This window comes from Micrasema longulum, unplaced genomic scaffold, assembly GCF_059751315.1.
Source record: "Micrasema longulum isolate JH-2025_06_02 unplaced genomic scaffold, ASM5975131v1 h1tg001911l, whole genome shotgun sequence".
NCBI classification, from domain to species: Eukaryota; Metazoa; Arthropoda; class Insecta; order Trichoptera; family Brachycentridae; genus Micrasema; species Micrasema longulum.
This window is the reverse complement of record NW_028279085.1, coordinates 32,481-176,659: the sequence shown is the minus strand read 5'-3', so window position 1 is coordinate 176,659 and position 144,179 is coordinate 32,481. Positions and strand designations below refer to the sequence as shown.

General features: G+C 31.3%; 1 protein-coding gene across 1 annotated transcript; it reads left to right on the top strand.

Moving 5' to 3' along the window:
* Positions 1-31,556: 31,556 nt before the first annotated feature.
* On the top strand, positions 31,557-140,588 carry LOC148273568 (uncharacterized; the record flags this gene model as incomplete). Its single annotated transcript, XM_088238519.1, has 3 exons — positions 31,557-31,899; positions 118,587-118,758; positions 140,467-140,588. Coding segments are annotated over exons 1-3 (343 nt in total), but the record flags the coding sequence as incomplete, so codon positions are not given.
* Positions 140,589-144,179: the final 3,591 nt, after the last annotated feature.

Sequence of the window (144,179 nt, the reverse complement as noted above, 5' to 3'; positions counted from 1 at the left end):
AATGTAAGGGGTTATTTTCTTATCTGGATTCTTTTCTACGCAATTTTTTTTTTAACACTAATCACCACTTAATCTGCTCTTGATTTTAAAGTATTACTTAAGTTTCTGTCAGATATACATATATATAAATGTATATTTATTAAACAGTTGGTAAAACCTAGCTCACTAAAACTATTGTACTACCTTACTGCGTTTCCTTTTGATATATAAGATCATTATCGAGATCTTAAACTTTTTATAAGAATTGTAATATTTTTATAAAAGAACCTAAGTTTTTTTTGGCAATTGTTTCAAATAACTTATTAAATTTGTAACAATGCCGTGCACATGAAACCAAAAATTACGAATATAAGGCTATCAATGAAGAAAAAAACAGGGTCTTAGAAATCGCTTGAAACTCGAATGAAATTGAACAATGTGCTAACAAAATAAAAAGCTTTAAAATGTTTTAAATCAGTTTTGAAAGATTCAAAGAAAATAAAATTATTATATATGATTAAATTTCATAATACGGTACGTAAATGAATTACTTGCTTTTCAAATATTCAAATCGTAAAAGGTAAATCAAATAACCTGTCTGTTGGTTTTAAATAAAAATAATTGAATAAATAAATATAAATTATACTACCATACACGTATTTCAGAAAAATGACTCGTAATTTTGTTGTTCTTTAGTAAAATGCGCAGTTTAAACTGTATGTGTTAGTCCCGTAAAACAAACATTTTCCTGCTTATTCGGGACCCCATTATTATTCGTAAAATTTTTTTTTTAAATAAAATAACAGAACATCTCAACGGGGGCAACGTGGCTAGGAACTTTGAGTGAGATGAATCAATAGGGAAAATTCTGATATCTCGGGGTAGGTTTTATGACTCCCGACCTTCCTTTTTCACCTTCTTCCCCTCAATCTATTCACTGCCTACAGCACGCGATAAGGAGGTCAAAGTATTAAATCTACTCTATGCAAAATGCCGTAACAAGTTGACAAAAAAGTTAATAGGTGGGCAGCTTTGATATAAATTAAGAAAGGAAATGGTCGTTTTCAGCTGACAAAAATATATCGATTAATCGGTGAATATAATATTTTACAAATCATTCTACATAAAAGGGTTGAAGGAAGACGCAGTGCAGGTAGAAAGTGCATCTCTCGGTCCTTGTTCAGGACAGCTGTCAACAAAGGAAGAAATGGTGCGATCATTTCCAATTGCCATCGGGGAGAGGAAAGATAAGAAGAAGAAGAATAATCGGTAGTCATAAGTTGAGCATTTGATCATGAAAAATGTATTTTATAGGTGCTATTATAAACTGACATTTTGTTTTTAACTATAAAATATCAATTGAATATTAATGTTAATTTTTTGCAACAGAGAGGAAATTTTTTTCGAGAAAGTAATATAAAAGTCTAGGCATTTACGACCTGCTATTGGCCTGCTATTGGCTGGTTTAAGTGGCGAATTTTTACATTGTGTAACATTTACCGTTCTGCCTATTGAATATCAATATTTCCTAAACTATTCCATCTGTTCACTTTTGTGAAGTAAAAGAGCTGAAACCTTTGTCATGTGGGTGAAATTCATCCAGCTGAACCATTTTAACTACTAAGCAACGCTTGAAAAAAGATGGACGAGTTGAGGAAACGTGGATGTTTAATAGGCAGACTGATGAATGTTACACACTGTGTTAAGTGGCCGCTTTAACCAGTTAATGACAAGCCACATGACTTTTTATAATTATTGTTTATAATGTGAAAAAAAAATGTACATGATAAAAATATAATAAAAAAATATAAACATATATAAATATATAATAAAAATATATTTTAAAAATATTATATAATTTTTTTTAGCTCATTTAAATAGTTTGTCATATCGATGTTTTGTGATGATATTTCTTGATAAAACTCCATAGTAAATGATTTAGATAAAATTATAAATAAAGTTATCAATAAAGTGTTTGGGTTCAGTTTGATTTTTTTATTATTTTGACTAACGAGTTTTATTGATAACTTTATTTACAATTTTATAAATATTATTAAAAACTTAATGTTTTAAAAATAAAATGATTCTGTTTTTTGTATCTACCATTATGTATTAATTTAGTGATCATATATTTATTTTTTAAAGAAATGTACGATTATTTTAAATATTTAAATTTTGGGGCAATTCCCAAGTACTTGTAAATAACTGAATATTAAAAAAAAGTTTCAAAAAATGGAGATCTATCAGAGAATCAAAGTTTCGAATCGGGTTATAGTCCCGTGGCTAGTGTTAGAGATTCACAAACCAGAGGTTCGAAGTTCAAACCCCACTCTACTCTAACTTGATTTCTAATAACTAATAGTGAGTTATTTACAACTCATTTAAATGGCCACCAACATGGAAATATTTCGATTAATTGTAAGAACGCTAATATTTCCTTTTAAAAAATAGGTTTTAAAAGTTGTGCTTTAATTACGATTCGTTTATGAGATGTTATACATACAGGAAAAATAAAAATAGGTAAAAGAAAAACGAAAAAACGGTAATACATCATTGATACATTGAACCTGAAACAAATCGGACACTAACTATTATTATTAGGATAAGATCTAACACTCAATAATACTATTTTCCTTATTAAGAAAGATCAAAATAATAGAACGTTTTGCGCTTGAAATACGGAAATATTTTTTTAGTTAAGCCCTATCTCCAATTTTACATATTGTATATAAGGACCAAATTACAATCAGACAAGGACTACTTAAAAAATTATTGATCGAACATACGTTTATATTATTGTCTTAATTAATCAAATTTTAAGTGAACGTACGTTTTGCGCTTAAAGTGCAAAAATATTTTCTGAGCAAGACATAGTCACCAACTCGACATACGAGTACTTACATTTTTTTCAACTTATTGTAAATAATGTGCACAGCTTTTTAAAAGTGCACTTTTATAAATTCACTAAATTGTAAAAGTGTTCAGTTTTTTTTTGTCTACCTAACTTAACAAATAATGACTGGAACACAAGAAGTCTTCTGACCCCCATAAAATAGCGTATTTTAAACAGAAATATCTCGAAAATGTGAATGCGGGGGAGAAGATAGATGGTCTTGTCTTCGTCTATCCACAACAATGCTGCTTTTGAAATTATTTATGTATCAAATCCCAAACTAAGCTCGAGAACCGTCTTGTGGTTCGAGAGTGACTTTTCATTTGATTTACTGTCGGTTATAATCCTTAAACATACGACCCCTTTATTTTGAACCCTCAAATACCTACTGTAAATTATTTATTTTTTAAAATGAAGTCGGTGTATTCTAATAAAAATGGCAGCATTTTATTATTAGATACCATCGTTTATGTTTCTACACGTCCTATGGAAATCTGTATTTAGGTGTTCAGCTTTTCTAAATTTTACGCTGAATTAAACATTGAAATACAAATCACACTAAATTTTATTCAATATTTTTTAGACGTGTATAACATTAAGTAAGTAAGCAGGGGCAAATCGTCCAAATATTTGATTATGCGCTGCTTACTATTATAACTTACTATAAACTATAATGTGTTATACTAGTTTTAACTATGGTTGAATAAATAAAATAATTCATGTTTATTACGTAACTGTTTATATCTTCCTCAAAAAAAAATTAAACATCTATTTATGCGCTGGGTTCTCATTGGGAGAAAGAAACTGACCGATTAATGCAGGTTATTTCTTCATACAAAATGTATACTGTATTTTAACATCTTAAAAATCAGTCAGTGTTTTTTCTACTTGAGTAAGATCGCAGATTACAGAGGTATATTATTTAAAGCTTTTGTATTTAGTGAATAACATTTCGATCATTTTTTATTAAGGATCATTTTCATTTGATAATATTCTGTTGACATATAACACCAGTTCTTTTGTCCGCCCGTCTTAGTTAGTTGCGCTCCGCTCGGTCCTGCGACAATTTTTGGCATTATTATTTTTTAGAAGAAAACAAAGCGTACAGTGACAGTTACGTGGTGGTGCAAAAGCTTGTTGCAATATTAGTGCGAACATATATAATGAATGTCATTGTCTTTTTCAACGTTTATTCTGAAAAAATATGTAATAAAGTTTCTCGTTACGTAAAAACAAAAATTTTTGTCTGCATAATGGAGAGTGGGGGTGCTTTAATTAGTAACTGTATAGGAAAGTGAAATGACGAATACAAATAGCATAATACAACATTTTACATATACAATACAATTCAATACATGCATACGTTACTATTAGGCACATAATATTCTTATGTTACTATTCACGTTGGATGTTTTGTTGTAAATACTATATCATTTGCCGATGATACGGTTTTGTTGTTTGAAGCTAGGGATTAAAACTCTGTATTAAAAAAAGCTAATTGTGGTATGAAAGTGGTTAAAACATGGTTGGACTATAATCTACTTACCTTGAATGTATATCAAACCAAATACGAGTATATTACGTTCAGTATAGGTAACAGATCATCACTCGAATGCCACCTTAATCTAGAAATAAAATCCGATTGCTTGTGCCAGCTTTTAAAACCAGTTGACTACATTAAATGTCTGGGAATAATTATATACAAAAATCTACGATGAAAGGTACAGGTCCAATCCCTGGTTTCCATATTAACACTTTGAGCACCGGCCGAGTACACATATAATTTACCCTGTGCCCGGCCCATTTTTGTGAAATTTCATGCTTTGTGAAGGGTTTCTGAAACGTGTCATAATTATAAAAATACCAGGTTAAATCGATTCTCACTTTTCATATTTATTTAAAACAATTTAATAAGTCATTATAGGATGATAGTTTTGCCAGCATTGGTCTTTGTGGAGAGCCACATTGCAATGTTCGCACATATACCTACAGCGTCTCACTCCTTTTTTGTGCTTTGTATCCCGGAGCCGTGTAAACACGTGATTATTATAACCACGCGTTGTGTGCCGGTCCTGTGTTTTCACTTAGTTTACCAGCAGCAAAAAAATACTAATAAAATTCACTAGATGTCAATAAAATACACTTTTCTAAACAGCTGGTACATCACAACGCGTGATTGTATTATCACGTTTTTACACGGCTCCGGGATACAAAGTGTTAAGAAACCTGTGTCATGTATTTTGCTCACTCAAGAACATCCTGGACATTGGCATTTTTAGAACTGTGTATTTTGCTCTTTTTCAGTTATTGTAACCTATGAACCTATGGTACAGTAGGCTGGGGAGGTTGCACGGCGTCTATCACAAACCCCCTAATCAATGTACAAAAATGAATTCTCAGAGTGATGCTTCGATGTCCGTCGACTTTTCCACCTGAGACATTGTTTCAATTTATGAAGGTGTTGGATCAAATACTTTTTTTAAAGAGTTATTGACACTGTCCTGGTCATGTGGTTGCAAGAGTAGATCCCAGCAGAATGCTCGTACGAGGTTTTCCTGTAATTTAACACGTACGACTTTCACTCAGAGAAATTTCTCTTTTGTGGTCCCTAGAGTTCTCAATGTCCTAGATGAACATATTGACTTCTCCAAAACGGAAGTCATTTTCGGAAGAAGGGCACAAGTTTGGATATTGCCCTAAGGCAAAGACCATTGCAGGAGACTGCTGCGAGACATTGTAAAGATTTATAAAAAGTACTATTAAGCGTGTTGTCCAAATGTTTATTAAAATTTATGTTTATGTAATATTTTGTATTTTTTTAATAATATGCATGTTTTCACTTTCTATTTTGCTATATCCCAACTCAACACAGGGCTCTTGGTTTTATAGAGTTAGGTATATCTTTATTTTAAAAAATACATTTTTTTTTAATAAAAAAGTTTCCTCTCAAAGATAATACGTAGACCACGAAATATATTAGTTTATCTAGTTACTATTCGTGTAAATTAAAACAACAATATTCCAAATAAATGTGACGAAAAATAAGCAAAAATAATGCAATACAGAAAGCCGAAACTGATTTAGACGTTAGAGATCTTGAGAAAAATTTTACTAAAAAATCAGTGTTTTTTTTTTAAGCCATGACTGTGATTCTTTTTTGTTATAAATCAATTTCAGGAATCATTTTTTCTAATGTAAAACAGAAAAAAAGCGGAAGATCTCATTTCATAATTTATGTAACTGTGCTTTACTATAAATAATACCTATTTGTACTTATTCATTCTCCTGCCAAAAAAAGGAAAAAATTAAATTAATGCCATACAGTACATTCAGTTCATCCGGTCTGGTACAAAAAAAGACATCATTTGATTAGTCAATTTAATTTATTTACTAACAAAAATTGCCCTCAATATCGTCTGCTAAGCCATGAATCATGCAAACGAGCTCTACTAATACAAACCTCAGACAGGAATGTAATAAACATCCATTGTAGATTTATTTGATATATCTCCCTTTAATCATCATGAGATAATGCTTCATTCTGCCAATGTGTTTCCTTATTACGATAACATTTGTTAGAATGTTTGACAGCAAAATATTCTGTATGAATAATTCAAATTCAAATATTATTCGCAATTCAGATGGGACAAACATAATATTTGATATATCCATGAATATTGGATAATCATTATGCTTTCAATTTTTGCTCCGCAGTGTAATGATTAGCGTATTGTGCTACAATGGATAAAATATTAAAACGGATAAACATAAATAAATATGTATTACTAACTAAGATTGTTATTATTAATTTATTAACTAAAAAGTATTGTGCGATTCTATTACATCGAATCATAACGCCTTTTTTTTCCGTGAACTCCAACAGGGGTAAGAGCTCCCGGCATTAATAAACATAAAATTCTACATTAGTGACCCCGACTACATACGACCCTGATACAATCAAAAGAAGAATTGTATGAAATATAAAAATAAAATACAAACATGGTATGTGTAAATAGTTCTTTTTTTAACTTTTGAAAGACTGTGGTAAATAATCCTTTTGCGCGCGGTGATGTAACGTCAAGCAAAAGACGGAATGTTCTCAAGCTCAGACATTTGAAAAAAAAACATGGAGATATAAAGTTCAATATTTCCGTTTCCATAAAATATATACATAAACATATAATTAATCCCTGTTATAGCAACAAAAAAACATAAATTCACAGCTCATAATTCACGCGTACGTCCCCCGTCACTATCAACAACCAACTAAATGTGTTTTAAACAACACCGGCCACAGTGGCTACAGAGAACACCGTATTACACCGTTTATCTTCGTGCTCTTTCTTAATACAGATGTATTGCTTTATTTGTACACATAATTCTTCGGGTACCACAGTTATACAATTTTTTCTTTCCTAATCCGGTGTAAAAATGTCCATTTGAAGATTACAAAAAAATACAATTTTTTCACTTGAAAAAATAAGACAGATATATCAAGTTTTATATCGATTGTAGACTAGTGAGATATCACAGCCACACGAGAGTTAACGAAATTAGAGTGATCATATCATGGATAAGCTGACAAAAAGCTTAAACTATCAAATGGCGGCCCCCGTGGTGTAGTGTTAAGACGCTTGACTCACGCTCGGAAGGTTCCGGGTTCGATTCCCGGTGAGAACACAAAAATCAAAATGAATTTTTCTCAAGCCTGGGTGTTCTGTGATGTAATTCACCACTGTAATTGGGCCTACTGGCCTGTAGTGGTGCAAAAATAATAAATGAAAAAATAAATTAAAAATAAATGAAAAAATCCCTGTTTTGAGAAATCAAGCATTTAATTTTTGTTCTAATTTTACTCTTTTATATCGTATTCAAATATAGTTAGATGTTAAGTGCTCATTAAAGAACAAGTTTTTAATTTATCGGTTTTTTAATTATATATTATGTAAAAATTAAGTTGTTTATAACCTTTAGCCTGAATAAAATACCGGGTATACGATTTAACCTTAATTTTTATTTTAAAACTACAGAAAAATGAAATTTAATATGACTTAGTATATTTTGCTAGTTTGTAGAGCGTTAAAAACTTTACAAAACTGCATCATTAAGTCATTAAGTCAGCAGATTTTCGAGTTAACGTGTTTTGCGATATTTGCAAAATAATTATTCTGCATTATTATTAGAACACATAGGTGTACTGTTCTCGATCATCGTCTTGCTTATTGCCGAGCATCGCGTCGTGGTCTGTTGGGATGCTAGGCACTAGATGTTAGGCACACTCCTGGATTCCTACCGAATCTGGACCCGGTTGATGGCAGACTTTAATAAAAACCCCGTTTGCTAAAATATTTGGTTGGTTCATCTTGTAAAAGACTGTCCTCTTGTTTGTTTGTCCTAAACTCTCCCTGTTTCTACTAGCTTTTGGAGATACTTTTTGTTATTTCTTTTAATATGTCCAAAATAGAATTAAAACATTTTCTTGCACGTTGCGTATCGTGGACATTCTTTCCCATTGATAGTTTTTGGAAGATGGAGACGTTTGAGCGTTTTGCGGTCCACGAAATGCATACGTCATTTCCTGTCCTTTTTTCTACTCCATACAATCCAATAAAAAACGCCAGAGATTATGCCATAATATATTTAATTTGACTGTACCAAGTGTACCATTTAATGTGTACAATTTTAAGATTTAACATAATGTTATTATGTTATGCCTCGCAACAGTATAATGCAATGGTCTCTTCCCTTATATAAAATCAAGTTATGACTAATCTTGCTGAAGATGGTTTTTATTTTCATTAACGTTAATTGTTAATTCAGAATATTGAATACTCTTGGGGCCACAATATTATTTCTCTGTCCCAAATTCATTCCTGTTTTAGGTACTTCATTAATTTAAATTACGAGAAAATCTTGTACGATCATTCTGGCGAGACCTTGTCTTGTAATCGCATGAATTGAAATGTGTCAATGACGATTTTGTAAGCATAATTATCTAGTTTCTTAATAAATTGTAATTGTTTTCATATGGAAAAAAATGTCTTTGAGCTAAAATATTTATTGAATTCTGTAAAAATCACCTAATGATATCTTAGCAAATACAAAAAATGATGAAATAATGTTAGATAAAAGTCTTAAAATTAACATTGTTGTCCACAATGTTTCATTTTGATTGTGGGATCTTGAAATCAGAGTATTTTACTGGATTTTTTGTTTTTAAAATTAACTTGAGTCTAGGAATAATATTTGACAAAAGGTTGGCTATAAATTAAAAAGTGGAGTCAGATATACGGTAGGGATAGCATGCGCGCTGATGTGAGGGACATATGCAATAAACAAGGTACTTGTTTAAAAAATGTGATTGAAGACGATATATGCATATTTGCGATATAACGGTCTCCATCTTATAGTAATATTAACACATTCTTGGAGTCTTTGCATCTCCTCCTCCGGCAGTGCAGTGGGGCCATGCGGAGTATCATCATAGGGGACATTAATATTAATACGCTGGGCCAGAACACAATTTCATATGTAACATAGACGCACCGACAAGAGTGCAAGGTACCTCTGAATCTTGCCTTGATCATGTCAATACTCGTAACGTACACAATTCTCTTACATTTATTATACAGAACACTATAACTGATCATTACACCACCGGTATTAGTATCCGAATAAACACGCCAAAAAAGAAAGTTAATAAATTTACAAATTCAATAAACTATTCAAATTTTTTAAGGGACCTTGAATCCGAGTTGTGGGTGGACATACTTCAACAAACTGACACTGACGAAGCGATGAATATTTTTGTAAAAAAAATTGAACATTACGTTGATGAAAATACTTTCAATAAGTCGGTGGCACACAAAAATTTCATCTTACTCCTTGGATTACGGATAGTATCGTAAAATCAATTCATAAGAGAAATCACTTTAATAAAATAGCAAAAAAAGATCCACTAAATGAAAATAAACAAAAATGCTATTTAAAATACAAATATGTGTGTAAAAATGTTATTAGAAGAGCAAAGGAGATATATTATAAAAATCTCCTGAGTAACAATAATTCTACGGGTAAAATCCGGGAAACAATTCGAGAAATTACAAAAACATAATCAAAAAAGGGGCCTGAAATTACATCTATAATTTTGCCAGACTCTACAAATACAAATAGCCCATATTGCCAATAAATATTTTACTACAGTAGGTTCTAAATTATCTGAAGCTATATTATGTAAATCCAAACTGAATGAATGTAATCTAGCATCATCTATTAATGTCAAGAACATAATGCCATCGTTTCAACCAAATAAAATATCAGAACAAGAAATCATTAAAATTATCACTTGTCTAAAAAAAACGTATTCCAAGGGTCCTGACGTTGTTAATACTTTTATGTTAAAACAATAAAAAATTTCATTGCCAAACCTCTGTCGCACATTTTCAATCTAAGTTTTTTATCAAAAATTTTTCCAACACTACTTAAACAATCAATAGTGCAACCAATCCTTAAATCGGGTAAGTGCATATTCAAAAGTATTGAAGAAAGCAGAGAGTAAAAACTTACTGAGTGACAACCAATTTGGATTTAGACCAGGTAAAAGCACAGATGACGCAATAAAAAAATTAACCGGAGCATTAGTAAACAACATTAACAATGGTAAGAAAACACTTGCAATTTTTCTTGAGCAAAATCGTTTGACACCATATCGCACAAAATTCTTTTAAAAAGAGTTGAAAACATTGGGATCACAGGTAGACCTCTAAATTGTTTACACAGTTTCATTTCCAACAGATTACAGAGAGTTAAAATTGGAGAATGCAGCAGTACTGCTTTAGAAATAAATTTTGGGGTACCACAGGGTAGTACGCTAGGACCTTTGCTGTTTATTATATATATAAACGAATTGTGTAATTTAAATATTAACGCTCGTATAATCACCTTTGCAGACAATACAGTTCTTGTATTTGAAGGTGATAATTGGGAGGAATCACATGTTAAGGCCGAAACAGGAATGAATATTCTTAAAAACTGGCTCAAAGATAATTTGCTGACACTAAACGCAAAGAAAACAAAATACGTAAAGTTCAGCCCAAATATAAAAGGCCTACCAAGAATAGAATTAAGGATAAAAATTCATGATACAAATTGTAACACGATCACCAGCTGTAATTGCTACCATCTGGAATGTGTACAAGACATCAAATATTTAGGAATCTTTATTGACGCACACCTTAACTGGAGAAAACATATTAACTATTTAGTAGGTAGAGTTAGAAAACTAATCTTTATCTTTATAACACTGCGTAACATATTGTCCATTGTAGATATTAAAAGTATATACTATGGTTTGTGCAACTTTGTTTTGGCCTACGGTTGTATTTGTTGGGGAGGAGCAGCCAAGACTATTCTTGATCCCTTGGTTAAGGTACATAAATCAATATTAAGGATAATATTGCGAAAACCGTACAATCATCCAAGTGAAGGCCTTTTCAAATCCTTAGACATCCTTGGCTTAAGGCAAATCTACATAAGCAAAGTAATACTTGACATCCAAAAAAACAGGAGCACTCAGGTGATTGTGAGTCATGCGCACTCAACCAGGAGTACAGTAAGAAACGATTTGGTGATACCAATAGCACGTACAGCGGTATTCCAAAAATCATTTCTATATAACGGACCAAAACTATACAACCCGATACCGTCATTTTGGAAATTTGATAAACCATCAGTACTGAAAAAAAAAAAAAAATTTGGTTGACAGACATTGGAAGTAAGGAATCGGAGAATTTATTGAGGATAGTAATCTAAATATTATGCTATCCCATTGAATCGTATATAAATTTATTGTATTTTCGCATGTGCATATATATTGTGTATGTATGTGTGTGTATATATGTATGTATGTGTATATGTATGTATGCTTTATATTTATATATTTAATTGTATTTTTACATTTAATGTAAACTGTAATTTTTTCTTCTCTTTTGGGCTATAACTGATTTTCTATTTCTTCAATATTGTTTTTATTTATAGGAAACATATTCGAAAACCATATTTGCCGCAACAAATCGGTTTCTTAGAACAGGCATTTGCCCATATAGGAACCGATTGCAATATTAGGCATACTAATATTTCTGGCTTGCCGGCCCTTCATATACTGAGCCTACTCCTAGTACAAGCAGAATTTGCCAGAGTGTTTTTTCTGCCATTTTTGTAACAGTGTATGTATAAACTAATAAATGAATAAATGAATAAATAAATAAATAAATAAATATTAAGGATATATTAAGCGTTTTTACATTTTAGTTTCATAAAATTTTAAGATATCCCTTCCAAGTCAAAACATTAACATGTTTGTAAAGATCAGCACTTACTTCAAGTTCTATTATTATAGGTCACTTACAAAAAAATATTAAATAATATTTTTTTTTTTAGAGTAACAATTTTATTATTTTCCAAAAACACAATTATATTCCTAGAGAGCACTTCTCCCATCGACGGGTGATATAAAAGTCAATTTTATATCACCCGTTGATAGGAGGAGTGCTCTCCCAAAACCATAGTTGCATTTTTATTACACAAATAACAAAGTTCAGTTTTTATAAAAATTTATATTCAAGTATTACGAAGTGAATATCGATTGAAATAATAACAGTTATTTACATTAAATAGTTAACAAAACAAATATTTTACCGTCGTATTAAGGATATTTATTCAACTATTTGAATAGCTGTATTAGGGAAATATGAGGCAAAGAGTGGTTTAATGAATAGGCATTTGAATACCGTTTTTCTGTCACTCTCTCGCAAATATCTTCCAAAATACTATGCGGAAAAAACTGCTCGTCGGACGGAATGTATTTAAAATCGACCAAATCAAGGTCTCGTGTTTCTGTTTTCCGCGTCCCAAAACTTAACTAATTTCGTTTTTTTTGTTAAAAAAACTATCGGAACATAAAATTGTATCGATTAATTAACTTTTTTTCAAAAATAGCTACCATTATTGTATATCGTACATCCGAAGAAGGCAGATACAACTAAGCGCTTTTGAGGGGTTTTGGATGGTCTTAGCTCCTATAAAAGACAATTTATCAACAAACAAAAAAAAATAAAGATTGAGACGCGCCAAGATATCTGAAGTGTTAAAAAAAATATCACTCAAGTGCCATAACCCATTGAGAAAATACGGAAGTACGTTTACATGAAGAAATCTTAGAACGCGCATCCTCGTAATGAAACATTCAAGAAACATTATTTATGACCAAATTAGATCCGGGGTGTGAATGAAGGAATAATTATGATGATATATTTTTTAGTGTCTATTTAAAACGCAATTTGAAATATTGGTTTAAGTATAACTCACATTTCATTTGAACGCTTTTAGATAAAAATTAAAGGGTGGTAATTATTTTACGGGATGTAATAGCTAAGGACCGATGCCTTAATATCTATCCCGATCCCTTAATGAGCCAAAATCCTTAAATGTTAATGGCTAGACCTCACTTTAAACATTTTCTATGTTTAATCGACCGATAAAATTGAATTATTCAGCTGGATAGTTTGACCGTCATTAACAGTGCCAATTTCGTATTTATCACAAAGATTTCCCGGTGTGATAGAAATGTTGAAAAGAAAACTGATGAAAATAACTTTTTTATACAACCACTTACAGACTTTTCTGTCTACCGGTTTCGGGACGTCCCCATTCCCGTCTCGTCATCAGAACATTAATTACAGTTACATGAAAATCCCACTGTACACCTTCATTATATTAGTAGATGGTACATTCATATCTGGCTTTTAGACCGTGGTTTTTTATTTTGATTTTTTTTTGTGTTTTTCTTTTTTATTTGGACAAAATTTTATATTTCTACGTGTAACATATTTATTTTCGATGCACATGGGAATACATATTTTTTTTCCCATAGTAATAAGAGTTTTTATATGTTATAGAATTTAAAAGAGAAGATAATTAGAACTTAACAATTAGCACCTGTTGACGAACTGCATTTTATGCAGTTCAGTATTTGATAATTTGTATTTTAATTTTTGAATATGAAACTAATGTGCTGGTAGAACAGTTGTTGTTTTATTTATTCAAAATTACACTCGTTTATATATGAATGAACTTATTAAGGTTTTTTAGGCTGTGCCTGTGTCAAGTCATAATAATTAACAAAAAAAAACCTTTGTAAAATTGATTATATCAAATTATAATATTAGAAGCTGACACTAACGAAAACTGATTCGAATAAAACATCATCATTCCATTTCCGCACCTAATGGCGCATAGGACACTGTATTGGTACACCAATCGCAGAGTATTTTGGTTACTTGACGGTAAGATTATCTTACGCTTAAAATACAAGTCCAGGGACTATGAAACATTATTGTGTACAAAGAACTTTTTAAATAAACATTTCATGTCAACTACGAGTATGTCGGGAATCGAACCCGATTAGACCTCTTGCATGGTTGGCAAACGCGCTAGCCACTAAACTACGAGACCGACATTTTTAGTCTTTTAGTATAGTTGAAAAAAAGGGAGGGGAGTATAAATTTAAAGGGTGATCATTGTAATGAAAAATTGTACAATGGACTATATTGATAAGTTTTTGGTTAATTAAAATGACATTATTTTTCAAAGCCTTCTTAAAATATAATATTTCATTTATTTATTTTTAAGATGATTATTCAAAGTTAATATGTTTGTGTACGATTTAAAAAAAAATGGTCTACATGATTACATTATTTGAAATAATAAGAGAAAATACTCTCATATTCGAAAAATACAGAATCTCAAATTTGTTCAATGTAAAATAAAATAAAATGTTTAATAAGATGCCTCAAAGTATGGAGAAATAAAAAATCTATAAAATGACTTGTTAGTGAAGTAATTTTTAAGTTAATGTATAGATAAATAGGTGCGAAGGTTTTTTAAGTACATTGTTATCAATATGTTTCTTTTTTGGGTGATACCGTGTGTGTTGGATTTATTTCGACGTTTCGGCTACCATCGCTGGAGTCATATTCGGGGTAAACTGTGTGTTTGGTAGAAAAAAGTGGTTCAGTACTTGTAATTTGTACCGTGCCGCAGTTGGCAGTAGGCACATTTCTATTCGTTTTCGTATTATGTAGTGCTGGGGACCGTGCTGAGTTTAATTTAAGCCCGTCGTCTTAATCACTTACTTTTTTCTACAAAACACATATTTTACCCTGAAGGTGGCTCCTGCAATAGTAACCGAAACGTCGGAACAAATTCAACATACACGGTATCACCCAAAAAAGAAACACATTGATATTTTATAGATTTTTTTAAAATTCACTACCAACTTAGGAAAATATACTTATATCAAATTAATACGTTGATGTATTTGATTAATCAAACTTAAATGTATTTTGTTATTGAATATTCTTGTGAGTATACATATTTTTCATAAAGCTTTTTTATTTGTTTTGATTTATTTTGTTTAGCAAAAGATAAAAAAAATTAAATGATTTCCACTTTAATATTTTATTTGTGTGGATTAAAGCAGGTGGCTAGTAAACCGAAATTGCCAATGTATTTTTAATACTGAAGTAAATGTGGGTTATATCCTTATCAAATAATTTGGAAATTTTACATAGACATAAAAACAATTTTGACGTTAATAAATTACGGATAGAAAAAAACTTTGTGTTCGGTTTAACTAGTAGTCTATGCAGATTTATAGAATATCTAATTCCAATCAATTTGATTGAAATATTTATAATTATTCTCCAAATATTAATTTGTTAGGCTTTATAATTATTTATGAATTATTATAACATTCAAATTACATGTGAAATAATTAATTATTATTTCCATATCCCAACATGCCAGATAAATCCGATAAATTCGGGACTTACACAGTCATTCTAGTAATCCAATGTAAAAAATGTTACTTATTTCATGTTTTCTCAAAATTCTTCTTCAGATGAAAATTTTTTTTTCAAGGACTTTTACAAATACAATGACGTCCTTATTTTTGACGGTCCTATTGAGTTATTTACGTCAAGAGGTAAAAATAATTGGTTGTTCTAGACATTCTCGGTGTTTTAAGCAGGGAAAGTGGGACGTATTTCAAAACGCCTCAAACTTATTGTTTAAAATGTTTATTTTAACGTCGTCGTTCAAAAATATGAATATTTTGTTTTTGATTGATTTATTAATTGTTAATCGAAACAAGGAACGAGATTCCAACCATGACATATTTTGTGCTTGGACAAAAGATTTGTTGGTATATTCAGTGCATATCATTAAATAATTTTTTTTATTGATTTACAATTCAAACAGATGTGCCGGTTAAATGATTATAAATAGAAACAATTAAAAAAAAAAAAAAAAAAAATAGTAGGGCCGGGCCGGCCATCTTATACCATGATTTATTTAATTATACTAAAATAATGTTGCAATGGTTTAAACTATATAATATAATATCCAGCATAAAATTTATTTTTTTGTTTTCCCTTAATGATTAGTTTTTTTTTGTACGGCTTTATTATTACTATGTTCCATTGCGAGCCAGTCAATTGACAGACATACAATTATGTAGTTGAGCGACAAATTGTGATATGCAAATGTTTTAAAAAAATGTATGTTTATGTGAATTGTTAATGGTTTTTTTGTGTTTTTCTTCTCTTCAATACATATATATATAGATATATATATATGTACGTATGCATCTTAATCTTAATCAATACATAAATGGCGTTATTGAGGTTATATTTATTATACTGGCGCCATTTAATAATAGCTTTGATTACATATATCAAACTACAACAGAGATGAAGAACATTTTAGAGAAGGGAATGTGGAAGTCTAGGAATTTAGAGGGCTTATGACCTGTCATTGGCTGGTTTAAGTAGCCGCTTTACACACTGTGTAACATTCGCCACTTTGCCTATTTCTAAACATCTGTATTATTACAATTTGATCAGATGAATCTCTTTGCATTGTTGCAAAGAGATTCGTTGGAGAAAAACTACGGCAAACAAGAAGCAGACCTTTCATAAAAAATTAAGATTATGGCTAAATGGGGATTTGCATTGACAGCAGTAGAAATAAAGGTACCATTCAAATACATATACAAGAAAAAAATATTGAAACAAACTTCACAGATGGAAAACCCGAAAAAGACTGGTTCATGGGGTTTTGTGACAGAAATAACTTAAGCAAGAATATTTAAACCAGATAACAAAAACGATGGAACCAAAAAATCTACAGAGATTAAGAAGAAATTGACTAAAGCAAAGCTAAAGGAGATGAGCCAAGAAATACGATCGTGCTCAACTCAGACACAAAGGCAAAGAAAATAGAATTGAAGATATTTTTATTTTTAAACACAATAATCTATGTTCAGTCTGCAAAATTGATCGGAACTATCATAAAGGATGTGAATGGATTTCATGTCTGGTATGCCAAAAATGGGTGTGAGGCAAATGCCATGCCGTAGTTTTTGAAGATGGCAATTAAATTAGGCACCTTCTTTAGAAAATGTCATAATTACACTTTTGATTTTTGTTACTCGCGTGTTACCTATGATACTTTCTGCTGTGTTATATTTTGTATTTAAATTAACCAATAAGTTGGTACGGTGATTTAATGTTAATTGTATAACATTTAGTATTTTTGATGTCCAATTGTATAATTTTCATTTGTGTTTTGCATTTTAAAAATAAACAAAGTACTTAACTTTGATCAAAACTATAAGGTTTTTTTCATTTTCACATCTGAGAAACCTTAAATATGAAACAAATTAGATTATGCATTCACTCAAAAATTGTTCAAACCCTCGTTGTCGTAGAAGTATTGCAAATTCAACCCAAAATCACTCATATTATAGCCATATTATTTTCCTCGTACGTATAGCATAGCACTGCTGCCACAGTTGTCTTGTTTTTGCACTCCAGTGTCTTTTTTTGCTCCATCTTGAGGATAAAAATAAGACAGAGTTTTTATTTTTTCCTCTTTAAATAGTAACAATTGTCACAAAAAATGTCTAATATAATGAGAAACTATTCAAACATAGACATTTATGTCTGAAAATATAAAAATTTAACTAGATTATTTAGTGAGAAAATATAAAAGATGTAAATTTCGTTGCATTATGACCCTTTCTGACCCTACCTGTTTACCAAACCCCCTCGCAAACATTTTATTTATTTGAAGAAAAATTGTCTCACCATATTTCGATTTTTTGTAAATAATGTCTTATTTATTGCCTGTGATTCTTGATCTTTGTGATTTTTAAGTTTATTTTTACTACAGCTAACAATAAAATTATCGCATGGATATATGGATAAATTTGTATCTATAACTTTAAGATATAGCTTGTTTCGATAGCAGTTACGTGAACTATCGAATGTTAAAAACATCAATATTTCAGAAGAGCTGATTAAAAATGCTTTTAAAATTCTAAAGATATTAATTTGAAATTTGGAATATAATTCGTGCATAATCGTATGTATTTCGTTCAACAGTATCAACAAATTTTAATAATTACCATTACGTTATATTGTTTTCCATGTCGAAAACTTAAATTAGTTTTTTTTTTATCACATACTTTTTGACTTTAAATACTTATTTCTGAACGAATCCGTTCATTTTCAACAAAACGTTGTAATATTTGTGTGTGTGTAAAGCACACCAAACACTTAAAAGGGGACAACATGGGCTCTGACCTGATACATGGGATAGGCGGCGCCTCTTTTGCCTCTTAACAACACAGTCGTTTGTGTTAATACCGTAGTTTACGGAGCATGTTCGCGGCGGCCTCCGTGGTGTAGTGGTCAAGACGCTTGACTCACAGACGGAAGGTTCCGGGTTCGATTCCCGGTGAGAACACAAAAAAAAAAAAAATGTGATTTTTCTCAAGCCTGGGTGTTCTGTGATGTAATTCACCGCTGTAATTGGGCCTCCTGGCCTGTTGTGGTGCAAAAATAAAATAAATAAAAAAATAAAATAAAATAAAATAAAATAAAATAAAATAAAATAAAATAAAATAAAATAAAATAAAATAAAATAAAATAAAATAAATAAAAACATGCCACTTTTTAATGGAAAAAAAAAATGTTTTTAGACATATTAAAATTGTGAATAGAGTGATTCGGAGTTATTGTAATTGTCTTCAAGTTACTGTTAAATAACTAAATTTGTGGTATGCGATAGAATACGTAGCTACCAATAGTAGCGATAGTATACGTAGATGTTCTGACTACTTCAAACCTAATAAAAGAATTAAAGTAAATAATGTTGTAAACAATTTTTCTTAGACGAAAGCTCGCAATAGTTTTACATAAGAAAAAATACAAAACACAACCCTAGAACCGTAGAAATGTAAGATGCTCAACCTAATGTTAAATGTAAGATGCTAACCTAAGGTTCATGATATCGGACATATGGTTAACACTATAATATGTTCATGTTATTGTTATTTTCCAACAATTAAGTTTGAAAGTTATTTGTTATATTTTTTCTTTAACAACTTACTTCTAGAAACATTTTTTTAATTGTTTTTTTTTATATACACGTATAAAGATTACATATTGTGTTTTGGGCTAGAAATTTTTGACTGTTTGACAGGGTTACTTATCTTAGTTAGACAGTCAAAATAACTGTATTTTAATATATTATTTTTATATTAATATGATAAATAAAATAAAATAAAATATTTTTCTCTAAATTATAGTGTTTACTATTTGATACTTCTTAATTATTTTACCTAATAAGTCGTGGGACATCAATTAATAAAAATTGAATTGAAAAATAATTACGCACCTGCTTTATTGCATAGTTAATGTATTCACGGAAATATCAGAAATTGATTTCGTTTGCATAAACAACTTTCCGTGCCGGAAACTTTTCGAGAGTCATGTATTTTACTTCAGAATTACAAAACCCCCAATTCTGGTAGCTAAACGCGTGAAAAGTTTTCTTTATACAAATCGAATGATCTTAAAGTAGGAGGGAGTCTCAAATTGCTTCCAACTTTTCTTCTATTCTATTCTATTGAATCTAAAACACTATTTCTGGAACTCACGAACACGGTATGCGAATGCAAACATGTTCATCCTTTTCAGCTAAAGTTTGGATAAGAATTTCTCGGGGTTATGTTTGATCAAAGTCTTATTTTATACGTGATATGAAATTTTGTCTAAATATGAAGGTCATACTAAAAGTTTTAGGCCTAATTTATACTGTATTATTATAAAAGTTTCTTCCTCAAAGTATTATTCCTTAACATGTATATATATTTATATTATAGTTTAATTATTAATTCTATTCATATTAATATTAATATAATGTATTTAACGTCAATTGAAAATAAAATTATTAAAACAAATTCAAGTTATGATGATGTGCCTTAAATCATATGTGCTGTACTGTATATAGGCACTTATAAAAGTACACTGTATGGTCAGCTATATTCTTAATATTGCGCAACTGTGCCACCGATTTTTTTATTTTAAATAATACAAATTAAATCTACATATTAATAATATTACAAAATTTGTACGATTAGTTATTTTACTTTATGTGTTATAATTGTGTGACAATTATTTACGCTACCAATATTTAGAGAAAGCCTCTAATTGGACCTTGTGAAATGCATTTATAATATGTATCTTATATTTTTATAAATGTCGGTTGGTTTTCCAATAAAAATTAACATTTTTAAGAATCTTGTGATTCCAAATACCACAAAGTCCTATTTAATATTGTTCAAAATATCAACTTTACAAAAAAATTAAAAACGGCTTTTTAAAAATAATTTGATGTACATTGTACATAATACTCGAATGTTAACTTATCGATTACATATACATACATAGGTATGTCAAAAAATTCATATAAATGTATTAGATTTAACTCATTAGGGAGTTCATCAAGATTTCCTAATATTTCATCTAAGACGAAAAACCTCATTAATATGGGTGTTTACTCGTAATTATCATCAGTATTTTGATTGTTGAAAAAACAACCGGTCAAAAATAATGTTTTAAAGAAATTTATAGTAGGGTAGAAAAATTAAATGTACAATTTTCAGAATCGTAGATTTCAATAAAAAATATATGGTTTCAACCCTTTAACTTCACAAAAATCAACTGATGAGAGAAAGAAGAAAATATGGATGTTTAAACAAAACATGTGGATAGCAAAATGTTAAGTGTTACACAGTGTGTAAAGATTGCCACTTAAATCAGCCAATAATAATTCAGTCTTGTAAATGCCTTGACTTCTATATTTCCTTATGTAAAATGGTATTAAATCTATCTATGTTGTAATATTTTGTTATGTATTCTGGCTAAAATGACAATCTGGCTTTGAAATATACATGCATATTTTTTGTATAATGATTTTTATAAAATTCAAAGTGATATTTTAGTCATCAATCGAGATCTTTTCGTATGACCCTTGTATTTACTGAAATCCCCATATGATGCTTTTTATCTGTGTTTACAAACATCCCTTCATTTTGTAGGGATTAGATTGACCCAAATATAAAGCCAACGGGGACACCCAATACTTCGAATTTTTTTTTACCATTCACGAATTATTGCAACATCCATTTTTCACAAAAAACGTTTGAAAGTGCTTGAGGTCTTCCGTATAAATACATGCATACTTTTAATTATACATATGTCTACATCTATTATTATTACATGTATTTATAAGCAAAACAATCATCAATGTAATGCAAAAAGATACATTTACAGTATGTGCAATTTTTTAAAGACAAAGTTATTAGTGACGAGCGTGTTACGGCGCGGCGCGGACGCGGTAAACTCAAACATATGGTAACAAGTTTAGTGTTCATAGTGACCGCGCGGGCGTGGCAAGGCGCCGCGCTGCAAAACGCTCGCCACTATGGCCAAGAAGTCATAATTCAATTTTAACCATCTAAGAATTAAAAAAAATATTGATTACACCTCGTAAAAATTAGAATTTTAATAAAATTAAGAATCCCTTAATGCCATGTTTTTCTAAAAAATGTTTGATTACACAAATAAAGAATATTGTAAAAAAAAAACTTCATCAAAATTCAAGTATCAAATAATGTGAAAGGACTTTATGCAAGTACTAGTATACAACTTCCGAATATTGTGGAGTCGTGGAAAAAATCATACAAAGTGATCACTAAAATCAGCCAATGACAGGTCATAAGTCCTGTATATGCCTTGATTTTCACTTTTTCTAATGATTCCTTAATCTCGATTGAAATATGTATCAAAGTTATTTCCTTTGTATACTTTGAGATATTAGTCTTTTTAGGGGAGATATTCCACGAGGGTGAAAATGTTGCTTCTAGTCTACAAATATTAAACAATAATGAAAGGATAATTATTTTTCAAATTTAAATTTGTATTTGTTGTTAAAAATTTAATTAAATTCTTTCAACATTAAATTCTTATAAAAAAATCGATACACTATTTTTTGATAAATATCTACCTACAAATAGATTTATGGCTTTAAAATACGCGTTATTTCAAAAATCACGTCAAACCTCTTAAGTTCTTTGTAATAAAAATTTCTATCTAGACATAAAGTTTACCCCATACACGAAATTTCTTACCCTTAGGACAGAATAACTACCTCTAGTTACAGCCCCAGCGGACTTCCCAACAAGTGTCCTACGACCCTCGTACATACTTGAACGCAACAAACCACTCAAATTAATTTATGTTAAAATATGGGCTTTAGTAAATACGGTTTATAGTGAAAAATTTTCTGTTTTTTTATATTTTAAAGCCAATTAACAAACCTTGAGTCTCAAAAATCGTAAATTTTACTTTATTTAAAGCATCATCATCATCTCCCTGTCCCCACTGGAGCTCTGATGCATCGTATTTCGATCAGCTGTTACATGAAAGTAAGGTGATCATTATTATTCATCAGGTTTCAGTCCAGGAACAATAATAAATTGCAGTTTTAACAATCTACAAAATCATTATTTCAAATCCACCCTACAAAGATTTTTTTATTTATTCATTCATACAAAGATACATAAGACACGCAATAAATATCAAAATGATAACCTGATAACCTATCGGTTTTAATCTACTGTTAGCGAGGCTCAAAACACTAAATATGACACAACCGGTCATAAAATAGTTCGGATCGTATATACGAGCTAGACAACAATGCATCAAGACACCAGATCATTAATCGGACTGGGTTGATATTGCTGCTGGAGTGTTATCACCATTACTATTTTCCCTGTTTATTAATACGATAGCGAAATGTCTCATTTGTCCATCTCATCTCTGTGTAGGTGATTTACAACTGAACATAGTTATGCAGAAAGCAGCCAGCCATATAAAAATGAAACTGAGATAATAGCACCTTCGTGAAAATAATGAATAATAAAATCTACACAACAGTTAGAATATTTTTGACTTTGACAAATTATAAATAATGACCCCTTTTTTTATATACTACAAACAAGAATCTAAGTATGTTTTCCATAAATTTCAATAATTTTTAAAATATCGTAAGATTTTTCTAGTGCTGTGAGTGTTTTCTGGAAATCAATAAATGCCATTTTTGTGATCGACACTATTTTCAGCAGGCGATTATTACAGTTTTTTGTTTAAAAGCGGTCTGGCTTTTTTTAGCAGAACATAGAGTTGATCTTACTGCATCCGATAGATAACACCAATATCTTTTTTTTTTTTTTAATTGTGGACTGGCTGATTTCTGCATAACTACGTTCAACTAAATTTTCATTTCAGACCTGAAAGCACCAGCAAAGCAATAGAATCGATGTCTTATACACTAAATTTTGTGTCAACATGGACAAAAAAATATGGTTTACTTATAAACCCATCTAAAACACAAATTATGTTTGCGGGTAGTCAAAGATTGCTTAGTAAGTTAGACGTATCTTCACTTAATACTTTTAATTAAATAAAGAATTAGAATAATGTACAAAAAGTTAAATAAAAAAACACATTATAAAAATAAAAAACGTATCTTTAACTTCATAAGGTCAAGAGCTCTGTGTTGAGTTGGGATAAAACGTAATGGAAAGTGGAAGAATGCATGTTATTAAAGAATAAAAAAAATATATATTACATGAACATCAATAATAATTAACATCTGGACAACACGCTTAATAGTCTATAAATTTATGCAATGTCTCGCATCAGTCTCTTGCAACGGCCTCTTCCCTTAGACAAAATCCAAACTTGGTCACTTCCTACGGCTTTCATCCAGCAATTGAACCCAGGACCTTAAGAACGATAGGTGAATACGCCAACCACTACACAATGAGGCGGACTTATCTCCTCTCGAGTTTCTTATTCGGGATTTTTACCCGAGAACAGCCATCGATTTGAAAATACTTGTCCAGGGTTCTGGTTCTAATTTACACTCAGAACTAAATTCTTTATCCGCTTGGACAAATAAATATAAACAATACGTAAAACCACTTAATTGTGGTGTCCATAAGTAGCTTTCTGGACTCTGTGTCATTGGCAAATTCCTCTGCATACGACCATAATAGATTCGCGTCCCATAGTTACATGATCCACCGACGAAATGTCAGTCAACTGAGGCATCCGCAAATTACTATGGCTTGGCTAACCGTATTCCCGCTTTCACTTAGTTACAGTTTCCAATGGAAATTACTGCGTTCGTTATTTAAATAGCATGGTCCAAGCAGCAGAGCACAAATTGATTCTAGAACCATTTTCTTACTATAATTTTTATTCATGAATTACGAGACAACGTGCAATGAAAATTGGCCAAATGTTGGTTATAGAATCACAATAGTTTAATCATTCGAAAGTGGTTCGAAGACAGATAGTTTCTATCAGTGGCGGCTGAGAGGGTTAAAATGGAAGGTCATTACTTTTTTTACTAAATAGGTACATATGCATTTCACAATAATTTTCACACTATTTTTTTTTGTAAAAATAAATAAATATACTTACCTATGTCTATATTGATGTTTCCAATATAGTACGCCAATTAACAAAATTGTATGTCCAGATTTAACATTTTTTATTTATTTTAACACCCACTTAATCTATTTATTTATTCTCGATACTTATTTAATATCAAACGCAGTTTTTTAAAAGTTTTTGTGCAAAAGATATATTTTTATTACTTTGCTTGTAGCACAATGCACATGAAAACCATATCTTAATTCCACAAATAAAAGTTACTAGTACATTTAACTTTTAAAATACAAAGAAACTACTGAAAACGTACAGGATTTAAATTTTACGAATCAATATGAATTTATTTAATACAAAACAGGGCGCTAACAAACGCTAGGTAATTGAACATGTTTAAGAAACAATATATTATTAATTTGGAAAGCTCAATCAATCTTGGAATCAGAGATGGAAAAATATATTAATTCTTTTAATTAAAACTTCGTCCTCATTTAGTGTGAGTATGTATATATAAAATACATGAAAATTCAATAATCGTCGTATCTCTTCCAGTCCAGACCGATTCTAATATGATATTATTATTATCAATCTTATTCTAATATTTCTTATTTCATATTGTTATCTCTACCGGGACAATGCCCGCGTTCCATCTAATTTCGGGCAAAATGTTTCGATATTTATGTACGTGTGTTACGTTTCTTTTTCTCATGCGAAAATATAAGAAGAAGAATTAGCTTTGAGATAAAAAGATCTTCTGTAACTATCTCAAAGCGCGCGCATTCGACATAAAATTAATATGGCGGCTTTAACGACGCACGTGCGGTGATTTTTCTTAATAATATACTAGATAAAGTGTATGAAAATATGAAGGTTAAGAGTAATTATATATTTTAATGAATGTTTAAAAAAATATACATTGTAAAACCATTTTAAATTATATTATCTACTTCAGTACATATTTTTTAAATTAGTGGCAAATTTTGGGGATCATTGGCACAATAGACATAAAAAAAAGCCGACACTGGTTTTTATACTGATTTACCATTTAATATTTTTCATTTAACTTGTCTTTTTTGTTTATATCTTTTTAGATTCTAAACTTAACATTATAAATTTAAATATTTTTATAGACTACTCTTATTTACACAGTTTTAAGGTGCATTTTTGAGCATATATGTTTATTATTTATTTAAATAGTCATTTTACTTTTAACAGCTTCAAATAATTTAATTGTGTTTTAGTTGCAGTTTTCGAATACTACATTTCTTTTAAAAGCATTAAAACCAAAATATTCATGTTCGTTATTTTATATGCATACAATATTTCTGTAATCATTTATATTAATTTAATTAACATCAATATCTGAACATTTGACGACACACTATAAGTTGATTGTTTATTATTTAATATTTTAAGTCTAATTATTAAGAATAATATTGTATTAAACCAAAATTTATCATTTTTTTAACGTGGTTACTTGTTAGTTCAATATTTGAATATCTATGCTATGTAAATGTTTGTAATCTTATAAGTTTTCCAATTAAAATTCCACTTAATATAATGATGAAAATACAATCAATTTAATTAATGTTTTTTGGTTATCATTTCATCTTCAGTATAATATAAAATTCAGCAGATTCTAAAGATAGGGATTTAAAAACAAAAAAATAATGAAAATATCTTCAACGTTATTTTAATTAAGGTAATGTTGCTATTTATCTATACTTGCATGCAGTTCTTAGACATACTAGTAAATAATTCCTTTCATTTAATTTATAAAAATAAAAATTTAATTTAGCCCTGTTTCAGCAAAATAAATTTTAAAACATAAATATGCCGATCATCTTACATGCGTGCGTGCATCCACCATCACTGTTAATAACCGACTTAATCTCTTTTCTCACAAACACTGGTCACAGAACAGTGCCTCTGTCTTTCTTGTTATAAGTCATATTTTCGTGTTCTTACATTCATTCTTCGCGTAGCAAGAATAAATATTTTTTGAAATTAAAACCAGCATAGTCATACCACTTTTCAAATCCAGTGTGAAAATGACCATTTTAAGATTTTTTGAAAAACAACTTTGTTGTTTAAAAAAAGAAGAGATATCTATCAAGTTTTGTATTGTATGAAGACTAGTGTGACATCACAACCACAAAAGAGTTAAAATAACTAGTTAAATATATTTTAAAATGATTGGGTAAAAACACGTATTCTTGAATCGTGTTTCCTTACTCCCTGGCACAGGTAACCTTTAGCTCTTGTGCCTGTAATGTAGGCACCTATGGTTTCCTTTCGACCCTTGGATTACCTTAGGGTTCCAGAACCTTCCGCGAGTGCTCGAACGTACTCATCCGTTTTCGTTCACACAGGTTTATTAAAACTGAAAGCATTCTGTATTGTGTGTAACAATACCTACTTGAGTAGAAAAACCCTTTTTGATCCGAATTTTGAATATGTATTAATTTTTTTGGCTGGACCCAAATGGGATAAAAAGAGTAAACGGATAATCGGATTTTTATGTAGAATGTTTAAAACTAATATGAAAAATTCCAGGATCAGTAAAAACCAAAAAATATTTTTAAAAACATTCACATTTAATTTTGAGTTTTTAAAAATATTTTTTCTTCTAATGTCAAGCCTTCAAACCACTGGCGGCTCCAGACCGAAAACATTGGCAGTGCATTCTTTTACATGTTGACACTTTTATATTATTAAGTTTAATAATATTATAATAATATGATAGGTCTGACGTGATAAACAAGTAGTAGTATGACAGCCCGCGCATCGGAACTAGAAACGCTAAATGCGCCCATTATAATACGCACGTTATAGTTAACTAAATTTGTACTAATATCATGTCATTACGCATGTTCAAAGTGACATTTCAAACGAACTTTAAATCTGCGCATGCGTCGGCAGTGCCCGGAATATGTATATTATCTTCTCCCTCTAACGCACAATTTATCGGTTTGAAGCATTGTCTGTCTCGCTCAAATGACGATTAAAGGAGATATAATATAGTTCTTACAAATTAAAGGTAAAAGATTGTACAAAACAGAATATGCACAAAACAGAATATGCACTGGGACGATTTCGCATGCGTAGACAAGATGAGAAAATCGACCGCTAGAGTCGATTTCGCTAGATCTTTTGGCGATAGTATTGAATATTATGTTTACGTGTATAATATTGCAACGAATCCCTGTTTCTTTTTACCTACTTATAACATATTTTTTCTATCAATAAAATTACTAATTTATTTACACAAATTTTTACTTGGCAGTGCACTGCACTTATGCACATACTAAGGAACCGCCTCTGCTTCAAACATACTCACATTATATGAAAAACGTTTTACACGATATTATTTTAGTCGACTTTCCGAATTAAAAATAATTTAAACCATCAATCTATTGAACAATTTTCCGTCAAGCATTGTCTTCATACCATACCCTTCTCCTCACTCAATGATCCATAGGGCATTGGGACACTAAATACAGCATATTGTCAGTGACACTTCAACACCGCGTACCTCAGGAGGTAATCTTCAAAAATGGTCTTGTCCACTTTTGTTAAAATTTAGTAAACGTGACTTTTAGTTTCCGTAGCTTTTATATTGAAGAAGAACACTAATAGTGAGTTTCGTGGTATCATAGTATTATCGGCTATATCTCGATCACCTGTAACATAAAAATAAGGAACGCGTCAACCACTAAAGAACAAGGCGAATTTATTCAGGATTTTTACCTGAGAGCGCAGCCATCAAGCCGAAAATACTAATCCAGATTTTTTTTTAAACCACAACAGGTCAGGAAGCTCAATAACAGTGGTAAACAAAACACTTGTGTTTAAGTAAAACCTCATTTTTATTGTTATTTATTTGGTACATTTTTTATTACATATTATATAAAACTATATTTGATTTTTCTGTTCTCACCAGGAAACGTACCCGGAACCTTTTCGTGTGTAAGTCAAGCGTCTTAACCACTTTACCATGGAGGTTTTTATGTGTTTCCTATTTATTATTTGTAATAAATGAAATTTAAAACTTTTAACTTACCTGGTTTAACCATAAATAATCGTCAATGTAAAATTATCAAATACGTAAGAATCACTTTATGCATGAGGAACATTTATTTTAAGAGAGGATTATATTGTGGATTATTTATTGAACTTTGTAGGCAGTATTAAGGTTCCAATAAAAAGGGTTTTCAACTCACGAGGGATTAATTCCAACTATTTTATGTCCTACCCTTTCTTGTTTGAAATATAAATTGGAAAACAGCGCTTGTAGCATAATTAATAATTTCCTTTTCATTGGAGTTATTGGTTATAATTTACGATTGAAAATATTAACGAATTCAAAAGGCATAAATCTTGAGAAACTGAAATTATTTGTAAATTGACTAGCGTTGTCAGAATGATCAAAGAGATTTGATGAAATTATTGATATTATTAAAATTATTATAGTCTATAGCGACGTAGCATCGTTATGCTGTTTTATATTAATTGAATTTCCACTAAGAATTTTCTTAAAGGAAGCAATATTTTTTTCGGGGTAAAAAGTATTCCGTTATACTTATCAGCTCTACAGCTATTTTTATAGAAAAAATCACTACGATTGATGCCTCTGTTGCGACGTGAAGGAAAAAAACGAACTGACAAACACACTCTCGCATTTATAACACTAGTCTATGGATGGATAACAATAATTTTACATACATGTCTAATATAAATCTTTTCGTCAAAATAACATTATGTTCAAAACATTTGTTTGTATCATATTAATATATGGCCCTTACTGCTATTCTTAGGTCAATATTTACGTCCAGCTAAATACGATTAAAATGGTATATTATGCACTTGTACAATCATCGCTTTTCTATGGAATAATTGGATAGAGGGCACTTACAACAACCATATTAAACCATTAGAAACTGTTAAAAAAATTATATTAAAAATAATGCTTCACAAAAAGTGCACTTTTCCTTCTTTCCAATTGTTCCAAGAAGCTAATAGACCTACAACAAATATGTTGTATTTAATGTTTAATATATATATTTAAAAACCAAAATTTACTTACAAGTAATTCAAATAGATCAAGTCAAAGAAGGAATCGTGTGTTAGAAATACCACATTGTAAAACGAGGCTTGTACAGAGACATGCATAATTTATAGGCCCAAAAAATTATAATTCTTTTTTTACTGATAATATTTCATTGATTCCAAACTTTCTAAATTTTCCTTCTTTTAAAAAACACGCGCTATTCTGGATTCAAACTAAGATATGAACTCTTTTTTCTATGCTATATTTTGTTGCTCTTATTATTAAATAAGGTATATTTTTGTAATTTTTTTAATATTTTTTATTTCCCTTTTTAATTACCATAAAAAAAGTACCAAAGTGTCTTTTCTACAGAAAATTTTATTTTCTCTTTCATATGTTACACAACAATATTCTCACTGTCCATTATTTATTATAGGAGAGAAAATTCTTTAACATTTTCTTGTATACCTATAAACAGGCCATGCCTTTGTGGATTTTTGTTGTTTACTATTTTTACTATTAATATGTATTTCATTGCTAACTAATTATGCTTTATTTTTTTAATATTCTGTTTTTTCCCTCTTATGTTTATTGTAAAAAAACAAAAATAAATAAATAAAGAAATAAAATATAAAAATAAAATGTGGTTGAAAATTTTACCTAATATTCATTTTTTTAAGTATTTTGAATGTTCAAAAGTGTTTGTTTTAGATTGCGAAATTTATTTTAAAAAATAAGCGAAAGTATTTTAAAGGTATCTTTCTTGACAATATACACCTATTCTTTCTTCCATGAGTGTAAGTTTTCACATACTAAGGCAATTTTTGTTTCTTAATTTCAGATAGCAGTGACCTCCAGAAAGAACAGTCTTCAGGCTAATTAAATGATAACAGTCAAACCATTACCAATCCTTGCAAATTAAATTTTATTTGACAAAAAAACTATGGAAGGAAACACTCAAATTTATTAAAAGAGCTCAATCGAAAATTTGTTAGTTTTCCTGTAGATAAATATAAAAATTATACATTTAAATATTCTTAAAACAAACTACTGTAAGTCAAAACATATAATTACTCAAGTGTTTTAAAAATACTGTGCGTGGTAATTTAATGTTGAGCACGTTCTTTGAAAATTTATAATATTTTATTTATTTAAATTTTTAGTCAAAAAATTTCAAAATAATTCAAATAATTCGGTTTTTACCAATAAACAACTAACGATTTACTTGAAATTTTGAGTGATACTTGTGTTAAGTGCAAAAATATGTGTTGTTAAAATAAAGATATATTGTGAATATTAAGCAAAATTATTTCAGATCGAAAATTCAGTAACAGTCATTTAGAATTTTTTTCGTTTGCATAGCGCAAGCAATGCATAAATGTTGTAACTAACAAATGTGGGATAAAAATGACAGTATAATGAGTTGTGCATGACGTTAAAATATACAAAATTTGTCAGAGATTCAAAACATCATATTTGTGTTGGTCGTACAATATAATTTAAAAACACAGTAAAAAATAATTGATTGATTAATGCATTCTTATTTGATTAGTTGAAATAAATTATTGAAATAATAAAAAAAAGTACGCAGATACCATTCGTATATACAAAAGGTACATGCTAGTTTAACGTGTATGGCTTTAAAATGACAAATTAAATGGAAATTGGTGAAACTTGCGAAGTGTATACTCAATAATTCAAAGAAAAATTTATATAGTGTTGTGTTTTGATAACTACATCTGGTTTTTAAGTTTCAACGTGGTTATGGTGTGTACAAATGGTGGTGTCAAGATGACAAATTGGTCGCGAAGTGGTTGCAAGCGTTAAGATTCGTCCCTCGACCTGGCCGCGGCGCGGGGTGGGCGGGGGCGCGGGTGGCGGCGCAGGGTGGTCGTCCCCCTCGGCGTCGCCGTCGCCCCCGCCGGCGCCGCCGCCCGCGCCCCGCCGCTGGCCCGCCCCGCAGGAGGCATGCCCCCGATGCAGCGGAAGGTTCGCCCCCGCTATGAGCCAGACCACCAGCCTGAACAATAGCTACTCCCAGTCATACAAAGGTATCTTTCACACATGTTCACTTTTACATATTTTTCCAGGAGGATAACGAATGATTTTTTTACTTACGATCTACTAAATAAATGAAATGATTTATGAATGTTTTGTATTATATTTAAAAAAAAAATGAACCTGCCGATGAATTGCATAATTGCAATTCAACAGGACTTAATTTGAAGGTTATTTTTAAGAACTCAGTATCCCATCAGGTGAAAAATTCTGTTCTGTTAGTAAAATAGAACCAGAACCCTGGACGAGTATTTTTGACTTGACCGCTGCTCTCAGTTAAAAACCCTGAAGATAACAATCGAGTGAAGATAAGTCCGCCTCGTCGTGAAGTAATTGGCGCATTCGCCTACCATTCTCGAGATTCACGGTTCAATACCTGTCAGAATAAATGTGAAATATTGATTTTATTGGTCGTTTAAACTGCATTTTTTTATTATTCCTTGACTAGCACCAAAAACGTAGGACTGATAACCTTACCTTTATGTAATATATGCTCAAAATACGCTGCATTTGGTTTATGAATGAAGTGCCCTATGTAATGGGTGCGGAAAGGAGAAAGATATTTATGATATTTTAACAGTGAGATAACTTTATTGTCAAAGGAGTACGAAAGCATTGGTTAGCATTTTCACTCAACAGACCGTGTTACATTCACTATTCTGCCAATGTTCGAACACCTTTATTTCTTTAATTCTTCTATTTTTCTTTAAAAAACAAAGGGAGTAATATAATAAAACACAGTTTCGTAAAATAGCGTAAAACAATTTTTAACTTATTACAACAGAGATGGATACCATTTTTTAAATAGAGTAAAGAAGGATACACTTAAGAAACGATGTACCACCTCTGTTGCAATTAACTTCTTTTTATATTCCAAGCCATGTCACCAGCAGTGAAAATTTGCTGTTTATCAAATCATCCAAGAGCATTCTTTATTTTTATGCTACAATGTCAACTTGGAATTTTGTACGATAGGTCTTCCCTCTTTTCGTAAATCTCTTTGCCACTAACACAGTATAGGATAAAAAAGGATTGGCATGGCTTTGCTCGAAATCTTAAAATGTTTTTTTTTTAAATATTATCATCATTATCATTTCCCTTTTCTGTGGCTAATGGTACATAGGGCACGGCATTGGTATACCAATTGCAGTGTATCTTCTTCATTTTTGTTACATGACGGTAAGATGATCAGTCTTACACTTCAGGTACCAGTCCAGGGACTATGAAATATGTTAGTGTAAAAAGACCTTTTTCACTACACCACAAGGCCGATATTTTTTTTTTCATAAATGTATTTTTTTTTATACTGATTTTCATTATTTTATCGTTCTTGTTTTTTACTTTTTTATTCATGTACAAAAAAAAACAATTTTTCAAGTCTTACTGAACTGCATGACAGCATGTCGTCAGAAGTGCTTATAACTAAGATCTTTTATACTGTTTTGTTTAAAAAAGACTCGCAATTTGTGATATTAAATAATCGCGTTTAAGTTATTGGTAATCTCTCTAAGATTAGAAAGACGTCAAAGATATACGTATGAATTTTTAACTCGATCTGTCATGTAATGTATTTAAAGCAACGCTGTAAACAAGTCGATGTTTGGTATGGTCTGCGAATTTTGCTTTTTCTGTTTTCTCCAACAAAAATCAACTCCAATCTGTCGCTGAAGAATGATTTCTATGGACTATACCGCCGCTTTGCTCATCATTATGGGTGACGAGACGTAAATATATGAATATAAAGTAGAAACAAGTTGACAATCTTCGGAGTGGCGCTTGCCAAACGAGCCAAAACCCAAATAAAAACACCCCAAAGCCGCTCAAAAATCAAGGATATTGACTGTTTTCTTTGATGATCATGGTGCTGTGCACTAGGAATTCCTTTTAACAGGCCAAACGGTATTTAAGCATTTGAAGGAGAATTTTTGTCAAAAAAAGCCAGATATATGAAAAGATAACTCTTAGTTTTTGTATCACGATCAAGCGCCGTTTCATACATCTCCCTTTGTACGCAATTATTTGGCCAAAAACAACGTAAAAGGCACCGTGCGACTTGTTCCTGTTCCCGAAACTTTAAGTAACACTTTAGAAAAATAAGACTCAATTGAGGTAATAAAAGAAAATTCGTAGAGGGAGTTGAAAGCCATTCCGAAATCGGCCTACGAGAAGAATTATTAAATTGTTAAAAACGTAGGCATTTGTATATTTTCTGTTATGAAAATAAATATTGATGAATTGAGCTATAGTTGTTTTTTTTACAAATTCGTGCTCAATTTTGAACTTTTAATAATATTTTTTTCTCCAATTTCTATAGAATTTCATGGTATACCATGTCAAAGATATTATTACTAAGGAAAAAAAATTGTGCCATGAAATTAAAAACAAAAATATTCCAAATATATATTTTATTAAAATGTTCTATATATTTTTTTATATATTTGGATTATTTTTGTTTTTAACTTTCTGGATCATATTTTTTAGCATATTTATTAGAATCTAAAATCTAAATTCTTGTCTCATCTTAGCATACATCTATTTTGTGAACCTGATAAATTTTATATTTTCATTTTTATAGTTTATGGGATCATATTATATATTTTGGGTAAAGTGTGCTCCAATGTTCTTTCCCTGTGTTAATAATATATTTTTTTAGTAATTAATACATTTACATAAAACGAAACTTTTTTTTAAAATTTCAATCTACCTGTATATATTTAGTTAATGTTATAACTTTATCTTTCCAAAAAAGAGACTAACTCTTGTGCTTGAAGAATGGCATACACCGCTATTATTATCAAGTCATTTGAAATTATATGATTTCGAATATACAGGTACAGAAGAAAAAAAAAATAAACGAAATAATAAGAAAAACAGAAAATAATAATATTGTTCTTACGTATTTTCCCGTATTGGCTTTGCAACATGTTTTTGTGTTTCGTTTGTTCAATTACATGAACATATATTCTTTCATGTAAGTGTTGTAATTGGCTTTCGCCGTATACATAAAAAATAAATCAATTTTTGTCTTGGGTTTGGCTTAGAACATATTGTTTTGTACTATCAAATATACGTGACACGTCGAATGAGGTTATTTGAAAAATGTGTTCAGTAAAAACGTTCGAATGAAAATTCCAACAGATGTGGAAAATAAATATCGAATAGAAAAATACATAAAAATATCTACGTTTTATATAAATAAACTTATTCTAGTCACACTCTGTATTTATTTTGCTTTCCTCTTGCGAACACATTCCATCTAATCTCTTACTCGGCAGATTTATCAAAACAAACGAGAAGATGGCTTTTTGGTTTTCCAACCTACGTAATATATCATTTCAATGAAAATCTCATTTATCGTACCAAGTACCTTTCTTTTATTTCAGGTGAATAAAATATTTACAATAAGTCTCTAGATGTATATTTTACGTTCAAAAATTACCTTATGCTAAAAAAATTGTGTTCATTTTTTTTCATGTTGTTCGTTTTTAAATATAATTACGTAATTTGATATCAAATACTTAATAAGAAGAATAAATAATGATTTATTGTCGATGAAGTACATAAATTAAAATATCATCCAATCTGAAAGCACCAAAATTTATTCAAAAAATAATGAAGGTGAAATAATTCTTTTCAGCTCTTTTACTTCACGAAAGACCTTAGAAATGAGAAAATGTGGATGTTAAACCATAAACGAAGAACTGTAAATGCCTAGAATTCCATATTTTCTACTCAAAGGTGTTTTTCTTTTATTGCAATGAATTTCAATCCATAAGGCGTGAAATTTAACCATGTTTACAAACATAGAGACATGCTTAAAGTATTGCTCAAATGAAAATTATGCTAAATTTTATCTGCGCTAAGTGTAGTATTGATTCGTTCTTTTGCTTGTGTTTTTAATCAATTCTATTATAGTAAAACTATCAAATTCATTTTTATTCTTAAAACCAAGTTTGCTAACTGAAATTTTGTTATTTTAAATGGTACGGCTGCATTTTAATTTTTGCGTCATTTAAAAGATGCAAAAATATACCATATGAGAATTTATCATTTTAAATTATTATTTTTTTTTGATCTGACAAAAAACTGATGTCAGTTTAGTATATTGTTGAAAATAAATATTTTGAATATGTTTAAATTTTTGAAGACAAGGATTGGATTCAACCCCCCAGGAAGCTCTTATTTTTAACACATTACAACACAGATGAAGAAAATTTGAAAGAAAGGAATATAGAAGTCAAGACATCTACAGTTCTACAGAGCGTATGACCTATTATTGGCTGGTTTAAGTGACCACTTACACACGGTGTAACATTTACCATTCTGCCATTATTTGAACATATAATGTTCTTCATTTCTGTTGTAACATGTTAATCATAACAGCTCCAAGGGCTTAAATTCAGTATGAGTATAAAAATTTGAACAAACCAAAAACATTGTTGATAAATTCACCTGGTCCAAGATATACAAAAAAAGAAAAAAAAATTAAGGCGTTGCCCAGTATGTTGGTGAAATAATTAAATCAGGTGAATCTCACCCGCATCAATGAAGGTTTTAGCTATTTGACTTCACAAATATCAACATATGGAAGAATTTATGGAATACAGATGTTCAAATATATGCAAAATGGTGAATGTTATACTGTGTGTAAAGTGGCCACATGAACCAGCCAATGACAGGTCATAAGCCCTGTAGATGCCTAGACTTCTAAACTCACATCTCTAAAACGTTTTTTATATCTGTTTTAATATCATTGTGATTGTAGAACAATGACGGTTGTGCGAAAAGTGGGACGTTGACTTTCTTTTATATGTGATATTTAAAACGTTATATAACGTCTTTTTTTCCAAGTTTGAAAATATATATAGTTCACTAGCGGACCCGACAGACGTTGTCCTGCCCGAACGTTGGTTTGCCTGCTATTACCTTGGAAAAATACTTTTCATTGATTAACAGGTACCTAGTTACTCAATATTATGTATCTTTTTTGGGTGATACCGTGTATGTTGGATTTGATCCGACGTTTCAGCTACCATTGCAGGAGCCATCTTCAGGGAAAACTAAAAACTGTTTTCCCTGAAGATGGCTCCTGCAATGGTAGCCGAAACGTTGGATCAAATCCAACATACACGGTATCACCCAAAAAAGATACATAATATGTATTACAGTGACCGTGAAAACCTTCGCACCTATTTACCTAGTTACTCGTTTGTGATTAAATTCTAAAACTGAAAATTGATAATATTCAAATATTGAATTTAAGTAGGTACCTAGGTAAATGTTTATGGTTGAATTCCAAAATAAAAATAAATACTTTTTCAAATATGGCATTTTTTTTTGCAAATCTCAAACTCCGGTCTTCTCAAAAACAGAGGGGTGTACGTATTTATGAAGGAATACGATTTTTAAAAATGTACTGAATTTACTTTTATTTTAGTATTACCAAAAATCCAGTTAAAAGAAATAAATGGGTAGAAATTATAAAGAATTTAAGGAAAGAATCAGATTGAGATCCACAAAAAACAAACGTTGTTTGTAAATATTCAAAAACAAACTTTTTTATGCAAAAAAACAACATCCATCCATTTTTTGTACATGCATTCTCCTCGATTACAACCCTTGTAGATTGATGAATAAAACATTCATGCTCCTTACTACTTTTTTACATATTAGATTGAAGATTTTTATATTTACGAACACGCGCAGCGCAAAGATCTACATTTCTCTGAAAACCGCACGTAAATCGATTAAGCCGTTTAGGAGGAGTTCAGTGACATCACACGTACAGGGGAATTATATATATAAAGATATATACATATCTTACTCAAGTGTGAATTATATACTTTTGCTCTTGTCAAGTTGTGACATCAAGCGTCAAAAAAATTCAAACCGCTCTGAGGTACAGTTAAAGAAAATTACATGCGTCGTTGTTCTACGATCCCGACGACATGTTTATATTATCTTACGTAACTTTTTAAATTCATCTTTATTAAAGAAATAACTTCGTTCAACTGTTAACAGTTTAAACGTCGCTTGTTCGTCACTGTGAACATAATGAAGAGATATCCTTGGTCGCTATTTTTCTGGTTCATGGCAATCCAATGTCCTGAAAATTGTTCACCCAACCGTATTCTAACACTTAATCCATAATCAACGAAGATCCTAAAAGGGCTTTTCCTTTCAGCGCGGCTTTTATTCTGTCGTTTTAAACCTATATATCAAAAATCGGAATATTGAATGAAACGAAATGCAAACATTATGATTTATGAGAGTTTTCTTAATAGAGTAGTTTGATTTACTGGCTTTCTGCCTTAAGAAAAAGCTTTTTGAAATAGTGTTATTTTGATCATTCGTAAATATGCAAAAATTGATTTACGTGAAATCTGTATCATCAAGAGAAATGGCTTTCAAACTTTAGTAGGATACCGATAACTATCGTCTTGTCTCTCATCTTCAAGCGAAATTGTTTAAAAAAAAAAACACGTTTACTTTGCCCTACATTTTTATCGTGATTTTTTTTTGGGGCTCACCCGGAAACGAAAATCCACTGTTATTTAACCAACTATTGCCTTAAAGACAGTGAAAACGTGACTCCTATACGTAAATAATGAAATAATCAAAACATTCCAAATATTGATTTCCTTTAACGGATGTCAAATCGCTGACAGTAAGGGAAATAAACAATGACCTCAATGTCCCACTTGGAAGTAAAAATAACACTGTGAACATATACACTAAAAGCTGTACAGTAGAACAATGTTAAATGCTACCACAAAAAATCAAATTAATCAATGAAAAAACTTTTCAATAAAAAATTTTTTTTTTTAAATGGTTAATGTTACACAGTATTTAAAGTGGCTACATCAATTACCCAACGATAGGTCATAAGCCCTGCAGATGCTAAAACCTCCATATCTCTATCTCGGTTGTGAACCTCTGTTGATGAACCAGGTTGTGGTCCCATGGTAGTATTGTGGACTCACGGGCCAAAGGTCCGAGGTTCAAACCTCACTGTACCACAATTCGATTTCGATTTTTTCAGCAAAAGCAATTTACGAATTTTAAGAAATAGTCTGAATTTTTTTTATATTTAAGTAAAAATAAGATCTCAAGTATTTATTTATCTTTTTATATAAAAAAAATGTATTTTAAAGAAATTAATATTTATCTCAAACAAAAAGGAAACTGGGAAAGCATTGAAAGAATATCCATCGTGAAAAAACACATATAAAATATAAAAAATAAAAAACAGGTTTCGAAAAAAAAAATTCAATGGGGTTTTCAAATATTCTTCACACGTTTCCGGACTTATTGTCAAATAGCGATTTCTTGCAACCAAGCAATTAAATAAAAATGTAGTACAACGGAGATGAATAACATTTTAGAGAAGGAAATATAGATGTCTTAGCATTTATAGGGCTTATGACGTGTCATTTACTAGTTTAAGTGGCTATTTTACACATTGTGTTATATTCACCATTCTGCTTTAATAGAAACATCTTTATTTTTTCACTTCTTCCATCTGTTGATGGTTGTGAAGTTGAGCTCTTTAACATCAATCTCCCTAGGGGGTTAAATCCAGTCCTTGTTTAAAAAAAAATACAATCTCAAAACATTATTAAATAAATTAAAAGTGAAATATATTTCATTTGGGTTAAATACAGTTTGTCGTGGAAAAAAAAAAATATTTAAAAGTGAATTAAGTTTCATTGTGGTTTTAATAAAACATTTGTTTTTTTTTCTAACTATAGTTTATTAGAAAATTGAACAAGTGCATAATTATGCTAAACAGGTCTCAACTTACTCGTACACAGACAATTGAAAAGAGAATCTTGTGGCACAGGTTTTTACAAAAAAATTGCCAGGAAAGGACATAAATAATAATGATAATATATAAATTTATTTGAATAAAATATATAAATTTTAATATTTTTGGAAAAATAAAATTCACTTAAAGTATTTCTATGATAGGATAGAAATCAATTTTTGTTTTTTTATACATAAATGAATATTACACTTATCACAAAAAAACGTGCTCGAGAAAACGAATAAAATAAAAAAGTATATACAAAAATACAACAAGCAATATGTGTACATAAATAAATTAATATCAATACAATGGAAAGGAATGGAGAAAGAAAAAATGAGTAGAGATTAAAGAGTACTTAAGACAGAAAAAATAAAAAAATTGGAAGAGGCCAATATCCAGCAGTGAAGAGAAACAAACTGATTTTAATACAAAGAGAAATTATCATCTGACTGCTTGAGTATAATTTCTTTTTAAAATTGAGTTATTTATGGGTAAATTTCTGTCATTTTACCCTTCAAATATTCATTAAGTGCTGATAAATCAAAATGAGGCAAGTTTGACTTGAAACGCCTGTCTATTATGGCCTGCGAAATAGTATAGGTGATATTGAAAACGTGCTTGATGAGTTTCCAAGTTTGCGGTCCGGATCCTTTCTTTATAATTCGGATACTGTGTAAAATGATAGAACCAATATCATCTTGTATTACGCAAGAAGCTTTAAAATTTGCCAATGTGTTTGCTCGGGTTTCAAAGGCCTTTCAAAAATGAAAAATCTTGAAAAAAATGTGATCAAAGGTTTCATTATAAAACTCCAATGATCCATGTAAGCTATTGAATTGGGGGGTTTTAATAAAGTACAATATCTCAAGAAACACAAAGAGTAAAAAACTCAAAAATATTTTTGCTTAGCTAAATAAGAATATTTTTAATCAACAACAACGACAACCCTCCCTACGGAGTTACATAGATCTGATCTTTTTTTAAACAGAGGAGGAAAATATTTTTAAATAAGGGACATGCAAGTCTAGGTTTTTACAGGGCTTATGATCTTTCGTAGGCTTGCTAAAGTGGCCACTTTACACACCGTGTAACATTCACTATTCTGCCCATGTTTACACCGCAACATTTCCTCAATTCTTCCATATGTTGAGTTTTGTGAAGTAAAAGAGCTGAATCCTTTATCATGTGGGTAAGATTCAACCGACTAAACCATTTTCCTAGCTAGGTATATTCCCCTAAAAAAAAAACAATGTATGTACTCTTTGAACTAATTAGTTTATTCGAAAACCTTTTGAGTATGTGCAAACGTTTGTATATAGGATGGATTTCCTCCTCGGGTATTATATAGATCTAAATTGGTTACAACGGAGATGGAAAACATTTTAGCTAAGGGAATATGGAAGTCTTTCTAACTTTTAATTTTTCTTTTTACATTTTGTTATATTATTTTAATAACATAACTATATACTGTAATTTGTGATCTATTATTGTATATATAATGAATTGGGTCTTTTTTCTGTAATGTTTTAAATATCTGAATAAATATCTGAATAAATAAATGAAATGAAAAGTCTAGGCATTTACAGGAAATATGACATGTCATTGGCTTTAGTTGATGTTAATGTCAGGCAGCCTCCGTGGTGTAGTGGTCAAGACGCTTGACTCAGGCACGGAAGGTTCAGGTTCGATTCCCGGTGAGAACACAAAAGTTAAAATGTGATTTTTCTCAATCCTGGGTGTTCTGTGGTGTAATTCACCACTGTAATTGGGCCTCCTGGTCTGTTGTGGTGTAAAAATAAAAAATAAAATAAAATAAAAATAAAACAAAGGCTGAATGGGAAATGTCACACAGTGAGTAAATAAGCTACTTTATATTTTATTTATTATTTAAATTTTTATTCCAGTAAAATGGCTATAAAGTGCAGAGCCAATTCTACCATATGAACATATAAACATGAACATAAATATAAATATAAACAAAAATATAACAATAAACATAAATATAACAATAAACATAAATATAACAATAAACATAAATATAACAATAAACAAAAATATAAACATAAAATAAAATTTTATATTGCAGCACTTATGGTGGTTTTAACATATCGCGCCATCGCTTGAACAACGGTGATTGGATCCACTCTGCAGTGGCTTGGAGAATTTCGTTATTAGACTTTTTTAGGCGTTCCCATAGGCTCCAGGCTCTTTGGCGAAGCAGGGCAGCGAAGGTGTTTATTCGTCCAGCTGTAAACATTTCAGAGGCACTGCAGTACCTAGGCAATCCGAATAATTGTCGGTATGAGTTGTTATACGTGATCCTTAATTTATTCCACGCTCCTTGCGTATAGTTGTTCCAAAGTTCCGCTGTATACATAGACGTCAAATACGAAGTAAATATGATTTTCTTCACTTCGTTACTGCATTGAAAGAAGCGTCTCGGTGGCATAGAGGCCCTGACATTAATGGCTCTTCTCTGTCTCTCTATGTCCTGATCGTCTTTACAATTATCAGTCAGTATGTGCCCTAGATATTTGACTTTTATATATACCCAACGACGGGTCATTAGCCCTGTGAATGCCTTAACTTCCATATTTTATTCTTAAAAAAAGAAAAATACGTAATCGTTTTCAAGCCATTCATAATAAAATTATCTTCTAAATCTATGTTTAAGAGAATAAAGGGTTAATGAATAATATTTTGAGTTTGTCCATACAAGATAAAAGTTTACTACTGTTCCTCTATAATTCCCATACGAATTGCAAATAGTATTTCCCTTAGTTTAATTTCATATCCCTATACACAAATTTATTGAGAAGAGTATTTGTTAAATAACCTCAAGCAAAGTTTTATCAACCCCAAGTCCGGAGAAAGCAGCAAATATTACCCGAAGGTAATGTTTTCCCTTTATTAAATCAGCACAACACACGACATAGTTGAACTAAAATGACTTTCTGTGTCCTGTTGTGCCGGGTAAAGTTTACCTTAACTTCTGAGTATCACACCGGCCATACAAAGCCGAATGGAACTTTTCTATCAGAAAATATGACTATAATATATGTAATACTACAGAAACAGCAACGGTCTAAGCATATATTATTTTACACTAGGTACGTAACTACGTATATTAGTAAATACTAACTAGTAAATCTTAGTTTCTGGTGAATTTAACCATTTTTTTATTTTTTTTATTATTTATATACAATTTTAAAAAACCCGTTAGGGTTACATTAGAAATTTAATATTGTCTAGTCATTTTATGTCTCGTCTAGTCTAGTTAGTTCAGTCATCATGTGCTTTTTCAGATTGATTTTAAATTTGTCTCCAGTAAAAGTTTTCAAGTAGTAAGGTAGGTCGTTGTAGTGTTTAAGTCCATTATGTAGTATTTTTGACTGTCCTGTGTTTGTCTTTGCTTTTTCAATATGATAGTGTTGTTGTTGTCTGGTGTTATATTTGTGTATGTCAGCATTTTTGGCTAATATTATGTCGTCGTCTTTTATGTTTCCCAGTGTTATTTTGTGAACAATTTTTAAGGTCTCAATTTTAGTCAAGCAGTTTATGTCAAACTGGTGTGTTTTTTTGTACAGTTCAGTCGTAGAGGTCAGGTTGTATGTTAGTTTAAGAAAATTTTTTTGTTGTCTTTGTATTCTTGTTATGTCTGTCTTGTTACCAGTTCCCCAGAAGGCGATCATGTAACTCAATTTACTTTTGACATAGGCTTCGTACATCATATTTTTTTCCTTTCCCGGTATAAAATCTTTAATTGTGTAGAAGAAGCTATGTAGTGATGCCATTACTTTAGTGAGTCCGTCTATGTGTTTTGTCCATTTTAATTGTCTGTCCATTGTGAGTCCTAATAATTTATTTAAGTCCTATTTAAAAATGAATGGTTAACTGATATTTATACACTGCAACAATAAACCATCGTTCCATTTCCCTATATGTTATTTTTAATTTTAACTAAATTTACATACCATGTTCTACTGCAGCACTTGAATGTAATTTCTTAAATATGTAAAAGCCCGTAGGGCGTGTAAACTAATAAATAATAAATAAATAAAGGTGAGCACAGAGAATATAATAGTACACCACTCTACCTTTGCATACATACTCCACTGTCTCCACATTTCTACATCTTCTTCTGCACGCAAGCTCATTATTCAGAACTTTAAAATGATTTATTCATGCTGTCTTTTTTTCCTTCATCGTTCTTTGCATCCATCGAAATTTGGATACTATTTGTTTATTCAGTTTTCACTCACCATTTGCTCTACATGTCTCAACCGATGCAGCACTTTTAATTTTGTCGATAATACTCGTCTCAATTATGCGTTCTGCACAGATCACGACATTAGTTCACCTGTGATAAATAGTGCAACCACACATTCGCATAAGATATCGCATTGGGAATACATTCGAACTGCTTATTATTTTTATTTAATTATTAAAGAGTATATTTTCAATGAAATACACATGTTATTACAATATTTAAACATTATTGAAAAGAAAAAAATTGAGTTATTTACAACTCGTAGAAAATGCCCACCAAAATCGAAATATTTCAGTAAATCGAACGAAAAAATACATAAATTATATGCAGAGTTAAAGAGAATACAAATACGTAAATACTTTGTATACTACGGTGATGGTAAATGTGAAAACGTATTTTAGTATTTGGATATTGGTGTAGTGAGTGTCCTGAGGAAGAGACGGGTATGTCTCGAAACCAGTAGACATGAAAAGCTGAGTGGTTAAATACTAATATTTTCTAATCGTAAAAATGTCAACGCCATATTTACATAATACTCGTATCATATATCGTGGGTATACTGGCAAAAAACTTTAATTCTCAAATCTCTGTTTTGAGAATTCAAGCATTAAGATTTTAAGTGCTCATAACATGTTTTTAATTTTTCCGTATCTTAATTTTATATAAAGTAAATATGAAGTTATTTAAAGCTTTAAGCCTGAAAAAAATGTCAGGTATACGACTTAACCTTAAATGTATTTTTAAAACTACATTTATATTAAATTTAATATGACTTAGTGTATTTTACCAGTTTGTAGAGCATTAAAAACTGCATTATTAAGTCAAATCCGCATATTTTCGAGTTAACGTTTTTTGCCAGTATACCCACGATATAACCTGATTGTTTCTATATTGCTACTCTTGAGATATTTCAACGATTTTTGAGAACATGAAGGACAAATTATATTGTACGATGAATTTGTTAGAAAGGAAAATAAAGGTCGTGAATGGTAAGTAATAATAGGATCGGTGAGGGTAAAATGTCCAAGATGACTTTCTTACAAGATAAGTTGACCAAATAAAGGAGCTAAAAGGGTTCACTATATGCTTAAATCGCCATAGCTAGACTAGACTGGGAATAATAAAAACATCTGCTTGTGCCACAAATTCTTTAATACAGGATACTCAGCACTGTAATAAACCTTTGTTTTTTTATGCACCAGCATGCCAAAAAGCTCAATTACCTTAGTGAATACGCAGCTAGGAATACCTTAGAAAAATTACGTTTGAATTATTGTGATATTACTAAGAATCGAAACTGAACTCCCCCGTACGTAAGGCTTATGGGTATCTTAGCTATTACGCGGACGCGGACGATAACTGTATTATATTAAATCATTTTCAGTAATACGGTTATTTTATGTACGATATAGTCCAAATAAATAAAATCGAAAACACTGGTACATATCTATTAAAACAATTAGTAACGAGAAAACGTTTGAAAGGGCTATAAAAAAATGGATAGTAGAGCTAGGTAGAAGTAAACTGGATTGTCTCATTCGCCCAAACCAATATTGAATCAACTGCTCCACACGCGTATAGCTTATGTTAGGCTTTTGTTATTTTCATTGTGCGTTTTGTAATATAGATAAAATAAATGTTTATATACACCTAGTTTTTTAAACAGTCTAAATATTTTGTAATTTACCTCTGTTCATTAAGTGAGTCATCTTTGTTTATTCTCAATTGAAAAAAGATTAAAAAAAATTGTATTGTTAAGTGTCCTCGGCACAGGTAACCCCAGTGAGGTCACACTATTTTTATTATTGTTTATAGTTTGTAAGAGTAAAATATGAATAAATAAATCAAATAATATATTAACAAAATCAACCAAAAAATCATTGGCAAACATAAAATAAATATTTTTTTTGAACACGTGAAAAAACTGCATTGAAAGTTAATTAGTATGAATGTATTATTATTTAATATTTTTTCTTTTTTTATTCTGTTTTTTTTTTCTCATATACTCGTATATTCAAAATGATATAAAGTCTTATAAATAAAGAACTAGGTAAATCAGTGTTAGTAACTCTCTCAGCAAAAGAGTTGGTCTCTTTTTTGGGAGAGTTACAGTGATAACATTTACTAGATGTATAAAAGTAGATCTGAATTTTAAAAAAACATGTACCTTTTATGAAATTTATTAATAAAAAAAATCATTAACATTTAAACCAACAAATTTGGCATTCAAAGCAAAATAACACAAGATAAAAATATAAAATGTTGAAGCGACAGATGCAATAAATCATGTTGTATTCCTCTATCTTAAGGTGATCAATGTCGGAGACACTTCACGTAGTTACACATTTGAATGATTTATAATTCAACAATGTTTTGAGTATGCCCAAATGCTTACAAAATGGCTGAATTTTCTCCCTAGGGAGGTGATTATATTGAAATTTGTTGCAACAGAGAGGGAAAACATTTTTGAGAACGGAATATGGAACTCTTGGCATTTACAGGGCTTATGAGCTGTCATTGGCTGGTTTGAATGGCCGCTTTACACACTGTGTAACATTCACCGTTTTGCCTATGTTTGAACATCTACATTTCCTCAACTCTTCAATCTGTTGACTTTTGTGAAGTAAAAGAGCTGAAAACTTTATCACGTAAGTGAGATTCATCCGGCTGAACCAATTCACCTACTAGGCAACGCCTGAAAACAATTTTCCAATTTTTTATATTTATAATTCGTGTGATTCGTAAACTAACACATTCATCCAAAGGATACTGTGAAATTTCATTAAATGCAGAAAAAGTATTGTAACATCTATTTTTAAATTTGAAACGACCGTTTTCACCTACTATTAATATTCCATAAGGCATTAGACACGACGTATTTTATATAGTTTTTTCAATACATGTAACCCTTAAAATTCTTAAAAAATTCTAGTTTTTATCCATTTTTATTATTGTGCATGATAATATGATATTTCTCCTTTCAAATCAAAACTTTTACTTCCATATACCATGATAAGGACTAAGTTACTTCAATTAATATCCAAATGTCATCATTGCAATAAGGTTTTTTATGAAAGCGAATACGACAAATTCATCAGCAGCCCTTACAATTTAAAATAGTGAACATGTGATGTCACGACGGTAGCACGGGTTACGTATTATGGTTAATTTGCTGTCTCAAATGATTAACAACTCGGCCGTCTTTTTCAATTCTTTATTTGATAAATTGTTTCAAGACATTTTCTCGTAACTGAGAATGAAAGTAGCGAGTATAATGTACAAATAACGCGTGTGTTGTTTCATGGCCTGTATGAGTTTGGTTTTTACCCCATAAAAGTTTCTTCGCAACTCTCTTGTGAGAGTTGCAACTGGAGAGTTTAATGTTATATTAGGGCGCAAATTACCCTTAAGTTTAATTAAACTTCTTGAGCCGCCCGTGTCTTCAGTTCACATGGGCACGGCACTTTGCATTTTTCGTTGGTATTTTCTAACAGATTTTTAAGTAGAAAAAAAGCAGTTTATAGTCTGGGCATAAACATTTATATTTACATGGGATGAATAATAAGATTTCCTTAATTCTCCAATAAAAAAAACATGTTCTAACGATTGATATGAATCAGCCAAATATCACAATTTTCATTCCATCTTAAACTGGTCGTATAGCTGTTATAAATTAAAAATATATTTTGGTAAGGGGTTTCAACTTTGGATTTCTATTCTGTAAGTTTGTAATACTTCCACAGGACAACAAGCCGACTCCTTAAATAAGATTTAATTATATTTAAAAAATAATACGCATCGTTATTTTTATCATCTTAAAATATGTTTTTTTTCTGTACGTGTGTATGTTACTGAACTCTTAAACGGCTGGACTGATTTTTATGATATTGTTTGACTCAGTAGGTGGCGCTGGGATCTGTAATAAACTCTGTAAAAACATGAGTTCAACGTCGCAGGATCACGAGATATTGCTTTCATTGTTTATTTTTTCTTTGAACAACAGCAAATCACACAATGACGAAACGAAAAAATTGAAATGTCAAACTTAATGTCAATTGTCACTTAGTATATAGTTTTCCGAAAATTCGAACATCAAAAAAACGTTTGCTGCACCAGCTAATAGCAGGCAAGCCAACCTTTGGGCAGGGCAATGTCTTTTGAGTCCGCTTGTTAACGATAAAATTATGAAACTTTTTTTGTTGTAATTTTATCTTTTATGATTTACTTAAAATATTTTTTTATGCAATTCGGTTATCTGTTTTTATTTAATGATTTCACAAACATTTTGTCTTTACAATTCAATACTATGAAAATTCGGGTGAAAATACATTAACTTACATTCACATTTTTGAAAAAGAATAAATAATCTAACAACTTATAAATGTGTATTAAAGTAAAAGTGGTTTTATTTTTATCAAAGTAGATTATTTTATTTTATTTTTATACACAACAATTATCTTCCATGTTGACGGAAACGTAAAAAATATTTAAATTAATAACTTTTTTAACTTTTTGAAGGTTTTCTTGCGACTGGCTTAAAAAAGTAAAATATTTTTAATTATTTATATAAAGTTTTTTAATGTTCAAACATTTTTTATTATTTAAAATAGACTGATAGACGTCTTTATGGCAAATAACACTCGAAATTTGTCGTTAAAAAATAGTAAAAATACATAAAAATACAATTATGCGTTTTGGCCGACTTAAAGTAAGTTATAATCCTAATTAAATCATCAATTAATCATTAGTTTTTGTATCCAGGAGGACGAAAAATACAGGTTTGTGCTTAAAATAAAACCCGAACCCTGAATGAGATTTTCACTCGATTGCTGCTCTAATGTAAAAACTCTAAATGAAGAACTGGATTCGAGATATGTAAGTCCATCTGGTCGTGTAATTGTTGGTGCATTTTCAAAATCTTGGGTTCAATTCCTGATAGGAAGGATTTTAAAAAATTAATTGTGAAGGATGTTTAAAAGGCAATATTCAATTTTTCCTTTACCGGCGCTTGAAACGTAGGACTGATCACTTACTTTCATGTAACAGATGATCGAAATACGCTGCACTTGGTTTTCAAATTTTGTGCCCTACGCACCACTGGGGGATTATAAGGATGATTGACTTAATGAGTTTTTTCAATTGATATTTCATTTTTTCTGTATAGAAATGGTATTTTAGTAGTCAAGTTAATAGATTTGATATTTTTGATATGAAACTTTTCACTTTATTTGTGTAAGTTAGCTAATAACAAAGAAGTTTTCTTTTCAACAATGTTTTTAGTATCTCCAAATGTTTGCAGATAGGAATATGGTTTATCCAATCTGTTGCAATAAATAATCTTAATAACTGCCTAGAGAGGAAATTCAGCCTGTTTACAAACATTTGGACATACTTAAAACATTGTTGAATAAGCTAACTGCTATAAAAAAAAGAAGAAGTATAAAAATTAGAAAATTATTTTCAGGCGTTGCCTAGTATATGAATTGGTTCAGCCGGATGAATCTCACCCATATGTTAAAGGTTTCAGTTCCTTTACGAAATGTGGATGTTTAAACATGGGTAGAATTATGAATGTTACACAGTGTGTAGAGTGGTCATTTAAACCAGATAATGACAGGTCACAATCTCTGTAAATGCCTAAGCTTCCATATTTCCTTCTAAAAATTATTTTCCCTCTCTGTTGCAACATATTAGGAGTTACGTTTTTATTTAAATCTGCAAATAAAGCGGCACTTCCTTATGAAGTTTTCTTTATACAGCTGCCAGCAATATCTTCACTGCAAAGCCAGACTTTTGTCATACGAGGGAAGGTATTTTCGATTTCGCCTAGAATATTAAACCATGTTTTCAATATGTGTGCTGAAAGCTGGATGGTAAATTTAATTTCATATCGTGTTCCTGCATACATTCAAAAGAAAACGATTTGAAAATACGACAAGAAACCAAACTTTATTTTAATTTAAAAACTATTTTATTCATCTTTGCCTACCACCCTTACGGGGAAACGGCGAAATTGTGTTTATTTATTTTTCATCTTAATAATTCTCTTGGAGATAAAATCCAGTTTTTGTCTGCAAACATTTGGACGAACGCAAAACATTATTTATTATATCACCTTAACATTTATTTAACTTAATTGTTGTACATTGGCTGAAAATACAATATGTCAAGTCATTCTGCTTCCAAACGTGTTTGATTTTGTATGGTATTTTGATATTATAATGATATATTGTGTCTATGCGATTCGTTCGTCCATATGCGTGTATTCTTACATCGAAGGCATCTTGTTGAATGGTTTTGGTGGGGGCAGTATGGTCAGATATCGGCCGGACAATTTATCATTTGGCCCTTGACAATGTAAGGGGAGAGGTTATATTATTCAAGAAGCCATAAACAAGATGACGAGCGATATTTTGTATACATTATCAATACAAACAACAATCGCGATTAATAATAAAAATAAGTTTTCAATATTTTACACCCTTATCGTAGACAATTGTTAATATTTCATAAGGTTTACATTGGAATAACATTAAGGCTGTAATCTCAAAAAATGTAAAGAAATAGAAAAACGAATAAGGCCGTTTAAGACTCTGATTTTCAAAAATAGCTCTATTTAAAAATTCAAAAAACATACATTACATAATTTATTAAAATAATTTAATATACTTCTGTAAAGAATATATTTATTAGTTTTATCTAACAAATATAAAGTTACTTTTTGACCAGCAGACTACGCCTACATGGATATTCATATAAAAACTTAGTATTAAAGTGAAATTTGTTAAACGATTTAAGAATAGTAAATAAAACGGTCGGGTTGTGGTCCTGTGGCTAGTGTCTTGGACTCACGGACCAAAGGTCCGTGGTTCGAATCCTACTCTACCCCAACTCGATTCCATTTTCTAATAGTGAGTTATTTACAACTCGTTGAAAATGGCCCTCAAAATTAAATATTTGGGTAAATCATAAGAACGCAAATATTTCTTTTTTTTAAAAAAAAAAAAAAAAAAAAAACAATAAAAGTCGAAATGGCAAAATCTTAAATTTTTGTTTTTGAGAAGTATAAGCATTTTAATTGCGTATATTTTCTGGTAATTGGATTCTTTAAAATGGAGGGATTTCGCCTCCAATAATCTTTTCAAAATAATAAAATAGTAAAAATATTTTAGTTTATTCATTTTTTATGGAATAATATATTTTCGTTTTTTTTATTAGAACAATATTTTGGTAGTAAATATTTCATTTCTTCGGTATGTGTTCGGGAAACGGCCAATATGAGCATTGAATTCCATAAAAAAGGGTATGAAATAAATCATTTTAACTGTTTTATTCATTAAAAACTATTATTGGGGGCATGATTTTACGTAAAATGAAAGATACATACCAAAAAGTTGATGTGATTTAAAATGCTTGTATTTCTTTTCAAAACCAAAGAATTTTATTACCTCTATTCTTTTGTTTAATTTATTATCTTTAAATCGATTGAGAAAGTTTTACTTGAATAATATTTTTTTATCTGAGAATCAATGTATCAAAATTTGGTCTAAACTTTACGAAGTGTAATCTGCCGGTAGAAAAATAATTAGTTAAACTTTGTGGTCAAACATTTTAACTAATGTTAGTAAATACGTATGTATAACCATCGAGATACATTGAGAAAACGTCACGTTGCTTCAATATTTGCATTAACGAACACATGAGATGTTTTAATTATAATTCAGTTTGCTAATGATCTTATAATCTCAAATGACGATTTTGATAAAGAGTAGAAATTTTACAAATAAATAATAAAAAATGACATCGAATTAAATAATATACAGATTTTTCATACGATAAAAATCTAAAAAAATATATTCCCATAATAAATAATGAGATAACTTTTCAGTACAGCCCTCTTTTTGAATTATAAATGAACCAATAGGATAATCCCACCTCTACCCTTCTTCCCTCTCAACTCCCTACCAATTCTTCAATATAAGAATTGTTAAATTAAAATATATTTTTATTTAGCTTGGTGCGTGTTTAGACATGGTGGTGTTCACATCTCATCATCACATCTATGTACATAATACGGTACTGGTGAAGGTAGAGATGTATTTTAGTATTTGCATGTTGGTGTAGTGAGTGTCCTGAAGAAGAGACGAGTTTGTCTCGAAACCGGTAGACTTAAATATAGCTATATCATACAGCTTCCTTCTTTTTTTTAAATCCTTAAAAAATCTCTGTACTCGTCTCCACAATATCAATTTCTCGAAATTTCAAAATCAGCTTTTCCAATTTTTATTACTTCTTTAAGAAAGATCTACATGACTTTTCCTATACAAAAATAATAAAGGCTTGAAATAATATGGATATATTTCACTTTAAAAAAGCTTTGAAAAATAATTTCCCTCCAATCAAAAATCAAGTATTTAATATTGCCCATTAGTAAATTCAGAATCCGCCTCCTTTCCCCTCCCCCTCGCCTTTTTCAACTGTCATTCCCACATGATAAAACACTTTTTCTTTATAATCAGTTCACGTTTGTGTTAACTCCTAAAAACATGTATTCTCGACGTCCTAGACGTCCTCTGCTGAGTGTTCGTCGACATTACAAGTAAGAACCTGAATTAAAAGAATGCACAGAAGCTGGCAGTTATCATAGATTCTTAGGCTCTTTGTCGGAAACGATTTTTTTCATGAATTGCCTCAAAAAGGGTTTATGTCATTGTAACATTAATTATTCATTAAAGTAACATTAAGTACTAAAAAAAAATTGCCAAGTATTTGCGTTTTTAGTTTTCTTTCTTTGTTAGTGTAACTATTTACTTTACATTATTGACAATCAAAATATTTATTTTCAATATAATCCTGATGTGTAAAAATAACATTTTTGAATAAATAACTCAGTGATACTTTATTTTAACTAATGCTAATTGAAACAAAATTATTTATTTATCTGTTTACCAAATTAATAAATTATATACTGTAGTACATAAACGTAAAATTTTAATTAATATTATTCAAACTATTTAATATTTTTACTACGAAAATTAATTTCATGGATGGCTTGGAGATATTGCTTTTAGCTATAAGTCACTCAAAGTACCTGTTTTTGAAAGGTAAAGATTTAAATTTATAAATTATGAAATTATAAAAGATGTCATACTCTTTTTTAATATTAAATCTTACCTTGCGGCTAATAGTCTCAGGTAGAACTTGTTCTTTTTGATCTCAAGGTTCCTTGAAGGATAACATGGGTCCTTAGTTACTTTCCATTAGGTATTATTGCAAAATTCTAATAAAATACTGAATTTCTTGCTTGGTTGTGAACAACGGTGGGAAAAGACAGAATAAAGTGGTTCATTTCAAGTTTATTTATTACAAATCAGTAAAATATAGTTTTACAGACAACGGACATATATGTTTCTCAAGATGTTCAACAATTATTTATGAGGAACTTAATTATAGTAAACAGGATTAATAATAATTGGAGCAGAGATCTCTCCTAGTAAGAATTAAAATTGAAAATAGCCCATTATTAAAAGGATTCGAAATTAACCTACAATGTGATTACTTCTAAGTGTCCTAGAACCGAAAATAATTTGGGCAGCGGTTCCCCGTAATGAGGATAAAGATTTGAATAATCCTGCGTATCCATTAGTTCACTGTAGTATTACATTAGGAGTCACTAACTTTCGAAGTATATTTCCACCAACCTTTATGAAGAGATGCACGCGAGGTACTCACATAATCCTCTGAGAGATTCGAACCATTCTATATTATTTTACTTGAGAAGGAAGTACTAGGAACACCAGCGATTACGAAGGATCCTAGAAATGGCGTCCTGTGTCGATTTGCCATTGAGGAGAAAAACTGCTGAGTCACGCCTCTGCAGGATGAATCAAAGAAAATGTCGACAACTCAGGTTCAAGGGCGAGATTCCGGGGTAACCTGACTCTCCATACTACAAAAAAATGTATTTCTTTACAAACGGCTCGAGAAAGTAAGTTAAAAAAAAAAACAACAGTTCCGTGCTGTATACTGTACTTACTAAATGGAGATTTGTTAGTTGTTACGTGGTGTATAAGGCTAAACAGCCGTCATAATGGATTCTAGCTTAAAATGATCATACGTATCCGATCTGTGGACAATAATGAAAAATTACAAATTTGTATAAGCGAAACAAGTTGATTTATATATTCGAAAGTTGTTGAAGACTTACCGGAAGCTGGTTTAATTAGAATACAAGTTTTTTTTGGGCACAGCTCAACATGGTGCATAGGGAATTATACCAAAACTCCCATAGTTATTTGCGAGGGAAAACTGGCCTAGCACGGCGTGGACACTGCTCGCGAGCCAGATTGCAACTGGCTGGCTCGCCAGCGGCGAGTCCTACGGCCCTGTATTAAAAAAAACTAGTGTGGTGGGAGGTATCACGTGACCGCTGTCGGGTAAAGCGTTTATTTACGCGATTGATTTGTTTTCTATATTCAATTTTTACTTTTAAACTATAACGGTTCTGATTATCTTATAGGTATAATTATTTTTGTCGCGGGACGCGACACTCCACTTATGGTACGAGGAAAAAAAAATTTAAAAAAAAAAATTTTTTTTTAGCGACTTGGTTAAGGTTCGAATCGTGTTTGGAATATGTAGTACTCTCGTGCGCACCTGTACATGTAGGGAAAGAAGGCAAAGGTTGTCAACACCGGTATACACAAGTTATATAACTACTTATTTTCTAAACATTCTTATCCTAGTTGTACCTATCTATTGTTTAAACATGAAAAGGCAAAAACACCAACGGAAGAAGAATTTGCAATTTGCGTACACAGAGCATGTATACTATTTTTCAAACAAGTTGACACTTAACGTATTTATATACAATATTTACAGGACCGCCTAAAAAGTACATTTAATACGGCTTGTCTAGTCCAGTTGAATTTGGCTAACTTCCAACAATCACTAGGGCCTATTGACTACTACACTGTGGTGAAGTCAAGATTATGAAGACAAGGTTAGAGGTATAAGACTTGACCACTCTCCGTACATTTGGGATAAAAAAAAAAATTCCTGTAACAACTCAAGAACGTTAATGAGACTGAGACATTGGAATAACACAAAAATTACAAAACGAGAATCGCCTTATCCTTCTTCCAACCTTTCGACAGGGGTTTTTTTTTCTTTTCTCTACTAAGATGTACACAATGGTAAAAAGGAGAAGATCATATTTTTGCGCTTAGTTCACCTCTCAGTAGAACACAGCACATTTCAAGTAGCTTAAAAAAGGACGTAACTGGCGTTACTTGGCTCATTTCGCATGAGGCCGTCTATAATTTCTTTTAAAGTGCCGGTCGTGCGATCCACCTTACACCAAGAAATCCTGAGTTTCAAACTCACAAAAGGGTCGTCACCACTATCCTACTATGGTCTCCAAGACCATAGTATAGTAATATATTAACAATCATAGGGTTACAAGAGGAATTATGGATTCTATATTTATCAGCTCTAAAGAGGAGGGCTGATAACGTGAATCAAGCATTATTAACACAAGTGAGGTAGGTATTTCCATTAGGTATTTTTCTTTTAATCCATTGGTCCGTGGGAAGGTGTCAGGATGTACTTGGCACGGAACATTATTTCATTCAAAGTGAGGGGGTGACAGGGCGACAACATACACACACTTAATATTCGTCATCAAGCACTGGCCGATCTCGCATACAGGGGTAAGGGGAATATACATTTTCATTCGTACTTTGGGATACATTACTAACATTCCCGTGACAGTTCATCGGTACTGGACAGTAGTAAATGGAAGATGTTGTTACGTGGTGTATAAGGCTAAACAGCCGTCATAATGGATTCTAGCTTAAAATGATCATACGTATCCGATCTGTGGACAATAATGAAAAATTACAAATTTGTATAAGCGAAACAAGTTGATTTATATATTCGAAAGTTGTTGAAGACTTACCGGAAGCTGGTTTAATTAGAATACAAGTTTTTTTTGGGCACAGCTCAACATGGTGCATAGGGAATTATACCAAAACTCCCATAGTTATTTGCGAGGGAAAACTGGCCTAGCGCGGCGTGGACACTGCTCGCGAGCCAGATTGCAACTGGCTGCTCGCCAGCGGCGAGTCCTACGGCCCTGTATTAAAAAAAACTAGTGTGGTGGGAGGTATCACGTGACCGCTGTCGGGTAAAGCGTTTATTTACGCGATTGATTTGTTTTCTATATTCAATTTTTACTTTTAAACTATAACGGTTCTGATTATCTTATAGGTATAATTATTTTTGTCGCGGGACGCGACAAAGAATAAAACTAATATTTTACTTACATTATCTTTACTCTGCTACACCATATATTATTTAATAACTTATCTGGGTTATATGTATAATTTTTTAACATTTATTTTGTGTGTTGATGTGTCATAATATTTATAAATATATTGATTTTAGTAAAGAAGTCGGGACATGAAAATCAATAATTGCGCTGTTATAAAATTGTGCATTATGGGTGATAAATAAAATTTAAAAATTTAATAACGTTCTTCCTTATTAATATATTCAATAATGTTTTAAAGTAAAATGCTTAAGAGAAAATTTAATTAAATTTGCAATTTTCCATCGCATTTTATCGTAGTTATTGGAAATTCGATATATTTTTTTTTAGAAAAATATTAATAAAACCTTAGCAACGTGACATGAACGCATGTGTTCCTTGTCAGTAAAAATAATATAATATTGAATTTAGGATACCGCCCTTATTATGAACCCTAAAGCTTTCGTGATAAATTATCTCAGCCCGAGGAACAGATTTTAGCCAGAAAGAAAATCATTAAACGAATCAACCCCTAAATACACGATCATCCTACATAAGTTATCCACGAGTTACCACCAGATAATATAAATTGCTTCCATAAATATTTTTCTTTACTGAAATGTTAGCTTTTTGTGAAGAATTTTTTTATATATTTTATTACTATTAATAAAACACAAAATACATCATCATTCTATTCCCACAGCTAACGTTGCATAGGACACTGTATTGGTACACCAATTGTAGCGTATCTTGATCATTTTTTAATATAAACCTTATGTACATATATTCACTATTTATTAGTTATTTTGTTACATCTTATCTTACCTAGTGTGTTTTTACAAATTTACTCGTCCCATTTAATGCTAAATATATATTAGCGATAATTTCTTTCACTTAATTTACTAATAAAATACTTGCGTTACTTTGAAAAATCAGAGTTTTAGTTTATTAGTTTTACATCACCAAACAAACCAAATTAACACATTATTTATCAACACCTCTACCTGTAAAAAACATAAAAACGACATTTTAATTGGTTAAGTCAATGATCTCTTTCCAATTTGTTTTGATGATTTTTTCCAACAATCTATATTTTTTATTTACTTCAGCCCTGTAAAAATCTGACGTAATGTCACCATCTTAGTTTTATCTGTTTTACCTTTATATTATGAAGCACTGCTTTATCGACAACGCGGAACGCTGTAAAATTCAAAATTTAAGGAAACATAGTATTTCCTTTACATATATTTGAACTTTTCTCTTTTTTGTGTTTTCTGGCGTTTTTTAAAATAACTTTATTCTCATTTACATAAGGCAGTTCTGGGATATTGCTTTTGTTTTTTTTTTAGCCATAGATTTTTAGATCCTCTTGTTACATAGTTATGATTTTTCGATTGACTGTTGTTATATATAAAAGTTGAATCATTTCCTTGATTTTCATGCGGCTATCACATCTTAACATTATTCTCATCGCTTTATTTTGTATTATTTGATCTATTTAGATCTTCCTCATTCCATATATATAAAATACTGGAGCAATAATCAATACGGCGAACTATAATACTCTTCAATATCAGCAGAAATATTAAGGTCTAAGTGATCATCCGTAAGTCTGTCCAGAAAAATAACTCGAGACAACCTTCGTTATATCAAATTTAGTTTCTGCCAATCCCATTTGCACTCCAGCTTGTTTAGAAAGCGTAAAAAATCTAATCTCTAATAATCTCTAAGTTATATGAAAAATCTTAGTTTCTCAAAATGTTTTATCACGCTTCAAAAATTTTTTTGAGTTAATACTTAAAATAATATTGTCTTATACAAGGAAAATAAACAAACCCCGTAAAATCTTCGGTACGACCAAGTTTAATTCAAAATGCTAGCATTGCCATCAAAGGGTGCATTAAGCGACAATCAAAATTTTAGCAGTCGGCTTTCAGCTGTATCGACCTTGGATCAGTAGCTTTTAAAGCTCGTTCACCGTGGAATCTATATGCGGTGGAAGGTTAAGTGATTATTTGAAAGCTTTTACCGAAATTGCGAAAAAACCTCTTCTTTTAAAACGACCGGCTGTTAGCACGCAAAAAGTTAATCGTAAGGCAATATTGTCTCCTGTTTATATTTTAATAATACTTTATTAAACCGTTGCCTTTTTAATATTAAAAAATTGTAATAAGCATCAAAGAAAATTTTCATTAAAAAAATACTTTCGTTAAAAATTAAACGAGTTTTTAAAAAAACGATATATTGATATCTCAGCATAAGTGAAAACTTTTTAAAAGATAAATCATCATTACCATTTCCCTTTTCACACCCAGTGGTGCATAGAGTACTGCATAGGTACACAAACTGCAGCGTTTTATAATAATTTTTGTTTTGAGGTTTCATCCAGGGACGTATTATGTACACATTCACCTTTTTAAATAACTGTGCCAAATCAACCATGTCAGGAAATGAATCCTGAGATAATTTGCAACAAAGACAAATGCGTTGAGTATTAGACCACGAAAAAGACATTAAAATTCAGTCATTTTCATGGCAACTGACCTATCGTCGGTCGTCGGTTGGTATAAGTAATCTTAACATACTTTTTTGTCTTTTACTTAGTTTCAATAATTAAGTCGTATTTTTTTATATCTTATTTTATCTCTTATTCTTAATATTTTATATATATTTTCGACACTTGTGCAATAATATTTACACACATATCCACCCTCATTCTAATATAACATCCACTTACCCACTCTCTCACTCCACTAACACATACACACTAGTATATATTGTACGTGTGTTTAATGTATTTCTGTGGATATCTGTCATTGGTTAATTCTCTGTATATTTTATTTGTTATATTTTTGTTACGTGTATTACTGATGATATCCCCAATAAATAATAACAAAAAAACACACACCGTATATTATTTGGCACAATGTCTATTTTTAACATCTGTATGTCCACAATTGTTTTATCTGTGGTGAAAAAGAGCAGAAATATTTTTCCCAAGAAGTAATTTAATCCAGTTTTTGTCTCAAAATAAGAACTCCATGGTAAATGAGTTTGATAAAAATGAAATTAAATTCCTTTGACAAGTTTCATTCTATGTATTTAATTTGGCAAATAAGCGTTTCCGCCTTTGCATGCCTCATCAGGACTCAAACACTTAAAATATTTTTGAGCCACGTACTCAATTAAGAAAATAATCTTTTACTATCCTATCACATAAATTGAGTCGGGTTGTGGTCCTATGGCTAGTGTCTCGGACTTACGGATCAAAGTTCCGTGGTCCGAATCCTACTCTACCCCAACTTGATTCCCATTTTCTAATAGTGAGTTAGTTACAACTCATTGAAAGTGGCCTTCAAAATTAAATATTTAGGTAAATCATGAGAACGAAAATATTTATTTTACTTTAAAAAAAAATAAGAATACGTTTTTCTAATTTACAAAGTGAAGTAATTAACTACAATCTACATTTTTTTCACAGTTCTGTAACTTGTTTTGCCTATGAAAGCTAACTTATAAATTTGCATGTCCTTTTCGAGTTTTTGTCCAAAGACAATTTATCAATAAATAGCCCGTTAATAAAGACAAAATCGATAAGTGACCTTTTTCCACTTGAATTGAGATCAAACCTCAATGTATATATAAAGCAATAGAAAGCAATGGGGAGATGCAAAAACAATTTTTCCAAACACATCCCTTTTTCATTCATATAATGATAGAACTTTCACTTATATTGTCAAAATTTTAAAAACGTTTTTTTTTAAATGTCTGAATAAATTTTCGGAAAAATCGCATTTTGTATTTAATAGGTTTCCGAGACTCACCCGTTTAACATAAATTATTGGTGAGAACTTGTGGCGTCACGGACGGAGTCATTTCAAAATAACAAAACTGAAAAATCATACAATACGATTCGTACATTTTTTGAAAATTGGCTTAGTTCAATGTTCGATATCAACTTCTTACTTGGCTATTTGTGCTTTCGTTCTCTAATAAACTTTTATCGTGATCAGACGTGATGCTACGCAAAAACATGCCGTCGTGTATGATGTGGAAATACTTGATTGCAGAGTTACTGTGATAACCAAAACAGACACATTTTATAGAATAAATTTAGTAGATAATTGTTTTTTCATTCCGTATATTTAACACTAGGCAGACTAGTGAATGTTACACATGTCTAAAATGTTCACTTAAACCAACCGATGATGGAGCGTAAGCCCTATAAAATTTTATTCTCTAATATTTTATCCATCTCCGTTGTAATATTTGTGGCTTGGATCTAAAAAGCCAATTTCAGATTTCATATTTTTCTTAGCACAGTTTTGTTAGGGGTCAATGTCATTCAAAAACTTATTTATTTAATTATTTTATGCACATACATGTGTGGTTTATTTTAATGCCACGAAATAGCTAAATTATTACTCTCCTGTGACTATTTATTAATATGACGACTGACGACAAAGTCCCTTACAAATATGTGGGGGTCATAGTCCATGATTGATGACACACGCACGTGCTAAATCATTTAACCTGAAATATAGAGAAGAGACCGATGAAGCAAGTCATCCTTTTATATTTAATATAATTAAACATTTTTTGTATGACTAACAGTATTGCACATAAAACATCCGTCAACATAAGAGCAACGTTTTTCAGTACATCAACTTCGTTCCAAACATAGAGACATGAAGAACAAACAAACGTGGCCTATAAAGAGACTACAGGACGTGGTAACGCCAGTCAGCCCAAACAGTCAGATTCTTTAGTCAGCCTAGTCAGTTCAACACATCATCGCCTTCTTTCGTGCGTTAGTTCCGTATATGTATTCGCCATGTAATAAATACGCATCAAACATCAACCTCGTGTCTTCTGTTAATCTCCAACTAGGGTAGGAGCTCCGATCCCCAACAACAACCAAATTCCTGTAGATCGAAGCCACAGGTATTTCTATAATGTTAACATGCGAAAGAAAAATGTTCGAAATCTACAATTTTTTAAAACTATTTCAGTATATTTTTTTTAAGTCGATCTTTTTCCCGTTTGTTTTTATGATTAATTCTTACAATCTATATTTTTAATTTACTTCGGCCCTGTTAAAATCTGACGTAATGTCGCCATCTTGGTTTTATCTGTTTTACCTTTTTATTGTGAAGCACTGCTTTGTCGACAACGCGGAATGCTGTAAAATTCAAAATTTAAGGAAATATTTATTTATTATTATTTATTTGATTTAATAGCATAATTATATTTTTTTACAATTTAAAAAATTTCACTTGTTATATTTTTACTAAAACTAAAATCCCACCAAGCCTCTTTTTGTAGCTTGTTGATTATATACATGTTTTATATTATTTCCTTTGCATATATTTAAACTTTTAATTTTTAATTTTTTGTGTTTAGTAGTAAATATTATTTATGTTAAGCAGTTTTTATGGTATTGAAACAAAAAATGATGAAAACATCATTGTGTCATTTTACAACAAGTTCAACTCTCATAATGAATAGAACTAATGTATTTTTATCCACCGGAGAGAATTTTCTACGATGTGCTCATCTCAATAATATTAAAATTGAGTTCATAAATCCTCATATTTGCGAAAATGGCAGATACACCACTTTCGCATAGACCTGACGATTCTCGTATCACCCCTATTTTGGAAAATGATTTATTCGGTTATGATAAGTATCAAATCCCATCAACATAGAAAAGGCGTAACTCCTTGATTGAGCGGAAGAATTCACTGCGCGTTGAATACATGCAAGTAGAAAGAAAAATTTCAGGTTCGCTTTTGATCGCAATTTATATGAAGATTTTATTTATTTTTGAATCCAACGCAGCGCTCATAAACCATTTTTATGGCTATAATTTGAGGCACAAAAAAATATTTTTCTACAAAAGATGCCATGAAATATGTATGAGCAATATGAACATCACCAAAAAACATCCACGACATACTGCAACCTATTTTTGTTGATAGTCTTATAAAAAATATTCTGGATTGATAAAATACTCTTACTTTGTTATATGTTATTTCACCTGACAATATATATTTTTTTAAACATTTATTTACAAAAAATATTACCTATACACAATTTTATTTAATATTATGAAGAAGTTTTGGGATAGGTACAATTAGGGACATGCAAATAACCATATTTATTAATAGAAATACGTATTTACACTTTTACTTTTAACCATTTTGCACAAAAACCAAATCAAATTATTATGTGAAATGAAAATCTTGTAAAAAAAACTTAATTATTAATATATTTTATTGATTCAAAGCTTAACAAATATAAAACGTATCAAAAATTACAAGTACATAATTAATTTTCGACGGATCAACTGAAGTCACTTTTATTTAAAGTTATTCTTAAAAATATTATATTTTTTTAATTCACACTTCCTGTTCTTATATTTCGAAATCGGTGGATACTCAAAATGCTTGTGGTTAATTATTTAACTGTGGGCCGTCTTTATAAACCCAGTGTTTCGGATTCATTTTCTTTTATTCAAGTGTCAAGTCATTCCTTCCTTTGATTCCGGTGGTCCTTGTTTTGAATCCCAATATACCTACTTCTCCCTGACGGCGAGTCAAGAAAGCAACGCGTGACAACACAACAAAAAACCGTACCGCGAACAACAGCGAAAACCGTACCGCGAGCGTGACAGTGATTTCGAATCACCAACATACAAAAACGTGCAAAGTGACCAGTGCAAACGATATCGGTGTCTTTCTGGACCAGTGCCAAAGGGAGGAAACCGTAAGTCCTTACTCCTTTCATTAATTCCAGGATTGACACTGAAAACCATAACGTCAATTAGTTTACCTAAAATCAAACGTTCCCTGTTTTCTTCGAACACGCGTATCGCGAGAGGGCAGGCCTTGTTTTACAGTCCCGAGGTCGAAGGTATCGAGCATCCAACATTTGGTCTATCTTGCGAACCGGATAATTAATATATTCGGACATTTTGCCCTTTCGCGACACGTTGTCGATGAAAATAAACCTGCATTGGTTAACGATTAAATTCTCATCGTATCATAACATATCATTAATTTATATTTATATATAATATATTATTAACCTATAATCATCGTAAAAACATTAACAACATTCATTTACATAAATCTCTGTGAGCCTTTTCGTCATACTCTTTTTTTTATTTGCATCAAAACTTTTAAACTACCTTCTTCGCGCGTCAATAATAAGCGCGTGTACTGTCCCGCAAAGCAAACAATAATTTTTAGCAGTAGCATTTAGCATTTAGCATTAGCAACTTATAAATCATTTTTACTTATTTTAACTTAGAATCATGAGTGTTAGCGTAAATGTTTATACAACTAGGCGAAATCACGCGCTAAAAAGATTGAAGGATGCTTTACGATCGGGAAAAAACGCTATGTCCGATCCAGAAAACATTCCACGTTTTTTATCGTGGTGCGAGCGGCTAGATCCTATAATGGATATGTTTAACGAAACGCAAATAAAAATTTTGTCCGAAATTTCTGAAGATGAAGCTGCCGTAAGGGAGAACAATGAGATTCAGGAACAAATGGATGAAATCGTGTGTGAGATTTTCAGCATCAAGCGACTGGTTTTACCACCATTGAAGAAAGAAGTCCAGTCCGAAACGTGTGAAAAGAAGCACTACGCAAAATTGCCATTAATAAAATTACCTTTATTTACAGGTCAAATAAAAGAGTTTCCTGCGTTTTATGATTTATTTTTAAGTCTAGTGCACAGTAGAAACGACTTATCGAACGTGGAAAAGTTCCAATATTTAATATCGTCACTATCAGGGGAGCCTGTAAACATTATGCGAGCATATCCAATCACGGCTAATAATTATCGTAACGCATTTGATGCGTTAGTAGCGCGATATAATAATAAACGACATCTTGCATTTTTATGTTGGGAAGAGATTTTATATCAAAAACAAATTACTACTAATACTCCTCAGGCGTTGAGAAAAATTCTAGACATTTTTATGGAAAATATTTCTATCCTAAAGGGATTAGGACTTCCGACATCTGACTGGGATTTTATTCTCTTTCACACTCTTTTGACTAAACTCGATAAAAATTCACGCGAAGCATTTGAATTATCCATTAAAGGGGTAGATTTTCCAGTTTTTTCAACATTACAAGAGTTTCTTGTAGAAAGATGTCAGGCTTTGGAGAGATCGCGTCTTTCCAGAGATCGTTCTCCTGACGTCATCGCCAAGAAGACTCTGTTTAACAAACCGAAATACTCATCAACCTTATTGGCGAATACACAAACGTGTCCTTTGTGTTCGGAAAATCACTTTATATATTCATGCGAACGGTTTAAGGAGAAACCCACGAAAGAACGTTGGAATGTCGTTAAGCAACTAAAACTGTGCGTAAACTGCCTGAGATCAAATCATAACTTATCAAATTGCAAATCAACTTTCAATTGCAAAAAATGCAATTCTCGTCATAATACAAACTTGTGTTCTTCAAACGTCTCTGAAGTTCATAATTCACCAGAAGTTATCGCTTCCACTTCTAAAAATAATTATATCATTCCAGCTACTACTCTTAGCAATATGCATTCGGCATCACGCCCTACACCTTCTTTTGTCCTCTTAGCGACAGCTGAAGTTGAAGTAAGGGATTATTATGGCAACTATCAAGTCGTTCGTATTTTACTCGATCCTGGTAGTCAAATCAACATAATTTCAAATCGCTGCGTAAACAGATTAGGTTTAAAACGGTGTAAGGTAGATACCCCAATGTCAGGCATTGGTCAGGTACCTACTACATCTTCTCATAAAGTAAGCATTGAACTACGTCCAGTGGGTAAACCAGATCCAGTATATTTTACCGAAGCTGTCACACTAGAGCGTATTTGCGGTGACATGCCAACCCACCAAATCACTAGTCAATATCGTCACCTATCAAATATTGTGTTAGCTGATAATCGTTATAACCAACCTCGTCCCATTGATATTTTAATAGGCGGTGAGTTGTTTCCCAAGTTTCTTCTTTCAGGCAAATTAGAAGGAGATGAAGTGGTTCCGACAGCCGTAAATACCGTATTCGGTTGGATTTTGATGGGAAGAGTCTTGTCTGCTAACTCGAGCAATCAAATCAATTTACTGTCACATTCATTGTCTGTAATTGATGACACCCGACTGGATTGTGCTGTGCAACAACTTTGGGAGATTGAAAACATACCTAACATTGAGTCATCAAATTTCTCTATGGACGATCAACGATGTGAAGAGATGTACCAGAACACTTACTCCAGAGAGTCCGATGGGCGTTATGTAGTGAATTTACCTTTCCGCAATTCAGAGACACCATCGTTCGTCAATTCTTATTCAATTGCCCTGCGGCGATTCTATCATCTTGAAAAGCGCCTATTAAAAAATCATATTTTTTATAAGGAATACAATGATCATATCATGGAATATTTATCAAGCAATCATATGGAGCCCATTCCTCCCGGTGAATGTCAATCCTCATCTGCATATTATATTCCTCACCACGCAGTCGTGAAACCCGAAAGTCTTACGACTAAACTTCGCGTCGTTTTTGATGCTTCGGCCAAGGATGAGCGAGGTTCTTCATTAAACAACACCTTGTTGACAGGGTGTAAACTACAAACAGATATCGTAGAAATTCTTTTGAGATTTCGTCTTCATGCAATCGTCTTTACGGCGGACATACGTCAAATGTATCGCCAAATAAAAATGACTAAAGGTCATCAAGAGTATCAACGTATTCTATTCCGTTGCTCTTCTAATGAACCCATTCGAGAATATCGACTCAACCGAATTGTTTTTGGAATTTCTTCGGCTCCTTTTCTTGCTATTAGAACTATGCATCAATTAGCACAAGATGAGAGAAATTCGTTTCCCCTTGCATCTAGCGTAATAATGAGAGACCTGTATGTTGATGACGTAGTATCGGGCTGTGATTCGCTAGAATCAGCTCGGAGTCTCCAGACACAATTAAACGGTATCATGTCTTCTGGAGGATTGAGTTGAGAAAATGGTCAAGTAATGAACCACAGTTTCTGAATGCTATACCCGAAGAACACAGAGCTTCGTCACTACAATTCAATTCTAATCGTGATTTTATCAAAATTATAGGACTTGAATGGAATTCTGCAGAAGATCAATTTATTTATCACATCAATCCGCTTAACCGATCATGCACAAAAAGGACTATGCTTTCAGAGCTAGCCCGTATATTCGACCCCCTAGGATTTTTATCGCCTCTAACATTCTTGGCCAAGTTATTAATACAACGACTTTGGCTGCTCGGGGTCTCTTGGGATAACCCCGTCCCAAGTGACATACATAACCTATGGGTAAGGTACACTACGCAATTACCTAATCTTACACAAATTAAAGTAAACCGACGTATAACTAACAACGGATCTCATGAATATCAAGTTCATGGATTCTGTGATGCCAGTGAATCTGGTTATGCCGCAGTTGTTTACTTACGCAGTTCGACAGCCAATCATCATCACCAGGTGGCACTTGTATGCGCCAAATCTCGAGTATCACCCGTAAAGCGCATGACGTTACCGCGTTTAGAACTCAGTGCAGCTTCATTATTAGCTGATCTCATGCATTACATTCTTAAAACACATTCAGAAATCAGCAATATAACAAAAGTATATGCATGGTCAGATTCAACTATCGTATTATCTTGGATTCAATCACAATCAACCCGATATAAGATTTTTGTTGGAAATCGAATTTCCAACATTCAACGTAAGCTGCCGTGTGCTGAATGGAGGCACGTGCCTACCAGTCAAAACCCGTGCTAGTCAAGGCTTGTTGCCCGAAGATCTGATACATCATCCACTTTGGTGGATGGGCCCCTCATGGCTGAAATTGGAGCTTAACGATTGGCCGAATTTGATAATTGGTAAATCTAATGACGTAGCAAGAAATATTGAATTAGAAAAACGACCTAACGTACTTGTTAACGACTCATGTCAGCGTCCATTAGAAGTGCTAATCACACGTTATTCTTCACTTAGAAAAATACAACGTATCGTAGTTTACATATTACGTTTCATAAATTCTTCTCTTATAAAAGATAAAGCACTTCGTCAACCTACAGATCAGGAAATGCATAAGGCTTTGATGTATCTTGTAAAATCTGTTCAAAACACCGCCTTCATTGGGGAAATTCAGAATCTGAAACTGGGAAAAGATTTACCGAAATCAATGAGAAAATTAAATCCCTTTGTTGACAGTGAAGGTATATTTCGAGTCGGTGGGAGACTAAAATCTTCAGATTTGTCATACGACGCAAAACATCCAGCTGTATTGCCTCGAAAACATCTTATCGTATCAGTGCAAACAGAAAGTGGTTTATTCAAAAGACCACTTTTAAAGTTATGCCCTATTCCGGATGAATGAGTATCGAGTTCTCATTCATAATCATCCCTCATTAGACATTGTTTATAATCACCCATTATCACTTATTATCCATATTCACGCAGTCACAATCGTATTATTCAAACCTTCATCATATCATACATCATATCGGTCGGCATATTTCTTTAACCGTTAACCAAAACAGAACCATTTACTGGGAATATGCCGTCATATTCCGCAGCGCGGGGGAGTATGTTTCGGATTAATTTTCTTTTATTCAAGTGTCAAGTCATTCCTTCCTTTGATTCCGGTGGTCCTTGTTTTGAATCCCAATATACCTACTTCTCCCTGACGGCGAGTCAAGAAAGCAACGCGTGACAACACAACAAAAAACCGTACCGCGAACAACAGCGAAAACCGTACCGCGAGCGTGACAGTGATTTCGAATCACCAACATACAAAAACGTGCAAAGTGACCAGTGCAAACGATATCGGTGTCTTTCTGGACCAGTGCCAAAGGGAGGAAACCGTAAGTCCTTACTCCTTTCATTAATTCCAGGATTGACACTGAAAACCATAACGTCAATTAGTTTACCTAAAATCAAACGTTCCCTGTTTTCTTCGAACACGCGTATCGCGAGAGGGCAGGCCTTGTTTTACAGTCCCGAGGTCGAAGGTATCGAGCATCCAACACCCAGTGTAAAGTAACGCCTGGGTTTCTTATTCCACTACTATAATAAATATGGTTTTCCCATCATTATTCTACCATTATGCCTAGGCGTAACTTTAAACCAGGTTTCTACCTTCTGTTACAAATACAAGAGTTACTTGATGCTCCACCCTGATGCTGCAAAAAAATAAGAAAGTCAATACAACCTTTGGTCAAAGAGGATTGGTTTACAAACACGGTTAAAATGTACAATCTACATCCATTATCCATAAGGACAATAAGTAAGTTCTCACAATATAAAATTGCTATTGAGAAATGGATAGTGGAGGTGGGTTGCGCATGGATCGATGAGTTTATCAAGCCAAATAAGTAAAATGTGTGCACTGTTTTTTATGATTATTTTAGTTTTTTATTGTTTATTATGTTAATGATAATTAGGTAAATCAGATTAATTACGTTTTTTTTATTGTGATTATTATGTGAATTGTTATTATTATCCAATGAAGTACATATTACGTACTTCTGGATTACCTTCTTTCAGCACAAAGATGCTAAGGCTACCAGATTTCAGAGAGCGCCTTCGGGCAGCTTTTCTCGTTTGACAATGAGCAAATTTTCCGTGTATGTGGGCACCGCCAAGGAGACGTATGTCCTCAGATGCGGTGTGCGGTATGTGGTGGGCAAGCTGTTATTATTATGTTAACTTTGTTAAATAGCTAATCTTATTCATGTTTCACATTTTGTAAAATGTTTCCCTCGGCACGGGACACCCCACCCCAGTGAGGGAACATTATTCTATATAAAAAAATAATAATATGTCGCGCGGTACTTACTACTACTAGATAACTTTAAAATCACCATTTGTGAGTAACCCACTAAAAACGCATTAAAGTCATGCATTCAAATCATCATATTATTATGAATCACGACTCTCCTATTTTGGTATTCATAGAAAAAGATGCTAATATGTGTTTAAGTGAGTACTAAACTCAAAAATGCTGATTTTGAAGTAACCTAGTGGGAGTATTTACCCCACGATAAGCGGATAGGGAAATAATTAAATATTATTTATTTTACATATGATTCCAAAATAGTGGGTATATTTATGTGTTTTTTTTTTAAACCGATAGAGTCATAGTCATTAACAATATAAAAATAATAACAACAAATAACAAGACCAATGTCTGCTCAGTAGTTAAATGTGTGAGCTGTACTAATAATATAAGGTTGTTTTCTTTTTCTTTCTTTTTTATTTTTTTTTCTTTCTTACTATTATACATGTATATATATCTGTGTGGATATAAATGTGAATATGTAATATTTTACATGTGTTTTATATATATTTTTTAGACACTATAAGTATAATATATTAAATCATGTAAATGAATGCCTCGACACAGGTTGTGCCCAGTGAGGTATTCATATTTTTAAAAATAGTTTTATGTAAAACGTGAAAAAATAAATTACGGGTTTCACATAGAAACATGAATATAAAAAAAACAAAACATACAGTTCGCTTGATGATCGCGAATTGATAAATAAATAAATGATAATAAAGGAAATGTTGAGGAAGTGTGTTGAGGAAGTATCATTGGCTGGGTTAAGTGGCCAATTTACACACTGTGTAACATTCACCACTCTGCCCATGTTTTAACATCCATATTTTTTCAACTCTTCCATCTGTTGACTTTTGTGAAGTTAAAGAGCTGAAACCTTTATCACGTGAGTGAGATTCATCCAACTGAACCAAATCACCTTCTAGGCAACGCCTGAAAACAATTTTCCAAATTTTATACTTCTTCTTTTACCATGTATTAATTCAACAATGTTTGAGTATGTCCAGATGCTTGCAGACGGGCTGTATTTCCTCCCTTGGGAGTTATTCATTTCAGCGGAGAGGGAAAAGGCCACTCAACCAGTCAATGACAGGTCATAAGCCCTGTAAATGCCTAGACTTCCATATTCCTTTCTCAAAAATGTTTTCCCTCTCTGTTGAAATAAATTAAAATACTTAGTATGTATTAGATTCGCAACATTCTGTAAGCATTAAATTTACGCTTACATTTCTCTGCAACTGAGAGCGTAAAATTGTAAGCTTGTATTCAATTGTATTTCAATACATTTTGAACTACCTATAAAACATTTTTATACAATTTGACATTTTACTTCAACCTTAATTGTTAAAAAACTTATCTTATGTAACTCAATGAAGAAACCTTTTTTTTTTAATGGACAGAAGAGATCAAAAACATTCGCCATAAAGCGTATGTATCTAACTGTTTTCAGAGCTGGAACCTGCCATTAATTTGTTAAAGAAATCGTTTTATTAACTGTATACTCACCATTCTGGGTGTGTTAAAAAAAACATTACTCATTTCAAAAATGTAGATATCCACATGTTAAAAACGTGCATTATTAGTGAGAAGAATTACACATTAAACTCTATTCATTTTAACTCGAATTCCTTTGACGCCTGAAAAATTACTAACAGTTTTTTTCCAGTGTCTAATAGCTGTGAAATTACATTACAAAAAACGTTTTATTACACTTACACGTAATGAAAATGTCGAAAATTACGCTTGAAGTAGATTATACGCCATTTACACGTGGTAATAGAATTTCAAAAAAAGGTTTTTTAATACACGCGTATAAGGTTTATCCGGGAGCATAATAAAAATAAAGGAAAATAGGTTTTTTTATTTTGTTTTCTTGCTGTTCCGTATTTGTATATTTTTTGCATGCAAATTTTATGTAACTTTTATTCTCAACAGAGATGCAATTGCTTCCGAAATCTATTACTTCTTTTGATTGAAAATATCTAAAAATAGCATAAATACAATGAATTTAGCTCCATGGAAAACGAAATAATGTTTATATTGTTTTTTTATCTATAAGGGTCGATATTTGCTTATCGATTTTTGTCAAAGGTAATTTTTTATCAGCAGAGTGCCGCAAAAAAAATGGTACTGAAACAAAAAATATACGAATATTTATTTTTTAAATTATTACACATTACAACAGAGATGAAAAACTATCTCATCTAAGAAAATAAAGATGACTGAGCATTTGTAGGGCTTATGACCACTCATTGGCTAGTTTCAGTGGCCACTTTACACACTGTAACATTCACCATTCTGCCTATGTTTGAAAATCTATATTTCTTTAATTTATCCGCCTGTTTTCAATTTAATTTATTTTAAATAATACATACCTTAAAAACTACTATAAAAAGACAATAAACAAATAAAAAAACTCTCGTCAAAATAGTAGGAGAATCCTGCTCCGAAAAATCCCTTCGGACACATGGAACAGATCAACATCCAGAGCGATGTTGTTCTGCATAGCGAAAACTCTTCAACAGGCATAACCATCGGCAGGTTGGTCCTGTATATCGAAATATGAAACAATCTATGCTGACGCTGTCTTAGATAATTATCAAGAACATACAAACTTATGCTCCTCATAAACTCAGAATTATCGATCGTACCGCGCAACAATCGATAAAAATGTTGTTGTTGATTTTTGTGGAGTGAAAGAGCTAAAATCTTTATTAATGGGGAGGAGATTTATCTGGCTAAATTATTTTACTTACATACTAGGCAAAGCATGAAAATATTTTTAATTACACAACATTATTTGGTCCGTGTATTTTGTACATGCTAATAAGCGGAATGGGGAATGTTGTAATACGTAAAGTGGCCACTTAACCCAGCCAATGACAGGTCATAAGCCCTGTAAACGCTCGAATATCCATAATCCTGAATTTGAAAAAATTCTACCTCATCTCTGTAGGGATATTAATAAAAAATTTTTTTTAAATTTTTTATACCTCTTGGACCAGTTGATTTTACCAACAATATTTTAAGATTTAACCCCCTTAAAAATATGTATTATTACCATAGCGGTTGAAACCAGTGATTGCCTACAAAACTTTAAATAAAGTTAAAATATTGTTCACAACTATTTATCAAGGCATATAAAAAACAGAAATTTTCAAGTCAATTCAATATTTTATTATTAATGTTCAAATCATCAACTTTGTGGTCAAACATTTTAAATAATCTGAGTAAATATAAGTACTCACCACATACTGACTTTTCATGTCTACCGGTTTCGAGACGTACCCGTCTCTTCGTCAGGACACTCTCCAAACGAACATGCAAATACTAAAACACACTTTCAATGCATGTTCTGACGTGATGGTCATTTCATCCCCTTTAATTTTGCATGCAATTTATGTCTTTTTTCGTAAATACTATGTTTACTGCGGTGATGGTAAAGGTGAAAGAGTATTTTAGTATTTTTATGTGTGTGTAGTGAGTGTCCTGGTGAAGAGGTAGGTACGTCTCAAAACTGGTAGACATAAAAGTTGGTTTGTGGTTGAATACTAATATACTTTAATACCCACGGTGTTACCCAAAAAAGAAACATATTGTTTATTACACAGTACATGGGTTAATGAAATATCGATGTTTAAACCCTGCAGACTGATTAGGTACCTAATTAGTTTATCTACAGTGACTTGAAGACCCTGACTGAATTGTTAATTTTAACTGCATCATCGAAATAGATGCGGGTAAAATTGTTTGAGTGTTCTTTTGTAAGTTAATTCAGTACTGATCTTGGTGGACTCATTAAATGATTAAATTAGATAAAAATAAATTTGGGAACATACATATTCATTCTGTTCAGTTTATAGTGTTAAAAGATTGTCTCAAAAATATAACTACCTAAATATTGAATTTGCTGTTTCATTTTTTTTATTTTTAATATTGTAAATGTTTTATAAACAAATACATTAAAAAAACGATGCATACAAGGCAAAAAGTACAAATGAAAAAAAAGAACCTCAATACCACACCAAAAAAAAAGACAACTTCTTATGCTGGTTGTGGGAATAGATGTTAACTAAAGGACAATTAAAATGTTATTGAATAATTAAAGGTTATAATATAATACAATATTAATAAATTTTGATAAGCCTGATTAATAAAAAACAAGAATGTTTTGAGTCGTAAACTTGAATAATATACATAAAATCTTGTAAAAAAAAGCATTAAAAATTGTAGGATGTATTTAAATATTATTAAACTAAAAGATATGATAGTTAATAGAAAAATATTTTTTAATTAAACTTGATTAGAATGTGGTTCTTGATAATTGTTAGTTCATGAAGCAAGTTGTTAAATAAATTAATTCGTCGATATATGTAACTATGGGCCAGGTCTGCCAACACAGCAACGCAGCCCGTCACCAACAACAACAACGCGCAACTTCGCCCGGCGCTGATTTCGATTGCTTCGACATAACGATGTTAACGACTTTCAACATTTTACGTAAATAAAATTCATAAATCACGGCTGGGTTCAGCCAGTATTGTCGGCATTAATTTAATTGTATTTTTCCTTTGTTATATATAGTCAATTAAGTTAATGATAAACTCCATATAAATATCTAAGAGAAATCCTTCATTTATACGCGCTCATTTCCATACAACAAAGCTTTCGGGTAAGTCTTAATTATTTACACGAAAAATGTTTCACTGCATAACTATTTTCAAAACGTTGAAATATAATAAATGTAAGCATTTTAAACATAACTTCAAAAGTATTTATTCAATAAAAAATCATTTGCTGCCGTCGGTAATACCGTGGGGAGGATAATCGGTCTGTTAACAGCCTACCAAGAGATGTGAATCTTTTCCATGCTAGGATCACAAGTATTAGACTCTTCCTTTTCTAACTTTGTATTTTAATGTGTATTAGTGATATATTTATCTTTGTTTTTTATTGTTTTTATGGATTACACGTTCATACGTCTGTACTTTAATAAACTTTTGTGCATAAAAAAAACACTTATTTTTACATTGTATTTGGCTGGTGTGCTGTAATGTAAATTTAAAACAAATAAATGAATACAATTATATTTTATGAATTATTTAATATAATGTTTTTCGCCTTTGTTGGGATTTTTTTATTCCAGTCAATAGTTTATCGAGACAAAGTATTCAATATTAAATGTTTATTTTAAATAAAATAGTGTTGTGTTTACTTACTCGTATTTATATTATATATGTACACAGTGCAAAACTTGACATTCTCGTGTATTAAAAAAATTAAAAAGATCGAATTCGGGGTCGAATAGAATATTTCGAGAGCATATAACATGAATATTAACGTCTGTGTAATTATATTCGAAAGCACTTGACAAAGATATCTTACAGCATCTTCGCTGTTATTATGTGATTTCAAAGAACATTTGAAGACATTATCCTTCGTATACTTTATGTATTGTTCATTATATAACTCAGGCGCTTTCAGAAAGCTTTTTACGTAACAATAAGTTAAGTACTTCATTCATATTCTGTCATAGAAATCAACATCACACACGAAGCTTTTACCATAAAAACAATGTACAATACATTTATACGGGTGGCAATATATTATTATTGTTCCTATGTAAGTATACGTTATAATTGTCTTATAATGTTAAAACAGTCATTTGTATTTCAAATACACGTTTTAAAGAATAAAATACTTCAAGAACAACGCTGTTTAAAAAAAAAGAAATATCTTTGATGGGCGGAAATAAAAGTACGAGTATAACTGCATTTTTGATAGTTTTGTGATTTATATGCAAAAATGTGTCTTGTACACGTGCATCAATAGTTTTAACAGTACACTTATATGACTACTCAAAACATAAATGAACAACTTTGTGCTTATTCAACTTTGGTTTTAATAAAATAAGTATGCTCATTTGTGTCATATTTTCAGTGGCACAAATAGTACAAGATGATTTCAGTTATATAAGTTGACTCATTTCTATCATTCATTGAGTGGTAAAAATAGTATAAGTTTTTTTTTTTTTTTTTATTATATTGAAAACATATTATACATAATTATATACAATATTCCCAAGGAGTTTTTTAAAAAAAAACTCATTTAGGGACATACAGATAATAATTTTTTTAGAGACGTTTTTAAATTTTAAACTATAATATTATTTAACAAAAGCAGAAAAATTAAAATTATGATATACTACAAATTAAAAAGGGAGTTAAGTTAGAACTAGTAGTATAAGTAAACTCATTTCTGTCTCATCTTTAATGGCTCAAAGAGTATATCTGGAATATTTCTGTTTTTTGTACAAATTACTTGAATCTTGTTACACAAATAAAATGATCTGTAAATAATAATCCATTTTGCAAAATATGAGTTCTGTAGCTAAATAATTGGGTTCATAATAACGTTTTATGCTCTCCTGAAAAGTTGCACTTTTCCAGTAATATTCTTATGTCCGCCCATCAAAGATTTTACAACAGAGATGGAGAATATTTTCGAGGTGCGTATATGAAAGTACAGGCATTTACAGGACTTATGACCTGCCATTAGCAAGTTTGAGTGGCCACTTTACACACTATATAACATTTGCTTAAGTTTGAAAATCTATATTTAACAAACTTTTCCACTTGTTGTTTTTTTGTGAATTTTTAGAGCTAAAACATTTATTGATGTGGGTGAGATTTATCTGACTGAATTATTCTACCAGTGAATAACGTGCCTAGTACGGCAACGCATTTTTTAAAAAAAAAATTCAACATGTTAATTTATTTATTTATTTTATCCAATATACAAGGTGACTGAACCTGATCCCGCCGTAGCTAATTCGCATATAGAGGAGGTTATTTGCTTATTATTCGACCTGACTTTCCTTAGTTAAAGTTTTATAGTTTGGGAGATAATATATCAATTTTCATACTTTATTTAGATTTTTCTGAAATTCGACCATCACGCATTCAGTTTTTTTTTTCATTATTTTAGTATTTTATTATTATTTGTTGGTATTCATAAACAGTTGATATTAAAATACGTCGAAATTTCCCTCAAACACAAGTCAGTAAATTATTTATTTTATACATACAGTACATACTTTCACATCAATTGTCAAGTCATAAAAATATTATAGGTGTAAAATAAAAAAACGTAAAAAATAAAATAAAACATACCTACATGAATAAAATGAGAAAGTCCTGTCCTTTATTTCTGCCGCAATAATTTTGTCATATTAAATAACTTACTAGGGGGTGAAATCCGATGTTGTCAACAAACATTTTAACTGTTTATAAAACAAAGCATTACAAAATACCAAATTATTATGATATACAATATATTGAGAATATCTATGATAAGTAGTGACAATAAAAATCCTGATGGATTAAATCCAGTAGGTTTTAAAAACGGAACAGCTAAAATTTAGTTTTATTTTGTGCTGTATATATTTATCTTTATTTCTGTGCTGAAAACTTTTTGGATGGAGCTAAAGAGGAAACCCGGTCAGCCTTTTCTCTATACAAAACGTATTCCTGTATTTCCCCCCTGAATTACGGTACTAGAAAAATGGTGTTTTTTTACACCATGGATATTTGCGATCCATGTCGTTTTGTTTTTTTTTTTCTTTCTTATGGGAACTAGGACCATCCAAAAACCCTTAAAAGCGCCCAGTTATCTGCCGTTTTCGAATATCATATTTTATTATTAAAAAACGCAAAAGGTACCTACACGAAAAATTTTATTCGGATACTGTTTTTTGAAAAAAAACTAAGTTGGTTCAGTTTTGGGGTGCGGAAATTGGGAATACAAGAGCTCGGTTTTATCAATTTTGGTAAAGCATAGTCAGTCCGACGTAGAGTTGTCTTTATCGCACGGTATCGAATAGGCATCAATGTTTAAATACGTATGTGTTTATCAAACTGCTCTGCCGTCGCAATTCTCTTAGGATACTTAAAAAACTATCTTTTTATCTATGCCCGACGACTGTGTATAAAGCTTAAGGTACCAAAGATATTTCAGTATTTATGTGATGGACACCATGTATTTATAAACCTTGAGGTACCAAAGGTACTTTATATATTTCTGTGCTTAAAATGTGAAAAGGATCATACAGGAATATTTCAGTTTCCTAAGTTTGACAGAAGAGTGAAAGGGATTTATCTTGGAGAGGAGCGATCAATCATTAAGGGGACACATTTTTTTCTAAATTAAGTTATGCTGCTACACAACACACGGAAATAAAATAAGAGTTAAATGAAACTATAATGTCACAATTAATAAAATATTAACTTTCCTAAAATCCACTAGATGACGAAGATATGGGTACATCTCGAAACCGGTAGACATAGAAAAGTCGGTGAGTGGTTAATTACAAATATTTAATAACATTTAATAGATGTTTTGTTGAAAGATACTTGAACAGCGATGGAAAACCTCTTTGAGAAGAAAATAAGCACATAAAGTGTCGATTCTATGTTAAGTGTTACCGGAAATTGGATATTTTTTATTCTGTGTGGTAAAAATTAGAGCATTTATGGCAAAGTACGACGAATTGTCTCAAATATTTATGAAAAAAATATTTTAATAAAAATGGACTACTTACTTCATAAGTGTTCCGAATCAACCAATGATAAAGATTTGTGATGGACTTCCGGTTACTGGAAAGACAATTCACCAATCAGAAGAACACACTAACGTCATTGGTGGAGTAATTTTAAAATTACAAAACTTAAAAAAATTATAGCGCTGATAATACGATAGGTACATAAAAACATTTTTTTTAAATCTTAGTTTGATAGTATAAGGTCTAACAAATTATTTTTGTTAAAAAAAACCTCTGAACTTTCTCATGTAGTGAGTCGTAATAACGAGTACATTTATCAAATCCACAGCGAATGTTTCAAAATACAAAGTTAATGTTAAGTTAATATTAAAATTCCTAAATTTCACACAAGTCATGGTCAAAAGAGCTTTGCCATCAAAGGTGTCAAAAATTACAATATGTATGAATGTTTTATTTTGTTCTTTAGTTTTTTGGTGCTTCGTTATATACCAAACATGGGCAATGCGACTCTTTGATGTATTAAGTGCGGCTAGATTAGCAACCATACTTACAATTCATAAAAATAGCCTCCGTTAAAAAGAGTTATGCTAATGGAATCACCTAGCTTAGACCTTTATATAACCGTATCTGCGCACTAAGTGATAATTTTCTTTCTCATTTCATATTTTCTTTTTTGTATATTTTTTACGCTTTGCATAATAACTAAGATTTGAATAGAATATGTTAACATATTAGAGTATGTGTTTTTAATAGTACGTGAGCACGCTACTACAGTGTGGCTCTTTTTTATGAAAATCTAGAATGTGGCTCTCGTCGACCTCATGTTTGCCCACCCCTGCTATACCTCTGGTCTCGTTAGTATCCCAGTTAGTACCGGTGTACTAAATTGTCAAAAATTTGGGGTTAGTATTTTTATACGTGCTTTATACAACTAAACTAACCCTTGTGGTAGGCACGTTTCGATTAATTTCCTTTTACGCTGCCTTTTACCGCCCCACGCATATTCGGGTCTATTCCAAAATAAACGTCCTTCGTTATTAAATTTCTGTACTTTTTGGAGATTGAATTTAGACGAGCGGTATATTCAGATGCGGGTAAATTTATACCTCGCATTTTCTACTGCTCGAGATAGTCATGCATAATGATCAGTTGTGGTCTAAAGCCGAAGCAATTTACATCTAAATGCGGGTATTACAAAATGGCACAAGTGCGAGCAATCCTGCTGTCCCGTAGAACACCGTTTCTGTTACTTTGAAACATTTTTATAGCCCGTTTATTTCATTATAAAACACCTTTCTTTTCATCCCACAATCAGTTTCAAAAATGTCGTTTAGCAGAAATCGCCCTTTTCCATACCAAAGGGTGTGCTCTGCGTTGGTATTTGTGTATTAATATAATATAAAGCATATTGACAAGTTCGTTAATTTATTAATCAAATCAATTTATTGACTTTTTTGTATCACAACGGGCGAAGAGATCCAATCGCAAAAGTTAATTACGTCGTACGTTTACCAAGGCGTAAAAAAAAAATCGTTTAATTTTTTCTGATCTCTCCGGGAAATTGAAGCGTTTTAAATACTCGTATATATTACTTGTACCTGCAGCATAGGGCTTCTAAATCAATTAATTTTTTATAATATTTCATACGAATTTTTTATTTCCTATTTTTTATTACGATATATTCATTCATTTCTTAGTATTATTTATTATCTTTTAAATATGTAGATTTAGAACAGGTATTTTTTTATCACGTGAAGAAATTTTACTTGTTTAATCATTATATGGTATAAGCACTTACCTATATTCTATTTTTAATTATTTGTGTGATGGTATTTCTTTGACAATAAGCGTTTGTACTGAAACTGATTAAAAAAATAAAGAAATTTTAAAATTAAACCAATTTTCTTTGTAATGATTGTACTCTGACTTTGTAGTCGATATAAATGATTATTTACGGTTTAGATTATCTAATCGAAAATTATAACTAAATTGTCATAATAAATTGTGCAAAGGTGAAATCTAGCATTTATTTTTTTACTTCTTAAAAGTTGTTCTTAAATTCAGAATTAAATAAAAAGTAAAAATAAAATTTGTCTTAAAAATCAGACAGTTGAAAAATTTATTTTGCACAAACCCCATGTAACAAAATTTGTAAAATGTATATCTTATTGCGTAAAAAATCTATTGGTTGTAAAAGAGATTCGATTTCAGGTTCTTCAAAATAAATCTTTTCAGTCAGAATACATGTAACGTTTTCTCCTTTTACGTTTTCAAAGTTACGACTCTCTCGCGTATATATTCCTTCAGAAATCAGAAATAAAATGCGGCCAAATAGAATTCTCCTTGCTTTTAAGAATCCACGAAGGATATTGGTGGCTCGATTGTCAGACATCCTGTGATCCCGTAGGAATTCTTTTTTACCATATTAATAAAATGATCCTGATGATTCCCTTTTGAGGGTAATTTTAAAAATTCTGTTTAGAATTCAAATAAAGTTTCTTGATAAAATACGTTCATTTCTGGCGCTCTAATAATTGGCACTCAAAATCTGGCTTTTTGGTGAAATTATTTATTTAAAAACTTACACTGTGTCTCGTGGCTTAGTGGTTTGCACGTTTTGCAATTCCGTTCCAATTTTAATTTCCGGCAATGTTATTATGAAATGTTTTTTTAAGCTTTTTTAAACCTCTATACTTTACATATGGTTACTATACTAAAATGTAGAACGAATCATGTAGGCTTTTTGTAACGTATAGTTAAATTGGCAAGTATTGTACAAATATAGTACGTTTTGCATCATTGGGTGCGGATTGGATGAGACTAAGAAAAAAATACCCAATCAAGAGAGTTAATACATAGCAAAAATTAGTTGTAGAGTCCACGTACCAATTTTTATCTATGAATATGCAGTTTAGAGTTGGAGAAAAGGGGATTAAAATATGAATGCTATCAAAGTGTAATCTTTTAAGCGTAATGCGAGATAAAATTGTGAACTTTAGGTACAAAAATATCGAGAGCGGTAAAAAATACCAGGGCCTCGATAACAATAGGAAGTTAACATTTATCTTAAATTTTATCAACAAAAAAAAATAAAGTTTTCCGTATGAAAAGCAGAATAGGCATACAATTTTTCCGTTACCGATGAAGATACTTTAAATGTTCATGCAAATATACTCATTTTCGTACAAAAATATCAGTCTTTCTTTATAGACAGTCAAAAATAACTTAATTTTACTTCCCATTGTAATCGGGGCCCCGGTTGAGATAAACATTATCGAGAACGAATGAAGTGCTGCAATGGTTTTCGAATATGAAGCAGATTGAGAAAGGCTACAAATCCACGATAAACAGTGCGGTTATAGATAGACATGAAATAAGAAAAAGACAGAAAAAGACAAGGCAAAATCAAGTCACAAGTTTTTAAAATGGACATGATTGGTGAAAACGTCAAGCGAAGTATAATATAAATACCAAATGATTTGATGTTCAATATTCTTTGTTTTTTACAACGAAGAGACGGTAATGGTTTGCTGGTTTTAATATTATTTAGCAAGCGGTAATTTATTTAGTAAGTGCTTAATTCGATGGGTTTAAGCAGTGGTTAATTTAACACTTAACCTCTAGAATATGTAAATATGTTTAATTAAATTACGTCTCTGTTTATGATGATGTATTAAACGCCTAACTGAAGACATAAACCCTATACAAGTTTTGTAATATCTAAAGTTTAACTACGATATTTGTAAAAAAAATGTCTGTTTTAACCTTTTTTTTAATAGTACGTATTTTTAAAACGTTTTCATTGGTATTGTGGTACGAAAATATGTATAAAAATATTGAGGTGTGGTATAGGGTTGGAAGGAAGTAAACGCTTACCCATCCAATTTACTACTCTAAAACTGCTGGCATATTAAATTATATAACAATAATTCGATAAACTCTATAATGTTTATATCCATACAGTGTTTTGATTATCATATAAAATATTGTCGTTTATGCATATGTATATAGGTATATGTGCGGATGTTGGAGGACTGGCAGCCGGCCGGTGTAGAGGAGCCAAATAGCCCACAACGGTAGTATGCTTCTCTACTCAATATCTGCACAGTATCTATGTGAATTTTATTACTACTATTATGATTTTATTGTTATTATTATAATTGATTTTAGTATTTCTTTATATATATACTCGAGAGTTAGAGTAATAGTTTAGTATTTCATTATAATAGAAACCTTCAGTATTTCAAAGGTGTTTCTGTAATATTGTGCAATCCTATAATGACCACGTTGCCGGTCAGTCCGTCTACCACGTGACCAGTTCTCTTTCATTTCAGTCGCTGCGGGCGCAACAGCTAGTACCGCGTGATCTGTAGTACCAGCGTTCACACAAAAAACCTCGTAATAATATAAATAAATATATGTAGATACATCTATGCATACATTTATGTGCGCGTATCTTCTTTTTATATATAATTCATCTGTACGTGTGATGTCACCGTACTCCAATTTACATGCGGTTTTCAGAGAAATATAGATCTTTGCGCTGTGCGTGTTTGTAAATATTAAAATCTTCAATCGATTATGTATAAAGGAAGTTAGGAGCATAAATGTTTTTTTCATCAATCTACCAGGGTGGCACTCGGTAAGAATGCATTTGCGAGAAAATGTAAAGATGTTGTTTTTTTGTGTGTAAAAAAAGTTTGTATTTGAATGTTTACAAACAACGTTTGTTTTTAATGGATCTCAATCAGAGTTTTTCCTTAAATTCTTTATAATTTCTACCCATTTATTTTTTTACTGTAATTTTGGTAACTAAAACAATATTAAATTCAAAACATTCAATTAAATCGTATTCCTATACAAGTATACCCCTATGTTAGTGAGAAAACCGGAGCTTGACGTTTGAATAAAAAATGCCATATTTGAAAAATTATTTATTTTATGTTTTGGAATTCAACCATAAACAAGTACCTCGGCACATACTCAAATTCAACATTATAATGATTTATTTGAATATTATCAATTTTTAGTTTTGGAATTCAATCACAAACAAGTACCTAGGTACCTACTCATTAATGAAATGTCTTTTTCCAAGGTAACGAATTGCAGGCAATCCAACGTTCGGGCAGGACAACGTCTGTCGGGTCCGCTAGTTAATTTATAAATACCAACTACTGTAATTAGAACATAATATACACATAATGTAAATGAATGCCTCGACACGGGTTGCAAATGCAAAATAAATAAAACAAATACAATCAGAGGTGGGATTTTCTTGGGCTGTCGATCCAACACTGTTCATCGAGTGCATACAAAGGGGTAAAGTAAATAATAATTACATTATATTATTATAGCAAGATACAAACAAAGAGATTAGTTAGTTAATAAGCTTGTTTAATAACGAAAAGTACATTCTAAGCTTAACTGTATGTATTCAGTTCCATTTTTTATATTTTTTTTCTTTTATTCAGGAAACATACAGTACAGTTACAAAGTTTAATATTTTACACAATTAGACTTAATTCTAATGGACCAGTGAAGTTTCCATATTTTAAAGCAATTATATGTAAAGTTAATTATGATAGTATAAAAAAGAAAAGGAAAAAGAATACATAAATGAAAGTTGTTTAAAACTTAAAATTTAAGTGAAAAAAAGATATTTTAAAGTTTGTAGTTTGTAGTGAGTATTTACAAATGGAAATAATATTAAAAATGAAGAAAATTTGTAAGAGTATTTAAAATTTAAGAATTGAAATAAAGAATTTAAAACATGCTCAGATGTAAAAATAAAATAAAATAGTAATAACATTTTATAAAAAAAAAACAAAATATATAAACATACACATATTTATTTTAAGGGATTCAAAGAAACGATGAGAAGAATCTTTAAGTGAAATATAAGACAATAAATTTAGGTCAATTTAAAAAACATCTTCAAAATTAATTAATGACACATACACATGTCATAATACTAGACTGATATGATGGCAGACAAGTAAATTTACGTATCGACTTGAAGATTTGGGAAAGTTTTCTATTGTTTTGTGTTATATATTCTATGTTCTGTCCATTTAAAATATTTATCAATAAATATTCCCAAATATTTTATGATTAACTACGACACTCAGGCTTCTTTCTGTTACTCCGTCCATACAGAACGTCAGCGACGAGGAAGAAAGGGAACGTCCAATAATACGCCGCGCCCTACGTAAACACGTTCATCGGAGGACATCAAGGAAAGTGCAGGCGAAAGCACCTCCGGGAGACGAATTGCATCCGCAGACGTCGATCGAGGGTGCCAACAAAGCACGTTTTTCTACAGTGGTTCCCCAAAGAACTTGGGAAAGTTCGTAGACTGGATTAATAATTTGACGGCTAATAGGCAAATCGCGGAGCACCTGTACTCATATGTCATAGCGTAAACCAATGGCGAATGGTGGTTTTATTTACAAGTAAGCTATAAAAAAATATTATACATTTGCATTTACATAGAAGGTACATAATATACCTAATAAAAGTAATATATACTTTAAATTGATATTTTTCTGTGTGATACAACAACTCTCATCAATGAAATCAACTCAAACGACGTAACTTTGTGATATATTATCCATTACTTTAATACATAACTCATTAAAAAATAAATAAAAAATGGCACTACTAAATCAGTCGATATTAAATTATCAATTGAAATGTCAACTGGCCGAATTGTTTTAAAAATAATAGTGCTAAAAACGGTCGCGTCAAACGCCATATGTCCTGCAATATGACACATGAAAGTGAATGGTCTTATGTAAAAAATACCACCTCAAAGAAAAATAGCCCTTAAGAAATAATGTTTTAAATACTGTTTTTCAAATCAAGAATCTTCAAATAATTTGTGTAATCTGCAAGTTTAATCTAGGAGAAAAACCCGCACTGGAGTTGAGACATTCAAAACAAAGTATACTTATTTATATGAAAAAATAAGCTGGAATAATTGGCTAGTTTCTTGGCTCACCGCAGGCGCTGGGCGCGCTTTATTAATATTAATATTTGTATTAGGATAAAGATACAAACGGTGGAAATGACTTAGAATAAAAAGTAATTATTTTTTTGTTTTCTGTAAATAAAATAACAGTAAAATATTATTATGGTTGGTCAAATATAATGGTAAGCTGCGCATAATCGCTTCTGTACAAGGTTCGCTTCTGGCGTAAACACACTTTACCCGCCAACCAAAACCACGACAGTGCGCGCGTAAACACACTTCGCGTCACTTTTAGAAATTTGCGTTATCGTTCCTATATTAGGTTCATGGAATTAAGAATTTTCTAATAATAAGACAAGTTGAAAGGTTCAAAGACTGAACATCGTTTTAATTTTCCAACAAAGTTGTTTGCGTGATGGTATCCGATAAAACGCCCAGAGCCGCGGAAATCGAGTTCATTATACGCCGTTAATAATAAGTTCAATTTGAATAATCAGTGTCGTCAAAATATTGATAAAATTAGGTGAGTACTAAATGTAATGATTAAAATTTTTAATATCCCAAAAAACTTTAATTGTGATTTTTATGGCATTTTTCCGAAGTCGTCTAAAATTGAAAAATGTTTTAATGTACCTATTTCATACTTTAGTTTTCTTAACGATTTCAAGAGCTCTTTGTAAACGAGAAATGTAAATCCATTGAACTTACTTAAGTTTAAATAATTACACTTAATAGGGGTATTCTTCTAATACAGGTGATTATTTTCCCAGAGAATGTTTATCCTATTTTATTTATACTCCCCATAAATTCCACTGATCTCTCTACTTTCCTCTGATTTATGATTAAATTCCGATGGAAAATCCGTATTTCTCATTGAATTGGTCAACAAACACCACTTTGCAAGACATCTTTGTCAAATGACGCCATGTCCTAGAATTTCTTATTTCCGGATTCAATAACTAATCCTGATCACTCTAATCGTTAAATTAATATAGAATACAAAACTTAACGAACTCTCAAATCTTATATAGAAAAATATGTTTGCCATTTATTTTTTAAATCTTCTTCTTATTATTTTGCCGCTCCTGCCGAAGGTTGGCAATCATCTTTCAAGATTCATCGCAATCCCGGGCCAGTCTAATCAGCACTGCTGCATCCGGCACACCGCACCACTGTCAGAGATTTCTGAGCCCTGCCCTCTATCTTTCCTTCCATAGTAAGTTGAAGAAGGGCATACTTCTCATTGCGTAATATGTGACCAAATTATAAGTCTTTTTTTCTTTTGACAGTGGTCAGTAACTCCCTCTCTTTGTGCATATTGCTTAAAACTGCTTCATTGGAGACACGATCAATCCATGATATTTAAAGCATTCTTCTGCATAACCAAAGTTCGAAGTCCTCAATTTTGTTCATCGTTGAAACTTTAAGAGTCCAACCTACCACTCCATACAGCAACACTGGTAATACATATGCTTTTTAAATAGGCTCGGAAAAATGAATGAAATAATAAATGAGTCGCGTGAGTCGCTTTTCGAGTGAATAAGTTGATTAGAATATTATGTTCTATCAATATGAAATTTTATATGAACGATTTCTCAAAAGATTCTTTAAGAACGTAAACCGCTTAAATAGTCACAAAAATATCAAACAATTTAATTCAAAAGTTTCAAAAGAAAAAAAAAAAATCTTTGAGGAAACTTTGGTTTCAATCAATTTTTTTACTTTGATATCTCATTTTGTTTGAAAGAGTTAGAGCGAGATTTTGCCCTTTTAAAAGGTTTTGTAATTATTTTATTGATTTTTTTTACGTTAAATCAATAAAATCCCTGTCGGTGTCACTTTTTATTTTCTCATTCCAATTAAATACACAACGTGTACATCTACATTTTTATTTTTTTACACATACACACTTCTACTAAACTACTTAAAGCTTCTTCAGATAGCTTTTCACGTTCGGCAGAGAGAAACTTTTCTTTATGTGTGGGCACCGCCAACGAGACTTTTGTCCTCAGATGCTGCGCGGGATATGTAGTGGGCTAAACGTATTTCACAATTTACCTTGATAAGCATCTAAACCAAAAGATTTATTATTTAATATGTGCTCAATAAAATAACCACGTTTACATTTGTATAAAAAAGTTGCGAAATGGAAGAAAACTTTTTTATATACATTGCTTGTCACATCGCACCAAAAAAGTATAGAAATGATTTTTTGGGGTGAAGAAATTAGGCATTCCGCCCGTGTTAATACTGGGCCTTTGTAATTACGAAATAGAGTTTGAACTTGGATGACGGATTGATTTTAAAATTGAATCTTCAATAACCTTAGTTCACTTGTACTGAAGCATAATGCAATATCTCCGTATTTAAGCGTGTTCGTCTTCATAGTACATTTTAATTAAAATTTGTCTCAAATTCAACTTACATGCTTAATTAGCATTGATAATCAATGTTGGTTTTAATACTTCTAGTAAATAATCATCGAAATATTTGAGATACATTTAACAATAGTTAACGTTATTCGTAAAATATTTTTTTTCGAATTTAAGGCTTTGAGTTTATTATTTTAAACTTACAAACCCGGAAAAATCCGAAAATCTAAAAAAGTGAGATATACCTGTAAGTTGAAACTTATTCAAAACACTTTTTAAAAAAATAGTTATAACATTATCTCCGGCAGCCTCCGTAGTGCAGTGGTCAAGGCGCTTGACTCACGTACGGAAGGTTCCGGGTTCGATTCCCGGTGAGAACACAAAAAATACAATGTGATTTTTTTCAAGCCTGGGTGTTTTGTGATGTAATTCACTACTGTAACTGGGCCTCCGGCCTGTTGTGGTGCAAAAATAAATCGAATCAAATAAAATATTAAAATCAATTATCAGTCAGTTGCCAGAACGGCAACCTCTATTTGAGTATTGCAAAGTTAGCAATATCAACAAAAAAAAACATTAGTATTTCTTGACATAATCATGATTATTTCCTCACTTGTTAAATTAAAAATGTTAACCGGCTATATGAAAAATTCGGATCATTAAAAAAAAGTTAAGCTTTTATTGAATCAGTTTTTTTGATTTGCTCAAAATAAGGAAATATGTATTTTGTCAGGTTTGCAAATAGCACCTTCAATTTTTGGTCTTATTGACAATATAATCAGAATAATACGAATAATCAAAAATAGATAGATAGATGCTCAAAAAATGCTCAACTGGTGTGTAAACTCTTTGATACCATCTTTTGTAGCATATTTTCATGTCAAAACTGGTTGATTTGCGTTGGCCCAATGTGACTACATGTGTTTTTGAACCCTTGCACTTTGATTTTAATAATAATATTAAGAAGTTACTCTTGTTAAAGTGCAGCTTTTAATTTTATCATTTTGGCATATCGTATCCGCTTTTACTGTACTGCATTAGTGAGAAAATTTTGCATGTCAGGAGACAGGTAGATATACCTACTATAGTTATAATATCTACATTCTGTATGTACACGAAGTTAATTAAGCGGAAACCTCCAGGCTACGTTCTGGAAATGATAAATATAAGTTAGTACTTAATATAATACTAATAGTACCAGTCACGAAAATCAATATTTACATTATGTTCTGTATTAATATACATTCCAAGTCAATACACATATTTATGTCGGAAACCATTGCAAAATATCAATATCTTAATTTAATTATCAAACTGTTGGTATCATCAGGCGTTCATTTAGAAAGATTTCAGCGCTTCCATGGTAGCTATTTTCTAAATACTTATATTGGAAGTCTTAGCACTTGCGTAGCTTAATATCTGTTATTGACTGGTTTAAGTGGCCACTTTACACGCCATTTAACATTTATCATTCTGTCTATTTTTGAAAATCCACAATTCCCATATCTTTCATATGTTGACTTTGAGAGAATTTTTAGAATGGTTGGTGAATTAAAATTTATGCGTTTTCTCGGGAGCCCAATGTCTCTGAGTGTGAACTAAACTAATATTTTGTGCCTTCCTTTTCCAATAAAGGGAAGTATTAATGCTTACCTTTGGTGTTGAAATTGTCAAACGTAGTACCTGCCTAATAACAATTCTTTTACTGTAACTTGGTTAAATTTCTGTAGTTATGCTACATGCATGATTGTGGTATTTATTGTTTGTTGACTTATAAGAAGGGCGGCGAAGTAAAAAAAAATATATATACTGATAATAATGATCTAATCTAATAATATAATATTTTCAAAATTACTGTAATAGACTTAGGCTATAATGATACAAGTAGATACTTTTTTTGATACCATTTGTGTTTGCAATATAGTCGTGAGGATGAATGACTATATCTAATATAGGCCCTCCATATCATTTGCCAAACTCATAATGAAAGAGTCTGTGAAATTAGTAAAATGAATGAATAGAGTACTTTGTTTATTGTCAAAAAAAACGTTATTTGAAAAACATGGCCTTTAAAACGGTTTCGGGTACATGAAGTGCTTTCAGACCTCATTGACGCACATCCACCGTATTTACTGTACTTAGCCCCGGGCGTCTCTTTTCTGTTCTAAAAGATGAAGAGGATTAAAAAAAACGACGTTTCGCAACCATAGGGGGAAATAAACACCGAATTGCTAGCAAAAATATAGACTGTTTTTTTATAATGGATAACTTATATAGGGCCATTTTCGTAATAATACAATACCTAAAGGGCGCTTTACATGGTGATTATATTGTTAAATGAATTTAATTGAAGCTTTTAAATTTGTAATTTAATTCAAACAATTTATTTTGTTGTCACGTGCTACGGATTTATTCAAATGATTTAGAGAGAACAAGTGGGTTTTAAGTTTTTCCGAAACATCACTTCACTTTCACAGCCTCGCACCTCTGCTGGGAGAGCATTCCATGCCATAGGGCTTGCGACCGCAAATGCGCGTTCACTAAATTTAGTGCGCTGTTTGCGTAGAGGTAAAATAACTTTTCCTCTCGCCGTAGACGTAGCTGATCTAAACGTGAGACGCCTGTCAGCTAGTTTATCTGGAATGCATAGTTCCCTTAGATATTCCGGAGCAGAGTTGCGCAGGTCGTGTAAGTGCGTTTTAAAAATGTTTCGAGGATTGGAAAAACGATGGCATAAGTATATTATATCTAATAAAGATTACGTTGAAGAGGACGGTATTAATATTGAGGAATATATTAATATTTATTTAAATGTACACAAGATTCGAGTATATTTTTATCATTTTCATTTAATTTCATTCATTTATTTTTAGTTACATTGAGAAAATCCAATCCGTTTGATTCTCAACACATTACAAAATATACATATCAGATTTATTAAATAGAAAAGAGGAAAATAAAATAACTTGTCATGTTAAATCGACATACTTATTACAATTTGGAAATTGCCCTCCTAAAAGAAATCCCACTGTCATGAAATATATCGACGTCCGAGGAGATACGATTATATAACACGATTGCTCTACCTACCGGCTTAATTGGCAGGTTGGTTCTGCATCGCGACATGTAGAACAACCTGTGTTGCCTTTGTCAAAGATAATTATCAGAGACAAATAGACCGAATTCATTCAGAATATCGGAATAATGTATGCGGCCACCAATGAATTGGAAAAAGTGAACACCTAAATGAATATCCCTTCTCTCCAACAATGATTGTTAGCCCAGCATTTCTTTTAAGAAGTCCATCGGGAAAAGCCACGGGTAAAATCCATACTTCCTGAGATACAGATAACGCAGAAAATTTTTCTGCATCCTCTCTATCATAAGGGAATACTAGGTTTCATTTGGCGACCAAATAATGGAATTAAATTCCAAGCGACTTCTTACCAAGGAATTATACAATGTTTTCAGAACCTGAATATTTGAAAAAATTTTGGCATTTCTAAGAACAAATCCAAGCATTTTAAAGGAATTACTGTCTAACGATATTATATGTAGATCAAATAACTTAGCGTCAAACAGCATCCCGAGATCCCTGGACGTCGACGCTCATTCAAGTTTTACTTCATCCATGGTATAACGGAAATAAATTGTTTTGGACGCTCTTGTGTACGACATGACAAAACATTTAGAGACATTGAAGAACAGTTTGTTTCGTTTACTCCATTGTACAATATTTTGAATGTCGTACTGAAGTTTCAAACAGCCCAGAGGAGTTTGTTTTTCACAGAAAATTTTCAAGTCGTAAGCACATAATAAAAAAATGGAAAATTTTATTTCTTTGCTAATGTCATTTATAAATATTGTGAACAACATTGGTCCTAAATTAGACCCCTGGAGCACTCCCGAGGAGGTGTGAAAAACTGCAGATTGATAGAGTCCATATGACACATACTGCTTTCGATCTATAAGATAGCTTGAGAAAAATCTCAGAAGAATGTCACTGAAGCCAATCCTATAAAGTTTCTGAAGCAAAATCTGGTGATCTACTTTATCAAACGTTTTTGAGAAGTCGTTGTACGAGCAGTCTACTTGAGCACCTTTGTCAAGTGATTTTGTGACAAAATTCGTAAATACCATCAAATTTGTGATGGTTGAGCGCCCTGACCGAAATGCATGCTGTTCATTCATTCCCTATGGCTCTATTTTGGGATTGATAAAATGGTGTATTAACCATTCAAATACCTTCGCAGGTGTTTATAAAATTGCCACAGGTCTATAATTTACAATGCATGTTTTATTGCCTTTTTTAAATACTGTTAAGTTTTGGAAGTCTTCCTTATCTCTGGAAAAGTGCCTATTTTTAAGGAAAGATGAAATATTACTGATAGTTGTTTCTTTAAAATAAGCTGCAACCCTTTAACACAAATGAAGGAACAAAGTCAGGACCCAATGATTTGGTATTTTTGAAGAACTCATTGATTTAAAGACATCTGTTTCACTAAAAATATCGATTAAAATATTTTGCGGGCCTTGAGACGTACTTTGTATTAAACCGTAATATACAAGAATTATATAAAATAGTTGTCAAATATGTAAGGAATCGGAAATAACAATTATGAAAGTAGGCTGCATACTATCAAAATGTGATTTTTTTATAAATTTGGGCACGATAGATAAAGCATTAAAATGAGTCATTTAAAAAAATATATTACAAATCAAACGATTGTGCCTTGAGACGTACTTTGTATCAAACCGTAATATACAAGAATTATAAAAAATAGTTGTCAAATATGTAAGAAATCGGAAATAACAATTATGAAAGTAGGCTGCATACTATCAAAATGTGATTTTTTTATAAATTTGGGCACGATAGATAAAGCATTAAAATGAGTCATTTAAAAAAATATATTACAGATCAAACGATTGTGCTTAGTATCATGAAACTTGAATTCGTCCAATTAACAGGCTTAGCAAGAATCTGGAAAAGAAGATAAAAAGTTTTATGAAATTACAAAGGAAAGGGTATTTAAATTCTGGTTCACTAAAGCTGTTAGGATTATAAATTATCATTCGTTCAAGATGCTTAATATTTAAATCATGAAGACCCCGTTATTCAAATTTCCGATTACAAGTTGTATTATGCTTTGAGAAAGATTTGGAATAACAAAAGTTAACTAAAATTCCAATGTTTTCACGAAATTCAAGACATACCTATGGCTATGTTTTATTTTTTTAAATATGTGTTTAATGTTGTAATGCCGTATTTTCTCAACGTCGCAATTTATCAACAAACAGTAACTGTGTTTTTAATACATTTTTTATGTTATTTAAAATTATTTTGTTTTATAAAATACGCACGATATTTTAAAATAGATTATGTGCATCAACAATATTTTGTGTAAGTCTAAATGTTCTTAGGTAAGACTGGATTGTTGATAAAACTAACTGGTATACGAAGTGTCAAAATTGAAAAGTATTTTCGGGCGTTGTCTAATACGTGAAACAGTTGTTATTTTTGTCACTATGAAACTATATAACTATGGCGTGTGCAGTGCTGATTTAATAAACGGAAAATATTAGCTTCCGGTAATGTGTGCAACTTTTCCGGGATTTGTGCTTGATAAAAATTTTGCTTTAGATTATTTATTAAACACATTCTCATGTCAAAATCGCGATTTTAATTGTATTTATCTTTACTTCTTTTACTGTGAGTTTGACGAATTATATGGAGGGCCATTTAGCAAACATATATGGTTGCAAAAATTGTGTTTAGTTGCATCACAAAAGCCTTTGTCTATGATTGTAATTTCATAAATCTTTATAACATCAGATGAAACTGAATTTATAATCATTTTAAAATTTCTTTACTTCGACACCCTTCATATAAGTCACCAAAAGAGAAATCCTAAAACCACGCATGTAGCACCGCTTATTTAAAAGTTTGAATCAACTTAATCATGTCACAGAGAAATAATTATAGTAATACTCTAGTAAAATAGCTACAACGTTTTACAATTTGAAGACCAAGGGTTAGTATGACTACTTCCCTTTCTTGTGAAAAGACGGTATAAAATATTATTTTAGTTACCCAGAGAATTTGGGCTTCCTGGACAGTGTCTATTTTTTTTTTTTTATACACTGTCCAGAAGGATATATATAATATTTATTGTCCAGGATCCAAAAAAAGGGTTTTTCAGGAAAGTCCCAAGATTTAGTGACCGATACTTGTAAAATTTGCGCCTTTGAGAAAATTTGCATAATGGTTGGTAAATTAAATTTCATATACTGATCAATGCGGTCTGATTATTGTGCAATAGTAGTAGCGGTATCATTTTCGCTCTGAATTAATCTTGAAAATTGGCCGATCATACCAAAATGTGTCATACTTGATTGTCTGTCACATGTGAATGAATCTAGGAAATGAGTCAGTAATAAATCTTAAAAAAGGATCATAAAATTACGTATGCGAATCCAAAATTCATATTGTATTTTTTTTTATAAAACCTCGTCGGTGAGTATTTAAAATTTAATTTGACTAAAATGTTTTACTATCTGAATGTTACCTTATTGGTTTCTCTATTAACTTATATAAGCTATTAAATATAAATGATGCCAATAAAGGTGTTTTTAAATAAACACCTATTTCCTTCACTGCCAGACATAAGGTTGAAATGCTTATGTCGGGTCCTGCGACAAGCATTTATTTGCCAAGGTTAATTAAAGTGCACCCGGTTTCCGGTATTGACTCTACTGTTATTTTAACATTGAACATCTACAATTTTTTTTTCTAGATAATCCGTTTTGTAAATCACGTCAAATACTAAAAAAATATATCTTTTTCATATTTCGATGTTCAAATAAAACAATAAGCGTATGTTTCCAAGCCGTGATCCATTGGAAAGACAAATCACCTTAAGCCTTTCCGAGAACCGCAAAAAGTGATATCAAAACATAAAAACAAACCGATTTATTTTTTCCCTAGCTGAAAGGTATTTTGTACTGAAATATCTGACCATTATTTTCGTCCGGGTTATCTGAAGTTACATCTCGAGTATGAGAAAAGCGGTAAAGTGGTTCAAACACTCGGCATACCGATAAGGTTACCTGAATAATGAGATCGATCTTTTTCACTGAAGGCGTATTATTTTAGTTTCCGAAATAACATTTAACATTTTGGATTTTATCGTCCTTTATCCATTTGTATTCGGCTTTGATGGCTGGCAGTGATTTAAAATTAATTTGAACTCGGAAATACACGGATTGTTTTTTTGAACACGGGTAAAATTTGTAATATATCTTACTCATTTTCCTTTTATATAAATATGAAAGACTAAATAAAAAATCGAATGACGATTACCCGCATATTTTTTTGAGCTCGTAAATAATAAATTTAAATTTACAACAAAAAATAAAGTAGTTTATCAAAAATTATGAGAAGGTTTTTGTGTAGTGAAATATTAATTTAACGCTGTATTCCGAAGAAACGAAAATAACGCACACCCACCGGTTTATTACTAAAATCATTGTTATTCGACTATCCTTATTGATCTTCGTAAAAATTAACCTTAAATATTACATTTTTAAATTTTACATTAGTTTATATAAAAAAACTGTTTTTAATGTACATACTTCATATAAATTAATTCGTTATTTATTTTTTTGTATTTAGGATGCATTTTTAAAATAAAAACAAGTTTTTCACTGAAATAAAGAAAGCTATGTGATAAAATAATTTTCTATCCTAAAACATGTTTCAAAGTTCATTACTTTTTACTGACAAAAAATATTTAAAAAAAGTTTTATTTTTTAAATGTAAGGTGATTGACGTTTAATTAACAATGTTTTTTTTTTTTTAATGTCACTTGTAAACATATATTTGTACATTTTTTACTACGTATAATCAATCACGTTTTGAGTATGTCCAAATGTTGGTCGACAGGCTATATTGGCTTCCTAGGGAGTTATTAAGATATACATTTGTTGCAACGTAGAAGGAAAACTTTTTTGAAAAAGTAATATGGAAGTCTAGACATTTACAGGACTTACGATCTGTCATTGGCTGAATTTTTGTTTAAAGAAATAACCCGCTAAGCTTTTATTTAGAGGCTTGTCACCAAGTAAGAGGTGATATGAAAGGAGGTAATGAAATATACATCATAACACCCAGACCAATGATAAAATATTTCTTGGATTTTTTTTTCTTGCAACTAGCGAGAATTGAACCTGCAACGCCTGTTTTGCAGTTGGCCGTCTAAGTAACTACGCCGCGACGCCTGTGTAAGTGGCCACTGTCATCATCATCATCATCATCATCATCAGCCGTCTCTTGTTCAATGTTGAACATAGGCCTCCCCCTTTATACCCGTATGCAGAGACAAACCTTAAGGTGAGGAAAGTACATTCTATTGTCTTCACCTTCTGGTTATTCTTTGCATATGAGATTAGAATGTACATTCCTCACATTAAGTTTTGTCTCTGCATACGGGTATTAGTCTCCATATTTCCCTATCCTGAGCCAACCGCATCCAACCACTTCCTGCAACTCGTCTTATGTCATCAGACCACCTTGTCTGAGGCCTACCGACACTTCTTCTACCCGTTCTGGGTCGCCATTCCAGGACTTTTTTGGTCCATCTAGAGTCTGTGATTCTGGCTTTATGACCAGCCCAGCTCCATTTCTGGTTGGCAGCCCTATGGACCACATCGGTGATCTTTGTTCTCGTTCTAATCCATGTATTGGTTTTTCTGTCTCTCAACGAAATACCCAGCATTCTCCTTTCCATGGCTCTCTGTGTCACTGATAATTTGTGTAAAAAATTTTCGTGAACACAAAAGTTTCACAGCCATATGTCAGTACAGGGAGAACACAAGCATTAAAAAGTTTCTTCTTTAAGTAATGTGAATTCTTCGGAAATTTCAGGATATATGAGAGCTTACCAAAGGCGGCCCATGCTAAACCTCGCCTTCTTTCTATTTCTACCTCTTGATTATCTTTGCAGTGGCCACTGTACACTGTACAAAATTCACCACTCAGCCTATGTTTAAACTAAAACCTTTATCATGTGGGTGAGATTTTTGCTGAATGATGCTAGATGCTAAATCCACCTAAGTTAGCACGTATTTTTTAGTAAAAATAAAAATTTCATGCTTTTGAAAACGTTTTTTAGCATTTAAATTTACTGAACAGACAAAAATACGTAATATTTACATGACTTAACTCTTGAATATGCACTATGTAAAACGATAGCTAAACTTGTGTTGCCTATTTTACTTGGTTTTGTGGTTTTCTGAAATCTTAGTAATTTTCCAAGCGGTTACAGCAAACGACGCTGGCAAATTTTCAAATTTGTTTTCCTTTTTGTAATTTATTACAGCATTTTCTTGCTTGGGTACCCTTCCATTAGAATCCCAACTTTCGTGGTGACCACTAATTGTAAAATCTTTGAAATTCTTGTTCAACGCATTTTATCAACATTGAGCTTCTTTGTTAAAAAACGTTGTCATGTTTTCTTTATATTTATATCATAAATAAATTAAAATGTTAACAAATCATAACGTTAAACATCTCACAATTCCAATAAATTTGCATTAAAAAAAAACCCCTCTTTTTTAAAAGTTTTACTGGTCAAAAGTTATTTTGGTTACAATATTTGAGTTTGTCGAAATGTTTGTAGACAAAAGACCGGATTTCACGTGTGTAAAGTGGCCACTTAAACCAGCCTATGACAGGTCATTAGCCCAGTTAATGCCTAGACTTCTATATTACCTTCTCTAAAATATTCTTCATATCTGTTGTAATATGTTAACTTAGAACTGTATTCTTCTCTACTGAGAATTAAACACGGGGAAAAACATAATAATATATTTTTTATAAAACCTTATAATTAAACATTAATTACATACTTTTCCTCTGGTGAGTATATTTTTTATAATGGTTGTGTCATATTAAATTTGTAATATTTATTTCTGATTTCGTGATAGTTTCTGTTCACTAAATTTTCACCATGCTTTTAAAGTTATCTTTTTCCATAAAGCTATATTCCAGTCCAAGCTAATGTATAAAAGCTCTTTTCATTTTGAAAAGCTTTGAATGCAAACAATATTTATATCTTCTTTTGTAGCGTAGAGGAGTGTTAGTCTACTAGACATGATATGGAAATAAGATCCTGAAAGGGTTGGCAGGACGCAATGAAATATGTATTTATATTAAGAACTTTACTGATCGACATAATACAGGAAAATATATTTATATGAGTATCCTGCGGGAACCTATACTCAATAAGACAATATATTGGGTTTTTGTGACAATTAAATGTATCCATATGATGAAAATGTATATTTTTAAAAATGTGTACCTTTTATTTTGGTTTTCTTAAAATGTTTTTCTGTGAAAATTTTTAATATTTATTATATTTTGCTCTTTTTGTTTCCATATTCGCTTCTAATTGGAGCATGTGGACATCACTAGACGCATCCAGGAGACCTTATCTCCAACAAGCACTTGAGCCTCCTCCCAGGCCAATCCTTCTTCCCTTAGTTCCACCGATTAAATTATCATACCGACATGCGACAGGCGCCGTGGCGCAGTTGGTTACACGGCCAACTGTGAAACTGGCGTTGCGGGTTCGATTCTGCCAGTTACAAGAAAAAATTATCCAAAAAAGATTTTTTTCTTAATTGGTCTGGGTGTTGTGGTGTATTTTTTATTACCTCCTTCCATATCCCCTCTATCCCACCTGCTGACAAGCTTCTAAATAGAGGCTTAGCGGGTTATTCCTTTAAAAAAAAACTAATTTTTTTATATATACAACAACGTCTAATCATACAAGTTCTTTAGAATGTCTTTTACCCAACAAAACTCCCTAATCACATTCAATTTATTATTTTTATATCTTACGTGTTCTCTGGTCAAGCAGAAATTTTTCATTTCTCCTTTACCAAACAAAGAAGATTATTTATGGAGTTAAATGGTACACCTGACCAGTAATACGAGTATGTCAGTAAAAACGTATGTTCATTTTATTGTTTTGTGCTTTGTAAAATATTTATTGATCGGGTTGTGGTCCTGTGACTAGTGTCTCGGACTCACGGACCAAATTTCCGTGATTCGAATCCCACTTTACCCCAACTTGATTCCATTTTCTAATACTGTTACTTACAACTCGTTAAAAATTGCCCTCAAAATGAAATATTTGGGTAAATCATAAGAATGCAAATATTTCTTTATTTAAAAAAAAAAAATAGTAATACTGAAATTGTTTTTTTTTAATATGTTTATTTATTGATGTTGTGTAAATAATTGTTTTTTTCCATTCATTAATTTTAATGTTTTTTATTTTCAGTCACTTAATTTAAACATTTCTAAATGTTTTTACATTTTTTTTTTGCACCACAACAGGCCAGGAGGCCTAATTACAGTGGTGAATTACATCACAGAGCACCCAGGCTTGAGAAAAATCACATTTTAATTTTTGTGTTCTCACCGGGAATCGAACCCGGAACCTTCCGTGTGTGAGTCAAGCGTCTTGACCACTACACCACGGAGGCCGCCGTTTTAATTCATGTTATTTCATTACTGGGTTTGTATCATAAAGTAATTCATTAATAACTTATATCATCCAGTGTGGAATTTTTTTTTACAATTTAAGTTTCTATTATTTTTTTATTCTTAATGCATTTTACGTAAAAATGGTTATTTTTCCGAAGTAAAAACTTATGATTTACCCAAACATTAATTTTTTTACGCCATTTTCAACGATTTGTGAATAACTCACTTTTAGAACATTGGAATCAAGTTGTTGTTACTTCATAATTAAATATGATTTGAAATCTTTGCCTTATTGATTAAAAAAAAAAAGGATGGTTAAATGGCAGAATAATAATTATTGTTACATTAAGTTAAAAGTCAGCCTGGTGATTACGTTTTCATATCGTTTACCTATAGTCGAAGAAAAAGGTCTCCGGTTAAATTCCTGAAGTATAAAATTGATCGTCTTACCTATATGTGATCAAAAATATGACAATTCCCTCCTGTTGGTAAACTATGTAATGTTACATTACTTTTGATATGAACGATGGTTTAACCTAGGAATAATTCGGATAAGGAGTCTCGAATATTCCCCTCGTGACGTTAACCTCCCGGATGGATTTCTACCTCCGCGCCTTCTCTCCGTTCCCCCCCACCCACAGGTCCCTTCTTGGTCACGTACATCGTCCCCCTCTGCAACAGTTCTGGATCCACTATCTTAGCCGTGATAAGCTTGTTTTGCGACAACGTGTCGTCCCCCAACAACTGACCCGTATTTCGTAGATCCAGAATTCATTATCATGAAATAATTGTGCGTCTGTTTACCTCGATTAAACTAGTAAATTAACAGAGACTCCATTTTAAAAATTGCCGCGCTCAATTTGGCTCTGTATCAATAACTGCGACACGAACGAAAAGGACCAATAAAGCCAGTTCAAAAATTCTATAACTATCCAAAAATTTTAACATTGTTACAGTGCAGTGTAAGTTTATTTTTTTAACAATAGAGTCAGAAACCAATTCGTACGACACCAAATGCAATAAAAAATAATAATATTTCCTTAAAATAAGTAATTTGTTTGAATACCTTATTTCTTTAGACAAGGTTCAAATTCAATCGACGCGTCGCTACGCTGTGTACTATCAGCTTAAAAAGCTATCTACCGCGCGTCAACCTTTTTTTCTTGGACATTATGTAATAATAATAATAATTACTTTCATTAAACCTGTAACAATGTGAAAGTTCACAATATATCCCAAATATCATAACTTCCAGCTTAGGTTATGCATCTCACAACCGTTTCGACCCCGCGAACTTTGTTACGAGACATTAAAACTCTCGAAGCTTCTATGAATGAACCGCTAACTGAACGTTTACATTTTCGACAATCCAAGGGTTGATATAATTTAGTGTCCAGTGTCTACCCTCCAAGTAAGAGAGATGCATAAGTAATCTTCGTATCAGTATACCGCTGGCCATAATATCTCCAAAGATCGTTTTAAACAGTGTCATTGCTAATTGAACACTTCGTTGTAGTTAAATTAATATCCCATCAAAGATTATGCGTCGCGAGCATACCAACTCCATTTTTCCCTACGTGAAACATATTACAGCAAGTCCAAAGTTCCTTTATGCCTATTTCTCCTGCGATTGTGCACATGAGTCTATTAACTAAGTCTTACCTACTCATCTTCTATTGGCAAAGTTACTTATACAATTGAAATTACCCTTAGAATTATGGAATCTCAAACAGTATCATTTCGTCAAGTTTCTGGTAATTCATATTAAGATGAATTAATAATGGTCACTGTCAATAACAATATCAACTCATCTGTGTAAATGTCAATTATGTATCATAATCATTTGATGGTTATTGTCGATAAATGATCACACTGCTATGCTCTTCTTCTTCTTATCAGCCCGTTTCTCTCTACTGCTGGATATAGGCCTCTTCCAAATTTTTCCATGTTCTTCGGTTCTGGGCACTCTGTTTCCATCCATGGCTTACGAGTTCGACGACATCGTCAGTCCATTTCCTCTGTGGTCTCCCTACTTTCCTTTTACTACCGTAGGGTCTCCAGTTTAGTATTCTGGGGGTCCACCTATCGACTTTTTGTCTCGTCACATGACCCGCCCACTGCCATTTTTGTCTTCCAACTCTTTCTGAGATATCGGTCACCTTTGTACGGCGTCTTATCTCCTCATTCCTTATTCGGTCTTTTAAGGAGACACCCAACATTTGTCTTTCCATAGACCGCTGAGTGCACTGAATTTTGTGAACACTTCTAGCAAAGAGTGACATGGTTTCAAGACCGTATGTTGCCACCGGCAGAACACAAATAGAGTTTGGCCTTCAGATTATTTGGAATTTTTTTTATTTCTGAAAACGTGTTTCAGCTTTCCAAAGGCAGCCCAACTTTACCCGATTCGTCCAGACAGTTCCGCAGTTTGGTTAAATTTTCTTAATTTGTTTTGGACTATTTAAGACCAAATAATAAATAAAACTGCGGAACTGCCTAGATGAATTGGGTGAAGTTGGGCTACGTTTGGAAAGCTGAAACACGTTTTCATAAATAAGGAAATCTCAAATAATCTAAAGGCCAAAGTCTACACCTTTTATGTTCTGCCGGTGGCAACATATGGTCTTGAAACCATGTCACTCACTTCTAGAAGTGTTCACAAAATTAAGTGCACTCAGCGGTTTATGGAAAGACAAATGTGAGGCATCTCCTTAAGAGATCAAATAAAGAATTGATATGTTACTAGTTATTATTCTAAATTTCACTAATTAGTGGATACTTGACAACTTGTATTAATATACTTGTGTATCGATAAATTCTAGTAATCATTTGATTTGAATTAATGATTTGTGTTTCATTTGATGTTCTGAGAAAGACTTGCAATTCAACTTATCATTATTAATTTTAAACCTTATTGACGAGATCATTAGCGCTAGTGGTCCCACACACACTCTCCGGGGACTAAAAGATCCTGCTTGTCAAATTGAGTTTGGCTCAATTTTAACCTTTAAGATAAATGCGGAGGTAGGGATGGATATAGAACTTCTATTAGCCTATATCTAAAAGTTTCTATAATTTTCCACATTCAAGATAAGGAGCTGTCCCCCCACACAGGAGACCTCAGCTGGAATATAAAGCGTGGATAGCATCATTTCAACCAATAACACTATTTGGTGTAGAAAAATATCGTTAATTATGAGAGTTTAAAATAATCGCTTAAACTTGCAAATGAGAGATTATAAGTTCATCAAACGACTTTACTCGTATATTTCGCTTTTATTTTTTTGTTTATGGAAAAACCCGCTAAATTTTTATTTAGAGGCTTATCAGCAAGTGGGGTAGAGGGGATATGGAAGGAGGTAATTTAAAAATACACTTAAACACTCAGACCAAAAAAATCTTTTCTTGGATTTTTTTCTTGCAACTGGCGGGAATCGAACCCGCGACGTCAGGTTCACATGTAACCGTCTAACTAACTGTGTCACGGTGCCTGTCATTTATATTATATATAAATACGTAGGTTCTATCAGTCTTAATAAATTTCCTTCTTATCAGCCCGTTTCTCTTCACTGCTGGATATGGGCCTCTTTCAAAATTTTCCATGTCTCTGTCCTGGGCATTCTGCTTTCACTCATGTTCCACGAGTTCAACGATGTCGTCAGTTCATCTTCTCTGTGGTCTCACCACCGTCTTTTTATTTTCGTAGAGTTTCCAGTTCTGAATTTCATTTTATTTTATTATTCTGAAGGTCCTCCTTTCAACTTTCTGTCTCACCCACTGTCATTTTGGTTTTGCTAATCTAATAAAATTTAAAACTTTCATTTAAACTTTCGGATATAATCAAAATATTTTTGGAATCGTCATTTTTTTACAGAAAGAGATAAAGAAAACTCTAAATGTAATCAAGTATTGTGTATGTTGAAATATTGTTCAATCGCTTGTTTTACCTTTATCGTTTTGTTAAGTGATAAAATTTGCAAAAGGTATTATTTCATGCTTACACGCTTTGTGTTTCCGTGTAGAAATTTCCGTACTCTGAAATAGGCAATATCGTTCAATGAAACACGTGGCTTGAATATTCATACGCTATCAGAAATTCTTTTGGCTCTTTTTGTTGGTTTAGAAAACACCTTAAATTGTTTGCATATTACAAGAAAGATAGATAATATTTCAGAGAAGAAGAATGTCTTAGCACTTACAGTGCTTACGTATTGTATAGAAGCACGTTTTTAAAATAAATGTTTCGTTTTAACTATGTCAGGAATTGAACCAGAGTCCTGTCGGTATGTACTATTGTAATGCATAATTACAATTCATTAATTACTATTATTGTAATTTCAACTCTAAAAATCCAGTACCATAATTGTAGCAGATAAATGGAATGTAAATATGGTAGTGTCAACTTTGATTTTGTATATAAATTCCACTGTGTAGCACTGAAGTAATAAAAATAAAAAAAATAGTTTTTAACTGATATACGAAAAGGTATAACAGATGCAGTATTTTATACTCTATTGAATTACTTATCTTAGTTATTAAATAAAACATTTAAGATTGGTATAAGCAGCATAATAACGCGGGTTTGCAGTCTCGTTTGAAATGTCTGAAAGCTACCTGAAAGATGCATGAAACTTTATTTTGTACGTTTTCATTTAATTTCTTTATACAGCAGACGCGTGACGGAATACTGATAAAACACGTACCGTAGAAACCTTTTTTTGTTTTGTGAGTCACATACATAATTATCACCTTAAAATACATGGGTATAATTTCTTTAACACATTAGTCTATATTGAATACAAGACTTGATATATCTCTATTGACTTGACTTGAAAATACAAACATATTTGGCTTAATATTTTATAATAATAAAAACATAAATTTGCTTTTTCCCAAGATTTATAAAAAAATCAAACTTAAAATTATACAAGATTTATAAAAAAAAAATTATACAACATATTTAGTAGAAAGTTTAAACAATTTAATATTCAGTAGAATGTTTAAACAATTTAAGAATAAATGAAAAAACGAATAAAATACTTTAAAGTAATATAACAAGAAAATCGTAAGTACTGTTTCATACAGCTGAGCAAAGTGAACGAAAAATTGTATATATTATAAAATGTATAAATAAATAACTATATTTACCATTCACTATCTTTGAAAAAGATCAAAAGTTTTGTATATATATATATATATATAAGTTGGATAACTTATATAGCGCAATTTTTGTGAAAATCACCTCAAGGGCGCTGTACAACTAATAAATATCCCAGTACGTCTTGCAGCTACAAAGTGCATGGACGGTTGGGATTCTAGTTCCTCGTTTTCAATTAATATCAATCAAAAATTATAACAGATAGAAGCTAGATTACAGGATGTCTTGCAGCTACAGAGCGCATAGATAGTTAGAAATTTAGCCCCCACATTGTAAAAATTGACAAATAAATTTAGTGTATCAATAATATTTAAAAAAATAAAAAATATGAATAATAAAAAGGAGTAAAATTAAAACACGTCTTGCAGCTACTAAGCGCATGGACGATTGGAATTCTAGACCCCATTTACAAAATTTAGGTATTTTAAAGTTGATATATGAAAGCTAGATAACCAATCATCGTGCAGCTACAAAGCACATGGACGAGTGGAATTCCAGCAAAGTTAAAACAATATCAATAAATTTATAAAAAATAGAGCATAGTAGTAAATTGGTCAAGTATTCATGCCAAGAAGTAAACAATGAAAAACGAAATAAATCAAACACTGTTTTAACTCCATGGTTAACCAAGGGAGATAGATGTCCGAAGAGAAGCTTTTGTTGACAGTAGTTAGATACTGTCGCCATGTGGCCCGCTGGCTGCTAGATAATTCCTGGAAACGCACATGTGTAGTACTATTATGCCTTTTGTTCCAATGACTTGGTGTCCATTTTGGTCCGTATTATTTCGTTTTATGAGACGCAACATTTCTGTTCAATTAACTTTTTTACATGAATATTACACAAACGGGTGTATGAGCGGTTTGATTTATCATTTTGTATGTTATTAGAAGGCAGATATTTGAAATATTATGTATTTATCAATAAATGTCAGTTCACTTTTAGTAGCACTGTTGTAATTTATTAATTATGGGTGTAGTGTTCTAAATAGCTTAATTTAAGTACTTTCGCGTCAAAAGCTGATGCATTTTTAAACAGTTTTAAAGGATTTATATAAAATTTTATGATTTTAAGGTTACAGACGCACTATTTTTTGTAAGTTTCCATTGTTCACTATTTGTCACATATTTTGTTAAGAATAAAGTATAAAACAATGCTATTAAATAAATAGTCTTCTTTTTTCCACCGTTTGTCTAAATCATGAATACACTACTACACACTAACGACTTATAAACATTAACTCATTGTTTTCTAACATATAACAACTTATTTTCAAATTTATTACAAGATTATAAGCTACGGTTGGAGAGGAACTATATTTCACACCCATCCCGTACGGTGGCTGAGCGCGAACTTTGTACTATAGGAACAATACCCTACACGAAAAATATCCGATACGTGGAAATAACTATTGCCGAGTTCATGAAGTATGTTCAATACGGCATTACAAGTATACACTGTCCGTGAATTGTTGCCACAAAACGGTGGCACCTGTCTAGTCATTCTTCCAAGCACCCTGAAGTTGATAAGAGAAAACAGTTCAGGGCAATACCATATTGAATTTACAATTTTGAATAAATTTAAAAGGTCTATATTTTTTGTTCTATCATTAAGTTTAAACAAATTTAATGTTTTTAGTAAAAAATCGTGATTTAAAAATTCATGACTGATTCTAAGTTAAAATTCATTTACCCTTAAATTATTTTTTTTGGACTCTTTCAAGAGTTTTGGTGACAGTTTTGCTATAACAGGCGAGAATTATATGATTATGTCTATAAATTGTGGAAAAAAAAAGTTAAGGAGTATATTTCTATTAATAAATTATTTATTTAAATATATGTATTTTAAAATATCGTATCATTTGCTTAATGTAACTCAGCGTTACAAAGAGATTTTTAAGCGCAGTCTTTTTTAAGAGCTAATAAGTTTATAAAAAGACCAATTAAACGAAATTATAACAACCTAAATCATAGTAATTTTATTTTTTAACAATATAACACCTACAAATATGATGCGTTGACTTCTATATTTATTTTTTAAGATGTTCCATCTCCGCATTATTTACACAAACTTGGACATGCTTCTTTTTTTTCCACCACAACAGGCTAGGATACCCAATTACATTTGTGAATTACCACACAGAACACCTAGGCTTGATTAAAATCACATTTATTTTTTACGTTCTCATAGACAATCGAACGCGGAACTTTCCGTGTATGAGTCAAGCATCTTAGCCATTATTTCACCGCGGAGTCCTTATGTTGTTAATAAAACTGCCTGACCTAAAAAACATACAAAATTTCATGGAGATATAATTTGATAAAAAATCACATCAACAAAGATTTTTGTACGGCATCATTATTTAATCCGTACCAAATAGTGAATATCGGCTTTAAATCAGTATTTCAATTGCAGCGTATCTCGATGTTGCGCAAAGGCAAGCCGATTAGTTTTAATTTCAGATCTACTTGTCGGGAAACTATGATATATCGCATTATAAAAACCATTTTAACTAAATATTTTATGTTCACTTTATCGCGAATCAGGCCGAAATTTTCAGCATAGCCGAAAACTTTTTATTTTTTAACTACAAACGAGCATCGTTTGTGGGAGTTTTTAAAAAAAAAATCTAAATTGTAAAATATATTTACTTTAGGATAAGAATACGTCTAAAAGAAATATAAATATTTAATGCGAATATCAACAATATTTTGATCTTGTAGATTTTTTTATAAACAAACATGCGATTACGCCTTCGAGGTATTTAATGAATACCTACCTTCCCTTATGAAAAAAAAAATATCCCTATCTGTTTACACTTATTTTCTTTTAAAATATATGCAAGATGATTGCATTATCTCAGCTCAAAAAGGATTAAGTAAACACTTGAATAAAGGTGTTAAAAATAAATTAAATTAATTGTAATACTGCACTTAATATATGATAATACTTTAAAAAATATTTTCTGCTAAAGCCTCCATTTCTGAAATTTTCGAACAATACTCACATAAAATACTAATTGTATTTGAAGCCATAATTATTAATTTAAACATAAAAAATACAAAACAGGTTTTACCAGAAAAAGATATGACACAAAAAAAATATGCCATTAGAGACTACATGAAGCTTTTCTTGCTAAAACATTTGAACTTGAAAAGTTTTCCATGAAACTTTAAGTATACTAACGAAGAAAAGATGTCTTCAGGAGCTTTAGAGATAAGTAAATGATATTTATTCACAGTTCCATCGTTACGTGGGATGCTGCAATGGAGGCTCCATTTTCTTGTGCAGGGGTCTCCAAACTACGGGCCACGGATTTAAATCGGCCCGCAATCCAAAACCGTCAGAATTCAATCTGACACACTCGAACGTCCTACACGATTTAAAAAAGCATTTTTATGATTTACAGCTGAATAACTGATATTTTGTGTAAATTTGAATTTTTATTTTAAGTGAACAAGTATTTTAGATTTTACTCATTAGAGAATTGATCAATATTGATAATATTTCTACACGTACATCTCAAAGGCGTGCGGTCAGGTTTTAGATTAGGGAAGCAGTCATTTGGTACACAATAATTCGAGTTAAGTGCTTTGAAATAATCAAAAAAGCAATTTTTGTCATAATTTCAGGATATAAGAGATATATTTTACAGTTAAATATTACAATACGACCGCGTCAACCAATTTAAGTGCCAAATTTGTTATAAAACCGTCACATAATATAAAAAAAATGGCTTATTAGAGCTGCTTCTACTGAGCTTCTACAAAACTCAATTTGCGGACTTGTAAATTCTGTACTCGACATAGGAATCAACAGACTTACGCAGTTTCTTTTTCTGAAATCAGACGAAGCGCAGTGAATTTGACTTCAGTTCGCGCATAACTGCGCAGGCGAAAGGTTGTGTACTGGCTTGTCGCAGTTTTTTAAAAGTTACTAATAAATAAACAACGAACTCATCTCAGATTGCTACGAGTAATGAAAAACAAGTTTAAAAATATTTATTGGAATAATAAAAATACTTAAAAGATTAGTTAACTTATAGCTGATATTATGTAAAAAAAATAATAGGTGCTGATTGTTTCGAAGTCATTTTTTTAAGGAAACGTTTGTTCCATTCAATCTATAGATCGACTGCACGTGGTCCACTTGTGTCTTTATTTTTTTATTTAAACATCCATTTCATATTAGACAAAATGGCACAACTCTTTGAGAAATTTTGCTTGTCATGGCTCAACATATGAAAAGTTTGGCAACCTAAAAATGCCCAATGTTGCAATCGGTTCCCATATGGGCAAATGCCTATTCTTAAAAACCGATTTGTTGCAGCAAATATGTTTATCGATTATATTTCCGAAAAATAAAAATAATATTAAAGAAGTAAAAAAACAGTTATGGTTCAAATATTAAAAAATACCTGTTTAAGTCACTAATTTTTTTTTTAAAGTAGATTTACAAATGATATTGGAACCTTCTAATTATTCATAATTGCAACTTGAATCGAGTACATGGTGTTTTTCATTGTCCTACATATTAACTTTTTATAAAAGGCCTCGATAATGGAAAAAAAACACATCTTTATTTGTTACTGAGGAATTATCATTGTTCTAATTTTAAAATTAAATATTTCCACCTACCAATTTTTTTTAAAAATTGATATTGAGATCTTTTTTCTTATTGTTTGTAATGATTGTTTATTTATTTTTATTAGAAAAGTTTTTCTGGTATATGTTGGATTATAAGGGTAGAGGTAGATTTTTCAAGAAAATAATGAACCATTTTCAAAAGGAAATCCGAAAGTTCAGGAATTTTCAGGTTCTTCGCCTCAAACATAATTATTTTACACAATAGGAAATGCCAAAAAAAAACACTTTATTTGTTTTAAATCTGTTGTCGGTGTCAATGTACTGTTTTCATTGTCGTTTTGTTTTGATTTTCTTTATTTAAAAATAATATTGTGTACCTTGATCGAAACACGGGTTTGAAAAACCAAAATTTGTAAAATGACTTGGTCCGGTTCTAACACAATAGCATAGACTTATTAAACCTTCGAACGCACTGTAACTTTTTTCGAATTTTACAAAAATATACTTATATATTTAGTATATATATCTCAATTAACTGCTTTCTTTTTTAATGAAGAATTCTTTTGAGAAGGAAATCGTTTGAGGACTCATTTTCCATTGCATTCAGCGCATCTGCTTATTATTAAAATAGAAAGCAGGGAAGCTTTAAAAACTTTTGTTCTCACCAGCAGAGGAAATTTGACGTCCGTTATATGAAAACCGTTCTGACGTTCTGTGCATCATAAATAAACTATTTTATATCCCATTTTATAAATTAATACATGTTCTAACAATAAGGTTGCAAAACCTAGTCATTATAAGTTCTGCACAAACGTCAATTTTCTCAATAACAAGCTTCAACGTGCATTCTCTCAAGTTTCATAATGTATTATGTAGTTAAAATATGTTTAGTCATCATATATCTTTAGTTAGTTTTATCAAACTATTAGATGCAATTTCATTTAACAATGGAATTCCCTTATCGTTTTTTTGCCTTGTGGTGTAGTAGTCAACGCGTTTTGCTACCATAGAAGAGGTCGTGGGTTTAATTTTTGAAATTCAAATGTGTTATTACTTTAGAATATTTCGTAGTCTCGGGACTGGCACCTAAAGCGTAAGCCTAATCGTAAACCTTTGCGTACTACCAAAAAACAATCAATATACTTTGCGATTATCAATCCAGTGCCCTATACCCTATTAAGTGCAGAGAGCGAATAATAATGTTCCATTTTCATAAGATATTGGATTTCGACTAAGATATTTATTTTTTTAAATAAATTATTATTTTGAAAAACGATTAAAAATTAGCTGCGACGTTTTTAAATTATATTTGAAAATTAAAAATTAGGTCCAATTCAAAATCAAATTTTAAATTAAAAAAGTTAATCACATTCAAAAGGGTACAGAAAAAGTAAAAAAATGAAATATAAACAAAAAAAATATTTTGAATTAGTAGAAAGCATTTTTCGTTCCAAATTGTAGATCTTTGTTCGTTGCCTTTTAAATAATTAAAAAAAAAAAATCTGTATTTTTTCTGTACCATATATCAAGACGAGCCATACGCTCAATAGGTATCTAGACATTTATTTTCTTTCTTAAATAATTCCTCGTTCTCTGTTAAAAAAAATATATATTTTGGATATTAACAAATATCAGCAGTGAAAAATAGTACTAACGAAAAAAACATAAAATATGACCAATAATAGATACCCACAAATATACAGTAAATATAAACAAATATAGAATGAGAGGGTCTGTGCTTGAGGGAGAGAAGGTGAGTGAGGGTGTGTATTTATGTATACTAGTATGTAAGAGAGAGTGTGAGTACGTGAATATGAAATAGAGTATTATGTTCAATTTGTTTGTCCTAGCTTTAATTTTCGTTATTTGTGTTTTATTTCAATTGTGCCTGTATGTATTATAAAGATTTGTGTTTGCCATTTTTGAATAGACTTATTCCGTAAGTAATTAAATAAATGAATAAAAAAGAGTGCATAAGTATTTGCAGACATTGTACAATTGCAAGATGAACACATTGTAAGAATTGTTAGATCGAGTAAAGAACCTAATAGAAAATAAACATGTTGAAATTTAACAAAAGACTCAAAGACTAGGATTTAATAATTATAAAATGAATCTATAAATACCGTATCAAGATGTATGCCTTGTTATGTTTTTGTGTTATTTACGGTAAATTATTTTTAAAACAATTTACAAATGAATACCCATTTTATATATGTAGGTTCATTTGTTTGTATCAAAAATCCAGGGGATAAATAATCTCTGATAAGCTCTTTACAAATCGGTACTTAAATCAAATTGATAATCTCTACCTTCGCAGTACCTCGTGTTAACGCTGGCATATTTTTCGATTACTCGCAACAAAATGAATCTAATTAATCACCAAAGCCGTTCATCACCGCAGCTTTATCCCCTTAGATAAACTTATCTACGAGCGAGTATAATATGTAGGCATACGCGATATAATTTATGTGGGTAAATGCCGGCTTTATAATTTATATTTGGCACGTGCGTATGTAGATATATTTCTGGAATTTAAGATCGCCCTGCGATTATATGGAAATTAGTCAAACATGGATTAAAATTAATTAACGATCTGGAAAATCGTACGTCACGAGTTAGTTTTTTTAAAAACGACTAAGGGTTTTTGTTTTCTAATTGCAACTTTAGATTTCACGCTACCAGTTCATCACATCATTTTTTATCTGAGCCACATAATATCTAGGGCATTGAATAAGTACACTTATCAATCAAGAACTATGATTTATTTTTTTTATTTTTTTATTTGAAAATTTATTTATAAGCCCTTACGGATTATTACATTCATTTTACATAAAATAACATATACATTTTTCATTTATACTCTGTTGTTCAAAATAATATATTTTACATCTTTTGAAAAGTTTGTCTGAGTCTTTTGTTTAGTTTTGTCTGGTAGTTTATTGTATAATTTCAGTCCCTGGTTCATTAGTCTTGATTGTCCTTGTCTTGTTTTAGAAAGTTGTACATGGTATGTGTCTGATATTCTCGTATTATGTCCATGTTGACTACAATTTTTTACTAGTTTTAGTTCTTCGTCTACAATTCGTACCCAACTACGCACAATTTTTTTCCCAAAAATTCAACTAAAAGAGACTTCAGGTTAATGATCAAAACACACTAAGGCGGCACTGCGCGGCGCGTCGCGACAACACGAAATATACTTCCAACTGTTTTGTATTAAAAACAAACACCACCATATTCCATCAATTCTTCCATATGTTAATTTTGTGACGTTAGAGCTGAAACCTGTATTGATCAGGATGAGATTCTGTCTGAATTATTACACCTACATAGGCAACGTCTGAAAATACTTTTCAATTTTTACACTTTTTTTGGACCAGCTGGTTTTATCAACATTATTATTTTTAGTTTTTATATATGTTCAAACATAGGCAGAATGGTAAATGTTACACAATGTGTAAATTGGCCACATAAACCAGCAAATGACAGGGCATTAGCCTTGTAAATGCCTTGACTTATATTCCCTTCAACAAAATGTTCTTCATCTCTATTGTAACATATTAAGATAAATAACTCCCAGGGGGGTTGAATCCAGTTCTTATCTACAAAAATTTGGACAAAATCAAAATATTGTTGAAAAAATATTATGGACCATTAATAACTATCGATTCGAAAAAAATATTTCAGGGTTCTGGTTTTGTGTTGCAAACATAACTTTAGGTTAAATACCATTTGTACACAGGAAGAAACAAAGCATAACAACCCGAAAATACACAATCATACAATTATTAGTTAAAAAATAACAGGACAACAAAACATTAGTATTTATTTGTAGCTGCTCGTCAAACTACGAGTATTATTAACAATTCAATCCCATAAATTAAAAAACTTTTTTATTTTTTACTATTATATCAAATTGCATTGTAGTATTGGCAAATACGCATTTCATAGAAACATATTTTTATTTTTTATTTTTCCTGATAATATATGCTTGCTTGTTTATTAATTTAACTTAAAAATGTCTTTCTTGCTTACCGTAACACTTTATTTATTGTTTGCTTTACATAATTTATTTCATAAGCTTATATTTTTGCATTTTTTGTTTATATGCTTACTGTTTTTCTTGCATACCTTTGTTATTATTGTTTTTTTTTTACCATGTAAAACTTTCTATCATATCCTTTTTATTTCATTTCACATATTTTTTCTATATATTCTGTGTTTATTATTTAATATGTTAGCATGTATTTCATTTTTATTTTTTGTAAATGCCTTTTGGGCGTTAATGAACAAAAAAAATAAATAAATAAGCAGCGGCATTTTAATCATTCTAAAGCTAGAATGTTCAAATGAAATGTTGAAATATGAATTTCCATCGAAACAAAGATGTCCTATTTCGCGAAATTAAATACTTCCTATTTCTGCAACGTCTGTTGTGTGTTCACGATAATTCTCCATTTATTTCCTTTTTGAGAAAATGAACGTTTCGTGAGACTATGCACTTGCTGTGCATTCCGTGATGCAGACTCCAGTGGACGGAATAAGACATCTTGCATGCCAGAAGATTCATTATGGTTAGCTTCAACTCGTACATAATTCACAACATTATACTTCTCACTGTGTAGAAACAAGTCTGAATGAAGTATTTAATCAAAAAGATTCGTACAATCGGAGGTATTCTGAATCAGGTAGAACAAATTGTTCATCTGGAAATAGGGAACATCTAACAAGTAATAAAGGTCTATAAAATACCGTTCAATAAAAAAAATGTTTTGCTTATTATTGGCAGCATAAAAAATACTTTTAAATTCGTAATTTTGAATTCCCGGAAAAACAATCATTTCATTTGCCACGCTACTAAAACGTCAGGATTCATATTTATTTATTCGTCGCCATTGAAATTTGGATAGAACAATATCACAAATCATGACATCAAAATAACCGAGGCCAAACACGTCGTGTTTTTCTACAAACGTATTCTTATTGAATTTCATTTATTTATCAAAACATTTCTCCACAATTTTCATTTTGATTTTAAAGATAAAATTAATAATTTTTCATCTCTTTCATACATTTTAATGGATATTCGTCGTATGTGATATTTTCTTATTATGTTTACTAAGGATGGAAAGATTGAGAAAGATATTTAAAGAACGGTGATCAATTAACTGAAATCTGCCTTGGCAAATAAATGTTTGTCGCAGGAGGAATAACTAGCAGCAGTTTACAATAGATTTCTGGTGCCAACCTTAATGTTTAACAGCGAAGTATGGAATTGTAAAAATAGTTATAGGCGTAGGTTGAATGGTGTCGTAATGTGATCTTTGAGGCAAATGTGTGGTAAAAGAATGTTTGATAGATGCACAAATGTCGAGATCCGTGAACTATGAAGGGCTGAAACATGTCTTATCAACAAAATCAAGAAAGGGATGCTGCGTTGGTTTGGACGTGTAGAGTGAATGGACAGCGAAAGAATGGCTAAAATGTTAAATGTTGATGAATGCAAAAAATGAGGAAGACCGAGAAAGACATGGCATGATTAAATCCAACAAGTATTTGAGGATGGACATGTCAAGAGTTGGAATAATCAGCGTGCGTGCATGAGAAGATGTATGAATGTAGAGGAAGCGAGGTTTGTATGTAAAGACAGAGTGATATGGCGTTCTATCCTCTCTGCCTACCCCTACAAACAAAAAATGGCGTGATGGTTTGTTTGCTGTTTGATTGTTTGATAAATAAATAAGACATTTGTGATTTTTTTCAGAGAAAAAGAAGAAGAAAATAATGATTTACGGGCGGTCATTGGCTGGTTTAAGCGACCACTTTACACACTGTGTTCACCATTTCGACCATGGTTGAACATTCATATTTCTTCTGTGCTTCATCTGTTAATTTTAGTAAAGTAAAGGAGCAGAAACCTCTATTGTTGTTAAGAGATTCATCTGATTGAATTATTTCACATACTAGGCAACGCCTGAAAACAGTTATCCAATTTTCTTACTTCTTGAATCAGTTGGTTTAATTTAAATATTTTGAGTTTGTTTAAATTTTGAAGACAAAAAACTAGATTTTACCATCTAGACTCTAGATCTAGAGAGTAAAATCCTTCTAGAGAGTTAATAAAATTAACAAATTTCAACAGAGATATAGAACATTTTAGAGAAGAAAATTTAAGAGTCTTAGCATTTACAGGACTTATGAATTTATACACTGTCTCATATTTATAATGTTGCCTATGTTGGAATATCCATATTAGTTTCTTCATATTCTTCCATCTGTTGATTTTAGAGAAGTAAAATATTGTTTTTTTTTTAAATATCAATAATTTTAAAAGCAAAAATATTAAATCTGTACAGATTCTTTAATATGCATAAATTCAATTGGTTGCGATTAAAAAAATGTATAATCGGAAACAAAATCACTCCATTTTTTTTTCCTCTTGTTATTTTCAGTACGGAATATTAAATAAGAAGGAATATGAAAATTCTGAAATATTTTTAGGTGCAGGTGAATTAAATAAATTAATGAAGATGAATATCACTAACATTAATAACGGTTTCAGCTCTTTTGCTTTGCGAAAGTCAAAAGACGGAAAATTGAAATAAAAATGAATGCTCAGACTTAGGCCGAATGATGAATGTTACACAGTCTGTAAAGTGGCCACTTCAACCTTGGGATGCATCTTGGAACACATTAGAGTATTAATTTTATTTAGGTTTTAAAACAATGCATCTGTATTTAATATAAGTACATAAAAGAAAATAGATGGTCATAAACAATACACAATAAATGCGATTTTGCGTGTAGTATTGAAGTACTGCTCGGCGTAACGAATTGGAAGAATTTTCTTTTGAATTTTACAGAAAATTAGGTTGCAACTTGGGTTTCAAATTCAGATAATGAACAAATCAATAATATGAACATAAACATATGAACACCTCTAATTTTTTAAGTGCCTAAGGCGTTGTATTAACCCATTTTTTTATTTGTACATATTTTTTTATTTAACATGTTGGACAAGTAACAATTGTTTACAAAGTATAAACATAATAAGGCGAAAGTACATGGGTATTATAAAGAAAATGAAACGAATAGCACATCAGAAAGAGGGAACCTCTTGTGTTTGGTCGGTTGACGATTGGCTTATTCATTTATTAATTTGTTTTACAGAAGTAGACAATCAACAATTATATATATCATGTATTTATATATTTTTTTATTATTAACAAAGACTTTAAGTTTTTTACCAGCTTATTAAATTAACGTCAAATTTCTCATTTCGCTGTGTAGACTACAGTAGAATATAGTGCTGTAGTTTTGTTCTTTAGTTTAGTGGGGGTAGTTTTATTTCTGGGTAAAACTTTAATACGCGAACTAACAGCATGACAAAAAGCTTTCAGAAATTATGAACTTGCAAGAATTAAGGTACAATATGTGATAAACTTTTTGCTTATTGAATTTTTGTACTGAAATTTCCAGGGAAATTAATTAAACTCTATTATGTTTTATGTTTTACATAAATATTGTTAAATATGATTTTATTTATAATCTAAAATTTCATTCATTTTATTTCACGGCAGTTTTAGTGCCTTAATTAAGTCTCGCATTCAGTCCTAGGGGAAATTAGATGGATAAAATGTTTTCTTAAGCGCAGTAAACATTAGAGCATTAATTTGTACTGCAAATTAAAAATGTAGAAAAAAAATACTTCGAACGGCGTCACTAGTTCATATAAATCAACCAATGAAAAAGGAGTTGCGAAAGATTATCTGTTTACTGCAAGTCAACGGACAAATCGGCCGAACTGACCAGAAGAAGCGGAAGAGAACTTGAGACGTCACGCGGAGTCATTTCAGAAATACAAAACTTTAAAAAAAAACATAGCGCTGATAATACGATGCATGAATTTCTTTGGTGTAGTTTAATAGTCTATAAACAAATTTTAAAAAAAGAAGTACTGAATTTCCTCCTTACAATTTACAATACCTATTTGTTTAATATTAAGTCTATTTTATTTTTTTTAGTCTTAGTACTCGGTCATTTGCTTTAGGTCTAGATAAGTTAAGTGCTTTAGGTCATGGATGTTAAGTCAACGATGAATCAAGCATAATTATTCAGAGTATTTTTGTTCCTGGATTTGTGTTGATTGATTTGCAGTGCCTAAAAATTGATTATCTGCGTCTCTTTCTTTAATATTTACGGTTTTTACGTCTGTTTTAACTGGTTGTGAAATGTTACGTTTAGTTCATGTTTTTTGGTGTTCTCCACAGAGTCGTCATTTGTGTGTCGTTTATATTTTCCGTTATTTCTTTATATAAATATTTAGTGGCTTTGTGGAAAATATTTTTAATTTGTTTACACTTAATTGCAATCGAAAAAAATAATGAGTGATCGAAATTTACAACTACCAAATTAGTTTAACTTTGAAGCAAATATTTATTTATCTGAATATATTGAAATGCGTACGTGTTTCAACTCTAAATTGTTGGAGTGAAATATCGCCGAGGCGTTTCTAGAAAGGTTCTCATTTCCTAAGAAAGAAAAAGTCACGTCCTTCTCTTATTTCAAACAACTTCCTTCGTATAGTATACAGCCTGGAGCAGATTTTACTCCTACTGCCTCAAACAAGGTTCAAAGAAAGTATAAATGTGAACGTTTGTGCTAAAAACGCCAAGCTTTGTGTACTTTTAGACTTTCCTCTCACAAACCAAGCATATCTGTTTAATCTTGGTTTTACAATATAAAGAAAGGGTGTTGAAGTTTGAGAGATAAGGAAACATGCAACCGACTTCCATTTTGTTCTGGAATCTGGCCAATTGGAGACGTATCGATACAGGTATATCAAATAACTCGGAGTGCATTTGCTTCGCCTGCATGCCTCGAATTCCAATGCCTGTGCTTCTGTTATTTGCTTTGTGGTTGCAAAAATCAGTTTCTCGAACACACGGGAATACGTGGTTTCTTTACGTCACATTTGGTTCTCTTCCAAGACAATCACAATCAAAATGCACTTTATCAAAATGGCGGGGAAATATCGTTAAATAAATATGTTTGTCTCTGGAAAGCGTACAACTTCACCGATGATTTATCGGGTTTTAGATTGAAACTTGAGCTTTTTCAAATGGAACACGGAAATCCTTTTAGTTTGCCAGTATTCATTCAATTTGAAATATGAATTGAGTAAGAACAGACGCTCAAACAACATTTTCCTGAAGCGTGGAACCTTCGTAGGAAGATAAGAGTATAAAACCATGTCTATATAAACAGTAAATTCTCCATGGGAAACGTCTCATTTAATATTCAAACGGATAATATTACATTAATACTTATTTCAACTATATTTCAACATATTTACCTAATGCGGAGTGTTTATTTTTGAAAAGATTACATTTCTGTCTTCGTTTTATATACGTCTGAAGAACCAAAAAACCTTGGATTCTGTATAAGAATATTCAAGAAAGAAATAACATTTTAAACATAGTAAATTGTTTAATGCTTTCAGCATATATAAAATTGTTGATATTTTATTATTCTTTAAAAAATCGATTACTCTATTCACAAAACCAAATTATTTATTTATATGTATTAAATCGACTAGTACCGACCATCTACATTTATTTCAAGAGAGAGGGAAAACATTTTTGAGAAGGGCCTGTCATTGTTACGCAGTGTGTAAAGTGACCACTTAAACTAGCCAATGACCTTGACTTTTATAATCCCTTCTCAAAAATGTTATCCCTCTCTGTTGCAACAAATTTAAATCTTAATATCTCCATAGGGAAGAAATCCACCCTGTCTACAAACATTTTGACATACTCAAAACTTCAAATTACATCATGAAAATTGTGCTATAAAAATTACAGACAAGTGCAATTTCATAATACAATAAAAACTAACTTTTTACCAGATTACTTTATATTAATGTAATATGTAAATACTAGAAGCGCAGCGTATATCCGTGCGTGGTTTGGGAATTAAGTTGCGGTTACGTGTCTTCAGCACGTTAAGTAGAAAGAACTAAAAAAATAATCTCTCTTTTTCTTTACTTATTAAGAATCAAGTAATAAAATATAGAATTATCGCACGTAAAGTAACACAAAATACTAAAATTTCTTGAAAGAGTCTTATCTAGTTTTAAATCCTCGCTTTTTTCAACATTTAAATAATATTTGCATATTAAGAGAAAAAACAAAACCTTCATTTCTTACAGAAGTTCCGCCGAGAGTTGAAGTGCCCGCTCCTGAGGAAGAATCGGTATGGGGCAATGCAGGACTCTGCGAAAGGGAGCTACGGGCACTACACAGAAGTGTCCCAGCACTGCGGAGGAGGGACCTGGACACTCTGGCGATAAGACAACACTTCTACCCGGAAGGCGGCTGGGGGTAAGTCAATCGATCGCATGCATTCGAAATGTTCCGTTAGGCCATGTGTTAAGTGTTTGCTTAAAGAATGACGACGTCCCGTACCAAATATAACTTTATTATTTATCCCAAAAACATTGGTGGTCACTTTGCGCGTTTTCGATTGGCTACTCATAGACAGGAGTTGTGATAAAAATGACACTGATAGCATGCTTCAGAAATGTGTTTAATTTTCGGTAAGTGTAAATAGAAATGTCATTACAACAGGCCAAAGTGCCTAATTCCACCCAAATTTGAGAAAAATTACATTTAAATTCATAATTCTGATCTCACCGCTAATGTAAAATTTTTAGTTTACTCTCCCTTAGAAGGCTACAAAATTCTATTCCATTAGTACCAAATGCTCTCTCGTACAACCGTTATTATTACCTTTTCTATTTTACGCTTATGATATTATGCCTAACTAAAATCTAGGTTTCATTGTCCCGATTTTCGCACCTTAAAACTGAACCGATTTTATTTTTGTTTTTTGATTAATAGTATCAGAATAAAATTTTCTGTGTTTTTAATAACCTTTTCTGTTTGTCAAAATTATTTATTATATTTGTATACAGTAAATCTGAAAACGACAGATACAATTGTGCGCTTCTTTGGGTTTTCGGATGGTCCTAGCTTCCATAAAAAAATATTTATTAAAAAAACAAAACGATAGAGACCCAAAGATAAATATCTATATTTAAAAGAAAAAATACTTCTTTTGAGCCATAATCCAGGGAAAAAATACAGAAATACATTTGTATAAGAAAATTCAGACCCTGACTGATTTAAGCTGTGACCTACATGATAAACTTAAACTACTTCAGAACACTTACGTAAGATTCATATTTGGTCTTAGAAAATATTATTCTATATTATATATGTATCAAACTATCGTAGACAACTGAAATTACTCAAAATTTAACAGTAATTTTTCTTAAATAAATTTTATTTTCCTATCGTTTTTTTTATTTTTTTTTATTTATTAATAAAACATATAAGACATGAATATCATGATATTATATTCCCAGGAGTTGTACAAGAAAACTCATTTGGGACGGTACATAAAAAAAATAGTACATTTCTTGTAACAATACATAGTATACATTTAAACAATAAAAATTTAAACAAATTTTAACAATCTATGAACTTAATATTAAAAAAGGAAAGAAAACATTTAAACAATCTGTGAACTTAATATTAAAGAAGAAAATAAAAACATTCAAACAATCTGTGAACTTAATATTAAAAAAGAAAAGAAAAACATTTAAACCTAAAACACAATATGTAAACTATTCATAGAAACTGAGCTAAAAACTATCACTTTCAAAAAGATTCAAGAAATAGGTCTTCATTTCTGGTCTTTGAGATTTACCACTCGACATTTCATTTTTAAGGTCATCAGGCAGTTTATTAAATTGTATACGACCAATGTATTCCAGAGACCTTTTGCCGAACTTCGTGGAACAAAATTTAGAAATGTGAAGATTTTTTGCATGTCGTGTATTATAGTTGTGAATTTCATGATTAAATGTAAGTTTTAAATTTGTGTGAGCAGAAAAGTTTATGATGTTTGAAATAGTGTTAGTGATGTCATACAGTGCCATTACCTTGAAAGGAAGTATTTTTGTGTTACGATAAATATCCTTGACATGGCAATCCCATTTCAAACCAAGAATGCTTCTCAGAGCTCGGTTTTGAAGAACTTGAATCTCAGAGATCTGGTTTTTGTTAGTGAAACCCCAAATACAGCATAAATAGGATAGGTGAGAATGTATCATAGCGTAATAGACGGCAAACAAAACAGAGTGAGGAAGCAGACCACGAAGTCTATGCAAAACGCCAGTTACGGGTACTATTTTTGATTTAACATGTTCATATTGGTATTTCCATGAAAGTTGAGAGTCAACATATAGTCCTAAGTATTTAGTAACATTGGTCTTTTCAATATAGCCAGCTCCTAGAGAAATATTAATTTTCAAATCCTGTTTGTTCCCAAAAATCATATATGATGTTTTTTTCATATTCAAACTTAATTTGTTTAATCGCATCCAGTCGGCAAGACTATCGAAATCTGTCTTCATTATTTTTTCTAGTTATTTTAGGTTACTATTATGATAAAAAATGACAGTATCATCGGCATACAATTGAAGAGTCCCCTTTAACCCCCACTTAGTGATATCATTAATATAAATAAGGAACAAGAGTGGACCAAGGATTGACCCCTGCGGAACTCCACAAGTTATCCTACCTCGATCACTAGATTCTTTTCCGATTTGAACCGCACAGTATCTGTCAGTGAGATAGCTTCGAAATATTTTCAAAGGTATGCCAACTATGCCTAAGTGTTTCAACTTATCCAATAGAATCTCATGGTCCACAGTGTCGAAAGCTTTTTTTAAGTCTATAAATATAGCTGCAGCAAATTCACCAACATCTATTTTTGTTGTAGATTTAAGACAAAGTCATAAGCAGCACATTTAGTATTTGAAAACTTTCGAAATCCATACTGTTGGGACGTAAGAATTTTATTGTCGGTCAAGAATTTAGTGAGCCTATCTTTTAAAATTAGTTCAAATATTTTAGAAAATACTGGGAGTATCGAGATAGGCCGGTAATTAGAAACGTCTTTTTTGCAGTCATCTTTATGAATTGGAATTATTTTAGCTATCTTCAGTTGGTCCGGAAACATACCACACGACAATGTTAAATAATAATTTATGTTTTGAAGATTATGTCGGTCAAAACCTACCACGTCGTTGTTTGATCCGAGGTCTAATTTTCACTAGGTCTCACATTAGATGAGCAAAGTAGGGTAAAAAGTTTTACTATCCTGGCAACACTAACAAAATGTCTATTTTGTTATCTTCGATAATCTGACAGATGGAAAAATAATTCAATTTTTTAGTTATGCATTTGCTACTTACACATTCATTTGCTAATTACACATAAAATGTGATCCCACCCTGTTTCTTTAAGATTCCAGCATTATTTCTACACTCTTAAACGTCACAACACGGCATTTTGCACGGCACGGTTGAATTCAAATCGGAAGTTGCGTACTGAGCGAGGTCTACAAAGAAACTAATCGGTCAAAACGTAAAACCACTCTTTTCAGAGTAGTTAAGTCGCTTTCTGTTTGATGCGCGTGTGAGTTTTCTGGACTATTCTTAATTCAATGCCATCACTGTTAAATTTTGAGTTGAAATTTTAATCCAAAATTCCTTCTCCTTTTTAAGCTCATATACTGTATTGCGGCTTGAGTTGATCAAAAATGTTTTTACAACAACTTTGCTTAAAACGCATCTCTAAAAACATTTCCTATATCTACTCTCCTCTCTTCCTCTCTTTTTATTATTTTTTTGTTATGGAAAACTAGTATCGTTATTGTATTTATTTACACCTTATCACATTTTGCTAGTTTTATTAGTATTATTCTCATTTGGAAAACCCTTTATACATGATTTCATGTAATATCCCTAAGGAGTTTTTGGAAATATGACATAGGGACATGCAGATAAGAATATTTATTTACTTACGTATCATCATCATTCCCTTTTCGCACCTAATGGTATGGTGCACAGGGCATAGCATTGGTACACTAATCGCAGCGTATCTTGATATTTTTCTTTGTTACATGAAGGTAAAATGATCAGTCTTGCGCTTCAGGTACCAGTCTAGAAACTTTAAAATATTCTGGTGTTAAAACACCGTTTTTAAATCAATATTTCTTATCAACCATGCCAGGAATCAAACCCAAGACCTCTCGCATGGTAGGTTAACGTACTGACCATTACACCACGAGGCCGACGTAATTACTTACGTATATATACTATTATTTATAATAACTGAAGAAAAACTATGGTCAAAGGTAATCGCATACAAAATTATGTACATGACATTTTTTTTTCTTCTTAGCTATTAAGAGTATTAAAATTACATGTTATACATAATACAAGCTAAAAAGGAAGTTTAAAAACGTTTTTTTTTATTTTACCAACTATTTTAGCTTTTTCACCAGAAGCCAAGCGTCTCAGATTACAACTTCGCATTGGTGTAAGGTAATCGTTCGCGATTTTGTTAGCATTCAATAGCGGGAATAAAGCTACCAAAGCTGCTCGCAATATATTTTTAATACTCTAATGAAAAAAAATATTTTTACGGTATAACCGCAGGTAACTCGGTATATTTGAAAATCTTAATAAAAAATCTACAAAATAACTTTATGTAAAAGCTTTGTTACTATACGCACGTAAACATTACTCTCTACCTTCCGATACAAATACAAGAGTTACAAGTTACTCCACGCTGACGCTGCAAAAAAATAAATACAACCTTCGGTCAAAGAGGATTGGCCTACTACTCGGTTAAAGTGTACAATCTACTTTCATTATCCATAAGGACAATAAATAAGTTCTCAAAATATAAAATTGCTATTAAGAAATGGATAGTGGAGGTGAGTTGCGCACGGATCGATGAGTGGATCAAGCCAAATAGGTAAAATGTGTGTACTGTTTATGAAATTTGTTCTATTGGTCTATATACATTGGTGTTTTTAATGATTATTTTAGTTTTTTATTGTTTATTATTTTAATAATAATTAGGTTAATTGGATTAATTTCTTTTTTTTATTGTTATTATTTATTATGTTAACTTTGTTAAATAGCTAATCTTTGGCATGTTTCACATTTTGTAAAATGTTTCCCTCGGCACGGGACACCCCAGTGAGGGAACATTATTCTGTATAAAAAAAGAATACAAACAATGTAAAAGTATTAATAAATAAATAAACTGTATATTTATTCAACAATGTTTGATTATGTCCAAATGCTTGCAGACTGGCTGGATTTCCTCCGTAGGGAGTTGTTCATATTTAAATTTATTTCAACAGAGAGGGAAAAGTTTTCGAGAAGAAATTTGGAAGTCTAGGCATTTACAGGGCTTATGACCTGTCATTGGCTGGTTTAAGTGGCCACTTTACACACTGTGTAACATTCACCATTCTGCCCATGTTTGAACATCCACATTTCCTCAACTCTTCCATCTGTTGACTTTTGTGAAGTGAAAGAGCTGAAACCTTTATCACGTGGGTGAGATTCATCCGGCTGAACCAAATCACCTACTAGGCAACGCCTGGAAACAATTTTCCAATTTTTATACTTCTTCTTTTACCAGGTAGTAATTCAACAATGTTTGATTATGTCCAAATGCTTGCAGACTGGCTGGATTTCCTCCCTAGGGAGTTGTTCATATTTAAATTTATTTCAACAGAGAGGGAAAAAGTTTTCGGGAAGAAATTTGGAAGTCTAGGCATTTACAGGGCTTATGACCTGTCATTGGCTGGTTTAAGTGGCCACTTTACACACTGTGTAACATTCACCATTCTGCCCATGTTTGAACATCCACATTTCCTCAACTCTTCCATCTGTTTACTTTTGTGAAGTGAAAGAGCTGAAACCTTTATCACGTGGGTGAGATTCATCCGGCTAAACCAAATCACCTACTAGGCAACGCCTGGAAACAATTTTCCAATTTTTATACTTCTTCTTTTACCAGGTAGTAATTCAACAATGTTTGATTATGTCCAAATGCTTGCAGACTGGCTGGATTTCCTCCCTAGGGAGTTGTTCATATTTAAATTTATTTCAACAGAGAGGGAAAAAGTTTTCGAGAAGAAATTTGGAAGTCTAGGCATTTACAGGGCTTATGACCTGTCATTGGCTGGTTTAAGTGGCCACTTTATTTAAACGTGATAAAGGTTTCAGCTCTTTCACTTCACAAAAGTCAACAGATGGAAGAGTTGAGGAAATGTGGATGTTCAAACATGGGCAGAATGGTGAATGTTACACAGTGTGTAAAGTGGCCACTTAAACCAGCCAATGACAGGTCATAAGCCCTGTAAATGCCTAGACTTCCAAATTTCTTCTCGAAAACTTTTTCCCTCTCTGTTGAAATAAATTGTATATTTATTGTTCATGCATTTTTATTTTTCCGTGGCATACACTATCATCTGTTTAGGACATATATTGTATTTTGAAGAAATCTACAGCCTTATTATATTAACATAAATGTCTGTCATCCCTTTTTAATGGGAAAGTTCAGGATTATTTTTTTTTATGTGTTAAAAGACTATGAGGGCCCTATTATCTGCAATTTCGTACATCAATGAAAAATTTCACCATACAATAACTAAATATTGTTTAGGTAGCACTAAACCTTGTTTTGAGTAGGTCCAAAGACATGCTGGATTTCCTCCCTAGGGAGTTATTATATCTTAATTTTTTGCAACGAAGAGGAAAAATATTTTTGAGAAGCGAAAAATCCATGTACATAAATACCTAGACTTTCATGTTGCCTTCTCAAAACTGTTTGGCCGTTGCAACAAATTTAGCACTAAACCTCCTTATTTAGTATTGTTTATATAGTGCAACCGTTTCCTTTTCACTGATACGACAAATTTGTCACTTGATAACACTCAATTTAGACAATTCATTGTGTGGAGTGGTAATTACTTTGAAAAGTTTGAAAGTTTAATTAAAGACCCGCGTGCTTTTAGAAGTCGCTTCCGGCTTAGGAGAAGATAAACTTTTTCCATAAAACAATTCGTTATCACTCTTAGTAAACGAGCAGAAAGAGCTTAAAATTAGATAAAAATAATGATGGAAATACAATTAACTGGCTTTGGTTCTCTCAAAATAAAACAAACATAATATTTTGTTTTCATTTGTTTGTGTAAATGACCCAATTCAACACAAGACAAAAGCTCAATAGACCTAGAATCTATTAATCTTTTCATATTAATAATTATGACATAATATTTTTTTTATTTCTGGTTTTATTACGGTAAAAAAAAATACTTTGACGTGTTTATATCTAACAATAAGAAAGTCCTGATCACAGAAACTCCTAGATAGTCAGGAATCATTAAAATCAATAAGTTCATAGCACACTTTTTTTGCCTTTTTAAAGAGATAAATTACAGTTTATTCTTAAATAAATTAACAATACATATTTACATACAGAAAAATGAACATAATGTTGGGCACTTAATAAAGAAGTGTTATTTAAGATTATCTTCATAACAATTGATATAAAATGTTGTAAATATTGTATCTTCATTACATATTATTGAAAATATGGAGCAGATCGCGTAGTACTTTATGTTTTTTTGTTATACTATGGATGGAGTGGGCGGATATTTTTTAGATTTGGAAAAATATGATTTGTTCTGCACTAGAAAAACTTTTACATTTTTAAATAAAATAAATAAAACAACTTTGTTTTTAACTACTAATTCCATAAATATAATAAATCTGGGATATACCAATTAAATTGTAATGATTGCGATTCAATCTACATTGGAAAAACTAAAAGAAACTATAATGTTTGAGTAAAAAAACACTTAAGATGCTTAAATAATAATCATTTTTCTGAACTCGCAAATCATCTGAATAATCATAACTTCAATAAAGACACTGGATTAAAAGTAATTCATGTTGAAAATAAAATATTATAATTTGTCAACTTAGAAATCTTAGAAATTAAAAAAGGTTTTCATAATAAGAAAACAATAATCAATGACCAAATAAACAATATTTCTTTTGGTCCTCTCCAGTCTTACTTCGAAAATATCGATATCAAATTACCACCCGTGTACGGAAAAAACGACTTGATTTATTTGGTCCACGTGTAGTATTTAGTGAACATGATAAAAAAAGAGGAATCAATTCATTAGTTACGTAAACCAAGGTTCGTCTTCTTTTCGTTTTTCGTTCGTTCAGCTTCGTCAAGACGAAAAAGATTGTTTGCTTTGAAACCGGCCGGTGGAAAAAAAAAATAATAACAAATTAGTGGTTAAAAACAAAGTTGTTTTATTTATTTTATTATGATGAAAAACCACAAAGTTAGTGCTTCAAATATAAACTTTATTTTATATTTTCATTCCATTTTGTTAAAATCCATACAGAATTATTTCTGCAAAATGTATCCGTATGGAAGATGACGATAGCGTCGTTCAGACGTGTTTTAAATTTATTTCCTGCGCCAAATATCCCATAATTCCACTATTTGCGTTAAGGTTAAAACTGATTTACGAGAACCTACGTCAAAATATTCAGTTATTCCGTTTTTGTGGTATGATATTTCATATCCGGGTGGATGAAGAATACTGTTCTGTGTGTGAAATAGAATCAGAATTTTGGACGAGTTATTTTGACTAGACGGCTATTCTCAGTTCAGTATTTTGAAAACGGTGGTTAACGCGTTCGTTTTCCATGCTTAAAACGCTTAAACTGACTAGACCATCTTACGGATGGTTTTCAAAAGCTTTGACCACTCTTGCTTACTTTACAGGGCATCAAGTTCACTAGGTCCTGAATTTTCTCTGCCTTCATTTTGTTAACAATCATGTCGGAATCTAGAGCGCAAATCTGACGTCGAAGCTCGCACTGGAGTTAGCAGCTTACCGAGAGAAAGCCGTATTAACATTTGTGTGAAAATTTTGAGACTAAGGTCCGTGAAATTTTCAGCTTTTTTTTAAATTAGTGTACAAAAATTTCGGTAGATGGTTGGCCCAGAAAAAAGGCCTAATCTAGGTCTAAGATAAACTTATATTCTGATTGTGAAAAAATAAATTCAGGAAAATGTTCCTAGTACTTGGGTGTCATTATTGACAACCAACTTAAATGGACAAACAAAAATTTTTTTTTTAAACAAACTAAGATATTTAACTTGTATATTTAAGCACCTAAATGGTATTGTTGATTACAAAATCAATATAATGGTTTATCATTCACTTGTCCTATCAACACTATCGTACGGAGTAATTGGATGGAGGGGAGCAATTAGTAATCATATTTACCCTTTGATGATAGTAAAAAACTAATGATAAAAATTATGCTTCATAAGAATAAAACATATTCCTTCTTCCGATTATTTCAAGAAATAAAACTTTTAAATGTTACTTACTTTTAAACATGACCTATCTCATTTTTTGGACTTTATATGAAAGACAAAAAACTGAAAAAGATATTCTATAGTCTATAAAATTTTGATATGTCATGTTAATATGAGTCGATTTGTGGCGCCTCTAGTGGGAGTTTGTGAAAACTGAGTATGCAGGTCGATTCAGAAGGTTACAAAGCTTTTTATATACTTATCTCAATCTGTTTAAAACATGAGATTGATCATGTTGCCGCTTAAGCGACGATATATATATTGTTTCCAATGTCTAATGTGTGCTGTAAATTGTCAGCACTTCAGCACTCAAAAATTTAAACCGTCATAGTCAAAGAAGATATCAGGTGTTGGATATTTTATTTTGTACATCAACACTAGAACAGAAACATTCCAATGTTTTTGCCTCTAAACTGAACTCATATTTTAAAGACATAACGAAAAGTTATAATTTAAACATCTCTTTTTCTAATAATTCATTTGTTAACTTGTTTAAAAACATAAATTTTAATGTTTTTTTTCCAGATAAACTTTTTATTTGCTTTCGTATTTTTTTCTAATTCAATTATCTGACTTAAATTTAATAACCTTTGCTATTATATTTACTTTTCCTTTTTTATATCTTATTTTCCACTTTCTCATATTAAAAAAAATCCAGAATGCAACATTCAATTATTATTTTTTTTTAATTTATTTATTCATACATGCATCTACACCATATATTTCAAAATATATTCTAGATTTAGTTTAACCTCGCACAGGCTATACCGATGTGGATTTTTTTGTTTTCATAGATAAAATTATATACTGTGTAATAAAAAATGTAACAAACGTAAATAAAAAAAAATGTAACTAAAGAGAATAAATAAAAAAAATGTGATTTGCATCAAAATGGCGCTATTGCATCATCTATAATAAGAATAAATAACCCTAGATTTTTTATTCCCTTATTATTTTGTTTATGGCAACTTAAAGCTTACTTATGAATGCCCTTAAATTGACCTAAATCTAATTATCAGTAAACAATGTATTTCTTACACACACAGTATACTATTTACATTGTACTTTTAAAGAACTAACTTTTTTGTTACAGACATATTTTGTAAACCTAGAATTAAATTAAATCACGTTTTTTTCTTTTCTTATTTCTACTAATATTTCTTTGTATATAAATGTAGAGTTCAGGGCGTCAACGAGTTCTGTGGTTTTGCTTTTTTACAAAATGTCAGCCTTTTCTTTATTTATTTTAACATATTTTTAATTTGATTTTTTTTTTAAATTAATTTATAAACAATTCAGTTCAACTAACTATGAATAGTCATATTTAATATCATAATTACAGAACCATTTTTATGCTCGTCTCACTAACTTGATCAAAATCTGACGTCACTGTTTTCAGACTTTTCTGTCGGAAGTCAACTCAGTGCGCTTTTCGCATCAGGTAAAATCAAATTAGCGACCGGCTGAAGTTTCGATTTCGGTTCCGGCCAGCCTCGGGCAGTACAACGAATTTCGGCACCAGTTTCGGTTTCGGCGAAAAGTTGACCAAACCGTCGGGATGAGTCGGATAACGTTCAGTTTAACTCGGGTTTATCTTATGGCTCATGACTCGGCCACGTTTTCTTCATATTTATATTTTTGTAACTTCTTTATATGTTATAAGTTCTTATAGCGTTCATTGAAGAACTGTTACATATAAGTTATAAGTATAACATATCAACGAACCAAAAGGCGCTAAAAAAACGAATTAAGACAGGAACCGTGGCGCAGTTGGTTAAACGGCTAACTGTAAAACTGGCGTAGTGGGTTCGATACCCGCCAGTTACAAGAAAAAAATTCAAGAACGAATTTTTTCTCAATTGGTCTAGGTGTTGTGGTGTATTTTTCAAAACCTCCTTTGCCTCTTTTCCACCTGCTTACAAGCCTCTCAATAGAAGTTTAGGCGGTTAATCCTTTAATAAATAAATTTTGCCGTTTATTTCATGGAGCATTTTTATTTATTTCACATTGATTTTAATGGCCTCGTAAGGTTTAACACTAAAATTATTTTATTTTGGTCTTTTTCAAGCTTCTTTTACTTATTTAATTAAGTTTCGGTTTTGGTTGAAAATTTTCTTTGGTTGGTCACTAAATCAGATGTAAACTGCGCATGAGCTGTCAGCAGCGGTTGTCCAGTCGGGAACCTGATGCTTTGTAAAGTACCTAGTCTAGCTCGGTTAAGGTTCTCGGGAGACATCTGTAGAACGTGATTTGACTGACCGAATCGTATTCGCTTGATGACAGTCGTCCTCAGAGGTTGTTACGTCTTTTACAATACCAAAAAATAAAATACAATCAGTAAAAAAATAAATTACCGATAAATACCAAACGTGGTTAGTTTACGACATAGATTTTGAAAAGGCAATACTTAGACTTTTATTGGGCTAACACACCATTTAATATTCAGTTTTCTGCCAAAAGATAAACTTCCAAATTTCTTTAATGCATTCATCTGTTTACTTTTTTAAGTAAAAGAGTTTACAAATAGAGTCCAAAATAATAAAAAATGTAAACATAAATTAAATAGAAAACCAAATAAAAAAAACCTTACAATACATCAACAAACACGAACACAAATATAAACAAACTTTTTTTGTATATATCTTTACAAAACATACATGGTAAGTAGAAATAAAAACTCAATACAAAGTAATCTTTTTTTTTTTAAGTTTTCATACACACATTGTAACAAAACAGTTTTTTACGAACACGCTTACATATTATATCATATGTATGTATATATATAAATATAAAAAATATTACTTCCGTAAAAAAAATTCAATCAATACTTGCATTTAAAAAATAAAAAGTTTATTTTAAAAAGTCAAAAAGTCATTCACGTGTCGATGTGTGATGATTTATTTGGACGATGTATTAATGTATAGCTCCTTTCATAATTAATTAATGAAATATTCTATTGCATTTTTCCCCTTTTCATCATTTTTTTTAGTAACTTAATCGAGTTACAGCATTATTCGATGGGATGTCGACGTTTGCGACTATCATACAAAACGATTTCATTGTTCAAAAAGTCGACCGAGCAAATTGGAAACATAACTTGATTTTCCGTTATTGGTTTAAATCAAACAAGCGTTGAAAAATATTTAAACTGCTTTCAGCGATTCAGATCGCCATTATTTACGCACTCTCTTTTAATCCTTTTTGGGCGCAAAAAGTTCCGGGCCTCGTTGTACTCGGCATTATCGTTAAAGGGAATTATAATTATTCAGTAGGGATATGTGGAAGGAGACTTAACTCTCCAACAAACAAACGGTAACCGCTGACCGCTAATGCACGCCCCGCGGACTAGAACCGCGACCCTTCCATATCAAATAAATATTTTATCACCCTCGACGTTTTATCCTAAATCTACATTTTCAAAATTTCGTGGGCTTGAAATTTTCACTGCGCGGTGTTAACATTATACTCGCTATCTATTTTATCGTCCCTCGTGATTAATTACATAAAGGGAAACATTATGTTACCCAAGAAGTTTATAAATTCGTGAGTCGTGTTTTTTTTACCCTATAAACAGAATAATGAAGTCAACTTCAAAGTTTGATAAATTAATAAATCCATAATGTACGAGTAGTAACTTTATTTTTCTATTAGTTTCTTTTTCGGGAGTATGTAGTAGTAGTAAGTCAAAGTCGGCTTTTTGTGCTTTAATAAAGAGATTAAGATTACAAAAACATTTTTTTTTTTTTTAAATTAACGTATGCATATTTTATATTTTATTTTTGCACCACAACAGGCCAGGACGTCCAATTACAGTGGTGAGTTACATCACAGAACACCCAGGCTTGAGAAAAATCACATTTAATTTTTGTGTTCTCACCGGGAATCGAACCCGGAACCTTCCGTATGTAAGTCAAGCGTCTTGATTACTACACCGCGGAGGCCGCAATGAATATGATATGCTATGCAGATGACGGAGGCAGCTATAATAGCGGAATATGAGGATGACCTACAAAGAATGCTGAATACATTCCACCTTGTATCACAAAGGCTAAACATGAAAATATCAGTCAGCAAAATAAAAAGTCTTACACTACCCGGAACATCTATATGGTGTTAGTTGACTATTGACAACTAGCCAGTGGAACAAGTCATGAGTTTCAGATATCTGGTAGTAGAAATCTTAAGGCATTGCTATTTGTACACCAATGTCCGAGAACAGGTCAACAAAGCAATGTGTCGGGGTGTATGAGAAATGTAATATGGAGAAATAAGGATATTCGTATCGATGGCAAGGTCAGAATATACAAGATATGTGTGAGACCCGTCATTACGTATGCTGACATGGTTCGTACCAAAGGGCGACTCAGAACTGCTGAAATGAAGGTCTTAAGGTCCATTAGTGGAAAAACGCTCCGAGACTGAATCCGTATTATTTTTATTAGAAATACGTGTAAAATAGTGGGTATTGTGCGATGGAACAGATCCAAACGAAAATACTGAAGGAACCATGTGGACAAAATGAGCAGCATAAAAAATTCATTAACTATGTAATGGTATTTATTGTTCTAATTAATAAAAAAGTAATATTATTTTCACTAGATGAGTAGAGAGCGCTTTAAATCCGTAAAATTAAAATATACGGATTGGTAATAAAAAACTGTTTATCGGAATCATCTGCTGATCGGCAATTATCTAAACCATTACTCTTAATGAGCAATCAGATTACTTACAGAATTTAACACTCCCGCAATGTGCCGAATTTTCCGTTTAGGGAAAATATAAGTGGTCTATTCACTATCATTTTTTTGAAATCATTTTATTATTTAATGAAAAATTGTCGTAAGTTCAGACGCGGATTGCCAACGATTTGTCAGTTTTGGAAGTCCAGGACCACGAAAATCTGATGCTTAATTAAGTAGGTAACGTGATAAAGCTCTCTTTTCGTTTCATCTCCGCTTGGTGACAGGTGCCATTGAAAGTTGCTGCGTCCGTTGACTAATGTCAAAATTTCAGTTGACTATTGCCAACATTTCTTCCAAATAAATAAATAAAAAATTTAAATTTTAAAAAAATTGTTTCAAAATAAAAAAAAATGTACATCCAGTATTCTATTGAGGCATTTCTTCTCAAGATTTAATAGTTTTTTTGTTTTGAGCTCTTGTAAGGAACCATAATTTGAATTAGTAGATGAGAATAGGAATGCTTTGCAAGCATTGTATGGGCGTTATTAGTTTTTTTATTGAGTAAACATTCAATTTCCAGATAACCTTTATACTTTTGAATGCGGTGTTTGCTAATCCTAGCCGCATTCTTAAGTTTTTTTAAATCTGCTGTTTCCCGTTACATCCACACCTAAGAGTTTAAAATTCTCGACCCTTTCGAAGAATTTTAGGCCAATGCTTTATTTTTTTAGCATCATAATAGGCAAGAAGGTCTAATAAAAAACACCCAGGCTTTAAAAAAAATCATGAAAAGAACCCTACGTGCGTGGGTTGAGTATCTTAGCGATAACACCACAAAGGTCACCAAATCGTTGCCAAGATGGGTACATCATAGTTACAATAAAATATTTCTGATAACGTTTTTTTTTCACCGTAGTTATTTAATGTTTTCTCCTTAGGCCGATTATTTTACCTCCATATGATAAATTGTCAAAACAAATATGATGTAATTTCTCAAGTAATCAATGGATACGAGAATGATTATTATGATCGCATAAGTGAAAAATGATAAAATGTTGTCTTCAAATACACGTGAGGTAAATGCAACGGAAACGCTGTAAAGTTTAGTAAAAACATCGTCCATTAAAGGGGGAAATTAGAAATGTACGGTGAATAATGTATACTTAGCACGTACGGAAACCATTTAGTGCTATCTCTAAGCGAGCCCACAAATATACGTGGCATTTTCCATTACGGGGCAAACATACGTAATGTCGTAATTTCAACCCTTAAAATTAAGCTTGTTCTACCCAAAACCATTGGACGATATTTTGTGGTAATTTTTAGCGTTGCTGCAACAAAGTTCTAGTGTCCTAAAGGATACGGCCTCCCGTTACATTTGTGGTAAGTGGCAAACAATCAAACACAAATTACAACTACACTACTACTACAAATTACAATAATTAAAATATATTGTTAATTTTTGTACTCTTGTATGCTTATTCATATAATAAAACATGATTGTGTATGTTAATCGTTAGGTTTTTATTAATTTCATGATTTTATAATCATCATCATTCCATGACCGCTTCCTAGGTGGAGCATATGGTGTCTACGAAAATTCTCAATGCATCTCTCTCAACCGACAGGTTCTGTGCATCTTCCCAAGTCAGGTTCCCATAGCATAGTTCTGACATTAACTGTCGACGAACAGTCAGCAATGAAAGCACCCACCCTTTTCCCGAAACTGTTCATAAAGACTTCGTGTCTTTCTTCAGTTTTGCATATTCACTATCATTTTTTATTTAACTAAATAAGCAAAAAAATAATATTTCTTTACAATCAAACCGCGGACATAACAATACAAATAAATTTTAAAAGCTTTAATTGTATCCCTCACTTCAGTATTGTCAATTTGTGATCAATAAAATACGCATAGTCAGTACAATCACTTTTTTCTAATTTTCCAGTATGACAGTGAAGGAATACAGTCAGCAGTAGATGTCCAGAACGTCGAGAACCTGATGCTTTGTAACGTAGCCAAGCGTGGTTTAGGCTTTCAGGAGGCATCCGCAGTATATGGCCAAGCCAACCGTATTGCCTTCACTTGGTGACAAATATCACTGGAGTTTGCTGCGTCCGCTCTTTTATTACTTTATTCCTTAAAAAGTCAAACCACTGCACACTGAAAATTCTTCTGAGACAACTATTCTTGAAACTCAGAATTTTTCTGTTTTGGACCCTAGTGAGGTGCCACGATTCACATCCGTAAAGGAGAATAGGTGTTATTCAGGCGTTATATAGGCTACCCATATGGGCCTGGCTTGGACACGTTTTGCGGATGCCTCTGGAGAGCCTTAACCCAAGTTGTTTTTTCTTCACGTCCGAGGGTACCCGCCGTCCATAAAGGACCTCGATGACGATCTTTTGGCTTTACCGGTCTCACGGAGACATTTGATTATGTCTACATGTTCATCTATGAAGCGGATGTGGAAAAAGAAGAAGAATAATGTGACAGAAATGATTTATTTAAGAATAATAATAAAAGTGTATTAGTCATAATGTTCTTAATGTAAACAAGTAATTTTTTTAAAGGAATAATCCGCTGAACCTCTATTTTAGAGGTTCTTCAGCAGGTGGGAAAGAGGGGATATGGAAGGGGGTAGTGAAAAATTTACCATAACACCCAGACCAATTGAGGAGAAAACCTTTCATGGATTTTTTTCTTGCAACTGGCGGGAATCAAACGCGCGACGCCAGTTTCACAGTCCGTCTAACCAACTGCGCCACGACGCCTGTCATGTTGGGTAATAATTTAAATTACTTCAATGTTCAACAATGTTTTGAGTGTGTCCAAATGCTTGTATCAGCTCTTTTACTTCATAAAAGTCAACAGATGAAAGAGTAGGCAAAATGGTCAATGTTACACGGTGTGTAAAGTGGCCACTTAAACCAGCCAATGACAGGCAATAAGCCCTGTCAATGCCTAGATTCCCAAATTCCCTTCTCAAAATGAATTCCCTCTCTGTTGCAAAAAATTAAAATAACTCTAAAGTTTTTTAATCTTTCACGCATTTCACGGTACCGAATAAGATATAAAGACAAATTACAAAAAGGAATCCCTCGAGGATTGAGTCATAAAACAAAGCCAACCACTGCTGTTTGTAAAGCACTTTCAACACATAAATGGTCCGACCCTTTCACCACCGCACCACCACCACTAACTCCAAGAAGAGAGGTAAATTTCTACCATTAATCCGTTTCTTCGGCTTTTTCTACCTGGATTAGGTTCATTGTAACATAAATTTCAGTAAAAGCATTTAGATTGAATTACTTCTTTTACGCGTTTCTGTAACATTAAATGAATGTTCAAAAAAAATCTTGTGTAAAAAAAAATCAATGATATAAAATGGAACATGTAATTTTTAGAACAAACAATTTGACACAATTGAAAATTTTTCATATACCTATTCTAAATTCGAAAGAGTCATATTATCAAAAGGTTTTGACATATTTTCAAGTATCATTTTATATTTTTTTGTAAAAAAAAAATTACGATAATTTTAGTTCAATTTTGGAAATCGGAATGGAGAAAGCGTGAATAATAACATTTTTGATAGTAACATACAATGAATGTTTCGAAAATTTATTGTTAAAAAAAAACGTTAATTTTAAATAGCTTTGAGTCATTAAAAATCCCAAAGAATCATAAATATCTGAACACGTTTATCTGGCTGCAGCTGTTTTCATAAAAACATATTATAATTTTATTAATAATTACTGATTGTAAAAGTAAGTATCCAAAACAATTCAAATAATCAACGAATATGGCGTGCAAAAAATTATTTTGCTTTTGAATGGTTGGAGAAAATTTTTGTATTATTGAATATTATTGAGAATCTAATGTCTTTTATCAATCTTCAAATAGTTAACATTATATAAAATGTATGTACAGCACAAAAATGTTCACGAATGCCTTAAGAGAGTAGTTGATGTAAGGTTTTTTTTTTTGCGTGCGACTGCACTTTACTTCATATATAGTCACACTGATGATTAAACGTCGAAAAATACGAACGCGTGAAACCAAACATGATGATTTCCATTTAAAACATTATTGCGACCTTAAACATAACCCAAAACACTTAATTAGGTTGAATTGACCAAACCGTTAGTTTTTTTCGTTGTTTAAACGGCTTCATTCATCATTTGACGTTTAATCATCAGTATGGCCATGTATGAAGCAAAGTGTAGTCACATGCAAAAAATAAAAATAACCTCAAGGTAACCACTCTCTAGGTGGTAGAGAATATTAAAAATAACACCCCAGAATCTTCTCCTAAGTCTCTAGAATTAACTGTTAACATGTTACAACACAGAGATGAAGAATATTTAAGAGAAAGAAAAGAGAAATCCAGGCATTTACAGGGCTTTTATTCTGTCGTTAGCTGGTTTAAATGGCAACTCACACTGTATAACATTCACAATTCTGTCAATGTTAAAACATAAACATTTATCTAATCCATCTATTAATATTTGTGAAGTCATCGAGAAGAGACCTTTATTGATGCATGTGAGAATCAGATGTGTGAATTATCTCACCTACAACAACGAAGGCAACTCCTGAAAATATTTTTTAATTTTTATAATTCTGGGACCAGTTGATTTCGTGAATTATATTTCAAGTTTATCTTAATTTACTGGTGGGTAGTAGCTTATGATCTGTCATTGTATGGTTGTGTTTTAAGGCAGAACCGTGAATGTTGCACAGTGGCCACTTAAATCAGCCAACGACATGTCTTAATACCTGTTAAAGCGTAAAATATTCTCCATCTCTGTTGTAATATGTTAATCTTAATAACTACCTGTGGGGTGAAATCCGGGTATTTTGTACAAACATTTGGACAAACTGAAAATATCTTTAGAAGAAAGTGTGTTGAGTCGGGGTATTTTTTTTGTTTATAAACACAATCAAACTTATTGTATTGCTATTTTTAATGTTTTATTTATTATTTCGCTAGACACAATTTTCACAATCAATATTCCCGCCAAACTGTATATTTGTTTGAGGTAATACACTAAATTCTAAATTGACGAACAAACTATAAACAAAGTTACTTGCAAACGGTTAGTAAACAACTATTATTTACTCGTCAGATTCGCCGAAATATACTATGATATTATGATAAATGCGTGTACAGTCACGGATGTGAATTATTATTCCTGCTAAATATTTTATGTTATTAACATAACGTTAAGGCAATTATTTTCTCCCTTGTATTAATTCAATTGGAGCAAATTATTAATGAAGGGTTAATTTTATTTAGACTTCTCTGAGTTCTTGTTCCATTATTGAATCAAAATCAGAGAAAGAGAATTAAAAAGACCTCAAAATAATATGTTAATTCGCAGCAAATATTTTGTAAATATAGAAAAAGTTGTTTGCATGTTTCAGTAAACATACAGATTTTTTATAAATACTTACATAATATGATATTATTTGTGATGTCAATACTTAAAAACTCCTGAGAGTTCGTATATAAAACTTAATTTATATATCTTTTATGCGACAAAGGACAAATATTAAACATTTTTATTATTTTATTTTTACATCTAAACATGTTTTTCATTTTTTATTTCAATTCTTAATTTTTAATTACTCTTACAAATTTTCTTCATCTTTAATATTATTTCCATTTGTAAATACTCACTACAAACTACAAACTTTAAAATATCTTTTTTTCACTTAAATTTTCATTTTTAAACAACTTTATTTTATGTTTTTCTTTTCCCTCCTCTTTTTTTATACATTCATAATTAACCTTATATATAATTGCTTTATAATATGGTAACTTCACTGGTCCATTAAAATTAAGTCTAATTGTGTAAAATATTAAACTTTGTAACTGTACTGTATGTTTCCTGAATAAAAGAAAATAAAAAATAAAAAAATTTAAAAAAATAAACGAATGTGTATCAAACATCGATGGTTTTGTAGGTATTTTGATAAAACTCGAAAGTTTGAAAAAATATTATAAACTGAAATATCTGAAATGAAAAAAATTCATCGATGTTTTTATCAAAATTATAATATATTCAGTATTTAAAAACATAAGCTTAAGAGGTGATTTTAACAATATTTTTAATACGTGGAGTCTACTCATTGCAAATTCTATTGGGTTCATATTAGTAATAACAATTACAAATATTATGTACTTTGCATATAAAGCGTATCTTATTAGCCATATTTTTTTTTTAATTCCTTGACAATTAATTGCCTTAATTGGAAATAATTAACTCGTGAATGTTAAGTTTTAAACAATTTTGTGGAAATTCTTAAGTTATTTATGTTTTATTATTTCAAGTGATAGCAATTAATTGGCGAAGTTTAATCACAATTTACGGATCATGTTTATATACATGGTTTCGACACTGACTGATACTAATAATAATAACCGATTGAAAACATTTCTCGCTATTTTTCACTTCACAATAATAGATTTATGGCAGAATTACCACTTGCACTGCACTGTCAGTCAAACAAAATTAACTTTACCCTAAAATTAATAGGTCAAAATCTACTACAGTTTCTTTACAGCCACAACAGGCCGGGAAGCCTAATTACAGTGGTAAATCACATCACAGAGCACACAGGCTTGAGAAAAATCACATTTTAATTTTTGTGTTCTCACCGGGAATAGAACCCGAAACCTTCCGTGCGTGAGTCTTGACCACTACACCACGGAGGCCGCCAATTTATTTTAATCCTTACTTTATCGCACCGAGAGTGTTTAACATTTTGGAAGAGCGTATTAGGCTTTCAAGGATAAAAACTATTTTCAAGAGAGGAGTAGTCAAAGACTGGATTTCCTTTTTTTTTTTATTTATTTGTTTTTTACATATTTATTACATCAATTTACAAGTAATTATTAATATAACAAATTAATTAAGTTGTAAAAGTAAACATACATATTTTTTATTTTTGCTATTGGTTCATCTAAACTGGTTCCCCGTTCTAAGGCAGTAAATTATGTATTTTATAATAAAATTAAAAAGTAATTACAGTTTTATCATAGTGTGTGCTTTTTCACTCTTAAAAGTAAACAATAAATATCCAGAGAAAACATAAATAATACCAAAATCTCTATATCCAAAGTCCTAAGTCATTACTAGTAAAACAAGAAACCAGCTTACGTCCTTCTACATCGGACAACAATTTCTCGGTTAATTTAATTTTCTTTTTCAGTTAATTTTTAGTTGAAGCAATTTAAGTGGAAAACTCCTTGATAATTTTTTGAATATATGACCACCTTGTTTTCTCTCTCTTTTTTGATAAAATGTGAACCAAGTGTTCGAGTTCGCTGTTTCCACATATTTACACTTTAAAATTATTATAATGTTTCTATGATATACTGATATGTCTGTCTAATTATTTGTACCAACTCCATGGGACTAAAAGTCCTATGTTCTCGTATGTCTCAAAAAATGTGCAATATACTGTTTATAAGTAAATAAATAAATAAACGAAAAATAAATAGTTTCAAAGTCAATTATTTTATTTATTTACATACCTACAAAATCAAATACAATTTATTATGTCTTACTGAACTGTTAGACTACAGTTCATCAGCAAGTGCTTATCACTTAGATCTTGGAAAAAAATACACAAACAATATTTTGAATTTGTCCAAATTTTTGTAGACAAGGACTGGATTAAACTCCTTAGGGAGCTGTAAATATTAATACATTACAACAGAGATGAAGAACAATTAAGAGAAAGTAATATAGAAGTCTAGGCATCTACAGGGCTTATAACCTGCCATTGGCTGGTTTTAGTGGCAACTTTACACACTGTGTAACATTCACCATTCCGCTCACATTTGAACATTTATATTCCTTCAATTCTTTCATCTGTTGATGTTTGTGTATATTTAAAGTTTAAAAAACATATAACGTATCTAGTAGATGTTTTTTTTAAACATGCCTTGTGTATCTACTTTTTTTTATAAACCCCATGCCTTCTTATAGAACATGTTTTAATTGATTTTCAACGTGTACTTAATTGAAATATTTTTTTCAGGTGGATTATATGTGGAGCTGCATTTTTGGTGAACTTATTAAGCAGTGGACTTCAGTTGGCCTTTGGACTTCTATATATTTACGCTCTCAAACACCTTGGTGATGCTGCTAATCTTATGGCAGGTAAAGACATCTCAACATATTTATAATTATAGTAAAGCGACAATTCTAATCACAGTAGTGACATATTAAACTTATAAAATGTCATCTGTCCCTTTGCTTCGTCCTTCCAAAACGCGTCGAATCGGATACGCGTATTGCAAACGACTTACATTAAATTCTGTTCATAATATTTTAAACTTAAAATTACACGTAACTTAAATTTTTAAATAACAGCTTTTGGGGCATTCTATTGTGACTGGTGGGACATTTGATTTTAGAATTTAACTAACGTTGAGTTGTAACTATGTCATCAAAATTATAATGATGTATCTTTTTTTTAACAAGATAAATTACCATTTTATTACACTGTTTTAAAAAAAACGAGGTAGAGTTGGTAGAGCGATCAGTGCGTTGGTACTTTTATATGCTTACCTACGTCACTGATGACACAAAAATGCATATTCAATACGTATAGAAAAAACAATTTCAAATTTTAATTATTTTTTTATAAATTAAATTAATAAAAAAAAAACTAATGACAATTACGAGTGACGGCTCAAGAAATATTACATATCTTGAAATCTTTGTATGTTCAATATGTTCAGTTGTCTGTAAATTTTCCATAATAAATTTTTAAAACGGTTTTGTTTTTTTTTAAACAATTATTGTTTTACTAATGATGGTCACAGTTACAAAAAAAGACGTCTACAAAAATATACTTAAGCATTTTAAAAAATATATTTTCTTCACAATATCTATCCACTCCTGCAAATTATTTATGCAATTCGCATAAATCAAGCAATTTAAGATGAATTTATATGAAACACATAACATAATCCTATATTTTATGTTAAAAATAGTTTCTCTGTTTGGCAAAATTAGCAATATTTGAGTTCGATAAATACGCAAAAAGATAAGATAAATAAAATCATGGGAGATTTCCCAATACGGTTTAGTAATTAAAATAAATATCTCAGAAATTAACTTTTACGGTCCCGAATATTATCTAGAATTACAATTAACAGATTCCTTTTAGGGAAAGAAACATAATATCCCATCTGATAAACTGTGATCGTTTGCCGGAAGGTCGATGAATGTTGAAAAAGAGGGTTGTTTGTCAGAGCAAGTAATGGCTCCCTTTGTATATTCTTCTTATTTTCCGACTCAGCTTAACGGAAATCGCTTTCGACGAACTTTTTCGTATATCGTATTAATGAGTCCGTAGAAAATCGTAAATGTACATCATATATTATGTCCCTTGTATACTGTTAAATTATTTCAATTTTGCTTTAGGTTTTAGGGGTAAAATTACTGCGGTGGTAAAGCAAAATTAGATTATAATATTATACCATATGCACACTTTTTTGTGTTTATAATGCTTAAAAAACATTTTGAAGAGTCCTAAAAAATATTTTTTTCTTCATATGCTTTTTTATCAATTGTGAACCTTACAAATATATGCACAGAACATGATTTGTAAAATCGAAAAATTGTCGAGACAACGTCTGTTTTTTTTATATTTTTATTCAGTACATATCTAATATGAGAGAAACTGTTAACGAGCATATGTATTGGTTAACAGAAGATACATTACGATATGATACTTATAATATACTAATCCTTAGAGAATATGTAATTTAAGGCATTCTAAGTTTGATGATTTTTAAAATTGGCTACTGTGATCATTTTACACCCAACTTACATCATAAGCCCTATGAATGCTTTGACTTATATATTTATCGTAAATTCATCCATTTCTGGGGATATTATCAGATTTGACCGTAGAAACTACTCTGCAAAAATTTCAATGTACTTATCCGTATATATACCGTCATGCGATTATGTTTCGACAAATTTAACTATGGCAATTTGGCGTGTCGGCAATCAACCGACCGAGCAATTCAAATAATGTTATTCTTTTATGTATAAATTTATAGATTAATGTTACAAATAAAGTATATCACTCATTAAAATCCGTTCATGGGTTTTCCAAATCATATTATACTTCTATTATCACCCGGATTTTATTTCTTTGATAAATTACAAAGTAGTTTCAGTTTTAAAAAGGTATGAAAACTTTCCCATTTAACAATTAATTTGAAGCACTTTTATTTGAAGCGAATGTATTGTTGAGGAGGAAAATATGTTCGTTTTAAACTCGGAACCTCGCGTTAAAGTAGTGAAACATACTCATTTTAAGGACAAAGAAATCCATTTAAACTCCTCGAGGGATGTTCTGAGAGCAAAAATGGCTTAAAAGTTCTGCCGGAGTAATAAAAAGCCAGGATTCCGAAGGAGGAAGTTTCCCACAAAGCGTCTTGCAAGCATTGAACCGGTGATATAGTGTTTTGTAGTGGGCACACGCCAACCCCCCTCACTAGTGAGTGTGTTCAATCGATTTTCAGTTCTAAACGAGCAAAAACTTTTCTCAGCCAACTTTCAACGATGGATGTGTCAATAAAAATATATGTCGTAGAGAACTTTAAGAATCTCTGCATATAAACTTCGTAGCGTCTGTTTGTGAAGATCGTCATAAAACACAAGGGAATCGAATGTTATTTTGACGAATATATCAGAAGACGAAAAACTTCTTTAACTTGTCACTGGCAGGTCAATTTTTGTTTTCATGACCATTAGTTAGCTTATATTGCGTGAGAATGTTTTCATATGACTTGATCAAATATTTCATAATATATCTTGATGATGGCTTCAGCGCGAAGTAATATAGTATCGAAAATATCAGATTCTTTCGATCAAATCATTTAAAAATAACAATGATAATTGTTATTCCATTTATTAGAATACATGATAGTAGAATATCCAACCAGTCATATTATAACGAGTACAGTATAAAGCATTCCGAAGAAAAGGGACAAAGTAATTGGTATGAAAATTAAAAAAACATAGAAATTATAAAACAAATCAATTATATCAATGCTGCCGCAATCTTGATTCCCAGCAATGTTCCAGCAATTAGCAGATTACAGTCATTGAGTTTTTGCCGAGCCTTTCTTTAAGGCCTGCTGTCCAGTCTCACAGCAGTCCATCCCGATGAAAAAGTCTAACAGCAGCTAACAACTCACCCGCACTACAATTTCGGGAAAACTTGTGTTGGGCTCTACAAATATTGTAGTATACTTTCAAACCCTTAACACTGCGTTTGTTGTATTTGCACCACTTAAAACATCCTTGGTTTGCGTGCTGCATGTGGTCTCGCATTATATTTGTGCAGTAACGGTCGAACGAGGAGCTTTCCATGACGCTTTTCTATTTATGCGTAGTGAACAATGCAGATTAATACTCTGCGATGGTTGTCTTTTACTTTTTTATGTAATCCACCAATATTATTTGCTTGCAGTCCTAGAAAATCGTCACCATTTCCGCGTTTACGGCGTCTTTCATGATTACACTTTAAAAGCTCAAAAAACACGTCCTTATCGTAAGTAATTGAACCAAACTGTTCAACGGTGAATGAATTCGATAAAAAAACGTGGCAGAACTTGCCGGTATGGAAAATATTTAAGAAACTCTAAAATTGACAGTTATTTAGTTATTCTTGGTATCTAGGATTTTTATTTATTAAAACCGTTTTAAGTATTTATTATTGTTATG